Below are 144179 nucleotides of genomic sequence, written 5' to 3' on the forward strand. Positions count from 1 at the left end.
GATATCAGATATGTTGGGACTAATCTTTACCATCTTATGTTCATAAATGAAAATATTTGCTGCTGCTTAAGAACACAACATCAGTTAACAGACTGTTCGTGTTAAAACTTTTAATAATGATATTTACATTCCATTATATATTCCCCTAGTCAATACACCGCTATAGAAAAGTGAAAACACAGCGATATATAAACGACTGTGTAGTTTGTATTACTCCAACGATGATGCAATATTAGAATCGGACAGACAACAGCACAGAAGGAGCCAACAGACAGACTGACAGCTGGTGGAGTATCATAAACCACATTAAATTAAGTACATTCGTCGTTGTCGGTAATAACGGAAGCGACGCAATGTGAACATATTATTACTGTCTCCCTTCCTCCATCTTAATAACTGCAGGCACTTACATACATAAACATACATCCTAATAACTGCAGGCACTTACATACATAGACATACATCCTAATAACTGCAGGCACTTACATACATAATCATACATCCTAATGTTTCAGGCACTTACATACATAAACCTCGTACATCCTAATAACTGCAGGCACAATGTGATCTTATTATTACTCTCTCTCTCCCTCCATCATAATAACTGCAGGCACTTACATACATAAACATACATCCTAATATTTCAGGCACTTACATACATAAACATACATCCTAATAACTGCAGGCACTTACATACATAATCATACATCCTAATAACTGCAGGCACTTACATACATAAACATACATCCTAATAACTGCAGGCACTTACATACATAAACATACATCCTGATAACTGCAGGCATTTACATACATAAACATACATCCTAATAACTGCGGGCATTTACATACATAAACATACATCCTAATAACTGCAGGCACTTACATACATAAACATACATCCTAATAACTGCAGGCACTTACATACATAAACATACATCCTAATAACTGCAGGCACTTACATACATAAACATACATCCTAATAACTGCAGGCACTTACATACATAAACTCTGTGGTGATCACAAAATGCCGCAACACAGATGTAATGGGTCGTATTACAGAGTGGCTTACATTAAAACCCGGCATCGTCACAAGGGCAGTATAGCACACACACATCACACACCAACACTCTGCCTCATTAGCCAAGTAATTAATACATCCTAAGTCGTTCCTAGGAACATTTACATACATTAGAGCTAACGTTATGACAAGCATTGCAAGTATATTAGTTATAAGTGATTAAAGTGCAAACAACAAGACATTCTTTTTGATGACACTCTTTCAAAAATTTACATGGCATACAGTACTATGACGTCTAAGAAGAAGGCAGGGGACAGTATCATCGAGTTAATCATAGTGCGAAACAGAGGAGACACAAGAAGCGGGCCAGAACGGACTCCAGGATGGGTGATAAACGAGAGACAGAAAGCAGCGCAAGAAACAGCCAAGAAAGGTTTTGGGGGATGCAAGAGTGTGATAACAAACAGAGCTGGAGAAGAGGCAATCAATCCTCCAGTGTGACGGGCTCAGCCTGGCAGCTTTAGGCGCGGGAAATGTTTGGCAATAACTAAGTAAGAATCCCCAACACAGTCAATTTGAGATGCTGCAGCAAACATTTCACGATGGAGAGTAGTGTGTGTGAGTGTGTGTTTGTGTGTGTGTGGGGGGGGGGGATTGGGAGGGTGGGGGGAAAGGTAGAAAAACAGAAGGAAAATGGGGAAGCAAGTTGATGAGCTGATAATCCGGCTATATTTTTTGTGTCGTTGTGCTCATTCTTACTGCCTAGTTCTCGCAATACAAAGTTAATTGATACTCCCATTCCTTAATGTACACAATAGATCAGCTCAGGAACTGTCTCCCTCAGTCTGTATTTCCCTCTCCCTATGGATTCCAGCCTTATAGGTGCAATGTGTTTAGATATCTCGATGTGAGCCAATCTTAGAATGTCCTCTCCTTTGTATAATTTTGCACGAAAACAACAAATGTTCTGCAGACTTTCATCTGTATTTCTTTCATCTTTGCAATACAAAAAAAAAAAAAAAAAGTGTGACTATATAAGCCGCAGATAGCTATATAAAGCATGTCTTCCGTGAAGCAGACTTGGATTCTGCGTCTACTACAAAGTGGTATTTAGTAGCTAGTTGCCATAAACCCAAAGAGGTCCTACCATAAGTCTGTTATTTACAGTTGCAGGAAAAGCAGCGTCAATCAGCGTGACTGTTATCACATCACACAGACGACCACGATACTGAGATGATGATGGTACTGAGGAGACTACAGACATGTGGAGAAATTGAGGTGGCAGAGAGAGATGTCTCCCAGGTGACATATACAGGGGAAGGCAATGGAAGATGAAGAGAGGGAAAAAAGAGAGGCCAGGGAAGGAATGGCAGGAAGATAGGGTGTGTGGGGAGTGGAAGGAAGCAGAGAGAGGGAGGATGAAAGAATGGGAGGGTGGCAAGGGATAATAATTTTTTAAAGGCAAAAAAATAAATTTTTTCTTTTGTCAGTCGCTCGCTATTGCAGGGCCCAGTTCATGTATAGATAAAAGACAAATGATTATCGAAGAACGAATGCTAGTGTTATTGAAAATGTTTCCTACTCAGTACATGAGAAGGGGGTCTAAAGGAGGCAATTATCGTGAGTAATAAGCTTTGTGATCATAATTTAGTACGACTCCGAGTAGAAAGCTTCATAGTTGGTGAAATGGTGGGTAAATAAGTAGGCCTGAAGAAAAGCTGGTGGGAAGGTAAAATTCCTTTGAGTTGTAAAGTTCAGTATAAAAATTACTGATATAAGTTCAGTTTCCCAATACAGATTTTAAGTCAGAACTACAGATCCACACAAACGACAAGGGCGACGAGGGTGTGGGTGAGAGACAATAGTGGATGGGAGAGATGACATGCATGGTGGTGTGGGAGGGAGGGCAGACAAGAGTGGTGGTGTGGGAGGGAGGCCAGACAAGAGTGGTGGTGTGGGAGGGAGAGCAGACAAGAGTGGTGGTGTGGGAGGGAAGGCAGACGAGAGTGGTGGTGTGGGAGGGAGAGCAGACAAGAGTGGTGGTGTGGGAGGGAAGGCAGACGAGAGTGGTGGTGTGGGAGGGAGAGCAGACAAGAGTGGTGGTGTGGGAGGGAAGGCAGACGAGAGTGGTGGTGTGGGAGGGAAGGCAGACAAGAGTGGTGGTGTGGGAGGGAGAGCAGACAAGAGTGGTGGTGTGGGAGGGAAGGCAGACAAGAGTGGTGGTATGGGAGGGAAGGCAGACATGAGTGCTCGTGTAGGAGGGAGGGCAGACAAGAGCGGTGGTGTGGGAGGGAGGGCAGACAAGAATGGTGGTGCGGGAGGGAGGGCAGACAAGAATGGTGGTGCGGGAGGGAGGGCAGACAAGAATGGTGGTGTGGGAGGGAGGGCAGACACGAGTGGTGGTGTGAGAGGGAGGGCAGACACGAGTGGTGGTGTGGGAGGAAGGGTAGAAAGGAGTGTGTGTGTGGGAGGGAGGGCAGACAAGAGTGGTGGTGTGGGAGGGAAGGCAGACACGAGTAGTGGTGTGAGAGGGATGGTAGACAAGAGTGTGTGTGGGAGGGAAATCAGATAAGAGTGGTGTAGCGGGAGGGACCACATTGCTGCACATTATTTAATTACTTGCGTTACAAAACAACCTAAATGGACTGTCGCCAGTGCCAGATGAAATGTGAAATATATATCACTGTGAACCCCGACATAAGATATCCAATGACGTTCGTCCACCTGAGTGAGTCGCCGTACTTTAATTAAAGAAATATAAATCAAAAGGAGTGTCTGGATACCGGTAATTTTTATTCGACATCTATCTGTCTATCTTTATCTATCTGTATGTATGTATCTATCTATGTATCTATCTATCTATATATTAAATATATATAGATAGATAGATAGAGATACATAGACAGATAGACAGATAGATAGACAGACAGATAGACAGATAGATAGACAGACAGATAGACAGATAGATATAGCCACACGCCATATCCCCGTAAGGGATGGCAGTTTGACTCTGAGTTACCGGTAGTTGTTTTACGGGGAGATACACTAACTCTTCGCCAACTCACTTGCTGACACACTAGGGAGCAAATATGTGTTGGTTATATGGTTACCATCCAGCGCTGTAAATGGTTGATCTTCCCAGTGCGATGATGTCTGTTTGTCTATCTATCTATTGCCAGACGCCTTAATCCCTTACGGAGCGGCCACAAACAAATCGCCTCCACGTCGCCCTGTCCCCCGCCATTTCACTGCCCTGCTCCCAACTCACACCCCCTTCTCTCATATACCTCTCCACTCCATCCCTCCACCTCATCCTCGGCCTCCCCCTCCCTCTCCCTCCTCCACCTCACTCACATACACTCTCCTCGTCAGTCTCTCACCCTTCATCCTCTCCACATGGTCAAACCATCTCAGTATGTTCCTCCTAACGCTTCCTATCACATCCACATCCACACCACAACGCTCCTTTTTATCCTCATTTGTCAGCCTGTCTCTCCATGTGACTCCACAGGCTCCTCTTAAATATATATCTCATTTCCACTGCTCTCACTTTTGACCTCTGTCCTTCCAGCAACGTCCAAGCTTCACTTCCATAAGTTAGAGTTGGTATCACAATACTATCATGTAATAACTTTTTCACTTCCATGCTCACTTCCCTGCTCCTTATCACTGCTTTCAAGGAACCAGCAACCTTTCTTCCTTGTTGTACCCTTTCAAGCACTTCACCCTCCAAACTTCCATCCTTACTCATCACACTCCCCAAGTACTTAAACGTACTCACATTTTCCATTTCTTCACCATCCAACCTCACTGTACATTCACTGACTTCACCTCTCTCAAAAACCATCACTTTACTCTTCCCTACATTCACTTTAGATTCCGTTTCTTACATAATCTCCCAAATTCATCCACCAAACCTTGCAGGTCCCCTTCGTCTTCACTCAACAACACAGTATCATCTGCAAACAACAGTACAGGGAGTTTCCAAACACTACCCTATCTCACTAGGGCCACTCCAACATCCACTGCCCTACCTTGCATCTCTTTTATTACCCCAACCATGTACAGATTGAACAACCATGGAGACATGACACATCCCTATTTCAACCCAACCTTTAACGAGAAAAATTCACTCAGTTCACCATCCACACGCACTGCAGCCTTAGCACCATCATACATGTTCTTCACAGCAGTCAGCAACTTCCCATCTACTCCATATATTCTTAATAGTCTCCACAGTCCTTGTCTATCCACCCTGTCATATGCTTTCTCCAAATCCATGAAGGCCGCATACAACTTCTTTCCCTTCTCTGCGATCATGTCTTATTGTTTTTCTCTGCCAAACCATCAGAAGATCTTCACACTGAGACAGACATCTAAGACCCATAAGATTACTAATGATGGTCCTTGGTGACCACCCTGAGCATACCCACAGACCCAACAAGATGAGTGAGTGAGGCTGCCACACTCACAGACCCACGAGTGCAAGTGAGTGAGGCTGCCACACTCACAGACCCACCAGTGCAAGTGAGTGAGGTTGCCAGACTCACAGATCCACCAGGCTGAGTGCATGAGACTGCCACACTCACAGACCCACCAGGCCGGGTGAGTGAGGCTGCCACACTCACACACAACCACGTCACTACCACCGGCTGGGTTGACTGACACGCGTATATATACCACAATAATCAAAGTCTATGGCCGCTGACGCAATGTTACACAGTATTTGCTTCATCGATCACTATATATTATGGCGGTCACACAGTATTTACGGCGGAAAACATCGTCCGTCACTGTAAATCACTTCACATGGGATAATACTGTATTACCACAATATACGGCACAATACTGGATGTTTAGTGGTACTGACGGGCAAGTGATGAAAAGATGTCGAGGTCTGATCTGAAGAAATATTTCTTCTGCCAGAAGACAAATAAAATTAATTAGTTCATTCGTGTATCGTTGTTCCCATGAATACAGAAAAAATGATGGCAGAATGATGACAATATTACCTACATAAAGTCCACATAACCATCAGCTCCACCCATATACGACAACACAAACCTTCATAACCCACGTTAGTAAAATACAAAACTGCATAAACATCGACAAAAGTCATCAGTTGCGTTGAATAACCAACAAATCATAAGGTAAAACAGAAAAGCAGATGAGACAGTTAAGGCCGGACGAGAGGACGAGGACATTCATCTGGTTACCGGGGCTGTCAATGACCCTTACAAATTACTGCTTTTCACCTGACATGCATTGTTTATACTAGTATTAAACAGTAATATATCCTGTTGATAACCTGTGGTCAGGTCACCAACAAGTGAGGGTCAAGGGTAACCTGTGGTGACGGTATGGTGATAAAGCACGTCACGTCGTCCTTGACAACTGACATGGCCCTTGTCAAGTGGCCTTCATTCCACACTTACTGGAGCCAAGAGTGAATGAATTATGGGTGTTGTGGAGTGGTGGTCATGTTGGTGGTGTTGGGGAGGAATGAATGTGTAGTGGTGTGAGGGTGGAGAGGAATGTTGTGGTGGAGGGCTGAGTATACAGTAGGTGCGGTGCAGAGGTGCATGATGTAAAGTCGTGTATTGAGTATGATGAGGGGTGTGTAGCTGAGGGTGTATGAAGAAAGGCTGGATGATGGAAGAGAATGTGCTTGTGTATGTGCAGAGGAAAGATGAACAGAATAGTTTAGTTATAAAAAGGAGCAGTGTGTAGTGAGGCGTGTGGCAGGTGTTTGGTTACAGGGTACGTATATGGTGCAAGAGTATGTGGTGGAGGGGTGTGTGTTGTGTTGTGGTAGAGGTGCTGATGTGGTGTGGTGGAGAATGTGAAGCATTTCGTGGTATGTGAGACCAACTGTGGTGGAAGGGTATGAGGAATAGTGTGGTGGAGGGATGTGTGGTGTGGTGTCTTGTGGTGGAGGGGTTTGTGGTTTGGTGCAGTGGACTGCTGTGTGGTGTGGTGTGATGGATTGATGCGTAGTGTGGTGTGGCGGATTGGTGTGTGGTGGATTGGTGTGTGGTGGATTAGTGTGTGGTGTGGTGTGGTGGATTGGTGTGTGGGGTGGTGTGGTAGATTGGCGTGTAGGGTGGTGTGGTAGATCGGTGTGTTGTGAAGTGTGGCGGTATGGTGAGGAGGTGGGGTGTGTGGTGTGGTAGAGGGGTGTGTGGTGTGGTAGAGGGGTGTGTGGTGTGGTGTGGTGGAGGGGTGTGTGGTGTGGTGTGGTCGTGGGGTGTGTGGTGTGGTGTGGTGGAGGAATGTGTGGTGTGTTGTGGTGGAGGAGTGTCTGGTGTGTTGTGGTGGAGGGGTATGTGGTGTGTTGCGGTGGAGGGGTATGTGGTGTGACGTGTAGTGTAGTTGTGGGATGCGTGGTGTGGAGAGGTGAATTGTTTTGTTTTGTGGTGTAGTGTACTCGAGTGAAGAGTTTTGTGGTGTTTAGTGTGGTGAAGGGATGTGTGGTGTGGTGTGGCACGGAACAGGAGTGTGGAGTAGTGTAGCGCTGTGGAGGTGTGTGAGGTGCTGTGTGATGGAGGAGGAGGAGGAGGCTGGAAAAAGTTTTGGAGGGGGATGATGGAGAACTGAGGACAGAGAAGCAAATGATAAATGATCGGGAAGGCGCTTCGTGGAGAGGTAATGGAGGGGGAGAGGAGAGGCATGGTAGGGGGAGGGACGGGGGAGGAGCAGAAGTGGCTGGAGGAGTGAAGGAGTAAGGGTGTCAAACCAGGTGTGGGATGGGAGGGGTAGAGGAGAGGGAGTGAAAGAAGCATTATACATTCGTCACCATTCACATCTCACCATCTCTTGGCAGAAACCGAAATAATTTGATGTATTTTTCTTACTTAAAATATTGTCCGACTGATGAATTCTCAGGAATTTCTGATATCGCTGCTGCGAATCTAATCACGATGATATTGCGGGAAAAATGAAGAAGGAAACGAATTCTCGGGTGACAGGGAGATACAACAGAGCCATGGACAAGATGTACGTAAACCATACCGAGGATCCAGTATGGCTATTCGTCTCCTCATCAACCATTGAGAATTTACATACGACTCTTCCCTCAAAGGTACTGGAGAGAAGGGACTGGAAAGCCAAGACAGCCAAGGAAGTAAAGTGACTGGTGTTGTGAACTTCAAATGAAATATGAAACAAAAGCATTAGAAGGCCGCATGCTAATCGCCCGCCAAAATATGTTGTTGGCGAGGGTACAGGCAAAGACACAAATATCTCAAGTCTGAGGAACCGATGGCTGAAAAGTCGAACCATTTGAGACGGGCATTATTTGAGACAAGATTATCATTGTGTTTCGTCAGTTGCAAATTTTCTTCAGGCAGAAATGGGAAGATACTTGTTTCTCTGACTGTACAAGTTACCTAAAAACCAATGTGAAGAAAATTTGCAAAACTCTACGAATCAAGTCACCGCGTTTCACAAAAGGCCATTTCATAATTATTTTAAAATACATGGCTGCTGGCATTCGGTGGTATTTGATCAAATCCTTACCAAAAGTAATGGACTTATGCACATCCACATACTGCTATTACCTGAAAGTTTGGTGAAAATTTGTCTAAATCTTTTCGAGACACTTTGATAAAACACACACACACACACACACACACACACACACACACACACACACACACACACACACACAGCACATGCACGCACGCACGCACGCACTCACGCGCGCGCGTACAAAAACTATATCCCCTCGCCTTGCTAAAGGCGGGTGACAATAATGAGTAAAACGGCAGGAGATGTAGTTCTGGGAGGTGTATCAGTGTCCACATAAACAGACAGGCCTCAAAGTTTCGAATGGCATAAACATAAATAACTAAATAACTATGTGTGAATGCAACTGAAATGGAACTGTGAAGCACTGCATCCTGTGTGGGCTGTGGAAGTTAGATTTGATTCGAAATATTGAACAGGGAATAAACATCGAACATGATGATGAATAAAAGTAGAGGCACGAAGAGTACCAGACGGGTGCGGGTAAAAGGGCGAAGAAAAACGGAACAATGCAAAGATAATCAGCAGCAGGAAGTGAGGCAGCAGGTAATGGGCCATGAAACCTGACTAACCCTTTGACTACCATTTACTCATTACCGAATTTTATCCCATATGACGGTAAGGCGATCCTATTCAGAGTGGGAGATTCCTGCAGCCAAGTAATGATGAGAAGTGGAGAACGGGACATGGGAGAGTATATGCAAGGGTGGGGGCAGAGTTAGTGTGAGTGTGAGGGCGAAGTAGGTATAAGGGTGATGGCAGAGTTGGTGTGAATGTGAGGGTCAAGTAAGAATGAGGGTGATTGCAAAGATAATGTGAGGGTGACAGCGGAGTAGATATGAGGGTGATTGTAGAGTTAGTGTGAGAGTGGGTGCAGAATAAGTGTGAGGATTAGGGCACGGTATGTGTGAGTGAGAGTACGGTAAGTGTGAGGCCTTAGTAAGAGTTAATGTGAAGATTAGAAGAGAGTAAATGTGAGGGTGAGGCCACATTAAGGGTGAGGGCAGAGTAAGAGTGCAGGTGAGGGTGAGTCGGGGGCTAAATACGGAATGCAAGGTGTGTGTGGGGCTGAAGGTGAGGGTGAGTTTGCGTGTGGGTCAGCTGGTACATTTAAGACCAAGGGTTCTCCATTGCCGCTGACTTTGTGATTCACTCCAAAGCCGACGCAGGTTAGGGAGACAAGCAGTGACAAAGAAGTCGGAAAGGAGTGGGGAGGGGGAGCTTCATAATTACATAAAAGAGAAACCTAATATAAAGCGAACAGCTGGGAAGGGATAGGAGGGGAACGTGAAGGAAGGAAGGAAGTCAAAGGGCATCAAAAGAGAAGAGAAAGACAAGATAATCAGATAAACGACAATGATAAAATATAGTCTGAACACTTAGTGTGAGGGTGAAGATGACATGAGGGAAAATGGGATGCGGTAGGATGGGGACTGATGGGCAGGGAGGATAGGTGGTCTAGATAGGGTTTAGCAAAGGAAAAGAGGAACGAAGAAGAATAAAGTGTGAACCGTGAGGTTGCTAAGGAGTGATGAGGTGGGGACAGACGTTTAAGGAGAAGAGGGAGGATGGAGGCAAACGTTTATTTAACCTCGATATAAAATCGACTACAACAGCAAAAACAGCGATACACTAACACACAGTACAAAAAGATTCGGGATGAACACCTAACACGTGTCGCATAATTTAACATAGGAACAGAGGTGTGGGTTTAGGCAGGAAGACTAGAGGGGTGAGAGTGGACACAGGCAGACTTGAGAGGTGAGAGTGGAGACAGACAGACTAGAGGGGTGAAGATGAAGGCAGGCAGACAAGAGAGATGAGCGCAGAGACAGACAGAGTAGAAAGGTGAGGGCAGAGACAGATAAACTAGAGGGGTGAGGGTGGAGGCAGGCAGACTAGAGGGGTGAGAGTGGAGGTAGGCAGACTAGAGGGGTGAAAGTGGAAGCGGGCAGAGTAGAGGGGTAAAGGTGGAGAGAGGCAAACTAAAGAGGTGAGCAAAATACTTTAATAAATAAAAGCAACTGGAGGCTGGCTGGACATAATATTAGCCTATATCTGAGGATGTCGGGGAAAATGTAGCATTAGCGGCTTAACACTAAGAAAAGCAATGATCAGTACACCAAAGTAATCAAATTATGAAGAAAATAACTGTTGTTTTGACAAAGAAGAAATCTGAAAAAATGAGGAAAGATAAAAAGAAAATATTATTAGCCGAGCAATATAGGACACTGCCGACACTCCTTCACAAGAACTGCAGAGAAAAGGCTGCATTAACTTCGAAGATAAAAATTAAAGGATTTGGAAAAGTATCTCAAGCTGTTAAGAAGTTGAGACTGGAAAAAAAAAGTTCCAGAAGTTTGTTCAGCAATCATCTCACTGGTGATGCTCGCGTGAAAATGCTTAAATGAAACTTCAGACGACATACAGATTATCAAAGGGCTCACAGTAATTTTCGAAAAGTTACTTAGCACTAGTGTTTCTCCTCAGCCTGATCGATCGAATGAATTAAATACAACTTGTACTCCCGCAAGTTCATGTCACCAAGGTGCCACAGTGACCGTACCACCAAGTGTGTAATGGTCGTGAATCAACCACACATAAATTTATGCGGCTACCATGACAACACACCCTTTACCCTGCCAATATGGGTGGCATCATTCGTGTGAAGTTTTTGTCATGTAAAAGGATGAAGGACAACTTCAAACAACCAGTGCAAACTTCTTTATGAATATAACAATTACAGAGGCACTTTAGGATTTTAGACGCTAGAGGGATTAATTACAAGACAGTAATTGTTGGTGAGATCCAAGCAAGAGTAGATGGGAGAGTAAGAGCAGAGGTGGGATCATTTCCCTCCTTTACTCTCTCTCTCTCCCAGGGAACTCTTACTGAGTCTCCCGGGAACCGCTCACTTTCATTAAGTAAAAAATTTTGTATACACAAAGTAATGCCTCCATAAGCAACTCAAGACTCACCGCTCTACTCTAAAACTAAGTAAGTAGGTGGCAGTAGAGCCTGAACCTGCAGCCACCGGGGTACAACTGAGTAAGAGGGTGGCAGTAGAGCCTGGACCTGCAGCCACCGGGGTACAACTGAGTAAGAGGGTGGCAGTAGAGCCTGGACCTGCAGCCACCGGGGTACAACTGAGTAAGAGGGTGGCAGTAGAGCCTGGACCTGCAGCCACCGGGGTCATATGGATCCTCCCAATAATGGCACAACTTGGGTCCCCAGGCCACTATTTCCGTTAAGTTTTCCTTAATACTTGCCAAGCTATTCCACAGTACAATGGGGTGTTCTTGCTGGAGTAGGTGGCTCACTAGAACTGGCTGTTTACTAGTTTATTGTTTTAATATGGCACGTTATTAATACATTCTACGCTATTTAGGTTCACTATGTCATTACGACAAAACTGACACAAAAAGGATTTTTGGGAGGTGTACAAAATAAAATGATTCGCTCAGGAGAGCGGCTACAGAGACATCTACTATGCATGAAACAACTGTATTAATGTGACGCAATTGAGCTTTACAAAGAAATGACGCTCCTCATGCATTTCTAAGGTTAATATCCCTCTACTTTCTATTTTGTTAAGCTCATAGTCCAGCCTTTAGATGTGTACTGGCAAAGTGAATCTACTGACTGGCAGGATGGTGGAGCAAAATAAGAAAGAAGGTAGTAATGAGACAGGGAAATTTATAGTAGAGAGAATAACAAAAGAATGGCAATGACAGAAGAGCAGAAAGTGTTGTTTTTAAGTCTGCCAATAAATCACATTCCTCATCCCTAGACATAAGAGTACACTTGGGAAAAGTTGCTGGAAAGCAGTTGTATATTGTTTAGTTTCGTTTACAAATAACTTAGTCTGAAATTAATATTCCCACTCATCCCATTATCCGGTACACTTTAAATTATTGTTTCTGTGCTACCCCAGTTTGTCTGACTGAGCAGAACCATCAACCGTAGGCAAACAACCGCCCAAGCAGGGCGTTCCCGTGCAGTGAACTGATGTTCCTAAGCGGCTAACAGCTCCTCGCTACAGCGAGGCGCGAGGATTAGTGTGGAGGGTTGGATCCTGGGTGGACGCCTCGTTTGCGTCTCCATCCAGTTAACAGAGGCACCATAGTAGGCTCCATGCCAACCCGTTATTTGGCTATACATGGTTACAACGCAGCACTATAAATGGTTTCCTGAGCTGCATGAATCCATGTAGCTTGTCACCCTGAGTAGAGCATCCTGCAGTCGAAAGAGAAGCAATAAATAGTGACAAGAAGGATAGGAGAAATAGGAAGAGAGGAGGACAGACACAGAAAAAGAATGACAGACATGATGGAAGAAGTAGGTAGCACTACATCAAGTGCGTGGATGATGGGTGCCCCCAGCTACCACAGTGTAAGAGAACTCTCAGTTTCTCTTCTCAGACTTTTTACTGAGTGTGGATTTAAAAAAATGCGGGGATGGTTGGGACTGAATGAGGTTATAATTTTGCTTGGCCATGTAGGTGCTGGAGGTGTCATTGATTTACGTGAAATTATAATCGTCTGTTCTGAGACAATAAGGGAAAAAAAATAATCCTAAATAAAGCAGGTAAACTCACATGATACTCTGCATTTTTATAATTTAAACCCTTTGTTCACTTAGTACCGTAACTACTCACCCTAACATGTCAAACACTCTACAGTCACACGGTAATTAAGCCTGTAATATCCCTGACATCATGTGGCCTTAACTAGAAATAAATTCCTTTGTATATCAAAGCAATTCATATATTAATTTCCAACACTCCTTTTCACTCCTTCCACTCACATCTGGAATATGTGTCATCTTTTACTTGCCTCGAGCGACTGATTTCTTTCCTATATCACGAATCTCTCTCTCTCTCTCTCTCTCTCTCTGCCACTCACCTTGCCACTCAGGATACCCTCCACACACAACAGCTACTAGCTCTCCTCTCCTCTCTTATTTCCACCTCGTGAGCCCTCCATTCAGCCCTTCTCATCCTCACACCTACTGCCACCTCCTCACCCTTACACGTACTACCACCATCCCACCCACCACATTATCTGTCATTCCCTCACCCTTCACTCCTTCACACAGTCACTGTCACCTTTTCAACCTCACTGTTACCTCCCTTCACCACTCTCACCCTCACTGTTAACCCCCTCTCAACCTCAGTCACCGGACCCCCCCCCCCTCACCCTCATAATCGCTGCTGCCTCCCCACCCTCACTGCCCTCCTCACACCCTCTGAACTTTATACTTACTGGCACCCCCGTCACCCTCACACTCGTTGTAACCCCGTCACCCCAACTCACCTTCACACTCGGCCAGTCTCGGCAACACCATCACCCACACCACCACCATTCCATCATCACCATCACCCGCACCACCACCATTCCACACCATGCTACACCGTCTCTGGGTAGTAACCCCAGGAATCCGATGGAATTTTCTTCCATAAACATGGTACTCGCTTGAGAAATTTGGGAATTCTTAATTCTGGTGCAATATGATGGAATAATGGAGGAATTCAACAGCATATCTGAGATGAGATTGATCTCAGACAAGACATTGCATTCCTGGGTATAATTATTCAGAGGCAGCATTACAACCCAAGTGCTGTAGTAACTTGAAATTATCTGCTGACGCCAAAAACTATTAAGTACCTCAGTAAAGCATACTACTCGATTATGTTGGTCATTTCACACATGCCGTTTACGTCCATTCGATATATATATATATATATATATATATATATATATATATATATATATATATATATATATATATATATAAAACCAGCTTCGTAATTTCTTTGGTCGACTTCAAGGGGACTGTGATATCCCATCTACTGAAAACATCGACGATATTTTGACGCTTGACAATCCTGATGTTATACTGTTTGCTTCAATATTTAGTTATTTTGTGCCAGGAGTCAATCGGAACTTCTTAAAATTTTTGTAATGATCATCCCAATAGAGTTCCGTCATTATACCAAGTCAGCAGAATTACTAATTGATATTCTTTACTCTGCGAGTCTAAGAACATGCAGAAGCAGCAAACACACAACAAAGATTGACAATTTCTCCAAACGAGTGCAGAAAGGCTTCCATGTAAAAATCCCCAGCATTGCAAGAGGCTAATGTCCACCTCCCACTTTGTAATAGCTGAATCTACGGATTCGTGTCGCCACATTTCACTAAATGTACAGTAGGTGGCGCTGGGGAGGGACGCCGATGCACCTGGACGGAGGACCTGCCTGGATACAAAAGCGTTACTCACCTCCACTCCACCTCGACACAGGAAGATATCGGGCTGCAGTGTAGGTGTCCTGTGGTCCACTGGGTTCACGTGGAAATGTGCCTGGGATTACAACTATTACCGCTGTTACCAAGTATTGCACTGTACCGTATTGACTTTTGATTCTATGCAACACCGTATAAGGCCTAAATCCAAAAAATGAAAAGGTGTCTGGGAATATTCGTCAAAGGAACGTTTGTAGCAAGTTTCATGTAAACTGGTAAAGAAATAAAGGAATAGCACAACACTGACAACCGAACCAAAGAAACTGAGGAAATACAGTTTGGTCCCCATGTTCATGTGGACACCATAATAATACTACTAATGGAGTTTGCAGGGCAGCCTTTTATAATGGTGGCTGATTTAACGAAATCCATCGGGAGCTGAGTTATTATCAAGTACTAACACAACACTACACTACTGCACCATAACATCCCATCGAGGCAAGTTTGGTTCATTCGTGTTATTTTAGGCTCATTTTGGGCCAGTTACGTCCAGTTAGGTAATGATCAATTAAATTAAATCCAGTTCATTTAGGACGCTTCAATCCATGCCAGTCAGGCAATGGTGTGGCTTCACATAACCTCTTCAACCTGACATCCACACCACATATAACACTAATCCATGCCGGTCAGGCAATGGTGTGGCTTCACATTACCTCCTCAACACTGACATCCACACCGCATAACACTAATCCATGCCAGTCAGGCAATGGTGTGGCTTCACATTACCTCCTGAACACTGCCATCCACACCGCATATAACACTAATCCATGCCGGTCAGGCAGTGGTGTGGCTTCACATAACCTCTTCAACCTGACATCCACACCGCATATAACACTAATCCATGCCGGTCAGGCAGTGGTGTAGCTTCACATTACCTCCTGAACACTGCCATCCACACCGCATATAACACCACACGAAATGTAAGGTGGTGGAGATGCCTGCCTGTGTGGCTGTACCATCCGACAAAACAGTTGTAAAACACGGCATAAAATTAGTGTTGTGACAGATCGTGTTGGCGGCTCTTTTGACACACCACACCAACTTTACGAAAAAGAAACTGACAGACGGGGAAGCAAACTTTCAGGTGAAGGAGAAAGTCTATTTTTAATCAAACTTCTTGTCTTTTAATAAGGGCTAGCTTAAAAAAATCTCGGTATATATTCAGAATTTCCGAAAATTGGATATCAAAAAAGAACTACAGATGCATCCAAGCATTAAAGGAAAGGACTGTGTGGGTGAGCGACAAGAGTGAGACTGAGTCTGGGCCTAACAGCTGTACCGACTGCCAAGGCCTGAGGGCTGTTCTGTCATTACCCACAGTTTACCTTTGCTGAAAAAATACACACTACGGGTCAAGAGGAGGAGCAAGCTTACCTATACCTGTGCAAGACAGATGCTGAGAGAGAGAGAGAGAGAGAGAGAGAGAGAGAGAGTTGAAGTGACTGAGACGCAAGTAAAGAACAAATATTTAGCAAAAACACAAGAGGACAAAGATATATTCCCGGTGGTAGCTTGTGAGGTAAGGATTAGGAGGAAAGAAGACAGTAAAATAAAAGGAACATTATCTAGCGAACCCATGCCTGTCAATCGATAAAGGTCTATCTAACTTTCAACACAAGTACCATCATTGAATTGAGAGAAAGTCTACCTATCTGTTTATCTATATGTCTACAGTATGACCCGAACACTGTAATGGTTGGCCTCGACAATGGGAATCCAGGGATATACTTTGGGATACACACACAATACATTCATCTGAACATCGCAGTACAAAAGAAAGCTTCCAGAGAGTAATATTTAGTGAAGAGAGATGGGCCTTTTCACTGATAGTTAGTATTCCTACCACACCATATAACACTTTCCGATGTCCTTTATTGTCCACCTAGTCATACGTTTCGTCCAAAATAATTAATGGTAACTTAAATGGAATATAGAACAGCATTTTCTCTTATATTCTGCAGTTAAGGTCATTCCCTCATCTTTTGCTGCATATCACTGATACACATATTACATTATCTTTCCTTGCGGTCCAACACATCTCAGAAATACAGAACTGCTTGCCATTTCCAACTTCCTCCTCACAGGACATCCCTCTTGCCACACCACCCTCCCTCTCCTTTCCTACTTCACAGTATCATTACCTTTCCTCTACCTGCTCCCATCCCTCCTTTTCCTCCAATTTCCCACCTCGTCCTCGCATGTCTCCATCACTACACCAGACCACACGCACCACACCATCTCCGCCAATAAAACGATTAACCCACCAACTTCTTCTCAACCAGTTCCTTATGTTCTAATATAATCGCCCACAACACAACCACACCTCTGTTAGCGTTTGCCTGATTCTTTTGTGCCCCGCCCCCTTGGCCCCGCCCACTCACCCGTTGGCCCGAGTAGGAGTTCTGAGCCAGTCTTGTCGTGCCAATGTTGGGTAAACATGATAAGCGCTCACGCTAATCGAAGCAACAAAACTTTACTTAACCCCTTAACTGCAATGATATCTTTTCCATTTAACTAGGAAATGTTTTGTAGTAAACGATGTTGGAAAAAAGTACCAAGTAACGAAGGTTCCCTCTATGAAAATAAAAAGGTACACATTCTACAAAGAACTTAGTGTTTTGACATTTTTCCTTATATTTGCTATCCACACACACACACACACACACACACACACACAAACCTTTTCCTTCTATAAGATTTCACTGACTTCACGTGTATAAAATGAAATTTCTCATTTCGAAGCGAAGCCAGTGACATTTCGTTTTCCTACTTCTATAGTCGCTCCCTCCAATTTTAAGGAAATTAATGAAGAAATAAGGAAAATTACAATATGGTTATCATACTGTGGTAACTTACCAGACATGACAGATAGATGACTTAATATGTTTAATAGTAATAGCGGCACAGATGCTATGTGTTACTGCCAAGCTTCAAACTTTCTTGGCGCCAAAACTCAGCTGCAGTCGTGGGAGGAGGCAGGTTGGTTCTTTTCAAACTGATTTTGATTCAGTTAGCAAATTTTAGTGTTTCCTTTGTCATAAAGAAATGAATTCAAAGTAAAAGTAAATACTACGATACTATTTCGTGGTCAGGCTCATTATTCTATCAGTAAGAAGAATAATTATCTCAGCCAGTCAGCAACGAGTAGAGCTGGAAGAGGGCGGGGCATCAGTAGGGGGCGGGACACAAGAGACACTGGCCAACGCTACCAGTATAGACAACCTCTACACCACCACTACACCACAAAACAACCACAGTAGGCTACCACCACCACCAACAATCGATACAACGCCATCCTTCTCTCATGCCCCTTCACTGCACCCTGGCCTAACATCATCAGCATCAGGTTAACCTATAAGCCTTCACTACTTTACCTTTCCACTGTCATGTTGTGGCACTGACAGCTTAATATTAAAATATTATCCTAGAAAGCACTCAGAAAGTGCACACCTCCGCCAATGCCACCGCAGGATCCTGATTAGGGTTCGGATTATCCCCAAAACGTAATCAATTCTTTTCTGGCCCATGGCCCACTCTTCCACAAATTTTCATTGAAATTCATTGAGAATTTTTGGAGAAAAAGTGTGGACAAACAAACAAACAGATAAACGTGAGAAAACACATAGCCTCGTCTAACTCGTTGGCAGAAGCAATAAAATTCTGCATATACGAAATTTAGAGAAGGGAAGGGAGAATAAATGAAATAAAAGAAAAGTGAAAGTCATAAGGGAGAACAAAAGGAGTAAAATGGAAGTCTAACAACATCAGTGTTGTTGGCCCTTGTGAGGCCATCTGTTGGAGCAGGTTATCAATATCATTATCTAATCAGAGTATAAAATAACGACAGTAAATCTCGAAGCAGTGCCCGTAAACCAGTAATGAGGGGTGAAAAGAGGGAGATCAGGCGGGCGTAAGACATGGGGGCAAAAAGAAAATAAGCTTGTCCTGAAGGATGGTGGTGAGTGGAAGGACCGACAGGCAAAGTGAGGCCTGGGAGCAGCATATGATGATAAGTGGTGGGGAAGGAGGCTCAGTGGGGGTGGGTGGGAGGTGGGAAGCAGGGGAGGGGGAAATGGTAGAAAGAAAGGGGAGGGAGAGGGAATTAAGGGTCAGGGAAGAAAGACACGAGAAAAAACTCGAAAGAGAGAGTGAGCTTGGGAATATAAATAACTGTGTGTGTGTGTGTGTGTGTGTGTGTGTGTGTGTGTGTGTGTGTGTGTGTGTGTGTGTGTGTGTGTGTGTGTGTGTGTGTGTGTGTGTGTGTAAGAGAGAGAGAGAGAGGTGGAAGAGGGTGGAAAATGGGGAGAGAAACGTGCAAAAGATAAAAAGGAAAGATTGAGAGGGAGAGGTGAAGAGTATTTTCAGGGAGTGGAAATCAAAGTGAAGGCAGAATGAAGTAGGAACCCCATCTCGTGGCCTCTGTCCACTAAACCCAAATCAACCCTGTCACCCTGCTGTCCCGGGCCTCTCAGTGACTCGCAGACCAGAAACACACGGGGATTATTTCCTTTGTGGAGCGAGAGAACCGGGGGAATAAGACCTAGGGAGAGGCAGAGGGAGGGATTAAATGAGCAGAACTGGAGAGAGATAACAAGGAGGAGAGGGAGACATAAAGTAAATTAGTGGAAGGGTAAAAATCGCAGTCCGTCCCTCCAGACCATCTCCCTGGTTCCTTGTACGAATAATGGAATTAACTTCGGTGAAAACTCTGCGTCGCTTTAGCATTTTCCTTCAGAGGTGAATTATGATAATGCTAAAGACTTGGAGGACTACGAAAACAAGGGTGGCAAGGAGACGGAGGAAAGAGGATGGATACAATGGCATTAATATACAGTAAATGAAGATAAGTAAAGGTCAGTGAAGTGATGAATAAAGTGGCGTCAGTTCATGGTGTATGGTAATAACTGAATTGGGCACCTCACAGGACTTAAGCCAATAATAACAACCAACCATATTGAGTCTGTCCTCACCTGACTGGCTTTGTTCCTCCAATCCAGCACTGTGCCTCCAGAATCAAAACTTTTATGACGAAGACGTTGATCCTTGCGAGATCAGCGTACATTACACAGTTCCCTCAAGTTTGAAGGAAAAAAGGAAATTGTGGTAGAGGACGACAATGTTTCCAGTACTCATTAGGGTAACCAATAGACACATGCCACTGTTTGTGGTAGTTATTCACTCAGGATATAACAACGCATTTGAAGCAGCAGTACGGTGCCTGTAGTATGAAGTGTTTTCAATTGTAGTTGTTACTCTTTCTAAGGATACAAGTAGATGTTGACAAGCACCAGGAGTGAGGTCGTACCTTAACCCGCGCCTGCGTCACCAACACTGCCTCTCAAAGAAGCAGGGGGTAAAGCAGCAAGAAAGAGAAATGAAACTATAATCAAGAGGTAAAATGAACCTTCTTGGGCCTGGAATAATCATGTGTACGGAAGAGAAATGTTGTAGTAATCAAGAAAGTAGGAGAAAGTGAAATTAGAAATCAAATGAGAAAGAAGACAAAGAAAGAAAACAAAACAAAAAATGAAATAAGGGGAATGAAAGACGGTGCATAATATGCCTGACAAAAATCTAGACTCTGAAAATGTAGAGGTTCTAAATATCCCACAGATTCAGCACCACTTCTCATTCACTCACATCACTCTATCTCCTCTGAGGGTCAGCATGATACACGGAATATCAAACGTGAGAATCCAAAATACTTGGACTTAAAATAATGCAATCCAGTGTTTTGGAAAGTGAATTTGGGCAGAGGGACGGGAAGAGGAACTTTTAAACCTAGTTTGCGACAATGAATTGCATATGGCAGTGATGTAATACTCATTCAAAAAATACCAAACCGAACCGTTTTTACGTGGAAACAAATTCTACCTCCGTTTCTCATTTTTTCCAAACTTCCAGAAATATGACATATTTATCTGGGTATAAATTCCGGAACAGGACTTCATATCTTCCATGTGTATTCTCGGTGAAGTATACAGAGAGATCAAGACAGTAATCTACTGTTTAATTCCTTCATGGCTATGACCTCCAATTTTTCACACATAATGTGTCCAGCACCTTAGAGGTATATGATATTGACTAATGCATCCTTTTGACTGTTTTTGGAAACGATAGGGTTTGCATAAAATGAAAATCTTGAGCCCGTCTAGTCAGTTCACAAAACCACGCAGACAGTGAAGATCATGCACTATGTTTTATGTATTGTTAGTGCATAGGTTTTTTTTGTTTTGTTTACTTACGGACAAGTACTGATCCACATCCCTTTATCAGTGCATAAGGTTACTGTTTTTAATAATTTTTACGTTTACTTACGGATAAGTACTCATCCACTTCCCTTTCCTACGATAAACAGCGAGACACTGAACAGGACATTCAGTGCTTATTGATGTGATCTGAACCCAACAAATTAATCAGATTACGAGGGTAAATGTTGATAGTTGTTACACTAAATGTCGAGAGATTTTCTTGTGCCTAAATATACATCTGAAATGCCAAAAACTCTGCATAAAATAAAGACACGAAAAAAAGGGCCACGACTTCCAAGAGTTCAGCGTAGACCCTTCCCTCCGAGATGGGGCGGTGAATAATGACCAAATTAAGGACCCTACAATTGGCAGAATTAATGGAAAGTCATACATTTTGCTGTGCGTGGGAAATCATCAGTAAGCATACACACACACACACACACACACACACACACACACACACACACACACACACACACACACACACACACACACACACACACACACACACACACACACACACACACACACACACACACACACACACACACACACACACACACAAAGCCAACCAACACCAGAGCTACATCAGCACTAGGCCTCAAATTACTTCGACCTCTTTGCTACCTTAAGACTATATAGGCAAGATGTCAGGCTACTATGAACAGCACCATCAAGTGAGTATAATGTTTTCAGACAGTTTGGTTTCATTTGAGGAAACCTGCACACTCCTACAACTTCAATGTGATGTGGTATCATGAAATTCAATGAGCGTTTTGTTATCAGGCAGGAACATGCGTCTTTGGTTAATAGCTATATGAGCCCTTAGGTCTGACAACACGTAGCCATCACCCAAGCAGAAAGGGTTAGGGATCATCTTTCAGGCTACAGTGAATCGCTATAGTTGTGCACACGGGAATAAATTAAGGTGAGGAGGATGTGACGGAGAGAACAGTATTCTGGTTATCGGGACTTCCATTTCATAGTTGTGGCAGCAGCTGGTATATTACTCACCCACAAGGCCCTTTCACAACACCAGAAAGCACCTGTGTTGTCTGAGCATGGCGGGGGAAAATGTGTGGACATGATCGTCTTGATATGTTTCTAGTCTACGGTTTTTAGCGTGTTTCGTCACTGTGGTTCGATGGTGATCAGCAGTATGCTCAGACACACAGGTTCAAACTGATTATATGAAGAGCCTTTAACACAGTATACAAGCATGAAGATATCAGTAATTAAATAAATATCTGCAACATCGATTTTCAGTGAGGAAGAATTTCAATTTTCAGAAAAACAGACGAAAAGCTTCACTCTTTATCCTCTGAGAGCCAATGTTCACGCCAAAGCATAATAAAAATCACCAAAACAAATATCTAAGATCAACAGAAAAAAAAAAAAAAATCCTCCTACCTAGGGGGAGGCCACCATAGACCAGTCACAGCAATATGACTCTCCCCATCCATCAACCCTCCCACCCTCCCCCCCCACACACACACGCCACATCGTTCATATCACTGAAACGTGAATTTTATAAGTATTATTAATGAGCCTTAAATTGTCTTGGTCAGAAAATAAAATCAAGAGAACCAAGAAGGGTCATTCAAAAAGTGCGACGCCTACCTATCAATTGGTTTACAAGCCGAGCCTTTGACACTGCCCTGTGACCTTGACCTACGGTACGGCCTATTGCTCTTAAAATCATACGACTTTATTCTTGCCTGACTCCTTATCTTTTAACTAATTTTGGTCCAAATCAGATAAATACTAAGCTGTCCTTGTCTTATGGCCGTGACTGTTGATCTCTCCTGGTGACTCTGACCAACGTCTGATTGTTCCCCCAAACAAATCCCTTCAACTTTGCCTTACCCTAAACATTTCTACAATGTCTGGGTGTAAATCACACAAAATATGTTTTAGTTGATCTTTTCATGTGACCTTGACCTTTACTATACTGTTCTAAAAAAAAAAAAAAAACAGTATGTCTACCCTTTGGCTGATCCTCAACTCTTTCACAAAGTTTGGTCTAAAGCAGTTCAAAACTGTTACTGTGTTCCCGCACAGACACACTGGTCGAACGTTTACCTTGCCCTAAGACCTTCATTTCTGACCAATTGTTCTCAGTCGTATCCCTTCGTTTTTGCATTACCCTTAGCCCTCCCACCAGGCTGGGTATAAATACGATAATTTATGTTTAAGTTGATCTTGCTGGCCTCTACTTCTCCGATTACGCTCTCTCTCTCTCTCTCTCTCTCTCTCTCTCTCTCTCTGCATCTGAACGGGAAGTAAAGAAGGAAGAAGCAAGGGTAAAGAGGAAGAAGGTTTGGTTAAAAACGCGGAAAAGGAGAGAAGGGAAGGGTAACTAAGAAGCACAGGAGGGGGTGGGGGAGCTTGCCTGGAGGTTAGAGGGGTAAGGAAAGTTAAGGGAAATGCGGAAAAGAAGAACAGCGATGAGGTGACTACGATTTAAAGAAAACTGGGAGGGAAACGAAAAAGAAGGTACAACGTTGGAAAGCCGTCAAAAGGGGATATTTGGAATCCCTTCACTATGTTGGCGTGTGTGTGTGTGTGTGTGTGTGTGTGTGTGTGTGTGTGTGTGTGTGTGTGTGTGTGTGTGTGTGTGTGTGTGTGACAGATTAACGGACAGACAGACAAACAGACACACAGACAAACAGGCACACAGACAGTGAGTGAGTTAGGAGCTAGTAAAACTGGCACTGTCATCGAATTCTTGACACTGAGTCAGTTAATGGGTGGAAGTCGAGAAGCACGAATGAAAAACCTTAAGAATCCCACAGAAAGATGATATACACGGTGATTAAGAACGTTTATGGCGAATAAATATATAGGTAAGATAAAATGCACCAAGACACAATGATAAATGTCACAACCCATACTTCCTTTCCATATCAATAGCCTGGATCTGGGCAATGGGGTCGAAAGACAGTGATTACCTCCCCTCTCTCCTTTTCCATTGTCTTTCCTTTCTGTTATTCACTTCCGTCCCTTCTCTCCTTCGCTTTTTATTCTCTCTCTCTCTCTCTCTCTCTCTCACACACACACACACACACACACACACACACACACACACACACACACAAATGAAGTAAGCAGGTAGACAGTCTGATATTTGGGGTTGCATTATCATCATAATATTAACCCTGTCCCTTCTACAAATAGGGTGGGAGGGACCCAGCAGCAACAACAAAGAAGCAGAAAAAAAAAACTCGGTATGGGTATAGCAGGAATCCCTGGGTTTCGTGGGAAAAAAATGCTACTCACGTTTTCCCTGCGTGTCATCGTAAATGACACTTATAAAGGGACGAGATGGTATGGGCAGGGAAGCCCAATGCCATCTATGACGACAGTTGACTGTTTGAACTCCATAAAGGATGAATCTCGGATAAATGTTCATGAAACATTATAACATAAAACACTAACTTACTAAACCACTGGATGTCTGAAGACAAAACAAAGATGGAGAACAAATTCAACTCAGGCATCATGGATAAGGTATGTCAACAACACCCAACCTCTAACCAAGAAGCCCCGTGGGACACCGGTCATGCTCGTGTGTGAGTGACATTATGGAGGATGGGCTCGCATGTCACTGATCACTCATTGATATCCACGAATTCTGGTGAATGACTGTCCGTTGTGCTTGATGCGTGTCATTGATGTCCGATGAAATATTCCGAATTTTAGAAATAGAAACAGAAGAAAATATTTTTAGGTACGTGCAGCTCCTTGTTGTCCCCTCCTAGACGGGTCGTGGGAAATGAGCTAATTATCGATGGCAACATCTAATAATGACACATTTATCACGTCACCAACGGCCCGGTAGGTAGTGGACTGGTGAAAGAGCAGTGAATGGTGAAGGAGGCAGTGGAAGAGGTGGAGTGGCAGTGAAGGCAGTGACAGAGGTGGAGTGGTGGACAAGGAAGTGGCAAAGGTGGAGTGTCGGAGGATGAAGTGGCAGAGGTGGAGTATCAGAGGAGGAAGTGGCAGAGGTGTAGTGGAGGAGAAAGTGGCAGAGGTGATGGTGAAGGAAGTGACAGAGGCAGAGTGGTGGTGAAGGCGGTGACATAAGTGGAATGGTGACGGCAATGTTTGAGGTAAAGGAAGAGTGAAGTGAAGGGGGAGGTAATGTCAGAGATCGAGTGGAAGAGGAGGTAATGTCAAAGATCGAGTGGAGAAGGAGGTAATGTCAGAGATCGAGTGGAGGAGGAGGTAATGTCAGAGATCGAGTGGAGGAGGAGGTAACGTCAGCGTTAGGGTGGAGGTGGAGGTAATGTCAGAAGTGGAGGAAGAAGTCATATTAATAAAAAGAATAGTGAGTGATGGATCCAGCAGTGACCCAGATGGATAAACTGGAGTAGTGGAGGAAGAAGTACAATGGTGGAGGACGTTGTGACAAAGGTTGTGGATGAGGCCAGAGAACTGGATAATTTAGCTGAAAAGAAGAGGAAACACGGAAAGATAGAGGTACAGACATACAGGTAAAGAGGGGTGTATGTGAAGCAGCAACATACTTTGGATAAGGTGCAAAATACAGGAAAGATATGGAGCCAGAATGTCAGTTGTTCAAAGGACAGAAGAAAGCGTCCTGAGATGGCATTGTAATTTTTGCGAAAAATACTGGCAGGTTGTAAGTTTTGGAATACGAGGAACCCTGGAAGGACACGAATGAATGGGAAGTGGATATGAAGGAAATTCAGTATGTACACAATGGAACTGACGAAAAACATGTTACCTCACTATACATAATATAAAAAACTGACACCACCTTTTCAACTTGCCAGTCATCCAAGTATAGAATTAATCATTTAATATATTTAGTGTGATTATTTCACTTATGGGATGAAATAAAAGATTTCAAAAGAATGGACGAGTAAAAAAAAGTGTGGCCCATTTTCGCTGGAAATTCTTATTATAATTATTATCCTGATTCTCATTCCTTTTTTCTTCCGTCTTCATCTTACCCACCCCGCGTATAGGAGAAGGAAAGAGGGATGTTTGAGGATCATGATGATGGATAGTTATGGGTGATTACGGATGATGGATGACTGTTGATGATGGATGATGAATTATTATGGATGATGGATGATTTTTGATGATGAATGATTAGGGATGATTGATGATTATGGATGACTGATAATTATTGATGATGGATGATAATGGATGACTGACTGATGATGATGATGATGATGTGGTGGTGGTGGTGGTATAGAAAGATAATGGTGGCAACAACTTTCTCTGGTACGAGCACTCCACTCATATACCGGTTTCTGTCCACCAAGTGTCCACGAAGTGTTCAAACTAACAGGTGGTATACAGTCCTTCACAAGTTTTATCTGATGCACATCGGCAAATTATCATCTACGGGTGACTTCCATTCTGTCAGCATTAAGACATGGCCATTAATTCTGCACCCACATCACCCTCAGAATCAACACAGCAGTCCTCTCCCACCACTCTCCTATACAACACTTCTCTCCCTACACATGCACCCCATCCCCTCCCTATTCCAGCATCCACCCCTGTTTTCGTCACGACACCCTCCCCTCCATACCCCACCAGAGATCCCGTCCACATCCTGGTAACGCAATCTTCCTCTCCCAGTTAGCATCTCCCCCTCCCCATACTGTTATCACTCCACTATCCCTTCCCCTTCCCCCTAACGACCAAGCCCTTTGTCCTACCGGCATCCCTCCCCTCCCAACCTCACTATCGCCCTCTTTTCCCCTTTGCATCCCAGCCATGCTTCCTTTCCTCACCTTTTCATGTCAGGTGATAACGATTTTATTTCCCGAAAAATGTGCAAAGTTAGGAGGAAAAAAAATTTAAAAGTCTGAGAGAGAGAGAGAGAGAGACGGGAGTTTATTGTGTGTGTGTGTGTGTGTGTGTGTGTGTGTGTGTGTGTGTGTGTGTGCGCTTCAGCTTCTTTTCTTCCTAAAAGCAAAGGAAAGAAGAGATCAAATTTAAACAAGTCCGTCACAAGAGACACAAACGCAGTTGATTAACACTACACTACACCGCTGCGTGAATGGGAGGGGAATCCCCTGAAGAATTGCACAATATATAAATACTGGTTACAGGGTATCTCACAGAACAACATCAACGTTTTATAAAAAGATGAAATTGCCTGACCAGTGTAGTTAGTGAGGTGACTGAAGGCGGTGGGTGATGCTGGGGTACAACATGGCGTGGGTGGCTTGACCAGTGTAGTTAGTGAGGTGACTGAGGGCGGTGGGTGATGCTGGGCTACAACATGGCGTGGGTGGCTTGACCAGTGTAGTTAGTGAGGTGCCTGAGGGCGGTGGGTGATGCTGGGGTACAACATGGCGTGGGTGGCTTGACCAGTGTAGTTAGTGATGTGACTGAGGGCGGTGGGTGATGCTGGGGTACAACATGGCGTGGGTGGCTTGACCAGTGTAGTTAGTGAGGTGACTGAGGGTGGTGGGTGATGCTGGGCTACAACATGGCGTGGGTGGCTTGACCAGTGTAGTTAGTGAGGTGACTGAGGGCGGTGGATGGTGCCGACGTGGGTGGCGGTGGGTGATGCTGGTTTAAAACATGGCGGCGGTAGCTCTTACCAACACTCTATCCTGTATCTCACCCTTTTACTACTACAACGAGATCTCCTTGACTCTGAATGTAATGGCCGCACAGAAGTAAAAATATAATTAACAATACATCACCATACTAAAGGGATTAACATGTATTGATAGTTTGATGAATGACGTCCATACTAACTGATGTGACTCACGTAAAAGTCCTCAGTCAGGCAACCGTACGTACCGTACCTCAGCCTGGTGAAGGGGTGCGGAAAGCTGACGTGGTTGTGTGAGGACCTGAGTGATGAGTGGGTCTGAAGGGTGAGTGGTGGTGTGGTGGTGAGTGTTATGGTGGAGCGAGTGGTTGTGGTGTGGTGGTGAGTGGTGTGGTGGTGAGTGCTATGGTGGAGCGAGTGGTTGTGGTGTGGCGATGAGTGGTGGTATAGTGGTGAGGGAAGATGAGTGACGGTATCATGATTTCTGGGATGAGTGGTGTTGTGGTGGTGAAGGGGTGATTAGAGGTGGGGTGGCGGGGTAAAGTGGATATGTATGTGGCGGAAGGAGATCGGTACCTTAATGTCTTCAATGTACGGCAATGAACTCAGAGCATAAACCAAATAGTTGGTGCCCCGGGACTACTAGTTCTACACACAACAGATAGCATTGCATACCTTTACATGTTTCCACTTGGGAGTCAATATCGCACTGTCTGTACTGATATGTACTTGGCCTGTCTCAGATGTTTCTGTGACATCAGTGTGCATCAAGAAAGGTTAATTATGTGCATTTTGAATGCATTTCAGACCCTCAGACTGTTCCCTGCTTCAATCGTGGATCAACTAGGCTGCTATTATCACCAGCTTACTTATGCACCATTTGATATGGCAATATTGTGAAGACTCGTATGGACTGTGAGAATATCAAAATGTGGTGGGTGTGAAAGGCAGCAATAGTTACTGACAGATTGGGTAACAGTCAGGATTACGAGGATGTATAAAACGAAGAATGTGGGAAGCAGGAAGGGAGGGAGATGGCAAAATAGAGGGTGAAAGATGATGCTGAGGCATGGGGAGTAATCATGCACGTGGAGAAAATTGATGGTAATCATGGGTTTGCAAATTAGGCTTGATCAAGGAGTCTTAAAAGAAGAGTTTGGAGAATGTTGGAGGTAAGATGGTCGAGACAGAAATAGAGGATCAGGGAAGGGAGGTGGAAAAAAAAGTGTTAAAAAAACGAGCAGGGAGAACCTGAGAAGGTTGATGAATAGTTCAGTGAAAATTACGCGAAATATTCCCTCTCAGTTCATCTTAAAACACAGTTTACATTACAGTGCAAGAGACAGAGCAGGTGAGGTTCGCTCTGTTCTACTGAGGTTAGCCTACGTGGATGTTCAGTTATCCGATGTATTATGTCTCTATAGGAATTACAGCAAGGGTAGCACTTAGCCATTACACTGCGAGAAGTTTCCTCTGAATTCATTCAAATCACCTGACGCTGGCAAAAAATAACATAAAGACGAAATCATACTGAAGGGTCAACAACACAGTAATATCGTCAACACTCTTAGCACGTCGAGTGTAGCAGCAGTTGTAGTCCTATGCTCATGAGACGTGAACCCGGCAGACTGTAGGACGAAGAAGTCCTCATACAGTCCACCATCCTCCACTTGGGGGATACGGGAGAGAGGTGAGAAGTGTATAACTATGCAGAGGAGCCGCCCAGTTATGTCGGTGCCACCATATGAAGACATAACACTCCAGCACCACATCGGGGGTATAAATGCCAAATATCACATCCCATCAACATGCGACCACATTATAAACACGCAGCCTGTGACATCTACAAACAGAAGTGTGCGTTCTACTGAAAAATATAATAAAACGTTTTTTAAGGGAAATATTACCGTAATTAAGCTACGAAGAAACCGTAACTGCAAGAGAAGATAATATTGGGCTATCAACAAACGTAAGGACGCCCACCTCCCCACCCACACACACACTTGGTTCTCTTGTTAGAGTTTGTTAACCACTACATGACAAGGAATATCTCCAAAGCTGAATAAGCTAGTTTTATGGTAGTGTGTGTGTGTGTGTGTGTGTGTGTGTGTGTGTGTGTGTGTGTGTGTGTGTGTGTGTCTGTGGTGAGAGAGTAAATGGAGACCATTTTGTTTCATGATGCCGATGTCACCATTCATTTATTAAACACTCAGAATTTCCTTACTTAGTCAAGCCAATTTCCCTCCAATAACAAGGTGCTCTCTGCCTTGGTCACTGATTATTCTTAAGCATCTCACTGCAGGAATATCAACTGTATACCAATATTATTCTTGCTAACGTCAAATGATTCTGTTCTGATGAAGAAACCACCCGCTGGTGGAGAACGGGACACAAACATCCTCACTTCACCCCGAGACTAATATGGTGGATTTTCCATTTCATCTACTGCCACCAGATGACTTTACTCATTTTAGAAGAAACCCTCATTGTGACAGGGTTATGGGTAGTTGTAGTTCGACCGACACGAAATGGTTGGTTGGGGTGGGAAGAAAAGAATGAGATAGTCGAACAAGAGAGAAAAACCTTGGGAGACAGGAAGGAAAAGAACGAATGGCAGTGGCAGTGGAAAGATAAAGTGCATAAAGAATGACTGTCAGTGACTGAGGAATGATAAAGACTTTAAAGAATGACTGACACTGGCTGAGGAAAGATAGTGCTAAAAAGAACGACTGGCAATGGCTGGGAAAGATTAAGTGCTCAAAGAATGACTGGCAGTGACTGGAGAAAGATAAAGAACACAGACTTACTGGGAGTGGCAGAGGAAGGATAAAATGCACATATAATGACTGGCAGTGACTGAGGTAAGACGTAAATTCGGGTTAGGTTAGCCGTTTCAGTGGCAGTGAGTGATAACCAAACATCTAGCTAAATACCCCGTCCCCATCTCATCTTCCACACCTCCCATCCTCTTGTCCTCCTTAGTTCTCTGTAGCCTTCTATCTCGTCTTTTTACACTTCCCGTTTCACTATTTTTCCTTCTTCCTGTCTTTTTTCCTCCTCCCTTACGATCCATTCTCACACCTCCCATCTCTTTCACTGTGAGGACAAATTAATTTTCCATTGAAACATGAAACACAGAAATGATGAAAAATCGCACGGAAGAAGAATAGACTGAAGCGCGCGCGCGCGCACACACACGCACGCACGCACGCACACACACACACACACACACACACACACACACACACACACACGATACAATCCCACGCCTTATCACCGTCTCTCTGTAATTCAGCAGTGCAGAAACCGGGGAATTATTTCCTTTGTTAACCTAAGGTGGACTGGAGGAGAAAAGGATGGAACAGCAGTAAGCAGAAAGGCGAAGAATTACGTAGAAACTATTTGTTTACATATTTGGTATAGGTCACTTAAGGAAAAGCGCATGAAAAAAACATGTATATTATCATTTTTTCAATGGACATGGGTTACTGAGTGGAAACACACACACACACACACACACACACACACACACACACACACACACACACACAAAACAATTGTAGCATCACCATTCATAGCGTAAACATGTTATGACCACATTTTACCTAAAAGAAGCCAACATCATCATCATATCCATTCACGCAGTAAGATCACACAAACATTAAGCTATACCGTATGCACGCACACATCTGAAACAAACAAGCAAACAAATATATATATATATATATATATATATATTTTTTTTTTCACTGTTAAAAGTCTTCAAGTCTGTTGAAAGAGGAACGAAATTTAAGGAAGGAAAAGAATTATCTCAGCCAGGAAGAGCAGGACGTGAGGGCGAGGACAGTAATCCGGTTACCGAGGCTTTCATATCTTGACCCTTACAAAATTCAACCTTTCGTCAACAGTTAATAATATACGAAACACCTATACTAAACTCTTACCATTTTAATTTGGTCCACATTTTCGTGCTTTGCGAGATCAACGATAGAAAAAAGATTAATGTATGGTTCTACACCGTTTCCATAGCACCTCTTCGTGATTAACATCATACATACTGTAGTGTTATCTGATTGCTACAATTCAGCACACAAAGTGGCAGTTTTAGTCAGTGTTAGAGTAAACTATTATAGTATTAAACAGCAATACAAGTATATCCTGATGATAACCTGTGGTCTGCTCATCAACAAGTGAGGGTCAGGGGTAACCTGAGGAGACTGTGTGGCGACTAAGCACGTCACATCATCCTTGACAACTGACGTGGCCCTTTTCAAGAGTACTTCCTCCAGTATACAACTAAGGGAGCCACGTGTGCATGAATGATGAGTGTGGTGTGGTGTGGTGTGATGATGGGGTTGGTGAGGTGAGGGGGAAGGAAAGTATGGTGGTGGTGGTGGTAATGATGAGAATGAAAGTGTGCTGGTGTGGAGGTGGAGGTATAGGTGCATGAGTGGAGGGGTGTGAGGTTCGCAGAGGGATACAGGGCAAAGGATGTGAAGGAGCTTGCAGAGGAAGACAAGGACAAACAGTGATAGTAAAGAGCAAGCAAGGAAGGATAACAACCGCTCATCCACAAGTCTAATATATATATAACTTCTCTACAAGTAACTACAAAGTCTTTTTATGACATTTGGTGGCAGCGGTGGGATACGAACCCACGCCTCCGAAGAGACTGGTGTATGTAACTCCATATTATACTTATGTAACGACAAATGATTGCATTATGTTACACTTGCTACAATTATGTAACTACAAACGATATGTAACAATTATGTAACTACAAACGATATGTAACAATTATGTAACGACAAACGATTGCATTATGTTACACTTGCTACAATTATGTAACTACAAACATTATGTACCATTTATGTAACAGTTGCATTAACAAGATGTCTATCTATCTATCTATCTATCTATATACCTAGGCTGCTTCCCCCAAGGAAAGGGAGGTAGCCGAGACAGGACGACACACTCTACATTTACTCATCCATTCAAACACATTCATTCACATCTTAGCCCCAAAGGGGAGAAAGGACAGATCCTCACTGCACCACACCGCACAAGGGTCAACTGCGCAATGCAATCAGTGACATCCGCAGCAGGGCCCGACAGCAGAACTGGTTTACCCCTGCCACATCATAACATACCCATCCCCTTACCCGCACCTGACCTGACTAGCTGATCAGACCAAATGCGGGAGAATATCCCCTCAGGGCTGTGTCATCACTTATTTATTCACAATTTCTCTCCATTTATTTCTGTCACGCACAGCCACCCTTCCTTGCTCAACAGACATCCCTCTCGCATCCAGCGCTCTCTTCACACTGTCCATCCATCCTATTCGTGGTCTTCCTCTCAGCCTTACACCTCTCACATCAGATCTAGTTATCTTTTTCACCAATCGCTCATTATCCATTCTCTCCATATGCCCAAACCATCGCAACACCCTCTGCTCAACTCTACCAGCCATCTCCTGAACAACTCCAGTTCTCCTTCGCACTTCATCATTTCGCACCCGATCCATACGCGTCACTCCACACATACTCCTCAGACACCTCATCTCCATTACATTCAAACTTTTCCTCTCTGCTACACCCATATTCCATGTTTCAGCCCCATATAATGCAGTCGGTACCACAACACCCTCATACAGCCTTCTCTTTACATCCATTCTAAGCGAACGACATTTAAACACTTTTTTCATTCCTCCCAGCACCTTTCCTACTTCATTTATTCTAAACTTCACTTCTGCATCTATTCTTCCATCCACAGCAACATGTGACCCTAGATATTTAAAACAATCTACCTCCTCAAGCAACTCACCATTCAAAACTATATTCATCCCCCTACCATCTATCAACCTCGTACACTTCATCACTTTACTCTTATTCTCATTTACTTTCAAATTCCTCCTTTCACACACCCTTCCAAACTCCTCTACCAACTGTCTCAATCTCTCCTCTGAATCAGTCACCAGTGCAGTATCATCTGCAAACAGCAGCTGCTTCAGATTCCAATCTCCACCATCAACATTTACCAGACTCAGACCACCTAAAACTCTTGCATTCACCTCCCTTACAACACCATCCATGTAAATATTAAACAACCAAGGCGACATCACACATCCCTGTCGCAGCCCCACTCTCACGGGAAACCAATCACTCACAGCATTTCCCACTCTTACACATGCTCTACTATTTACATAAAAACTTTTCACCCCTTTTAGTAACCTACCATCAAGTCCATACAATCTTAAAACAGTCCACAAAGTCTCCCTATCAATTCTATCATACGCTTTCTCTAAATCCATAAATGCCCAAAACACATCCTTGCCTTTCGCTAAATACTTTTCACACACTTGTCTCACAGCAAACACCTGATCAACGTATCCCCTCCCTCTCCTAAAGCCACACTGCTCATCACTAATCACTCCCTCTGTACCCTCTCTAACTCTCATAATTAACACTCTACCATACACCTTACCTACAACACTCAACAGACTTATACCCCTAAAGCTAGTACATTCGTACTTATCACCCTTGCCTTTATACAACGGGACCACACAAGCACTTGCCCAGTCAATTGGCACCATACCTTTCTCAAAGCACACATTCAACAATCTTACTAACCAGTCAACAATAGTCACTCCACCACCCTTCAGGCATTCCACAGCACACCCATCCATACCTGCAGCTTTCCCTGTTTTCATCTCCTTTACTGCCTTCTCCACTTCCTCCTTCGTGATCAAAGAATCATTCAACTCTCCCAACACATTTATTCCTTGCACCCTTCCATCCGCCACAATCTCAGCCACCCTTTCCTCCTCTACATTTAATAATCTTTCAAAATACTCTGCCCATCTCTTCCTTACTGCATCCATCTCAATTAACATCCTTCCATCCTCTGCTTTTACTCGTTCTTCCTTCCCAGACTCTCCCTTTCGCACCCTTTTCACCTCCTTCCAAAACATTTTCTTATTCTGTTGAAAATTCTCTGTCAGCCGCCTACCCCACCTCTCATCTGCTGCCACTTTAGCATCACGCACAGCCCTTCTCGCTCTATTCCTCTTTTCCTTATACCTTTCATATGACATCTCATCCTTCCTCTGCAGCCACACTTCATATGCACGTCTCTTCTCGGCCACAGCCATACTTACTTCCTCGCACCACCATTCACTTCCTTTTCTTCCACCACCACCCACACGTCTCACACCACACACCTCTTCTGTATGCCCCACCACAGCACTCTTAAACAACTGCCATTCCTCCTCCACGCTGCCATTTTCCCGATCTTTCACTGCGTTCCACTCATCTTTCAGTTTCTCCTGATACTCTATCTTTTTCTCTCTTTTATCCAACTCACTCACTTTCAAAACCTCCCTGCCACACCTAACCCTCCTAGCTCTCACCCATCTCTTACCTACTCTTAACTTTCCCTCCACCAGGTAGTGGTCAGACATACCTCCACCCTCCCCTCTTAGAACTCTCACATCCAACAATCTTCCTATTACATTCTTAGACACAACCACATAGTCCATCAAAGCTCTATCAACAACCCTTCCACCCTCCTGTCTCACCCATGTATACTTATAAATATCTTTCTTCTCAAACAGCGTATTCCCAATCACCATCTCTCGCTCAACACACATCGCTATCATTCGTTCCCCATTTTCATTTCTTCCAGGCACACCATGCATACCAACTACGCCTTCAACTGCTACATTTCCCACTCTAGCATTCAGATCTCCCATCATTACCACATTCACATTCGCTCCAAAACTCTGCAGACACTCATCAACATCATTCCAGAAAGACTCCCTCTCTTGTTCATCCCTTTCACTACCAGGCCCATATGCACTCACAAACACCCACAACTCACGTTCAAATTTCGCTTTCACCCACATCAGTCTCGATAACACCTCCTTCCATTCAATCACACACTGCTGTACTTCCGGACTCACTAACAAGGCCACACATTCTCTTGCCCTTCCTCTATCAACACCTGACAATCTTCCATTCACACTTCCAAACATAGATTCCCCCTTCCCTTTCATCTTCGTTTCACTCAAAGCTAACACATCCAACTTTCTTCTCACAAACATTCTCCCAATCTCCTCCCTTTTAGCCTCAATCGTACTACATCCACGCACATTCATAGACCCAATCTTCAGGGTACGGGGATAACTCCATCCCCCATCCCTTTCTCTGGCCTGTCTCTTTTTAGGAACTAAAAAACTTTTATGTAACTTTAACTACAATTATGTAACTACAAACGATATGTAACAATTATGTAACGACAAACGATTACATTATGCTACACTTTGCCAATTATGTAACAGTTGCATTAACAAGATGTAACTTTTATGTAACTTTAACTACAATTATAAGGCCAAGACATTTATGTAACAGTTGCATTAACAAAATGTAACTACAATTATAAGGCCAACACAATTATGCATTACCACAATATTTTGTAACAATTCATAAAATGTTACAATTATGTATTACCACAATGCTACTACAATGTTATAAGTCATACAACTATACCACAATTCTGTATTACCAGTATCATCATACAAGTTAGGTGAAATATTAGACATTACTAAAGGGATAACTCAATATGTAATGTATAACCTAGCAGTATTACCATTGCACAATTATATGCATATGTCTGTTATACATACACATTTTACAAAATGTTTTACAACAACCATTGCATTTATTCAAATATGTATATAACTTGTTTAAAATGTAATATTACTGGATAATTACTATTTACTATGAATGTTATATGTATACAATATTATAATCAATATTATATATTAATAGATTAGCATATGTCAATGATGATTGCTGTCGGAGGACCTCCAGTGGCGTGTACCGAGCATATGTTAGGACTCCATATTATAATTACAAATCATAATAGATAGATAGATAAATAGACAGATAGACAGCTCTATGCGAGCCTGGGAATGGGAAATGATCTTGCAAGTTACACTGAGGAAAAGCTGACGACAGATTACGAAGTAGCCAGTCAGGAGATGATGCAGTTAGTTTGTCAGCGATACAGCAGCCTAGTGACCATACACACACATACACACACATACTAACACACAGGCTTCTAGAACTTTCCAACCACAGTGAACACACGTGACACGACTCCTGCTACACCAGAATTTAGGAAAGAGAGCTCAGAAGAAGAGAGGCCATAGAATTGGCAGGGTGTAGGGAGGAAGGCTTAGCAACTTGGGAGAGAGAAAGAGAGAGAGCAAGACAGGAGGTAGCTAGCGGGACTCTACTTAACTTCACTCGTGTGTGAGAGACTGTTAACATTATCAAGACAAATAAAAATAGTCCCATACTATTCTTTATCTCTCCTTTGTCATTGCATGACAAATGGGAACCAAGATTATCAACGTACAAACAACTCAAGTATAACAACCGCTCGTCCACAAGTCTAATATATATATAACTTCTCTACAAGTAACTACAAAGTCTTTTTATGACAAGTGTAATACTGGAAAACGAACAAAAACGGAGACTAAAAGTGGAACTAAAAAGGGAAGAAAATGAACTAAGGATGGGACATTTGAAAAAGAAAGTCAACAAAGACATTCCACTTGCCTCCCTCCACATCCAGTGTTGTCTCCTTCCTGTTTATTGCTAGCTTGTATTTTCACATTATCATTATAACGTTTCCTCCACCCACTCTTACCTACTCCTGTCCTCCACTGTACCCCCCCCCCTCTCTCGGCTGCCTTCCTGTCAGCCTGTTCCCCCATTCTTTTTCATCCTTTCTTCTCCTGTCCCCATTCTACCGCTCTCACCTACTCCTCCCAATGACACAAAAACGTGTGGGAAATAAACGACTTTGTGAGTTAAAGAATGCGGTTTCTATTTTACTGGGCACTCTGCTAATAACTCTCCGGCTTTGGTGATCCCTTCTCCTATTTCTGGATCCTCCCACCTCATTCCTCAGTTGGTAATAGAGGAAGGATTAAAAATTAATGAATGCGAGTCCGAGGCAAGTGACTTGAGAACCGTCGAAGCGGTAAAGTAAAGAGAAGAACGACGTACGAGGACGAAAAAACTTTCAAGGATGAAGAAGCGAACAAGAACAAGTAGAGGATAAACACCGGGTGGGCAAAGCGTCGGTGCCGAGAGCAGGAAAAGAATGAGATGCCGGTGTGTGGGTAATGAATGATAAAGAAACAACACAGGAGAATTACTACGAACAGCTTGTGAGGCGACGAGGTGAAGAGATTAAAATATGAAAATATAAAGTGCAGATCAAAACGACATGAAGGACCAGATGGGAAAACACACGATAAATAATACGTAAAGGCATGAACGAGATAGAGCAATAAGTAGCGGGGTGAAAACCCACTGCGATGAAACACAATTATAAGGGGAAATATAAATTACAAGTCAATGATCTAGCATGTGAAGTACTGACCTGTTTGACCTATCAGTGACATTGCAAGAGAAGTGAGCCCGGAAGGAGTTACTGTGAAACTGGACGTGGAGGTAATGACCTGAAGGTTGAGTATGGCACGAGGACAGAAGGCAATATGCTGGTAATAGGTTGACTTTCGCGGGTGATCAAAGTTGGGGTGAGGTGAAGTGAGATGGCAATGTGATGGAATGGATATGAGATAATGTAGGCTGATGCTTGGGCGGGGTGAGCTGGGGGTGAAAGGGAATCTGAAATAGTTACATGAAGGCGGGTAAGAAATAGAGGAACAAAAAGCTGGAAAGGGGAAGATACGAAACTGAAGAAGAGAATATCTGTGTGAGAAGAGCAACGAAAGGCAAAAGGGAAGGATCAAAGAAGGACAAGTATAGCAAAAGAAACTTAACTGATGCAGGGCGACAAGGCAAGTAGGAGAAGAAGTAACATAAATGAAGGAAGATCATCCGTGTTTACTCTCACGCCGATGGAGATCCAGTATTTTTCAACACCTTCACTCTGCAACCACAATCACTCTACCACCACTCTCACTCGGCCACCACTCTCACTCGGCCACCACTCTCACTCGGCCACCACAATCACTCTACCACCATTCTCACTCTGCCACCACTCTCACTCGGCCATTACTCTCACTCGGCCACCATTCTCACTCTGCCATCATTCGCACTCTGCCATCACTCTCACTATGCCACCACTCTCACTCTGCCACCACTCTCACTCTGCCACCACTCTCACTCTGCCACCACTCTCTCTGCCACCACTCTCACTCTGCCATCACTCTCACTATGTCACCACTCTCACTATGCCACCACTCTCACTCAGCCACCATTCTCACTCAGTCACCACTCTTACTATGCCACCATTCTCACTCTGCCATCATTCTCACTCAGCCACCATTCTCACTCTGCCACCATTCTCACTCTGCCACCATTCTCACTCTGCCACCACTCTTACTCTGCCACCATTCTCACTCAGCCACCACTCTTACTCTACCACCATTCTCACTCTGCTACCAGTCCTTGGCCACAATATTCAGAGGGCGCAAAATGAAAGACAGTAGATGTGACAAGGCCCGAAGGTGAGGGAAGGATTCCGTAACTAGGAAGAGGAGGAGACGGAGGAATGACGCTGAAACTGAAGGTGATCGTAAACCAGAGGTTGTAATACAGGAAACAAGTGGGTGAGAATGAACAGTAGTGAGTGTATCAATGTATCAATGTGGGTGTGAAAGAAGGTGGGAATGGTGAGAGTGTATGCCCGGATGCCAGGCTGGGTGTGTGTTATGAGTGTAAGACTGTCAACACGTGAGGGGGAGTAATGGTGACTGGCAGCTGGTGTATACAGGAAGTGTGAAATGAAGGGTGGTGAGATAAGGTGGTGGGGAACAGACTGGGAAAGGGCATGAGAGAACAGAACGTAACAGGACAGTATGACAAGAGGAATGGGAGAGGGGAGGAGAAGAAAGAAATGGGAATAAAGAATAAGGGAAAGGGAATAGGATGGTAAGGTAAGGAAATGCGAGGGCAAGGAAAAGGGATAGAGAGGCTAAAAGAAAAAGGATGGGAGGGTTGGGGAAGGGAAAGGGAATGAGAGGGTAGGGAAAGACGGAAGTGAAAGGAAAGATAACAGAAAGAAGAGAAAGATGAATAGTCTTGCATGTGGATGAATCCTCCTCCTTCTCCTCCTCCTCTTCATCCTCCTCCTCCTCCTCCTCCTCCTCCTGCTCATTCTTATTAGCTTCATAACTTTTTCTCAAATACACATGGGCTGAGATTATCCACATTCGGGAAGAGGAAAGCAAAAAGATAATTAAGAAGAGAGTGTTCAGTGATGTGGATAAAATTGGTTCTCATGAAGGATAAGCGAGGACAAGTGAGGTGTGAGAGATATGAGTAAAGAGAAGAGATCGACGATGCTCAACGGGAAGGTAATGGAGAGATATCAAGGGTAAGAAGGCGGGGACACAAGTACGGCAATACGAAGACACAGGGGAAACACGGGGAAGGCGAGAACACAAGCAGGAAGACAGGGGGAAACGAGAGGGAAGGAAATCCATCCCTTCACATATCTCCTTTCTGTGATATCTTCCACACCCTCACATCTCTCACCTTCTCCCCTCCCTCACATCATCACTTTTTCTCTCGCTTCTCATTTCTTTAACTTCCCTCCTCCCTCCCTCACCTCCTTCAGTCCTTCACATATCTTTTTTCTCCCTTTTCTCCTCCACTACCTAACACCTCTCCTCTTTCTGTCACCTCCTCCATTCCCTTACATCTCTCCTGACTCCCTCACCTCCACTCCCTCATATCTCTCCTCACTCCCTTATCTCCACACCCCCACATCTCTCCCCTCTCCTTCACCTCCTCCACTCTCGCAACCTATTATTCTTTGCCACATTTCCTCTGCGATCTCTTACTGTCCTTGACCTGTCACATAAAAAGTTATCTTTCTCTGCGCACTCTTATGTTAAATCCCTTCCTAAAAATGCTTCCAAAATATTGGGACTTATGCACAGAGTTCGCGAGTTCTTCACTGACGACCAGATGGTCACAACATACAAAAGTCAAGTGCGTTCTCAGATCGAATACTGTTCACCACTGTGGAGTGGATGTGGAGCGGTTGCATTGACGCAGTTGGACAAAATTCAAATCAAAGCCATTAGATTAATCAATAATCCCCCCATTATGCAAGACCTTCCTATATTATCGGTACGTAGAGATGTCGCTTCCTTAGCATTATTTTATCGATATTTTTACCGTAAGTGCTCTGACGAACTGGCTTCAATCGTGCCTCCCCTTCACATTTTCTCCCGAAATACTCGGGCAGCTGGGTGCGGCCAAGAACTCACACTCTCTCGCCTGCAATGCAGAACCTCTGCATATCAAATTCATTTATCCCCAGAACTACTTCTCTCTGGAATTCACTTCCTGGTAGTTGTTTCCCACAAACATTTAATTCACTTCAATTTAAATCCAGTTGTTATAAATATTTTATAAATGGAGGATGCCTTTAGGCACATGGACTTATTTTTTTTCCCTTTGTTTTTCCTTCCTCCATTCATTATCTCTAAACAAAAAAAAATCCCAGCTTGATATTTTACTCTCTCTTCTATCCTCTCAGTCATTCTTTGCCATTCTTCTACCGACATTATCATCTCTCTGATCTTACTCTCTTTCAGTTCACTTACTACTTTCCTACAAAAGTCCTATGTTTTTTTCTTTTCATAAATATGTTTTATTTTTCTCTTAAAACTGACATTCTTGATGTTTCCTCTCCTCCTTAAAAAAAAAAAAAAAAAAAAAAAAGTACCTAGCAGCCTTCTTAGAAAAAGAAACCCAAAAGACGGACAAGCCTAAATAAAATTGTAATAAACAACGATTTGTGAAAGTGAAGTAAGGAGCAAACAGAAATAATATTTTGAAAGGCTGTTCAGTGACAATGGTGAAGGTAGAGGGGCTGTAAACATGACTGGTTTTGGTGGTGTACAGAGAAGGAATGCAGTGCCAGGAAACATGACACTGGCAGAAGTGAAGAATACTGTGAAGCGACTAAAGAATGGGAAAGCAGCGGGAGTCGATGAGGTGTATGCAGAGATGTAGTACAAAGAGTGGAATGTAGTATCTGTTAGAGACATGTAAGAAAGTTTGGGTAAGTGAAATTGTAACAGGATAGTGAAAAAAAAAGCTGTGATCGTACCTTTGAAAAAAAAATAATGGCAAGTGACGTGAGTGCAAACATTGATGTGGCATAGGTTTCCAGAGAGTTGTAGGAAAGGTATATGGATGAACTACCCCTGAGAAAGTAAAAAGCATATTAGAAGGCCTGATGAGTGACGAACAGGGTTGTTTAAGGAGTGGTAGAGGATGGGTGGATCCAATATTTATAATGGGACATGTAGAGGGGAAGGCTTGTGTGAAGGAATATAAGGTATTTATGGGAATGAAGGATCAGGAAAAAGCCTGCGGAAACGAAAATCAGCGAGGGATAATGGAAGGTTTTGTGTATGTATGGTGCAGATGGTAAGCTGCTGAGTGCCATTAACCTCTTGGCCGCGGAGTGTTATTTTTGTCACATCGCTGGTGTGGACCTTCCGGGATATGATGGGGTGTTTTCCTCAGCTTTTAAAATGACACATATATTTTACCTATAAATGGCGAAATGAGAGGCAGCCTCTTGGAGTGAGGACAACTGGAGGAAATTGTGAGGAGGCAGAAATTACCAAGGATCCAACAGGGGAAAATGCCGACCTGAGAGAGGTGGAGAAGATATTGAGGCAGTAGAAAATTGCAGAGAACCAACCACACAACAATACTGACGAGGAACCTACCACACAACAATACTGACGAGGAACCTACCATGCAACAATACTGACGAGGAACCTACCACACAACAATACTGACGAGGAACCTACCATGCAACAATACTGACGAGGAACCTACCACAACAGTACTGACAAGGAACCTACCACACAACAATACTGACGAGGAACCTACCACACAACAATACTGACGAGGAACCTACCACACAACAATACTGACGAGGAACCTACCTCACAACAGTACTGACGAGGAACCTACCGAACAAAACTTTTTACGAGGAGGAGGAGGAGGAGAGGGAGGAAGCCAGGCAATACAAAAAACACGACTCTCAACCTTTGATTTCCATTTTTGCTGACAATGCAGTGAAAAACTCGTGATCAGGATCTCACCCAAAATACTGTCGTTTGAATGTTATGAGAAATGGTTGGTGGTGGTGAGGATGTTTGTGCTGGTGGTCCAGCTGTGGATGGTGATTCAATGGTGCCTATGTGTGTTATTGCTGTTGTTGTTGTTGTTGTGGTGGTGGTGGTGGCGGCGGTGGCGGTGGTGAAAGTTTTGTGGCAGAAAGGAGGCAGTGGTGGTTGAGAGTGAGGGGTGGCACGGGCAGAAGAAGTAGTGGTTAAGAGGGAGGAAGAGGGTAAAGGGAGGGAGAGATGGATAAGGATGAGGGATAGGGGGGTTGGAGGTTGGTAATGGAACAAAAAGTTGAAGGAGAGTGAGAGAAGACAGTCAGGGATAGAAGTGAGGTTTGGATGACACAGGAGAGGTGAAGGAGAGGTGACTGGCATGACAGGGGAGAGAAAGGGGTGAGGAAAAAAAAAGTCAGTAGTGCGAGGGTTAGGGTGTGGCATCAACACAAATAACAGGGGTGACGGACCCCCGTCCTCCATCTCCAAATGCCGGGTGGTGGACTCTTGTCAAAACTCATTTATCTTTGTCTCTCGGTGCTTTTTACAGTTACTGTTACTTTTCTTCCCAACAATACCGTCATGCATTTCCTTCCACTAGCAGGTCTCCAGCTCCTATTACATTCAACAAGACATAAATGGTACTACAAGAAGCAAACAGATTGAGCAGATTAAGTTACTCATTATAAATATGAAATTTATTCACAAAGAAGGCAGTGCCATTTATGCTCCTCAGTACGATGGCGCCATTTGGGTTATTCTTCTTGAAACCATAAAGTGATACTCACTTTAAGAGATACTCATTGTAGTGAAGGAGGGAAAATTGCAGTTTCTATAAGCTATTCAGTACGATGGTACCTTTCAAGTACTCTTCTTGCCTTTGCCTTATTTATATTTCTCTGAGGGGAGACATCAAGAATAAATGATGGAAATAACAATTCTGTTTCAAGTTTGTTACAGTTACTTACCACTAACTGTAACAGTAATCAGGCTATATCACATAAGACTAAACGACATCAACGCCATTTGGTCATTTAAAAAATATATATAGACAAGCTAGAATCTGAACATCAATACCAGAACAATTTACAGGAGATTACCTTTGAGAATTCACTTAATAATACTTCAGATACCTTCTTACCCACTCTAATTAACCTAACTACCGGTCATTCCCTTTTCAAAAACGAGATAAACCTCTGTCACTTACCTCTCATCAAACAGTCACAGCCTATGTATGCTTCAACAGAAAGCTTCGGATAGCGCTTACAAAACTTTCCATTGCAAGTGCTGGTAAGCTTCCCTCATATCCAGTGTATTATTAAGTACCATCATCATTCACGTCCACTGTAATTATACACTGGCTAAAAAAGGGTCCGGAATGTTTGTGTGGGAGGGAGTAGTGGTGGGGACTGAGGACTGGAGATAATAGCACCAAGGGGGAAAACAATGGCCTCATTACGAAGGATGACGAACAGACTGATGGCTGGAGGGTGAGAGCTACAAACACAACATGACACTATGTGTGAGGACGAAGATACATATATACAAGTGAATAAGTGCCGTACCCTGATGGTGGGTGTTGGTAGGCAGGCTTAAGATGACAGTCATGGATGGGGAAGCATGAAATGAGATGGGTGGGTGAGTAGGAGTGGGTGAGATTTTGCATATTAGTTACTGTAATCACGGTTTAACAATAGGTCATACTCAATTTGCCAGTAACATCTGTACCACTCTGTGTCAACATACGTGAAATGGGGTAAGGTGTTGAGAGGTAGGATGGACTGGCCATTTGAGATTGACCTTATATGCAAAGGAAAAACATACACCAACAATAATAAAAATAAAATAAATATGGAGGAGACAGTTAGGATAACTGATACCCAAGGGTGAGCATAACACGTATGAAGAATAACCTAGAGAGATCACTGTGGTGGAATGATGTTCAACAACACACTAACAAGTTTAGGGCTCGTCGATGACAAAATATTATTACAATAAAGACCTGGTGAATGAAGTAAGTGAAATGCAACAGTGATCCCATGGTGTGATCATGGGAAAGAAAGTACAATACATAACGGAAGAGATGAGTATAAGTGTGAATCAACGATGAAATTATCAAGAGAAAATGGGGAGGCGGAAGCTACTGAAAAGATGTGTTCTGTTTTAGTGGTGGAATTCCGTAAATACGAAGCAAAAACAGGTATAAGGCCAAGGTGATTAATACAGATAAGAAAAGAATGGCGCTGGAGAGGGATGCCTTCCCGTGTCCCTCAGTAATGCCGTTTTTTACCAAAAAGGATTATGATATGTGAAAGACGTGTACATGATGAAGCTGTGGTACTGAACCTGGTGATACTGAAGCAGTAAAAGGAGTCCTATAATCAAAGATATGAACCCCGAGGAGATGATGCAAGGATAGACAATCCTTTCGGAAAATCACCTCTGTCTCCAGATTACTGACCAACAATACCGTTATGGAAACGTGGCCCAGATTTTATTATTCATTCTTACAACCTCTAATGATTTGTTTCAAGCTGGTAAAGGTCAAATGTGCAGATGAAATTAAACGATTTTCATTAAACGTTGAAGGCTATGGCCTCTTATTTATAACAGTTAATTTCACTGCCTCCTGACAGTTTCATACAGCTTTGACGAGGCCTTTGGTAAACATGAGGTTTTGTAAGCAGACAGTTGCATGCCTCCGGTGCTAATATTCTCTTGGCCATCGCAGCTTTCACAACACAAACTCGTCGATTCCATTTCTGATGGTAAGCTTTCCTCAGCAGGTGTTTTACGAGGCATAACGCGTGGTTATTCACTGACGGAGGATATATAATTGGAGGTTTCATAAGGTCACAATACCGTATTTCTTTTGATTTAGGACTCGTTCAGAATCTTCGGTGTGCGACATACCAACCAAATTCAAGTGTCCCGTGATACTTGGGTTCATCATTAGTCTGACACCAGTTCTTATTCAGGGACACTTACCATCTTCTGCCTCGCGTCAGGTGTCTGCTGGCATACTGGCAGCCACCGCCAGGAAACATACCACCGCTGCCATTATTTGTGAAGCGGAATGACTGACGGTTTTAGGAAACTTTATTGTACCCATGCTAGCCACACACGCAGGAATCTCTGTTGTACCACTTGTGACGGTGTACCATCGGCCACTCCAGCTGACAAACAACATGCTTAACTATACCTTACCTGATGGCAATATTTCCCCATGGGTTCAACTGTTGACTAAGTACACAGGATTACAGGTGGTGTCATGACAAAATATTACAGTATGTTAAACTAGGTTATAAAAACCAGGTAACGTATGTGATAATGTGATAGAGGAGGGAGGTGGTGTCCTCCATGACCTCACCTCAGGGACTTCCTGTCCCTTTCATCCCACGCCTCTGGCTTCCTTTTATGTTTTACTGTAGTAATTCCAGGTCAGTCTGCCTCCGAATTCTCTCCTCCTGCCTCCCGTCCCTGGCTTCCTGCATTAGCCTACCGTATTCTATATTTTCACATCCTCACTTCCCCTCCAAACCTCCCACTATACTGTGCTCAGATAGTTCCTTCTCACACACCTCACCCGCTGTCCCCAGAAGGGTCTTGGACAGGGTGAGGGGAACTAAAGAAAGAAGGAAGATATAAACGGAGGAGAGTGCGAAGGATGAAAGAAACAAGAGAAGTGCATGATGAGAGAGAGTGAAAAAGAATGAATAAGGACGGTGGAAAAAGAGGGGGGTGAAGGTGTAGGAAAAATAAAACAATGGCCTGGTAAAATATTATGATGAGTGGTGGGGAAGGAGGCTCTTCAGGGAGGTGATGCAAGGGAAGTGGCAGGGTCAAGGAAGACGGGCATGGGAAAGGCAGTGCAGGGTGAAGGAGTGGAGGGAATGGAGAGAAAGGGAGAAGCGAGGTGCAGTTAGTGAAGTAAAAAAAAAAAAAAGATACCGAGGATGTGGAGCAGAGAGAAGAACAAGACACAGGGAGTGAAGATAAGGAGATAGGCAGAAGAAGGAGAGAGAATGAAGAGAAAGAGAAAAGCGTGGGAGGAATAGGAAGTGAAGGAATGGAGAAAGACAAGGGAAGGAGCGAGTGAAGAGGAAGATGATGGAAGTAGAAGGAAGGTTGATAATGATGGGAAATTAGGCGGCATCATCATCATCATCACGTCACGCGTACCATCTCTGGGTAGTAACCAACAAAATCTGGTGGAAATTTCTTATATAAACACGCTATCGGTAAAGCTGAGGAATTTGACTGGAATGTTTAATTTTGCTGCAGTGAAACCAATCAGGATGATAAATGTGAAAATACAAGTGTAGGAATATAAACCTGTGCTGAAGCAGAGATGTCAATAAATGAAGATATTATCGTATATTTGGTTACTGTTCAGGTGAAGGGTTTTGACGGATATGAGGCGGGATGTAGGGGAAGGAAGTGGGCCAGAAGACACCAGAGAGAAAAAGGACAAGGAAAGGACGAAAAGAAAATACAGTGAGTATTTATCTTTCCCAAGGGTCGCACTCAGGTATTTAATGCTGGCTGACGTAAAGGGATTTTACTACTGCCGACGGAAAGATTTAGGTGATAAAGGGTAAAGGGTTAGAAGTACACTGGTAAGCTACAAGGAACATAAGAAATTTCCTCCACTTTTGGTGACACAGTGAACAAACAGATCTGGCAAGGAAGCAGAACAGCAATGGAAGATGGAAGGACAGATTTAAGAGTGACAAAATGGAAGAAGGTGGATGGAAAAGAAAACTACGGTAGATGAAAAGAGTATTTAAAAAAAAAAATGTGATGACGTGAAGGAAGCACTGTGGGAAGTAAGAAGGAAAGTGCCTAGTTATAAACACTTAATTCTACTGGAATTCTGTTGTGCTATGACGTTATATTTTTCATGAATTTACCTAATCTTTAATTTCACTGCAGCAAACCAATGTTTTTAAAAATCCATTGGAAGAGAAGTTATTGCTATTGCAATAGTGAAGCGGGACGAAGACATTAAATTTCTAAACCGTACTTAGTTACAGTTAATAATGGAGTAAGATTTAAACAAAACTGGGAGGAATAAAATTCATTTTATATAAAAACGTCCAACTACCCGCAGCTGCGATAACCTTCCAGCCAGACTCAACATTTGACTTTTCTTCTGCCATCGCTTGCCCGCTCTGCCCCGTCCTCAGACAAGGCCACCTGCCTCACCCCCTGCACACTCTGGCCCTTCACCGACCAGTCCCCTTCACCCCCAGGGAGATGGGAGAGAAGTGGGAGAGTTTGGAGAGAGACAGTGGTGGATGGAGGTGAAAGAGGGAGATGGGAGAGATGTAGCAGAGGTTGGAGAGAGACAATGGTGGACGGAGGTAAGATACCTGTAGGGAGGCGGGATAGAAAAGGAAGAGGTTGATGTGAAACAGTAGAGGAAGGTTAGACAGAGATAACACTGGGGGTGCAGTGGTGAGGACAGGTTGAAGGCAATGACAGAGAAAATGAAGAGGGGAAGGCGCAGTGTAGGAAGAATAAATAATCAATGGTGGAGGAATGCTAAAGAAAGGTGGGGAAGGTATAGACTGCTTTAAGTAAGAGCAAAAACTGAATTTAACCTCTTCAGGATTATGTGTTATTAGCTTTAGTTTTATTGCCTATGGACAATTCAGCTCAATGTGAAGTGATTAATGAAGACTGCATTATATTGCCCTGCAGTTCGTATACTCTCCAAGGGAGAATAAGGTAGTCCAGAAGGAAGAATAAAACAGAGCTACGGCATCAGGTTGAAAGTGTTAATACCAGTTTGATGGCCTATATAGTCCTGAAGTCTGCAAAGCCGAGGTAGGAGGCTGAGCTCTTGCCTATCTTGACGGCCCAAACAGATATGCATTTGGGGAGTAACGTGATTCTCTGCAACTCAACGAGCACTGAGCTGTGCAAGGAAAGCTTTTATAAAAAATGAGCATTTTCTTTTACTGCACCAGAGTTGTACGATAGATTACCTTTTTCCTGCTGCATGGTAAATGCTCTCTATGAATAAAAAAAACAAGCTGATATCGTTCCTATTGGCACAAGGTGACATACTCTGATAGAGGTATTGTAGAGGCTGTGAGACAGGAGGAAAGTTACGTCCCTTAACAATCTGGAGTTGAGGTGCAAATGACAGTGTGGTCTGGACCTACAGTGTGAACGTCTAATACATGACAGGAAATAGCGTGAGGCGGAGATCTGAGCTGGGGATGAGGGAGAGAGATTTGGTGAGGCTTCAGGACACGAGGAGACAGGCGGGGGAGAGGGCTGATGGCAACCGTCAAGGACTGATTGATTATTTGGGTTTTTGTAGCCGCGTCAACAGCTCGCAGCAGCCAAGGAACCGTCGGGGGAAAAAAACGGAGAGAAAGGGAGAACTGACACCTGTAGGATGAGGTACGTTACGTACAGCAGGGTACGGACACAGGAAGGGATCCGTGAGGTGATGAGGGGATGAGTGAAATAAATGAAGAGAATTTGTAAGTGGTAATATGAATGAAGGGATTAACAAGTGGAACAAATGTATAAAGGAAGAGCATTATGAATCTCTCTCTCTCTCTCTCTCTCCGCTGCAGTACTTATTCACTCTATATTTCCTTCATTTTTACCTACAGCATTATTCTGACCGGCACGCTCGCAGCACCAGTCTCTATACACATTCTCACCCTTGTCCTATTCAGTTTTCTTATGTAAGAGTAAATAGGTATTCTCGGTTATTTTGTACACAGCTGTTCAACTGTACAAACAGAGCCTCCTCCTCTCTTCCCTCTGCCTACAACATCTAGGTTTCCAAAGCCAAAGTGTCCAATATCTCCTAATAAATGGTTCTTTACCAAAGCTCCTTGTTTTACTTTCGTTAAAAAAATAATAATAGTAATTGCAGGTTCTTAGCACTGGGTTTCTGTTTTTTTCAGTAAGTTTCGTCTCCTCTCCTGTGAGGGTGGATGGATAATAATATAATTACTGAAGAAAAAAGTTTTGATACTGGTGGAGCGAAGGGAAGAAGCATAAGTGGCAAGGTGGAAGAGACCGAGGTGGGAAGACAGAAGGATAGTGAGGTAGTGGTAGAGGGTGTGTGGGGAAAACACTGGTGATGGCAGTGGTGGAGGAGGGTTGGTGGGGATAACACTGGTGGTGGCAGTGGTGGAGGAGGGTTGGTGGGGATAACACTGGTGGTGGCAATGGTGGAGGAGGGTTGGTGGGGATAACACTGGTGGTGGCAGTGGTGGAGAAGGGTTGGTGGGGATAACACTGGTGGTGGCAGTGGTGGAGAAGGGTTGGTGGGGATAACACTGGTGGTGGCAGTGGTAGAGGAGGGTTAGTAATCTTTATAATATTCTTACTTAACATTACGCAAAACTTCTTAGTTAGGATAATCACACGCTCTAGTCCCACGCTGTACCAACACGCGCAATACTGGGCAGGAATGACCGCACCGTAATGTTACATAAACAATAAATATCATACTCACACATATCAAGAGGGAAGCATTCACTGATATCCAGCCAGTTCTTACCTGAAAAAGGAAAAAAATGTTTAGCTGATGCATGTTTATCATGACTGACGCTAAGATGATCTTTAAAGGGAGGGGAAAACAAACATAGAAAGCACTTGAAAGGCTGGTGGACGCGATGAGAGCCACTTTGAAGACGATTAAATGTGAAAATAAGAGAATGTCTGACCCAAGACGGCAGCAGGATGTGGAGAGAAATCCTTAAATCGTGTGCGCCACAATAAACAGCAAAGGAACTACTGGGACGACCAGATAACACTGAAATGCAGCACGATCATAACACTGATACTGAAGGAGGCTTGTGGCAATAAGGAAGGAGATTACCATACGAAAACACCTGAAATTCTTCCCAGGCTTGCAACATGAAAGAGGCCACAGGAGAGGAAGCAGCAAGGACAGGGGTGAGAAGTAAAGAGATCGTTTCATTGCGTCCTATCCACACTAACACCATCATCATCACATTAAGCTTTACTAGGGTGATCCCCTAATGATGTCACCATAAATTTAATTCAACAAGCTGGATGGCAGTATGGCTAGATGTACTCGTCTCTCTCAGGGTAGGGTAGTTTCTGATGGGTGTATGTCTGGTGAAGGTTCATGTAGGATGCTATTTGGTTGGAGGTTTTGATGACTGTGGCAACTGTTCTATTGAATGTATTTGTGAAGTTTGGTGTTGGGTGGATGAGAGGGGGAGATGATGCTGAGATGCTTTGTGTAATGTTGGGCAGTTGTTCGTTTCTTGTATCTTTGTGGCGGGGTCGACGTAACGAAGTTCCAAATGTGAGATGGATTTTGAGATGAAGCAATACAATAAGTGCTTCTCATATTCACATTTTCTTATAATGGAAGTTTTTTTTTTTTTCCCCCCTCGGGATCCTTGCCTCCCTCCTTCCCTCCCTTCATGCACCCATTTCACACCCTCCCGTCATCAACAAAACCTTCACAGTTTCTTGATGATATAATTGACCCTCAACCATTGAAAGTTTCTGATCATTCGAGGGAATCCCTCCTTGAGCAGATCAAAACTCCCTCCCTCGTGTACACGCTGCCGGTCAGCATATTTGTATCCTTTCATACTGATTGTATATCGGAATAGTTACCTGATGATTGTGAGAGAACAGTGATTTAAAAGATTGTGGTCTGCCATTGCTGGTTTATGCGAAAATGCTGTGTCCACAAGAGACAGGTAAAAGCGGTTATTCAAGGCGTTCTATGATAATAAAGAAACAAAAGACATAGTAAAGATGTGATGAGGAAGTCAGGAAGCATGTGACAGTTATGCTAGCAAACTGACCAAGTTCATTTTATGCCAAGTGAAGAAGAACGCTGTGTGGATGGAGGTAAAATTCTATATTTTATGGAAATGTGTCCATCCTGCCTGCTGCCACAAATCAGCCAGTGTGTGCCAGTACCGTAGCGTTCATCACTTCACACATCCTGGCAAGAACTGCAATTGACTACCTAGGCCTTCCTGTTGCCACGAACTAACCAGTGTGTAACAGGATAGTTTCATTCGCCACCTCATGCATCCTGGCAAAAAGCTGACGATCACTTAGATGTATTATACGAGTATGCAGGATACAGGCAAGCTCCAACACAGTCTGCACAGGTTCTTTCAAATCCAAGCTGTTCTAAGCTGTGTGCTACTGTCCCGTCCAGCTCTTCCCCGTCCCATTCATTTTCCTGACTCCAGCCACCATGATTAATATCATCATAATGATAATTATCAGTATCATAACTATCATAATAATTGTCCGTTCTGTCTACCTAAATTTTCCTAGCTAGCTTTTGAACTGCTTTCTCCCTGCGTCTTCGGCTTCTCTCCCTCTGGCCACCTTAGTGACTCGCCCCCTCGCCCTACACCGAGCAACAACTGCACCAGATCTATTGATCCTCCACAGCCTGACTCTCTTTGATCCTTCTTCAGTCAGAATAAAAATCCAACACTTTCATATCACCACAACGGCACCAAGGGTCTGATGCCTTTATAAATGAAGCCTTTGATTTTAGGACAGAGGCGTACAATTCAGTGGAGTACATAACCACTGTAACACTACAGCGAACACACCAAGGATTTACAGCCACTGAATCTGATTCAGCATGAAAGTGGAATATGATGTTAAACAACTACCACCAGGAACCGTTGTGTATCCCAGCTTTATACGGTAATGAATATACTGTTACTGTGCTGCCAATATTTACCAAAAATACTCTAATTTGTTGTCCATTTCTGATTAATTGTTTACAGGTTTCTTTACTACACACAGTGATTTCACTGATGACTGTGGTTTCCCGTACAAATATATTTTTTTGTAACGACGTTATATGAGTTGAACTAGATTACTGTGGATTAGGCTGTCAATTTGTGCTACACTTTGTTAATGAGGCTGGACGGACGAAATCAGTCTGGACTGAAATGGTTAAGTTAGTCTCGGTCAAGTTAGGATTCGGTAGGACAGTGTGTGCTGGATTACATTACAACTGTGGGCTAGTTTAGGTTATAACTGGCTTAGGTTAGGCTATGAGTGTGGGTTTAGTTAGCAAATGACTGGATTAGGTTAGATTATGAGTGTGGGTTTGGTTAGCAAAGGATTGGGGTAGGTTAAGTTGAGAGCGTGGGCTTGGTTACCAAATGACTGGGTTTGATTAGGCTATGCGTGTGGGTCTAGTTATCAAATGACTGGGTTAGTTTAGGTTATGTAGCTTTGGCTAGCCAATGACTGGGTTAAGTTAGGTTATGGGCTTGGTTAGCAATGAACTGGGTTAAGTAAGGGTATGACTGTGGGCTTGGTTAGAAAATGACTGGGTAAAGTTAGGGAATGTCTTTGGGTTAATCAGGTTTTTGTGTGGGGTGGGATTGATTAACTTGATATGACTCCTGGAACGAGTCGAGTCGAGTTGAGTCAGAGAGAGAGAGAGAGAGAGAGAGACAACATACAAGTCAGGGTCAGAACTGAAACCACTGGTGAAGCTACTGGCTGGGTTTTCCATAACCAATAAACGCCCTTTTGTGATAATGAGTCCTAATTACCACTAGTTAATATGGTCAGCGTTATGAAATGACCAGGCAGGTGTGTAGCACATTATTTCAACTGATAATTATAACAAAATACTGACTCTACCAGTTTAGAGACAATCAAGGGTTATCTCCCAATGGTTAATGCAAGTCGGCAATATTTTCATGTCAAATGTGAATAAATACCCGGTATGTCTTCATGGTATTCGTAAGCCTATATTGGACCCGGTGCTAAACACTACGGCTACCGACTGACTCTTTAGTATCACCGAATGTCGCACACATCCAACAGAATCATGTGACAAGGCAGCTAAAAAAATCCTATGTTTCTTTTTTTGAAAGTCTGCTAATATATCTTCACATTCCTCACATTTATCTCGAATTAAACAAGTCCACGCAAGGAAAAAGTGCAGGAAAATAACTATGTCAAGTAACTTCGTTCACATGTAACTATAGCCCAAAATAAAAATCCTCACTCATCCCAATACCAGACACTTTTTCACAGTAAAAGAGAATATTGTATTTCGCGTTTCAAACCAGTTACCGTGTAGATTGAAAAAAAAAAAAAAAAAAGGAACCGGGGATGTCTGGGACTGGGTGAGCATATAATTTTACTTTGCCATGTAAGTCTTGGAGGTGTTACTGATATACATAAAACTATAACCCTATGTTCTGAGGAAATAACAAAAATCCAAAATAAAGTACATAACCTTAAATTACACTCTGCATGATCATAATGTAGAGACCCTTGTACACTTACTATGGTAACTCCTCACCCCATCACAAATTCTACAGTAATAGGGTAATTAGGCACATAATATCCATGACATCATCTTGCGTTAACTAGAATTAAATCCCTAAGGGCTTCCAAGTAATTTGTATGTAAAATTCCAATACTCCTTTTCATTCCTTCCACTCACATAAGGACTGGGTTTCATCTCTAAGTTGCCTTTAACGATAACCTCCTTTTCTATACCGCGTTTCTCTCTCTCTCTCTCTCTGCCACTCATCTTGCCACTCAGGATACCCTCCACACACAACAGGTACGTGCTCTCCTCTCCTCTCTTATTCCCTACTCGTGAGCACTCTGCCACCTCCTCACCCCCACTCGCACTACCACCATCCCACCTACCACACTAACTGCCACTCCCTCACCACTCCTTCACAGTCACTGTCACCCTTTTCACCCTCGCTGCTACCACCCTTCACCTTTCTCACCCTCACTATTAACCCCCTCTCAACATCAGTCACAGGAGCCCCCCCCCCCCCACCCTTATACTCGCTGCTGCCTCCCCACCCTCACTGCCCTCCTAACCCCCTCTGAACTTTATACTTACTGGCACCGCCGTCACCCTCACACTCACTGTAACCCCCTCACCCCATCTCACCTTCACACTCGACCAGTCTCGGCAAGTTTTAAACATCATCACCATCACCCGCACCACAACAATTCCACACCATGCTACACCCCCTCTGGGTAGTAACCACAGGAATCCGATGGAATTTTCTTCAATAAACATGGTACTATGGGAGAAATTTGGGAATTCTTAATTTTGGTGCAATAAAAGTGGAATAATGGAGGAATTTAACAGCAGATCTGAGATGATATGGAACCCAGACAAGATACTGCATTCCTGGGTACAGTTATTCAGGGGAAGCATTTCTACAACCCAAGTCTTGTAATAACTTAAAAATATATATATATATATATATATATATATATATATATATATATATATATATATATATATATATATATAAATATATATATATATATATATATATATATATATATATATATATATATATATATATTGGTACATAGCCTATGATTTCATCATCCTTTGTGTAATTCTAACGTACAGTATGCTGCATGTTTGATCACGACCGTGTTCTACCTCACTCCCCCCTTCTACCCTTACAGTAAAGTAAGTCGTTCTTTCTGTTGTTCAGAGCAGGATTGTCAACTCTTTGTCCCCTATAGCTTCATTTGCGCGTCCTTTTAACAAGTTGTATCAAGCTCTGCCGGCACCTATATAATGAGCTCAGTCTCTGCATTAATTGCCACTTAGATCTACTCCTCATTTTGTTCGCATCTCTGTCCTCCCCTGTACAGTTGTTATTATTGTGAGTGCTGAAGAAGTCTCCAACCATCTAGCTGCTGTGTAATTTGAGTATAAGTGTTACTGCATTTCTTCTTGTACTGTATAGCATAAGGTGTTCATTCGTAGGCCTAGTGAGGTTTTTGTAATTCATGTGTTTTTGGTGTCAGCCAGTAGTAATATTTTTTATCTGTAATAATATATCTGGCATTCACTGAGTATTATCCGGTTTTCTCATTTTATCAGGGCTGACTTAGATAAATTTACTATTGCTAATTTTGTGTTAATAGAGGCTATTGCAGTTACCCATATATTTAACCTGTTTTTGCCATTACATTATCCTTATGAGTCCTGAATGTTTAGTTGTTAGTTTGAGCATTAAACTTTAACTTGTAATTTTACCTAACTCTTTTGTTTTGAACCTGGAACTTTGCGGGACAGTTTTCTCTGTTCCGTAACATACATTTGGCGACATCTTATCAGGATATTCAGGATATTATCATAAGGATATTGCTTGATATTTTGTGACTGTGATTTATTCGTGATGTGTACTATTACTACGCTTGATGAAGCCAAAGATTTTTTGTCAAATGTGCAAACAGTGTTGGATGTAGAAAACAGAACAAAGAATGAACTTAAGCTTGTTGCTCAACAATTGGGAATTGCTGTTCGCTCTCATCATTCTAAAGATCAAATTGTTGACATGATTAATGAAAGCTTGTATAATGTAACTCCTCCAAATGAGCAAACGCAGATTGAATTAGCTAAGTTACAGCTAGCCCTGCAGGAGGCTCGTGCTAAGGAGGCTGAATTTCAGGCAAATGCTCGTATTCAGGAGGCACAGGCTCAGGCACAAATTGAACTAGCTAGGATTCAGGCAGCCCATGAGTATCGCATGAAACAAGGTGGAACTGGATCATCTAGCTCTGATGATTTTGATGTGGTTAAAAATGTTAAACTTGTCCCTCCTTTTAATGAATCTGATTTAACAAAGTATTTTCAGTTGTTTGAGAGGGTAGCTACAGGTTTTAATTGGCCCAAAAAGTATTGGCCAGTACTTCAAACTGTTCTCACTGGTAAAGCTCAAGTAACTTATGCATCTTTGCCTCAGGATCAATCTGATAATTATTATGTAGTTAAGAGCTTGATTCTTAAGGCCTATGAGCTTGTTCCTGAAGCCTATAGAGTAAAATTTAGGACAACTTATAAGCAAGATAAGCATTCCAATGTTGAGTATGCAAAAATCAAAGAAGATCTGTTAGAGCAGTGGTTAAATTCTAAGAATGTGGATTCTGATTTTGGTAAATTTAAGCAGATGATTTTGCTGGAGGACTTCAAAAGGTGTATTAATAATGATGTAAGCCTATATCTTGATGAGAAAAGAATAGATAATTTGTCTGATGCTGCAGTTTTAGCTGATGAATATGTTCTCACTCACAAGAGATATTCTAAAGAAAAAAGGAAAGCTGAGAGTAAGTACTGTACGTTGCCTCTACTCAGAGTACAGGTAACAGGAAAGAGAATAAAGATGATGTTTCTCAGGAAGTAAATACCAGCTTCACCTCTAGATTTCAGAAAAGTAAATGTACTTATTGTAGTAAGCTTGGTCATACTACGGAAAAATGTTTCAGGAGACAGCATGATATGAACAAAAGGGAGTCTTTAAATATTCAGTCAATTGGTCTAGTGTCCACCCTTGAGAGTTCCCAGAATTCTTTAACTGAGTTAACTGAAACTGCTTTGAGGGGTAAATTAAATTCTCATGATGGAGCTTCTCTTTTGAGCAGTAACGTGGGCGACACTCTCAAGAGTTCATGTGCTAATTTCCTGTCTGATGGTTTTGTCAGTCCTCTGGACAGTAATGACAGGAAATCAGTTAAAATATATCGTGATACAGATGCTTGCCAATCCCTTATGCTGACCAGTGTTCTAGGCTCTAATGTTAATTCCTCTGATGAAACTGTAATCTTACAAGGTGTAGGGAATAATTACTTCTCTGTCCCTCTGTGCGGAGTGAATTTAGAGTCTGGTTTTGTTAATGGTTCCGTTATGGTTGGGTTGGTTGAGACACTCCCAATGTCAGGCGTAACTTTCTTACTTGGAAATGATATTGGTGGAAGTCAAGTGTGTCCAGCTCCTCAGTTGTCTAGTGAGCCAGTGGCTGCGGCCCAGGATTGTGATGTCCCTGATGTGTTCTCTGCATGTGCTGTCACTAGGGCTAAGTCTAAAGTTACTGGTGACTTAGAGGATAATGATGATGATGTTATCCTAGCTGACACTTTTCTTGCTAATTTGGACCACTCACCAGATGAGGCAGTACCCCGTAGTGTTAATAATTTGTCTCGTCAAGAGTTGGTTGAGTTGCAGGTTGCTGACCCTGAGTTGAAAGTCTAGCTAACTCTACTTGCAGTGAGGAAGAGTCAGCCGGTGCTTCTACTTGTTATTATATAAAGTCAGGAGTACTTATGAGGAAGTGGAGACCCCCAACAGCATCAGCCGACTGTGAATGGGAGGTTGTACATCAAGTTGTCATCCCTCGTGTTTGTAGGCAGGATATCATTAGAGTGGCTCATGATTCCAGTTTGGCAGGACACTTTGGAGTGAGGAAGACTGTGGCACGCATTTTGAAACACTTCTACTGGCCAGGTATCTTCAGGGATGTTTCCTGGTATTGTAAGTCTTGTCACACCTGTCAAGTTGTGGGGAAGTGTAATCAGACCGAAAAGGTTGCACCTCTAGTTCCCATTCCTCCTTTTGAGGCGACATTCACCCGTGTGTTGGTGGATATTGTGGGCCCTCTTCCTAAGACTTCTTCAGGATTTTCTGTGTTGACCCTGATTGATATGGCTACTCGTTATCCTGAAGCCATTCCATTTAGAAATATCTCAGCAAAGAACGTGGTTAAGGAAATGCTGGGGTTTTCACAAAGTTTGGTCTGCCCAAGGAGGTACAGTCAGACCGGGGAAGTAATTTCATGTCAAATGTTTTCAAGCAGTCTCTGAAAGAGTTGGGCATCTTCCAGATCACGTCTTCAGCTTACCATCCCCAGACCCAAGGAGCGTTGGAGAGATATCATCAAACGCTCAAATCGATGCTCAAGAAATACTGTTTGGAACATCAGAAAGACTGGGATAAAGGTCTTCCATTCGTTGTATTTGCCACAAGAGAATCTCCAAATGAATCACTGGGCTTCTCACCTTTTGAACTACTGTTTGGCCATGAAGTAAGAGGACCCCTTAAACTACTCAAGGAATGCTGGCTGTTGGAGGAAGATGACGTCAACCTGCTGGAGTATGTGATGAAGTTCAAAGAACGGCTGTCCACTGCTTTACAGCTGCCAAGAGAGAATTTAGGAGCTGCTCAGAAGATGAAGACTTGGTATGATAAGAAGTCCAGGTTACGCCACTTTCAGCCAGGAGATCAGGTTTTGATTCTGCTACCAGTGCATGGGCAACCTCTTCAAGCCAAGTTTAGTGGTCCTTATTTCGTGGAGAAGAAACTCAGTGATGTCAACTATGTCATCGCCACACCAGATCGTAGAAAGAACAAGCAACTTTGTCACATCAACATGCTAAAGTTATATCACAGGCGGGACGAAAATAACCCAGTCTGCACTGTAGCTGTTCCACCTGAGTCTGCAAGTGAAGTTCTCCCATGCAGTATGAGCCTGAGTGATAGTTTGGGGAAGAATCCTGATATCATGAATGATCTCCAGACTAAGCTTTCTCATCTACCTCCCGAGGAATGGCAGGAGTTTTCGGCATTACTGCAGGAGTACCCGCAAGTGTTCCGTGCCACTCCAGGAAGAACCACTGTGTTGATGCATGATGTCGATGTTGGAGACGCAAAGCCAATTAGATTGCCTCCTTACCCTGTGAACCCAGTGAAAGTTCCTCTCATCGAGAAGGAGCTTGGCTACCTGTTGGACCACAAGATGATTGAGCCCTGTCAGAGCGAGTGGAGTTCTCCTGTCACTCTAGTCCCTAAGCCAGGTGGGTCACAGCGGCGTTGCATCGACTACAGATGTGTTAATCAGATAACTAAAACAGACACTTACCCTCTCCCTCGTGTGGAAGATTGCACAGACAAGATCGGAAAGGCTAGGTACATAAGTAAGTTTGATTTGTTAAAGGGATACTGGCAAGTACCTATGACTGAACGTGCTAGGGAGATCTCATGTTTTGTAACACTAGGAAGGACTTTTGCATGTTCTGTAATGCCATAGGGTATGAAGAATGCACCAGCCACATTTCAGAAGCTCATGAATGTTGTAACAGAGGGTTTGGCAGGGTGTGTTGTTTATATTGATGATGTATTAATCTTCAGCGACAACTGGAAAGATCACCTATGCCATGTCAGTAAATTTCTTGAGCGGTTGGTTCAGGCTAATCTTGTAGCTAATTTATCAAAGTGTGAGTTTGGTCAAGCTAAAGTTCAGTACCTTGGGTACGTAATTGGTGACGGACATGTTGCACTACCAGGAGCTAAGGTTCAGGTTATAAGTGATCTTCCCAGACCTAAAAGTAGGAAAGAGCTACAAAGATTTTTGGGAATGGTACTGTAGGTTATTACAGGAGATTTGTTCTTAACTTTTCAATTCTTGTATCACCACTTACAGACCTACTGAAAAAGGGAGTTAAATTTGTCTGGACCGATAACTGTGAATCCTCTTTCGCAAACTTAAAGCTATCCTATTAAGTCAGCCAGTGCTCGCTACTCCAAATTTTGCTAAGCCTTTTAAGATGGCTGTTGACGCAAGTGATACAGGAGCTGGGACTGTTTTGCTGCAAGAGGATGATCAGGGTATTGAACACCCTGTATCTTATTACAGAAAGAAGTTCACTCCACCTCAAAAGAACTACTCAACTATTGAGAAAGAGCTTTTGGCCTTGATTTTGGGTTTATAGCATTTTTCATTTTATCTGTGTTCTGGTTTTGACCCCATAGTCATTTAGACCGATCATAACCCACTGAAATTCCTTAGTAAGTTTAAAGATAAAAATCAGAGATTGACAAGATGGAGTCTACTTCTTCAGGAGTATTCATTAGACATACATGTCAAGGGGAAAGAAAATGTTATTGCAGATTGCTTATCTAGACTTTAGACAGATTGTTTTAGAGTAATAAGAAATTTCCTTTGTAAATTTTTTCTTTGTGGGGAGGTGTTACATAGCCTATGATTTCATCATCCTTTGTGTAATTCTAACGTACAGTATGCTGCATGTTTGATCACGAGCGTGTTCTACCTCACTCCCCCCTTCTCCCCTTATAGTAAAGTAAGTCGTTTTTTCTGTTGTTCAGAGCAGGATTGTCAACTCTTTGTTCCCTATAGCTTCATTTGTGCGTCCTTTTTACAAGTTGTATCAAGCTCTGCCGGCCCCTATATAATGAGCTCAGTCTCTGCATTAATTGCCACTTAGATCTACTCCTCATTTTGTTCACATCTCTGTCCTCCCCTGTACAGTTGTTATTATTGTGAGTGCTCAAGAAGTCTCCAACCATCTAGCTGCTGTGTAATATGAGTATAAGTGTTATTGCATTTTTTCTTGTACTGTATAGCATAAGGTGTTAATTCGTAAGCCTAGTGAGGTTTTTGTAATTCATGTGTTTTTGGTGTCAGCCAGTAGTAATAATATTTTGTATCTGTAATAATATATCTTGCATTCACTGAGTATTATCCGGTTTTCTCATTTTATCAGGGCTGACTTAGATAAATTTACTATTGCTAATTTTGTGTTAATAGAGGCTATTGCAGTTACCCATATATTTAACCTGTTTTTGCCATTACATTATCCTTATGAGTCCTGAATGTTTAGCTGTTAGTTTGAGCATTAAACTTTAACTTGTAATTTTACCTAACTCTTTTGTTTTGAACCTGGAACTTTGCGGGACAGTTTTCTCTGTTCCGTAACAATATATATCCGTAACAATATATATATATATATATATATATATATATATATATATATATATATATATATATATATATATATATATATATACAGAAAATCACCTTCATAATTTCTTTGGTCGACTTCAAGGGGACTGTGATATCCAAACTATTAAAAACACCGACGATATTTTGACTGCTTGACAATCATGATGTTATACTGTTTGCATCAATATTCAGTCATTTTATGCCAGGAGTCAATCGGATCTTCTTGAAATTTTTGAAGTGATCGTCCCATTAGAGTTTCGTCATTATGGCAACAGACAACAGAAGTACTAAGTAATATTCTTTACTCTGCTGGTCTGAGACCAAGCGGAAGCAGCAAACACACAACAAAGATTGACATCTTTCCTAAACGAATGCAGAATGGCCTCCAAGGAAAAATCTCCAGCACTGAAAGAGGCTTATGTCCAGAGCCCACGTTGTAGTAGTTGACTCTACGGATTCGTGTCGCCACATTTCACTAAATGTACAGTCGGTGGCGCTGGAGAGGGACGCCGATGCACCTGCACGGAGGACCCGCCTGGATGCAAAAAAAGTTGTTCAACTCCTCTCCACCTCCACTCAGGAGGATATCGGGCTGCAGTGAAGGTGTCATGTGGTCTGCTTGGTTCACGAAGGGATGAGCCTGGAGTTACAACTACTACCACTGTTACTAAGTACTGCATTGTACCGTATGACTTTTGATTCCATGAAACCCCGTATAAGGCCTAAATATAAAAAATGAAAAGGGTGTCTGGGAATATTTGTCAAAGGACGTTTGTAGCAAGCTTCAAGTAAACTGGCGAAGAAATGAAAGAATGGCACGATACCGGTACTGAAAACTGAAAGAAGCTGAAGAAATACACTTTCGTCTCCAAAGAATGCGGACACCATAATAATAATACTAATGGAGTTTGCAAGACAGCCTTTTATAATGATGGCTGATTTAACGAAATCCATTGGGAGTTGAGTTATTATAAAGTAATAACACAACTACACAGCTCCACCATAACATCCCATCGTCAGTTTTGGATCATTGATGCCATTTCTGGTTCTGTTAGGTCAAGTTACGTCCAGTTATGTGCAATTATATTAAATCAAGTTCATTTTGGACACTTAAATCCCTGTCAGGCAATGGTGTGGCTTCACATTACCTCCTTAACACTGACATCCACACCGCATATAACACCACACGAAATGTAAGGTGGTGGACATGCCTACCTGTGTGGCTGTACCATCCGACAACATTTGTAAAAACACGGCATAAAATTAGTGTTGTGACAGATCGTGTTGGCGGCTCTTTAGACACACCAGACCAACTTCACGAAAAAGAAACTGACAGACGGGGACGCAAACTTTCAACTGAACGAGAAGGTCTATTTTTAATCAAACTTCTTGGCTTCAAAAGGAATAATTTAAAAAAGTATCGGTATGCAATCAGAATTTCCGAAAATCTGATATCAAACGAGAACCACAGAACCAGCCAAGCATTAATGGAAGGGAGTGTGTGAGTGAGCGACAAGAGTGACACTGAGTCTGGGCCTAACAGCTGTACCGACTGCCAAGGTCTAAGGGCTGTTCTGTCATTACCCACAGTTTACCTCTGCTGAAAAAATACACACTACGGGTCAAGAGGAGGAGCAAGCTTACCAATACCTGTGCAAGACAGATGCTGAGAGAGAGAGAGAGAGAGAGAGAGAGAGAGGTAAGACGCAAGTAAAGAACAAATAATAAGTAAAAGCACAAAATGACAAATATAAATTCCCGGTGGTGGCTTGTGTGGTGAGGAGGAGGAGGAAAGAAGACGGTAAAATAAAAGGAACATTATCTAGCGTACCCATACCTGTCAGTCGATTAGGGTCTATCTAACTTTCAACACAAAGCGCCATCATTACAGAGAGAAAGTCTACCTATTTGTTTATCTATATATCTACAGTATGACACGAACACTGTAAAGGTTGGCCTCGACAAAGGGAATCCTGGCATATACTTTGGGATACATGCACAATACATTCATCTGAACACCACAGTACAAAAGAAAGCTTCCAGGGAGTAATATTTAGTGGAGAGAGGTGGGCCTTTTCAGAGATAGTTACAGTAGTATTCCTGCCACAACATATATTTATAACACTTTCCGATATCCTTTCTTGTCCCCCTAGTCATGAGTTTTGTTCAAAATAATTAATGGTACCTTAAATGCAATACGGAACACCATCTTCTCTAATATTTTACAGTTATGGTCATTCTCTCTTCTTTCTCTGCATATCCCAGACACACATTTTACATTATCTTTCCTTGCGGTCCAACACAGCTCAGAAATACGGAACTACTTACCATTTCCACCTTCCTCCTCACAGGACCTCCTTCCCGCCTCGCCACCCTCTCTTTTCTTTCCTCTACCTGCTCCCATCCCTCCTCCTCTCTACTTTCCCACCTCGTCCTCTGCCTGTCTCCGTCACTACACTACACCACACGCACCTCAGCATCTCCGCCAATAAAACGATTATCCTATCAACCTCTTCTAAACCAGTTATGTTCTAAACTAACATAACTCACATCACAACTAAACTGCACCACTTGACGACCTGTACAACAACTCTTCACCACAAAACAACCACCGTACCACAGCCACCAGCACCATTACACCACACCTGTAATCGATACAGCGCCATCCTTCTCTCGTGCCCCTTCATTGCATCTTAGCCTAAGCATCAGGTTAACCTATAAGCCTTAACTACTTTACCCTTCCACTGTCATGCTGTGGTAATAACGGTTTAATATTAAAATATTATTAAACCAGAAAGCACTCAGAAAGCGCATACCTCCGCCAATGCCACTGCAGGATTCGGATCCGGATCCTTCCCCAAATGAAATTACTTATTTCTTGGTGCATGGCCCATTCTTCCAAATATTTTCATTGAAATTCATTGAGAACTTTTGGAGATATCATGTGGACAAACTAACAAACAAACAGACTAACATAAGTGAACACATAATCTCCTCCAACTCGTTGGCGGGGATAATAAAATTCTGCTAGTACGAAATTTAGTGAAGGGAATGGAGAACTAAAAAAAAAAAGTCAAAGTCACAAGGGAAAACAAAAGGAGTAAAATGGAAGCCTGACAACGTGAGTGTTGTTGGTTCTTGTGAGGCCATTTGTTGGAGCAGGTTATCAACATCATTATCTTATCAGAGTAAAGAATAAAGACAGTAAATCACGAAGGAATGCCCGTAAACCAGTACCATGGGGTGAAAAGAGGGAGATAAGGAGGGCGTAAAAAATGGGAGAGAAGGAAAATAAGCCTGCCTGAAGGATGATGGTGAGTTAAAGAAGCGACAGGCAAAGTGAGGCCTGAGAACAGCATACGATGATAAGTGGTGGGGAAGAAGGCCCAGCGGGGGGTGGATTGGAGGTGGGAAGCAGGGGAAAGGGAAAGGGTGGAAAGGAAGAGGAAGGAGACGGAATGAAGGACCAGGGGAGGGGGAAAGTGTGGATACGAAGAGGAGGGAGAGGGACGGAAAGGTCAGAGGAGAGAGACATTAAGAAGAAACACACATAAGACGGAGTGAACTTGAGAGTATTCATATATGTGTGTGTGTGTGTGTGTGTGTGTGTGTGTGTGTGTGTGTGTGTGTGTGTGTGTGTGTGTGTGTGTGTGTGTGTGTGTGTGTGTGTGTGTGTGTGTGTGTGAGAGAGAGAGAGAGAGAGGCATTTTTGAGGCTGAGGTTTATTTAATGTTCTTTAACATCCGGCAGAAGCAAAAGATTTATTAATAAAAATAAAGGTTCCTCCTGACCTGATGATCTTTCAGCTGAGAAAAAAGCGGATTATTACCCCTTCATTATGACGATCGATACATGCGCGCGCGCGCACACACACACACACACACACACACACACACACACACACACACACACACACACACACACACACACACACACATTCTCTCTCCCTCTCTCTCTATCCCTATCTATTTATCTATATATCTATCTATCCACAGAGGACATGATCTGGTAGACGAGGGAGGCCTTATCACCTAGTAACGCTCTCTCTCTCTCTCTCTCTGTCTCTCTCTCTCTCCACAAAGGATATGGTGTGGCAGGTGTGGGAGGGGCTTATGATATCACCTGGTAAAGTTTGTCTAACTGTGACAACGAATCACTGGTACCTGTCTCAAAACACTACACACTCCTGTCATGAAAACCGTCCAATCATATATTCTAACACTTCCTAATCAGAACACAGGCAGTCCAAGTACTTGCCACCAATCATACACCCAACCACTATCCCATCATCCATTACAAGGAGTTTTCCCACCGACCACACACGGACACTCATCCATCATCCACATGCGCTTTCTCCCACCACCTATACCCACACCCAACCACTACACCATCACTCATACCCAGGCACTATCCCGTACTACACTATCACTTAAACCCAGGCAATATCCCACCGCCCACATCCACCCCCTCATCCACCTCACATTTCCTTGCCCATTTCCACCCACCATACACACCCAAACCCAGCCCCTCACCCACCACCTATATCTAAACATAGCTCCTCCCCCACCACCAACAAACATAGCCAGCCCCTCACCCACCAACAACAAACATAGCCAGCCCCTCACCCATCAACAACAAACATAGCCAGCCCCTCACCCACCACCTACATCTAAACGTACCTCCTCCCCCCACCAACAATAAACATAGCCAGCCCCTCACTCACCACCCACATCTAAACATAGCTCCTCCCCCACCAACAATAAACATAGCCAGCCCCTCACCCACCACCTACATCTAAACATAGCTCCTCCCCCACCAACTATAAACATAGCCAGCCCCTCACCCACCACCCACATCTAAACATAGCTCCTCCCTAACCAACAATAAACACACCCAGCCCCTCACCCACCACGTACATCTAAACATAGCTCCTCCCCCACCAACTATAAACATTCTTTCCCTCCTCCACTCTTACCTTACAGACCCCTCACTCCCTACATTCTTCCCTTAAACGACCTCTCACTCTTACCTTATATCTACTTTCACGTCCACCGCTCTTGTCTTCCACACCCTCTCGCTCCCTCGACTCTTCCCATACAACCCCTCTCACTCCCTCCATTCTAGCCTTACATCCGCCCCTCATTCCCTCCACTCTTGCCTTACACCCCCTCTCACTCCCTCCACTCTTACCTTAGACCCCCTCTCACTCCCTCCAGTCTTGCCTTACACCCGCTCTCACTCCCTCCACTCTTGTCTTAAATCCCCACTCACTCTCTCCACCCTAGCCTTGCACCCCCTCTCAGTCCCTCCACTCATTCCTTACATTCCCTCTCCCTCCCTCCACTCTTGCCTTACTCCCCCTCTCATTCCCTACACTCATGGTTCCCGTCACCCCACCCGTCCAAAGTATCCTCACCCGCATCCCGGACAGTCAGCTGGGGTTGTACACAGAGCTATGACTTCCCCACCAACTGGCAAAAACAGTAAAAACAAGGGCAAAACCACCATTCCTCCAGTGTGGGTAAATGAGCCTGGCAGCTTTAGGGGCGGTGCTATGTTGCCTACTAGAACCAGTGACGCGCTGAGGCTACCATAGGAGGATTTTTCACCCGGGGGTGGGGGAGTTAAGACTAGCAAGAAGCTGGCGAACTGGAGACTGCCTGAGGTATAGTACACCTTATTTTGTTTTTAAACTGTTTCAGGAAAGTGTTTACCCTCACCCTTGTCGTACTATCATGCAGGAGCAGTACAGCAACTTCTCTAAGTTTACAGGTAGGGTATGAAAGACTTTAGATTTCATTCTTGGACAGCTAACTTTGTTCTAATATCATAATACTGTCCCCCGGAAGTAAGTGATACTGTATTTTGCGTGATCTACAAAACACGACATTTTCTGTTGTCATCCATAAGTGTAGGTGGATGTGTTGAGGGGAAAAAAAAAAAAAAAAAAACTGTGTTTTGCCATTGGTGTGCTGTCTAAATGTTTGCTATACTTTTTATCGATAAGTCTGCCACAAACTTCTATTGAGACTAGCAGAAAGTTGGATGCCTGGGAGCAGAAAAAAAAATAAAGGCGATTATCTGACATGTTTAGTTGCATCTCAGTGCACAGCAATCAGCGTTTCATCTTACTGAATCGTCTTATAGTATAAAGATACAGCTACTGTACATGTGACTATACAGCTCACATATGGACAACTATCGACTCTGTTCATTTTCTTTTAACCCACTGTAGTGCTCAGCACTGGGTTGTGTTACATACACTGGTGCTATAATTAGTGTTAGAAGTATTCCCACAGTACTGATCGGGATCACACACGAAAACAAAAGCACCACCAAGAGTGCACTATTCAGGGGCGTTACGTTCACACCATCCATCTGTGGGATACAAACACAGACTCTGGCAATGCTGAAGCAGTCCTGGCAAAATCACACTTCATGTAGCGTTCAGTCTCCTTCAGTGCCACGCAGCCTGGTCTTGTCATTTGCTCCGCTTGCTCAAGAATTACAGCTCGCGTCGGAAGGATTCCTGCTGCATGACGAACACCCAACCTCCTTTTCTAAGTTCCTGAATCAGCCTTACAATTTCTGTATCACCTTTCTCCCCTCATCACACCACTTTCTCTCATATATTAATGTATTTTTCCCTCCTTGTTCGACCATTCAACGTGGTCCCGCCTCCTATATTGAATCCTCTCTAACTGAATAAGAATGGTGTTCCCAGCTGCCGGGGGCTTTGGAGAAAGGGCGAGAGGGAAAGTTGGAGGAGGGGAAGAAGAAAATAAGAGAGAAAGTTTGGGGGTAACTGAGGCAGACATGAAAAATCATACACTAAAAGAACGGGTAAATTACAGGCACAGGCGAGCATAACATATATGTACTACTACTGTCCTGATTAGTGTAAATAAAAGAATTGGGTTACAATGATGACGACAAAGACGTCGATGACGACGTATTAGCGTAGCGTAAAGCTGAAATAATATAAATAAAATGCTTGTAATTCTGCTAAATAATACTTAGCAGGACGGGGAAAAGTTCTCCTCACGACATCACTATGGGAAGCTGTGACGTTCACGACTAGGGTGGTTTAGAATAACAAAAAGTTTTAAATTTGTGGTGATGGTATTTTTTTTTTCCATTCTTTGGTCTAATAGAAAGCCAGTGACATCATTTTTAATAAAATTTAATTTCGTCCTGGGGTTCCTCATCGAGCTCTAAAATTGTGATGCTATTTTTTTTATTTTTTTATTTTTTTTTATTTTAGCTTACTGTGTTAATTTTTATTCAAACCCCTTCAACCTGCATCTCATTTTGTTCGTCTTGATGAGAAAATGAGAAGTAAAGGAGTTTGCGGGCTCTGCCCTTTGGTTCCTTCTTTCTTGGATTAAAAAAAATCACATATATCATAAACGTTTATTTGCACATTCAGCCAAAACAGCTGCAGACTCGTCAATGTCAGAGGTTGACCTGGGTCTTAAAGTTGGTTTAGTTGGAGTGCTTTTCTTGAAGTTTTTGAAGTTTTTGCGGTGGTCTTCAACTGCCTGCAGCAGCCACTGTAGATTACCTTCGTTTTTCGCTATTGTCAGCGAAATCCTGTATCATAGCGATACCACGTTCTGCCACGTCATTGGTGACTTTCAGTTCAGCGACAAATGTTCTAAATCGGTTGTACTCACTGCAGTCATCCCGTTCTTTGGCAGGTTTGTCCAGCCATGTAGGAGCGATAATTAAAAGTTTGAAGACCAGCCACGAGGTCTTATCAACGATGTCCACCAGCTTTGTGCTTAAGTCAACAAAAGTTGCTGATTGGTCATTGTAATCATCAGGTTCTGGAATGGAGGACAATTTTTGTGCAATTTTTCTTTTTTCCTCTTCACTTGCCCTCTTACTACACAACGGTCTCTGGTTTCATATACGGTACCGTAACATGTGTGCCGACGGAGGATAGTTATGGCTGTTTCTGCCACTTCCTGGTCAACAGCTCTGTATTTGAGGAGATGCTGTTAGAGACGTAGGTCATTGACCAGAGCATCTGCAGTGACTGGAGCTCTGAGACAGGGCTGCACATACACTAGACTGGTAAATTGTACAATTTACTAGACTGCAATACCAAGGGTCATCTCCAACAGGGGCGCTCACACCACTAGTCCATTGCCTATTTTCACAGCGAATGCTTTCCTGCACAATGCCCACATTTCCAGCACATCCCCCACGTTTTATGTTTACCGAACCCATTTCTTTATCCCTCCCATCTGGAGATTTCATTATGAGACACAGGTCACGCGGATGAAGAAAGCGCTTGTTGATGGGAAATAACTGTGTCTACTTATGTTACAGCAGAGAGAAACTGATGGCAATATTAGGTACAGCAACAGCTCAAAAGTAATAAGTAACGAAGAGTTGTTCACGCATAATAGCACAGGCTAAATTAAAACTTACATTCGATGAAACCACACCACACTGCCTCATCCACACCACTGCCTTTCCTCACATGATGAATTACCCGTACTTCCCGTGTCATAGGACGCCCCTTGACATTGGACGCTCCCCCAAACAAACAAGGCAATATCCAGAAAAAAATAGGAGGGAAATAATGAACATCAGTAAAGAAGACTCACGAATCCACTACTACGTTTACTACCTTCATACTCTTGCTACTTATTATCTATGAACATATTTAGTCATTCTTCCATTGTACTGAGCTATTGTCCACTTCATTACCTGGTATTGTAATAGCACAGCCACAGCAAACTATAATACAGATAATAAAAAAAAGTATGTTTAAACACACGCTTACCATGTCAGCTGACTTTGTTGTGTGGACTGTGGAGATTCCAAATCATCGGAGTTTTCGTCACCCACTGACCAATGAATTATTCCAAGATAATGGTAAGTCAAGCACACATATTAAAAGAAGTCATCTTTTATTCACATAATAAAACTTAAAGAGTGTCATATGACTATTCTCGCTTCCCGCTTGACAGTTGTTTGACCGTCGTCTGCTGAGCTGATCCACACAACAACAACGAAACCGACTTTAACCAACCCAAAAGTAAACAAACAGCCGAGTGAGACGACCATACAGAGCTTTTCCGTGGTATTCTGAATATTTTATGGTCTTGTGTATATATATATATATATATATATATATATATATATATATATATATATACAACGTATGGTAAGTAGTACACTTGTATTTGAACAAATTCTCAAACAATATCCCCACCTAAAGCTCGAGTATCTTCGTGTGCTGCTGCAGCCCCGTGTCTTAGGTCGCAAGGTGATTTTTAAGGAAATTTTTGTGGGGAAAAAATGCGTCTTATGGCACGAGAAGTACGGTAACCCCTTCTCTACTAAGACGTCACAATATATTCTATTCTACCCACCGCTGGACCAGTTTAACTCACTGGTAGAGTTCAGTAATCACTTCACTACCACAGGGCTCCCGCAAGCTCAACAAAATCGTCTGGCAGCAGCAAGAATAAATAGAAACGAGTCTTCTGGGTGACGAAGTTCAACATAAAAATCCAATAAGGTTCCATGAAAAAGAATTTCAGCGTTTTGGAAAGTGAGCGTTGGGATGGAGAGACGAAAGAGCTACATTAAAATTATGTTTCGACATGGAACTCCGCACGACACAGAAATTTAAGAGGTGGTAGTATGATTTTCATTTCAGTACAAACGGTACTTCAGTAATTCATATGTTCACGCCGTTGGAATTCACCCAGTAGGTGATGTAAAACTGCTTCAAATAACAACTGGACTGCAGGGAGAGAAAGAAGGACGAGAGAGCAATTTCATAACAATCTTTAGTGGGAATTGGGCATCTCCACATGTCAGGATTTTATGGTGGCTGATCCTAACAACTGTATTCAGGTGAGAGATCCCATCACCCGAAGATGATATGGATGTAGTGGGTAAAAAAAAAAAAAAAAAAAAAAAAAAAAAAAAAAAAACACGAATGACGGAATGCTGGCACAATCTAACGTTCCCAGATAGCCAGGAAGGTGGGCAGTCAAGAGTGAAAACCTTGGAAGCTGCTTATTAAAATCCTGAACAATAACAAAAATAATATTAAACAATCTGTGGTACGTACACCTGTCTGCATCCCAGCCCTGTATCACACATGCTGCCCACGGATACTACATAAAAACACTAGTTATAGCAAAGCCTTGATCTTTCCCAGACCCACACTTGTCATTAATTTAATAATTACTTCCACCTCCACTCTGCCTTCATCAAACAGTTCCCTCTCTATCTTATATTCACTCCAACAAACTTAGTCCCTCACCCTCCCGTGTACCCACTTCCTTCCCTCCTTTCCATCACATATCTCTACCTTCCTTCACTGTACCTACCCTCTCTACCCCTTCCTTTCCTACCCTAACCCCTTCTATGCGAGATCTCCCCTGAGCTGAATAATATTTTATGATGGCATTAAGAACAACACACACACACACACACACACACACACACACACACACACACACACACATTATCGCGATAACAGGGTTCATGTTGTCTCTAACACCATCTACACGAGAGTTTTCTCCTAAACTGAAGACGGTCGGTAAGCAATAACAAACATAAAGACCAGGGACACTGTAGTACAGAACGGGGTCATGGAAATGGTCTTCAGTCGCTTCTCTACCAGGAGGCTCCCAAGATGAATAAACTCATCGAGCATAAGTATAACACACAGGACACCATGTTGTGGATAGATTAACGCCATCAGTGGCCACTACATTCTATATAGAGAACAGATATACACTTGGCGGAAGCTTACACGGTGGAGATCAAAGGGCTCCAAAAATTAACGCTGCCAGTTACAGTACATCATCAGATTCTACTCTGCTGCTTCGCCCCTTCAACACACACACCTCTTCAATATTCACCTGTCACGCTATGCTCAGGCAGGGTAAAATTATTGCCCAAGAATTCCTGCCCTCTTGCTGCTCCTCCACCTTTCTTCACACTCAATGCTCAATCTGGGGAAAGGCAATTCTCCAGGTTTACACTGACTCCTTCTCCACACACACACACACACACACACACACACACACACACACACACACAGGAGCGAGAGAGAAATCCTTTCTTAACCCTTATATGTATAACCAAACCTGATCTTGCGCATGCTACACCTTGACAAATATCCAGTTTCTTTCCTGTCACCTTTACTTCACATACTGCCTTTACATCATTAATTCCTCTCCTGAAACTATTTAGGTCTGCAAATACTGTTATCTTTCATATATTACTCACACTTTCTTACATTTCACATAGCAACTTTTGCTGGCTAGTTCTTATTGGGTCAAGGACTATGGCGAGACCCAACTTACACGCTCACCTGAATTATGTAAGAAAAGAGCCGGATCCTGACCCTACTCCACACCTTCTGTTGAGTAGGAGTTACGAGACTACCTGTGCAAAATGTGCTGGCCGATGGATTCGCCACATTCCTATACTGTAACACATATTCGTATATTCAGTAACATCAGAACAAAAAGGATGAAATTCTAAGAAAATACAGAAAGTGCAGGGAAGGGAATTGTGAGGGACAACTAACAAAGCTGATTCCATGCACAACGCAAACAAATCTCGTTCAGTTATCGGTCCAATCTGGCAAAAAGATTTCACTTCAGGAAACAGAAAACCACATAAAAGCAAAACGTCTAATTAGCCTATCTGTTGCCGCAGCCTTCACCCCCAGCTAAGACCTGACCCTCCACTTTCTTTCTTGCTTCTTTCCCCAGCGAGAGGAAGCGGCCGGGAAGAGAAAAAGAGTTGGATGTGAAAATAAGGAGGAGCTGGGGTAAAGAAAAAAAAAAAAAGAGGGGGGGGAGGAGGACGACCCATGAAGCTCTGGTCTCCTAGTCTCCGTTTCAGCAAAGATACAACCTTTCGCAGTGACAGAAGTCAACGATGCCGATGAGGATTATGATGATGGGTTCCAGCTAAGAAAAAGAAACAGGCGAAAAATGGAAAGATACAGAAAGTGAGGAACCAAAACAAAAAATTTTATGAGAGTACTGAGAAAGGCTGAAGGAGATAAGAATGGTAGGAAAGGTTCTCTCAGGCTTTAACTAATGGTAAAGAGAAAATAAATGAAACAAGAAATACGGTCAAAGAGAATGGAGGTGAGAGAACGAGGAGAACGGTGAGTCAGGATGACCACTGACTGATTAATGATAATACATCTGGTGGTGGAGCAACAAATATCAATGCCAGTGAACTATATGGCATAAATACAAATACACAAGAGATGACTTTGAAGAAAAGCCACCGTAATAGAGGCAGTGTAATCCAATGACAATGACTCTGGAGAAAAGCCACCATAACAGAGGAAGTGTCATCCAATGACAATGATTTTGGAGAAAAGCCACCGTAACAGAGGAAGTGTCATCCAATGACAATGCCGCCATCTAGCGCATCGAAGAGAGTACGACACGTCTCACTGCCAGATACCTGATGTGACAGCGTTGAAACTCATCTCTACAAAGTAGCCAAAAGCTCCAACAGCTGACGACAGGTATGTGTGGCCTATCAGGAGGTATATACCAGTTTCACAGTTTCCAGGGTAAATAAGTAGTTGCTATTTCATCTCCAGCATGATAAAATACACACACACACACACACACACACACACACACACACACACAAACACACACACATTCTTTTGTACAGAAATTACATAGACGATATTTTCATGAATTAATATACTAAGAAATAAATAACATTCCTAGGTAGAAATGGTGGAATAGGAGAGGGAAGACTAGGAGAAGCGAGAGGCGGGGAATGAATCAATGAATGTGAGAGGAAGAGGGAGGGAGAGAGGGAGGGAAAGAGGGATGAGGGAAACAATTCTATGGAGATCTGATAGCACGAACGCGCGCGCTCACGCGCACACACACACACACACACACACACACACACCTATACCTGAAAACATTGTGTTATGATTGGGCCGGACATTGTGAGAGTGAAGCAGATACAGCGAAGGTGAGGCAAGGTGGAATGAGGGTGAGGCAACAAGGGTATGGGGGTGAGGGAGGAGTGGTATGTGGGTATGGGAGGAGTGGTATGAGGGTATGGGAGGGGTGGTATGAGGATGAGGCAAGGATGGTGTGTGGGTGAGGCAGGGGTGGTATAAGGGTGAGGCAGGAGTGGTATAAGGGTGAGGAAGGGGTGGGGAGAGAGCTGGATCTGAGGAAAACTAACATCGATAAAGTACTCGATGAATTTACAATACATCAGCAGCAACTACCATGTACAAAGAGGCACTGTCGGTCAGAAACTCATGAGCTACAACCTGCAAACCTCAAGTCATACAGCAATTTAGTCATCTGCTTCTAAACTGGTGTCAGTACAAGTAGGCAGACAAGTGTCTAGTGTTACCTGTAAGAATGACACAGTACAACTTATGCAGTGGGTCACACACAATTCATCTCGTCAGTATAATGCTATGATTTTCTGTTATACATTATCAAAGTTCCAACACAGCACACACTTTTACCAGGTGTTATTTTTTAAGGTAAAACCCGCACTAACTACGTAACCGCCTGGGGTAACAGGATAAAGATTTAGATTACACTGCCATGATGGGACCTGCCACGTTAAAGGTTTACTTTTATCATCACACTTGCCGCACTACCGCAATGCTCATCGATCCTCCTGTGGTCCAACTGATGCTCGTACTGCTGACCCCTCTTTCCCCACTTAACACCCCCACATCATGTCTAACTTTCTCTCCCTCCCAAACTCACACAACCCGTCCCGCTCACTCACCTACCCGATGAGGGCCCCTGATATCTGTTAAGGCGGTAGCCGTGACTTACAGCGGCATAAAGCTGACCTGCTCAAGACTCTGGCACCAGCAGACACCAACGAAGTCACTTCTTTACCATTCTCACTTCCACCTACCCTAGACCTCATCCACACTAACCTTCTGCCTTCTCGCACCGAATATAAGAGTACTGTATTCACGTACTACGAGTATACACATTCCTGCTACCTTGTTTTCCAATCCTACCTCCATCCAACCCTCAGCTAACACTCCCTCTTCTATCTCCATCTCTTTAGTATCCTCCTCCTACCTTGTCTTCCACCTTTACCTCTATCTGTATGGCACATAATTGATACCCAACTGAAATTTAATGTAAGAAATATACTATCTCACTATGTGTCAACATTCACCTCCACCAGAGGAATTCCAGGCCACCACACAGACTAACCCAGATAAATCTTCAGTTTCTCAAGTTGTCAAGCCAAAATCACACTTTCCTCCCAGACTATATAAATGGAGGCCCATCCCACAATAAGTGCCACCCAGCAAGAAAGGTCCCGTTGCCATGATACTTTATAACAGAGTTGACCAGCTGTATACAGATAAGACTTGAGGTTGTAGGCAGGAGGAGAGAGTGGCTGCAGGAAGCTGTGGTAAAGGTGATCAGTTGTATGTGGTACTATACAGTAAGGTATCTGAATGATTAAAAACAGCTGACCCTGGTATGGAGGAGAGATGTTGTGCAGTGGTTTGAAAAAAAATGTGTTGCCGTATCTGTCGCGATACAAATGGTTATTTCGAGTACATGTTCACCAAAAACTGTTGAATAGATGCCAAAGAAAGTCTTGAAAGAAGAGAAAGAAGAGGAAAAGGAATAATGAAAAGGGTAGGAGCTACTTGTATTAATGCAGCAAAAGGACGCCTCTGTCACAACCTTTCCTTGTTGGGGAAAGGGAAGGGACAGCGGGGGACTTGAACCAACCCCATACTCATGGGTCGACTTGGTGATTCGGTCACTTTAATGTTGGCCCCAGGTTTGGAGAACGTTCTCATGGTGGATTCAAGCAACATCGACTGGCAGTGAGTTTGTGAGGTGGACACTCACAAGCCAACGCCAGTCCGCAACGATCAGATAAACAACCCTACACCTTACAAATGTTGTAATGGTTTTCTGTGATGAGCTACCTTGACAGGCAGCTGTCAATCACAACACCAGAGTGACACAGCTAGGAGCAAGACAGACCTGAGCGAACAGGTCTCACTGCATCAGATATATCTAATATACTATAGCAGTAGCCGTGTGTGTGTGTGTGTGTGTGTGTGTTTGTGTATTTTGGGTAGCCAGAACTACACATTCAGATCGCACCAAAATTGGCATAAAAATCGCAAAAAAATCGCTGGCACGATTGAAAAACTTTTACTATATTTAATGAGCGATCAAAGTTTGACCAAAAAACTCCGCTCCCGGTGTAAGTGCGTGAATTTAGGGTTGCGATCACAGTAGAGTTTTTGATAGCTTTATATAAACATGACTCAGATTACCTGAAATGATCGCAACTAGTGCGCGAAGCGTGTGGAAACGAGTAAGAAGCACAAGGAAATGAATGCGAAGCATGAGAAAGAGAGCACGCAGCGCGACAGCCCTCCACAGGAGCAAGTGCGAGGTGCCCGAAGGGCCCACGAGCACTTATACTGTACTATGAAACGTAGAAATATACTGAGAGTCATGTTTAAACCGCAACGGATATCCTTTTCATTCAGAACATGCGAACCAGACAAAAAGAGAACAATCATAATTACTTGGTAGGCTAGCCATCTGTACTAGTAGGATGTGAGGAGCAAAGTTCACTGCCTATCTGTTGTTGTCATCCTACAGTCACAGGCACCCTACTCTCACAGTCACACTACTGTCTCACTCTCACCCTACAATCACGCTCATTCTATGGTAAAACTGTCACCCCACTATCATGGTCATCCTACTGTCACAATGTCACCCTGCTATCACTGACCCTCTTATCACCCCATTAACCTGTCATACTGTTACCCTAGTGCCACACTGTCACCCTTTCAATGAGTCACACTAACTGGTAAAACTGTCACCCCACTATCATAGTCATCCTACTGTCACACTGTCACCCTACTATCATTGATCCTCTTATCACTCCATTATCCTGTCATACTGTTACCCTAATGCCACACTGTCACCCTATCAATGAGTCACACTAACTTTACCGTCATACTCACCCTAAAGTAACTCTGCCACCCACCAATCACAATGTCCCCTTAGTCATGTCGTCACCGTACTGTCACACTGTTACCCTACCGTCACCTCGCTGTCTCACTCATCCTGCTGTCACACCGTCATCCTACTGTCACTGTCATCCTACTGTTTCATCGTCACCCAGCAGACAAAATGTCACCGTATAAACTTGCTCCATTGCACTTCCCTCCCATCCTGTGTTCCTAAATCAAGCCAGATATTCCCCTACTGGTCAAACCGGCTGGGGAATACAGGTCTTCGCGGTTCCGTCAGTACGTCCGTCAGTCCATCTGCAATTTTGTGCCCGCTCTGTGACTTCCACATACATGGACAGATTTTCATATAACTTCACACAACTGTTCCCTATACCATGACGGTGTGTAGCGTGCAACAACCAGCCACCTACTCCCAAAATCAAGGTCATACTTGGGGCTTAAACAAGGTCGGGCGCTGTCATACGTATTGCTATCATACCCACATTGTTTACACAGTACATATGTTTGGTTAACATCCGGTACGGGACTTTGTATTGCATGGCAATACCGAACGCTGTCATACGTATTGCTATCATACCCACATTGTTGACACAGTAAATATGTATGGTTATTGTCCGGTAGGGGACTTTGTATTGCATGGCAATACTTCATTACCTTGTTTATTCTTCCTCTCATTCTGTCTCCTTCCCTCACTGCCTTTTCTGTTACAATTCTTCCGCCTTTTCCCTTCTATACTTCACCACCACCTTTCCTTCTTCCTCAAAGTCCATCATTCCACGGTAGTGTCACCTCCTACAATCTAACTCTGTCAGAATGAGAATCATCATGCTAACTGGTGGAGGATTTAAGGGTCGCTGCGGAAAGGTGGGAGGGGAGGAAACATGGAGAGAGAAGGAGGGGGAAGAAAACATGGAGAGGGACGAAGTAGGAAAGGAGGGAGAGAAAAAGAGGAACGCACGAGAGGAAAGGACAAGGAAGGGGAGGGGAACAAGGAAAGGGAAGGAGAAGAAGAGATGGAGACAAGCAGGAGGAAGGAGAGTAGAAATGAGACAAGGAGAGCGAAGGGGGAGAGAAAAAAAGAAAAAAAACATGGAGAGGAAAGGAGTAGGGAGAAGTGAGACAACCAGAGGAATGGAGGAGAGAAAGGAAAAAAAAAAAAGGAGTGAAAAGGAGGAAAGGATAAAGAAGGGAAGGAAAGAAAAGGAGTAGAATAGAAGGGAAAGAAGGAGAGGAAAGGAGGGGAGATGATGGGAGACAAGGAGCGGGAGCAAGGAAAGGAGAGAGACAAGGAGTTGGAGAGAAGGAAGGAGGGAGACAAGGAGAGGGAAGGAAAGAAGGGGGGAGACTAGGAGAAGGAGGGAGGCAGGGAAAGAGGGAGACAAGGAGAGGGAAGGAAGGAAGGAGGGACACAAGGAGAAAGGGGGAGAGAAGGAAGGAGAGAGACAAGGAGAGGGAGGGAAGGAAGCAGGGAAACAAGGAGAGGGAGGGAAGGAAGGAGGAAGACAAGGACAGGGAAGAAAGGAAGCAGGGAGACAAGGAGAGGGAGGGAAGGAAGGAGGGAGGCAAGGAGAGACGGAGGGAAGGAAGGAGGGAGACAGTGAGTGGGCAGGAGGAGGAAGGCTGGGGAATTACTGGACAGAGATAACCAAGAAACGTTCAACGGGGTTAGGGGAAGATTACAAGTACAAACACTGGCCCTACCAATGTCAGTATTTCTTTTACTGTGGTTGTGGTGAGAAACCCAATGGAAGCAGAGATGACACGTGGGACACGACAACCCCTGACGGTGTTGTTCATCCTCATACAATAACCTCTCACACGATCACCACCAGAAGGACCGTCACATTATGCAATAACTAGAGGTCAAGAAATCATAGGTTCCGTCATTCAGTGCTAACAGTATTAAACAGGCAATATCAGCGTAGGATACTGTGGATTTTGACCAGGATATAAGGAAGATCCATAAATATCTAGAATAACCAGTCAGACTTATAACAGGTAAGTGGACATTTCAACAAATACTTGCAGTTATAAGTGTTCTTTATGGACGAAAGTAAGTCAAATATAGAGGAAACTTATATGGGTAGATGTGAAGTTCCAGGAGAAGCAGCAGGCTGATTGAGTGTGGGTGATGACAAATGTACACCGTGCTATTGACGGGGGGTGTACAGTGCAAGAGAATTTATTGCATTCTACCGGGAGACAAATGGAAGAGGGAGGGTGGCAAGGAGATTGTGGGGGGAGTGGAAGAAAGAGGGGCCATCTATGTAGAAAAGAGAGAAAAGAGGTAGACATAAGAGAGGATAGGAACAAGGAGAAGGCAGAGAGGCAGAGATCATAGGAGCAGTGAAAGAGTAGGGGACGATGTGTGAGTGACAGGGAAGGAGGCACGGAGTGACAGAGCCAGCAAGAGCAGAGATGTAGTGATGGAAATAGGGAGATCAATGAAAACTAAAATGGGGTGGCAGACCAAAACAGCAGCGAGAAGGAGGCTAAGTCAATGTAGCAGCTAGTGAGCAATGCGGAAAGTAGGGCAAAATGCATGTGGAGACTATCTCTGAAAACGTAGAAGTCTTATGCTGTGCTAAATCGTCTGTGTTGAACCTATACATATTTCTGTACATCTGTAGCAATGATAGGGTTAAATTCATGAAGGATTTTTCTTTTTCTCTAATTATTTGGTACAGCACCTTGTACTAAGAACAATATGGAATAGGGGGACATTAACCCGCCGCATGGCAGTGCAGTTTTAAAATGGTCTGCCATAATATTGCGGCCAGTGCCAGTGCCATTTTAAAACGGTTTAAAATAAAAAACATCACTGTGACTGCACTTCGCAAAATTCGCTGGTAAAAACTGGCAGGCATGTAAGGTAACTGTTCCTCTACCATCCCCCACGCTGTCAAGGCCATACACTCACTCACTCCTCCCCTCATGCTCGCTCTGCCTCACTCTGCCTGTGTGCCTCACCCGGTGCTGTACATAGTGAAGGCATTTTGTAAATATTTTCATGTAAGTGTAAGTTGTAAATATTTTCTTGTAAGTGAAAGGACTATACAGTGAAGTCATGTTGTAAATACCTTCTTGTAAGTGCCAGGACTGTACGTAATGAAGTCAGGTTGTACCTATCTTCAAGGAAGTGAAAGATAATGCATTTACAGTGAGGACACGCAAATTGTGATAGATGCTGAAGTAATAAGTAATAAGAAAAGTGTACTGAACATTGTATACCTTCCCAGTATAAATACCTGAGTATACCTTTCATAGAAAACGACCTTCTCTCACATACGTGTTGAGCATGAGAGAGCGGCTATACCTGTACACGAATATGCAGGACTCAAACTCATTTCCGAGCCTCAGTGAGCATTTTAATGGCGAAATTCGTTGTTTCCACATCAAAATCTATCATTCTAGCCAAAAAAAAAGAAAAAGGTCAAAAAATGGCCGGCACTGGGGTGCCCATAGGACCCATAGCTGGGGTGACCCATTGGACTAAAAATAGCCGGTACGCGGTGGGTTAAGGAAAGAAGTTTAAATTACCATTGTTCAGAAATGTAACACCAGTATTTAAGGGGGGGGGGGAAAACTACCTGGACACAATTAATATACAGTAAGTCCCAGGCAAGGCAATGAATGATAACAGGCAGTTTGCAATCTAGGTAAAACATTGTAAATGTAGGTCAACAAGCTTTAACAGTTTACATTTTACTGTAGGTAAAACACTGAAAACGTAACAGATACGACAGTCTCTGGCAGTTTGCATTTTAGGTAAACAATGTAATGGTATTCGTGTCCACAAGCCCTCCTGTTACAAGCTATGTGGCATCAACAGCTACACAGACTCCGTCATTACAGCACCACCAGCCACCACATTAGCATTCCGTGCGGAGAACAAAAGTGAAAAACTACAATTGCCTTTTTTCAAACGCAAATTCACTTAGGAATTATCCAGCAAGGTTTCTTCTATGCCTGGATATAGAAAACTGTGTGTGTAAGTCAGTGTGGCTGTGTAAGTGTGGCTATGCAAGTGGGTTTTCTGTGTTGTAGCAGTGATAGTACTGAGTGCACCAGCAAGGAAAGCTCACTACACACCAGTAATTTCTTAGAGTGAATGAGGGTCCAATCCCTACTACACTGCTAGGAATCACCTTTACCATAATGAAAGTGGAAGTATCATGGGAAATGAAGGGTTACTATTACTTCTGTGTGTGTTCTTATCTAATTGTTCTTACCTAATTGTATCTTTACAGGAATGAGTCAAGCTCGTACTGTCCCGTGTCTTAAACCATATTTATCGTACATATCCTTAAATTTGTGAATTGTTTTGGCACACACTATTTCATTCGGTAGTGCATTCCATTGATCAATTGCTCTGTTTGGGAAACTGAATTTCCTTACATCTTTATCACCTCTCTTCTTATGCAGTTTTTTGCAGTGTCCTCTTGCTGATGCTTCTCCATATGTTAAGTAATCATTTATATCTATTTTCTCCTTCCCTGATATGCACTTATATAGCATTATCATGTCACCTCTTTTCCTTCTCTCCTGTAGTGTTGGTAGATTCAGTTTACTTAGTCGTTCTTCGTAGCTTAGGTCCCTTAAGCTTGGTATCCATCTTGTAGCGGCCCTTTGAACTTTTTCAATCTTGTCTATGTGCTTTTTGAGATGAGGACTCCAGACTATTGATGCATATTCTAGGGTTGGTCTAATGAATGATGTTATTATCCTTCTTAGCATGTCTTCATTTATGTATGTGAATGCTATTCTCATATTTGCAAGCAGTGTATACATGTTCCATACCTTCTCGCTGATGTGGTCAGCCGGAGATAGTCTGTTATTGATAATCACACCTAGATCTTTCTCTCTTTCTGATGTGTATAGGGTTTTATTTCCTAACTTATAATCCCAATCAGGTCTTTTTCCACTTTTACCAAACTTGATTACATGACACTTGTCCACATTGAATTCCATTTGCTATGTACTACTCCATTCATGAAGTTTATTTAATTCTTCTTGTAGCTCTTTACAAGAGTCTGTGTTAGTAATTCTCCTTTGTATTTTGTGTGTGTGTGTGTGTGTGTTTGTGTGTGTGTGTTGCATACTGGTAGACATTCACCCAGGCCAAGTGTCAGTCAAGGTGGGGCCTCTGAGGGCCACCCAGAACTCAAGGAGGCGGCCCCCAGGGAAGACAACACCATTTTTTCGTTTTTTACCTAAGAATATGAAAATTTATACAGCAGTAAACCTTCCGCCAGGCCACCGATTGGCCGGGGTGGAACCCACGGGGTTCATCACTCCCCTGTAACTTACTTCATCCCCTTTATGATACTGAATGGGTGGGTGTGGCTGTCTTTCAGTTCCGCATAGTCTTTTATTTGGGCACAAAAAACAAATAATTATGTTTCAGTGATCTGAAATATTTGAAATCCAAATCGATTTAGCTAGGTTAAAAATTTTCAATACTCATCAACCTTGGTGGAGGATTAGTGCCCCTCCCTGTAAAACAATTAACTCTAGGCCTTTGGCCACCCCGTTTGGGATACATGGCGTCTGGCAATGAATAAATGAATCAACCTTGGTACTACGGCGCTCTCTCTGTTTTATTTCTGCTGCCGTCTGACGCCTTTATTCATAAGCTGCCTATCGTGTTGATCATGATTAAATCTAACGCTTTTAGCTCCGTAAGTCTGTTGAATAAAGTCGTCCGGAGATCGCAAGAACAAAATATATACCACAGCATAGCTAAACTATCCTAATCTCCACCTGTGCCATCTACGCAGTGGAATAGATGTCATCCATTTCGAAACTCTTACTATACGGTATTTCAGAATGACTGATAACTATTGTTAGTTTTTATACACCTGCCATATACTCAGCATTAAAGTACTGTCACTTAACATAAATAATACGATGCAACCTGAAGAGGACCGAAGTGAGAAATAACTAAAATGTTTCGTACGTTTGGCAAAGAAGTACTGTACAACACGCCAGAAAATTCTAGAAGCAGAGACGTCATTGCCAATACCAGTTCTTTATTTAAATGTCTTTAAAGTACAAACACCAAGCAACCTACTATAAACACAAGGAAATCAATTAAGTCTTCATATGTACTGGGCAGTGACATCCAAATGAATGAATTGTGAAATGAAAATCGAAAACACAGGTCACACATTTAAAAAAAAAAAATCATCAGGTGGTGATAATTCCAAACGGAAAATAGTGACATGATACTGAATGAATTAAATTTCCGCAACACTGACCTCAAGATGGAAGATGGCTGGGTCCTGTAAACACCAGCTCAGGTAATTTCGTTGTAATTTCTTTATTTCACTCATCTCGTACATCCTCCTCACACCTGTAGTTCTCTGGGCCATCATGATAACAAACCAATTACAGCATCCTGACTCCAGGTGGGTGAAGGTCGAGGAGAGATAAGCAAATGAATAATATATGAAAAACACACGCGCACTACCACAGCTTCAACTCGACTGACGCTCACGAGTCGAGACGATAAGGCAAGGAAGAGAGCAGAGCATCATGGGTAATCACGTGACAGCTGAGGGTGCACTTATACTTTGCCAAAGAAACGAAAACAAACACTGCCGAACGAGTATTCACGAACGTTCATGTGAGTATTCATTCATGTTCTGGGACCTCCGTAGTTGATGAAGGCTTCAATTCCCCCCCCCCCCACCAAACCATTCTCGTACCGGAATTTTTGTCTAGGTAGTTATAAGTGATGGATTTCTCATCCCTGGGCTCTGGACGGACTTTCATCAGAGCTTGAAAGGTTTGAATCTGCTCTACAGATCTACTTTAAACATTACTACTACTACTACTAATAATAATAATAATAATAATAATAATATTATTATTATTATTATTATTATTATTATTATTATTATCAACGAACAAATCTTTACCTTTGTTGTTGTCACCGATAAACACTGCGTTCTCTCTGGTGCCTCACGAAGTGGCGCACGTCTTCCTTTCCAGCTGATTCAGTTGAATGAAGCAGCTTCGTTGTTGGTTCTACATGGAGTTGTTGGGGCAGTTTGGTACGGGTGACACATCACCGCCAAGACAGTGCACAACAGGCTATTTTTTTACCAATTTATGTGCACAATGAATACATACATATAACCATACATACGCTATATGTATATATATATATATATATATATATATATATGCACTCGCCTGTCCGCATTCTCTCCGCATGCTCTCTCTCTCTCTCTCTCTCTCTCTCTCTCTCTCTCTCTCTCTCTCTCTCTCTCTCTCTCTCTCTCTCGTGGGACAGCGAGGGGACAGAACAGGAAAATGGATCACTCATAATTGACGGTGTTTCATTTTAACGGCGGTAGAATAATGACAAAAATTTTTTATCATCAGCATATGTTTTTGGTCGGTAAAACTAGCATAATGGATCATCTGACCATGGATAGTGGTGATTATTTTCCATCATTAATGACAGCGTTTATAACCCCCTACAATCCAGTGCAGTTTTCTGATTTTCATTACTGTTTTCTCCAAACGATTTTATTTAGCTTAGTTGAGAGAAAGAGCAGATCACAGGACTGGATTACCGGAACCCCTTTACCAGAAACAGCCAACGTTAACTGTATCTAACGGAACCGCACCGGACTGTATCTCCAGAAAACTATGAACTGGAACTCATCGGATTTCCCTTTTTAGATTCCATATTCAGTGAATGTGATGATATAGTTGGTGTGACCGAGGTTGTGAGGCACGTAAGAACTGAAGGAAGTGTGGGACGAATAACAGTGGGTACGAGGGAGAACTGAGGTACAGTGGAATGGAATGGAGGTATAAAGAGGTGAAAAATAAAATGGAAGCAAGACGAAGACAGGAGGAAGAAAATGGAAGGCAGCCATCGAGGCGCCATTCGAGTTATGCAAATGGAGGGAAGGGATGAGAAGGCGGCAGACCCCAGTGAAAAGGAGGAAGCATGGGTGAACACACACTGAGAGGGACATGAGGAAGAAGTGAGGCTGGCAAAGCGCACGAGACAAAAGGCAGAGGAAACAAAAGACAATGTTTGTTGAAAATGTTGAACTTAGTCGTATGATGAATCATTATTACTTTCACTGAGAACACCCACAACACAGCTCCACTAATATACACCACCACATTTGTATTGGGGACACAGTATTAAAAATCTTCTGAAGCATTAAAAAATATCTCTTATTGGAATAATCACACGCTCTTGTCCAACGCTGTACTGTACCAAAGGGCTGGTTACTGGACCAGAGGAAGTTAATTGTTACGTAAACAATAAAAATCATACTCACACATGTCAAGTGCAAATCCATTACTGGTATCTACTTAGATCTTACCTGTAACAGAGGAAAACACATACGTTAGTTTATACACGTTTATAATGACAGGTTTAAATTATGAAAAAAAGGAAAAGGAAAGGACACGTGGAAGATATTTCTAGGCGAGGCCGAAAAATCAACAGAATATGGAAAAAATAATATGTTGCGGTGCAAAATGTTAACACCGACGAAAATATTACATACCTTACAGTAACACAGAGATGAGCGATGCAGACACGAGCATGAAGGACGACAAATACTTGAAAGCTAAATGTTGACAATGACTGATGGCATAACAAACATGACAATAACAAGGAGACCAGAGGTGGAGGGACCTATGGAAGGAAAGAAGGGCAAAAAGCACTTGAAAGGCTGGTGGCTAATAATAAAGCCACCTTTGTTAAGCTCATTGAATACTAAATGGGAGGATAAGAGTATGAGTGAACTAAGGCAACAGCAGGATGTGCAGAGAAGCTGCAACGAGTCGTGTGTGCCACAATGAATACTGTGGGAACTCACTGAGGAGACCACAGATGACACTTGAGACAGAACACTGGGATAACACTTGAGACAGAACACTGGGATAACACTTGAGATAGAACACTGGGATAACACTTGAGGTGTGGCACAGAGATAACACTTGAGATGAGCACAGGGATAACACCTGAGATGAGCACAGGGATAACACTTAAGATGGTGCACAGGGATAACACTTAAGATGGTGCACAGGGATAACACTTGAGGTGTGGCACAGAGATAACACTTGAGATGAGCACAGGGATAACACTTGCGATGCAGCACAGGGATAACACTTGAGATGGAGTACAGGGATAACACTTGCGATGCAGCACAAGGATAACACTTGAGATGAAGCACAGGGATAACACTTGAGATGGAGTACAGGGATAACACTTGAGAAGGAACCCAAGGATGACACTGACAAAGAAAGAAAAAGCTGACTGATACGAAAATTCTCAAACCTCGTTCAACCCCCCTCTCAGTACGACATATATCCCTTGATCTCTTCATCTGACAAATGATTTGGTGGTTACAAAAATAAAATATCACACGTCATCATACGTAACATGGTTAAATTATTCCGTGCTGTATTGTGGCATCACGTTTTGACAATATTAACTACTGCTTTACGGCTATTGGAGAAGATTAATTTACAATAACAGTGAGTAAACATAAATCAACATGCCCTCGCCTCTTGGTACTAGGTAGGTATCTGCATCAGTCTGTGTCTGAACTAGTTAGTACGTGGGCCACTTCAGGACCCGACTTTCTCGGTGGAAAAGTGATAACCAGAATTATTAACCCTTTCCCATTCTGGCCACGTTCGAATCGGTTGGGAGTGTCAATAGTAAAAGCAGTACATTTAAAAGTTTTGTGCTGGGTTACTTCTGAGTCAGCCTGGGTGTCATCGGTGTGAAGCAACAAGCAGTTAAGCAGTTTGTCAGGTCAAAGTGGTAAATAACATGGTCGAGAGAGACATTAAAATGATGAATGATTTTGCTAACTTTATCATCACAGATCCATCACAACTTGCCAACCTTCTCCAGGCTGTGGAAATGCACCGAAAACACTTTGAAATTTAAAGATGGAAGTCCTTAATAAAAAATATTACATGTCACCTGCCTATTGTTACATTATGGAGAGAAAATGTCAGATTTACACATATTCCTGTAATTATTTGATAATAATAGTTATAATATTAATATTTATGTTTGAATATATTTGAATCTTTACATTATCCAGAAGAAAATTCTGTGGACTTGACATTGGTATCCTTTGTAATGTCTTTGGCTGAATATTAAGGGAAATATGGCCAAAACTGCTAGTCCATCTAGTACGAAAAATGCGATTTTCATGATTTTCGGGTACCAAAACTTCACAGCCTTTGAGGCAGGCTTTACCTTCAGCTGAGAAGAAAATGGTTGCGATATGGCTTCTTCAGGTCAAAAACACTGGCAATTAGTGTATTAGGTTATAACTTTTACAAAATATTATTTTCTGAACAGGTCTAAACACACACACACACACACACACACACACACACACACACACACACACACACACACACACACATACACACACACACACACACATACACACACACACACAAATATAGTGCAACAGCACTGATACATTGTTATATAAACATGAAAGATGTTGTCGAACTTTGGAAAACTCGTAAATAATGGCATATAATTTTTCTGAACCACAATACTTCTTATACATATTGAAAAAATTCTCAGTTAAACTGAGGCCAGGCTGGATTGCCGGAATAAATACACAATTAACCTCCTGGAACGGAATCACGTTAGAAGTTTCTAAAGTGTTTTATATTTATTTACTTTTTTAATCTTTTCCCTTTTCTTGATTTTGGTGCCTAACAAGACGAAATATCGTAGTCTGTTCAGAGCATCGGGGTAACTTAAATGTTACGTGAATTTTATAGTAGTGGAGGAAGATTGATGTGTGGGAGGGGGAAGGAGTGGAAGAACATGAGTGTGTGGGAGAAGGGAGGAGTGATGGAAGATGAGTGTGTGGGAGAAGGGAGGAGTGATGGAAGATGAGTGTGTCGGAGGAGGGAGGAGTGAAGGAAGATGGGTGTGTGGGAGGAGGGAGGAGTGGAAGAATATGGGTGTGTGGGGGGAGGGAAGAGTGGAGAAAGATGGGTGTTTTTTTTTTTTTTACTTTATGTGACCGACTCTGGACATAGGCTTCACAGCCTGCTTTCAGGGCCCAGTAGTCCTCCTATGTACCGCACACCTCTACATGTCACCATTTTGGCGCTAACATCCACCGTCCATACTGAATACATGCTAGGGCTGTCTCATACAAGACTGGTGTATTGGTATTAGCGGGGGTATTTTTATGACATGTCGGCGGGTCTTTTGGTAGATCAGTAAAGTCTGATATTTATGAAATTCAAATCCTTAAACTATTCCCTGCCCCAGCGGGATTTGAACCCGGGTCCGTTAGGACTGCAGACCAACTCTCTACGAGTGTGGGGGGAGGGAGGAGTGGAAGGGACTGAAGACAGGAGGTAATAGCACCAGAGGAGAAAAATCACTACAGAGGATGACGAACCGACTGACGGCCCGAGGGGCGAAAGCTAAAAATTGAACATTAATTGTGTTTGAGACAATGCATAAAAGGAAGTAGATGCTATTCCTCGATGGTGATTGTGGGTCTTCGTATGTATGCTTAGGATGACAGTCACAGATAAATAAGGCAAAAAATGAGATGGGTGAACGAGTAGAAGTGGGTAATATTTTGCATAATAGCTACTGGAATCCCGTCATAAGAGTGAGTCAGGTAAAACTGTCCAGTGTCCAGCACAACCTGTTAACCATGATTTACCAGCAAAGTGTCATGGGGCAGGGTGTCGAGTGGGAGCGTGGGAATTTGTGCACCAGCAATGAGAAGCTGTGCATAAAGAAAGACAATTAGGATACCTAAGTAAAGCAAAACAACTAGAGTCAGTTGATGACTGATGCCGATACCCAAGCATGTTTGGTTGTGTTTGCAACCTGTAAGTCTGTACTACAATATAATGTAACTACGGTTAGACGAAGGAAGAGCAGGCTCAACAGACGACCGCAGTGTTGGTATGATGTTCATCATTTTGCAAACAAATATATAAAAAATTAACACATGGACAGTCAGCGTTATATTTACTACAGTTAGGTCTTCTCCAATTTATTCTTGCTGCCGCCAAACACTTATTCAGCTGAGGGGATACATCTTGCAGTAAACTGCATCTAACCCCTGGAATTAACAAAGTCTCCCCGACGCAGAACAAAACTGCCTGATGGTATCACGAATTTGATATAAAAGACGTCATCATCTTCAAGAAATAAAAGATGAGCGAGAAAAAAATTGAGAAATAATGTAGAAATGGACGACTGTGATATTAATAACACTTTGCCTTTAAGGTAAAATATAATCATATGCAGAAAAGAGTTCGGCGATGAAAGCAAGTCAAATATGCAACGAAGGATAATTTTTAAAAATCACCCGGAGAAAGATGTAAGGCAACTTTCTGCCAGACTGTCTCCCACAAAACCTTGAGAATGGAAGCATTTGAAAGGGGATGACAAGAGCTATTAGAAAGAACTGTTGAAAGTTGTGGATGAAAGAAGATGCTCCAGAAGTTGTAACAAAAAGAAAGAAAGTAAAGGGAGGAACTTGAAATGTCACCTGGAAAGCCACACATACAGTTTATACTTTGGACACAATAATGAAGATATCAATGAGACGAAAGGAATGTTGAAACTAACCTGATTATGTAGATACCATACCATTGGCGATGGAAAGGCAAATAGATATATCTCTAAAATTTATTATGAATCTCTAAGCAAATAAGGAAATTTTTGCTTGTAAGTACACAGGATGAGGAGCAAGACTGATTGCTTTGAAGACATGACTCGACTAAAACTTCCGTAGATTCCAATTCCATTATTTCTCTTCTGTGTCTGAAAATGCACTTGTGGTGGAATGGTGAATCACCACAACCTGTCAGTACCTACAGCCGAGGTAAAACAACCCAAATCAGCAGGCTTTGTTAGTAATGACAATGATGATGACGACGACACCAGGCCGAAGCCAAGTTAAGTAAAATCGTGTAAAATGAATAATAAGCAAAGTAACGAATCAAAGTGAAGTTGCGGTAGGTGGAATAAAGATTTGAATTCCACCAGACAACAGGAAGCTTGTAAAATGGGTAAGAAATTTAACAGGTAATGAGAGGTAGAAGGGATAAGGGAAGATGGGGAAAGTGAATAAGGTGAGAGTGTGAGGAGAAAAAAGTAGGCTACATGGAAATGGTGAAACTGTAAAGCAGGAAAAAAGAAAAAGAAGATGAAATGTAGGTATGGAAAAATACTCTTGGGGAAAGATTATTGAGAACAGAATCTTGAGAGGAGCAAATGATGATAAGCGGCCGAAAATGAAGCTCTGGGGAGGTAATGGTTGGGAGGCAAAGGGACAGGGGAGGAAATGGGTGTAGGAAGTGAGGAGGGAGAGAAGTGGAATTACACATCTCCACCACCACCCAGACCGCCACAATCCAATACCAATCATCTCCATATCAGGGCTTGAATACAGAACTCTGACGGATATTTCTTAAACAAATATAGCATACTGCTTAAGAATTCAGGGGAAATTCAAATCCTGCAGCCAGGAGACAAATTACGACAATAACTGAGAAAAAAAAAAATACAAAGAAGGGCAGAGTGATCCAAGGAGAAGTGGTTGATGCTGTGAAGGCCATTATACAGAATAAAGGAGTGAGTACACGGGCTGTAAAACGATTGCATAAAGGTGTGCGTGAGGCTTTAAAATGGCATGGTATAAAAATATGAAGAAAGAAATCATTATTAATGGGTCTGTCAAGACATCCATGATGGTTGTGTAAGATGGAGAGGATGCGAAATATGGATAAAAAATGGCTCGTGGATGAGTGTAAAGGCAGGAAGACAAGAGGGGTGACGGTGAAGGGGCGAGGGTGGAGGGGTGGGCAGACAGCAAGGGAAGAGGGAGCAATTTAATGAAAACGTGAAGCAGCCAATGGGCGACGAATGCGAAGTGAGCCAGGAGTTTAAAGGGTTAATGCTGGCTGACAACTAAAAAAGTAACTTCAAGTGAAGGAGACCCAAACAGCCACAGAGCAGGATAAATTGGGGAGATGAACACCAGAAGATTGGAATTTGGAGGAAGGCAAGGGAGAAGAGAGACACTGGTTTTAAAATCTGGAAAAATGCTTTCTGGGTGGACAGCCTTTACAGTAAAAGTGAGGGAGACGAGAGAGCTAGAGGCAGAGGTGTAATCATTGGTCAAAAGATACTGGACTACTAAGAGAATTATGCGTGCAAACTGTGGTGATTGTTGAAGAAAGTGAGAGAATATGGCATTTTGGAAAATGGAATGGTTTCTGAATTATGGAGCTGCCGAGAGGGTATATAATGGTGGGACAGGAATTTCACATAAGTCTGGGTGATACTGCTACAGTGAAGGGATAAGGAAAGCTTTATACGACCCCTCCAATTCATATGCCTTTAACAAGCTCCCAAAATTGCGAGAATGCTGCAAAAATAGGGAACAGTTATAAGAAGTTCTCGTGTTGATGAGGTTTACACCACCTGGATGATAATGCTTTCTTCCAACTCAGTGCTCCACGATAACTTCACTCACCATACACACTCACCAACACATCACCATCACTCTGATGTCCTCATCTTTTTCTCCATATCGTCTGGGGGACACCTGTTGTCCAGGAGGGAAAACATACTGGTATATGTAATAAAACCTGGTCACTGTGTGAACTCCTCCTGTTGGACTTTGACTCTTTGGCTGTAGGGGTGACAATAACGGTAGGAAAACCGAACACTTGAGAGACAGTATGAGAGGGGGTATGAATCTCTCACAGGTGACGAGGTTTGTTGATCTTGTAATGCTACCAGGGACGTAGGTCGATTTCCTTCCCTTAGATGTTCTGAACTATCCTCGGGTCTCTGTGCCATACAGGAGGTATAAAGGGATTTGATTACGTTAAAAAAATGAAATGTCATATTCCTCAATTCCCTTTATTAGGATACATACTCTTTTCTTCTCTGTGTCAGTATAAAAGGAAAATGCCTCCTGTTGCAGTTTTCCTTCCTTTTCCTTCCTGCTACGTTCCTCCCCACTCTATCCCTCCAGCGCCCCTTCTTCTTTCCCCTCCCCCGTGCTGGACGTGGCAAATCAAAAAGGATATATTTCAACTTCCCCTCGGTCCCTCTCGACCATATAAAGGAATTCTGGTCACGTAAGTCCAAATGGTTTTTCTTGCACTAGTTGGGAAATATGTTCAACTACAAATTACTTCAGAGCAAAACAAACAGCAACAACCACAACCACCAGTTTCATGCCCAGACCAGTAAATTTGTCCTCCATAGGAAGATCTCCCAAGTTATTGAATGTCTTGACCAAATATCCCGTCCATTACCGTTTCTTGATAGCAATGGCGAAAGAAAAGCAATGGCTAGTGTCTGTGGTGCACATGGAAGGAGTATAATGTCCTGGAGTATGTTAACTGTACAGTGATGAATGCTTAGAAAATATCTGAAAGAAAAGGAAGGCATTGGATGTTGATTAGGCAGGCTATACAAAGAAATGATAAGATATGGTGAAGAGACTGCAATAAACCATTAAAGCATTACAGTCGAACGACGGCTTTTTATATTTAATACTACTTCAACTTTCTTCAGCCTCGGAACAACTTCTCGTATTATATGCTAAAATGTGGAGAGAGGCAGTGGTGGAGGGAAGTGAGCTAGTGAGATGGAAGAGACGTGGTAGAGAATGGAGAGAGGCAGTAATGGAGCGAGGTGCGATAGAGAGATGAGGGAGAAGAGGCAGAGGTTGGAGACAGTGGTGGAGGGAGGCGAGACAGGGATAACAGTAGGGGATGCAGTGTCGAGGGCAGGTTGAAGATAATGGAGAGAAAAAGAAAAAAAAACAAGAGGGAGAGGAGTACTGCTGGAAGAGCAGCTAATAACTGAGGAAGAATGTTTAGAGGCGATGGTGCAGAAAAGTAGGGGAGGTAACGACTGCTTCTACCAACAGCGAAATATAAATTTAAGACCTGTGTGGTGACACAGTGTTCTGCAATCCAGAAATATCAGTATGAATGTGGATAGTAGCACGACTCCCTGCGACTGAACAAGTCCAGAACTGTACAAGGATGCTCTTCTGATTTCAGATACTACTCTTTTACTGCACCAAACCTGCTTAAGCAAATAATTTCTATTGCACAAGTAAACACTGTCACTGAATTTAAAAAGTAGTTGGCATCATTCCTCTTGGTTCAAGGTGAGGTACTTTGAGAATGGTAGATGCAGTGAAGTAGGACGGAAGTTACAACCTTTAAGTGACTGGCGTTGAGATCCAAATGCCAGTGTGGTCTGAACCTAGAGTGTAAACGCCAAGTACATGGCAGAGAATGGCGTGAGGGGGACTGAGTGTGGAAAGACGACGAGGAGATGTAAGTGTAGAAAATAAGGTGATGGGGAGGGGGGAACACTGCTGCCAGTCGGCAAGAAACTTTCGGGGAAACACAAAGAAGATGAGAAAGCTGTATCCTGATGTGAGGGGCAAGATAATTAGGACAAGAAAATATTATGAGGGACTTGCGAGGAGATGAGAGACTTAGTGAAAGGACAAAGAGCAAAAGATACAGTAATAATGAGTGGACTGAAACGATGGGAACAAAATAATGTCAAAGAGTGAAGCGATAAAAGTATGTGTGTGTGGGGGGGTAGGGGGGGCTGAGGAAAGGAGATGCAGGAGTGATAGGACATGGAAGGTGATGCTTGAGTTACCTGTTGGGGAAAAAACGTGAGATGGTTATGGAGCAGGAGACAGTCATATAGGAGACCGGACACCAACCGCAGTGATGGAGAGCAGTGAGGATAATGTGAATTATGTGAGGACGATGCGAGGACAAGGAGGACTATGAAGAAGAGAAGGAGGATGTTCAAGTTTCTGGTTACGGAGGGAAAAGACGGAGAAGCATAGGGGAGAGGTAAAGGAAAGGGACAGAAAAGGAAGGAAATGAAAGGCATGAAAGGGGAAAAGGGTGAGGGACAGGGGAGAAACAGAGAAATAAAGGATGAAAGATATGCTGAATGCAAGAGAAGAAAGGGGGATGCCAGGCAATGTGGTGAGTAGAGTGGGAGAGAGAAGGAAAAAGGAAGAGAAATGAGGAAGCAGAGGAAATAAAGGAACCAAAAGAGGGTACAAAAAAAAAATACTGGGGAGAAAGACTGAGAATCGAGGGAACTGAAGCAAGAGGAAAGAAAAATGGGTGAAAAGAAAGAACGTGATGTGGGAGGGCGAAGTGCCCACTTAGGCTCCTTGACAAACTGGTCACATTACGAGTATATCGTCTGCAGTCTCACACCACAGCCTCTTAACAGACTCACACCACAGCCTCTTAACAGACTCACACCACAGCCTCTTAACAGACTCACACCACAGCCTCTTAACACACTCACACCACAGCCTCTTAACACACTCACACCACAGCCTTAACACACGCACACCACAGCCTCTTAACACACTCGCACCACAGCCTCTCACACCGCAGCCTCTTAACACAAGCACACCACAGCCTCTTAACACACTCACACCACAGCCTCTCACACTACAGCCTCTTACCACACTCACACCACAGCTTCTTAACACACTCACACCACAGCCTCTTAACACACTCACACCACAGCCTCTTAACACACTCACACCACAGCCTCTTAACACACTCACACCACAGCCTCTTAACACACTCACACCACAGCCTCTCACACCACAGCCTCTTAACACACTCACACCACAGCCTCTTAACGGTACAGTTCACAAACACATACAAACATAGCCACCACCGCCATCCAAAAAATCCAGCATTATAGCATCTTTGAAAACCACCACCAGACAGACACTTCTCAGAATCTTCGTTACGCAGAGAGACAGGCGTACACCCTGCCAAAATGTGACACGGCTACCATCCTTTCCTGCCACAATAACTACACGAATTACACCTCACAAACAACCCAGTGTGCCACACTACAAAGCAGCCCCCCACATCACATCACATCCACTCACTACATGAACCACACCACCACAGTGTAAAGTCATTCAACATAACCTGGGAGCGACAGGCGATGTCGCCGATTCCCTTCGATCCACTGGGTTCACAGTGAAATGAGCCAAGGGATGCAACAACAACAACAGCAACAACAACAGCAACGATAATAATAACAGTAAAATTCACTCATTATTCTCTATACCCATAACGTGCCTCACAAACCATCATACCAACAAAATCACTCCATTTTACTACCCAGTTCACTCGCCATTCAAGGTAGCAGTGATGAAATTACTGTATTTGCATGTAAGCATGGTACTGCTGTAGCTACAGCCATAAAATTCACAACTATTGTCACTCTGCCCCATCAACCATCAGCCATAACATTCACAACTACAGTCACTCTGCCCCATCATCCACCAGCACCTCTGTTTTGCATGTGGCAAGCAAAGGGGAAAGAAGTGGATGAAGGCAATGGGTTGAGATCGAAGTGGATGGAAGATGTTAAACACAAACTGAAAATATAAAATAAAGGTGTTCAGGTCCCAACATAAAATTATTATGATGTAACTTATGATATACACAACTGTAAATATAAAACAATATCAACGAGGGTTGAGGTTAATACGGCAGAGAAAATTTACCTAGAGAAATACAGTATCCTGACATCGTTCTAGTTAAATACTGAAATAGAAGGCGGCGGCAATGAGTTTAGCCAAAAATGAAAAAGAAGTTGTTAAAGTGGAAGGAAAGGAAGATGGGTGAGGAAGACAATATATTTCAGGAACAAATACCTTACTGGAACAGAGAACATGTAGAAATGACGAGCACAAGACTCACTAATAGAGTAATGAAAAGTAAACAAACATTAGGAAGAAGAAATGAAAATGGAGCAATTACAAAATTATGAGAAGGGACAGGGGAACAAGAAAAACAGGAAAGAGACAAGGGATTAGAAAAGGAATAAAAAGAAAGCGTAACAACGAGTGAACTGTTGGTCCTTTACAGGCCATTTGATGGAGTATCATAATCATTGAGTAAAAAATACCGCTAGTAGATCACCAATGAGTGTACACAAACCAGAACCGAGGGGTGAAAAGAGGGGAATCGGACAAACAAAAAATAAGGAAGAAGGAAAATGAGCCTATCTTGAAGGATGATGGTGAGTCGAAGGAGCGACAGGCAAAGTGAGGCCAGGGAGCAGTATATGATGACAAGTGGTGGGAAGGAGGCCCAGTGGGGGCTAAATCGGTGGTGAGAAGCAGGCCAGGGAGAATGGGTGGAACGGAAGGGGAGGGGGAGATGGAATGAAGCGTCGGAGGAGGGAGACATTGAGCTATCCTGGCAGGGTCACCAAACTGTTATGGGCGTATATATTGCGGTGCACTCTTAACCCTTAATTAGTCATCGAAGGGGGTAAGGTAAAGCTCGCAAGAAAACTAACTTACTTTACTTCACTCTGTGTAATATACACACATAAGAAGAAACCAGGGTTCGTTTACAAAAGGGGGATTCGCACAGGCCTCACAATACAAATATAAAAACGAGTTATTTCTCTTACCTAACCATATTACCATCAGTGGAGGCTACGTACTCACAGAGCTTGAGGAACTAGAACTCGTCGATGATATAATCCAGATATAATCCACACACTAGTGTTATATGGAAAAGTGAACCACAAGGGAAATGGTGCACAAACAGTGTGTTTTGTAAACAAAGTGAAAAGTGTGTCTGACGGGAACTGTGTCCCGAACGGGTAGTAACAAAAAGAGTGACAAAATGTGTGTGAAAAGTGTGTAACAAAATGTGTGACAATATGTTAATAACGTGTAACGAATTATTTCAACATAGGCCTTATATGACTCTCTCGCTATTCCTCAAGCTTATAAAGAAGCTTTACTCCGCCTCTACAGATTTAACTGGCCACTAGACTCTCTTAAGTATAATATCCAGCCCATCTCAAACAATGGAGGCACCTCCTATCAATTACAAGCTGACACACCCTATATCTTAGCCAGTAGATAGGTGTGTCACAAAGTTGAGCTAAATCAGTGATTGGATAATTCTCATTTTGCCCCCCACACACTCTATGTCACACCCACTTATGGTCGTGGACAAAGGTCTCTCTTATGTAGTACGTGAAAAACATTTACTGATACTCTGGCCAGAAACAGAAAAATCTAAAATTATTTATGATCTGCCTGACAGCTGAGCAAACAGAGAGAAAATAGTGAGGTCTTGAATTCTTCAACTAAGGACCAGAAAAACTGATAAGGAAACCCTCAAAAATATTATTTAACGTTCCTGACGGCTCGTCATGTCTCCTTAGTTTATCTTCACACCTTCTATTTCACCAATTCGTTACTGGGCAACTACACCAGTAACACCTGATACTATCCCACCGCCCACGCCCAGCCCCTCACCCACCCTACATCCTCACCCACCACTCACCTACACCCATCCCCACACCCACCACCGAAACTTAACCCCTTCCCCACCATACACAGCCACACCCAGTTCCTCATCCATCACCCACATGTAGGCACAGCTCCTCCTCCGCCAACTATAAACATACCCAGCCTCTCACCCACCACACACAGACACACACCCATTTCAGCCCCTTATTAACCACCCACATCCACACCTAGCTCCTCCCTCACCACCCACACCAGACCCTTATCCCACCACACACATCCACACTCACACCCACACCCTCAACCACGACACACCCACATCCAGCCTCTTCCTACTATCCGCAACCAGACGTCTCTTCTCGCACACCCACACAGCCCTTCCTCCACCAGCCACACTCTGTCGCCCCCCACACGTATCACACTCTATGTTATTGTAATCCATCACAGCCCTGCCTAGCCGAGCTCGTTCCACACCCTTATTAAATACTGACACACTGGAGGATCTGCTACTTACGTATAAGCAAGATCGCAGGCGTAGGCAAGTGACAGTGTGTATGATGCTCGCAACTCGGCACCAAATATGTTGCCTTGAGAAAAAGGAGGAAACTCTTGCCATAACCCTGTGATAAATTTTGGGAGGACTGGACGGCCGTGTTTCGCTGACTGGCCTAAAATCTAATGTTGTTCACAATTCTGCTGGTGAACTGGCTCTGTTCATTACCAGTCTTATTTCCTACCAGTTTTATTGTGGTGAATTATATAAGGTAGAAATGTCCACTGAATCACGCACATAGGGCTGACAGCTACAACACAAACTGCAGTATCACAAGCGAGAAACATTATTATATTTAGCGAATTAGTGTAAACATTATTCTCAATCGATAGTCGAAAAATATAATAAAGTACACACACACACACACACACACACACACACACACACACACACACACACACACACACACACACACAGCGCCCATATACTATACACCAAACATTCCTTCCCTCCACCACTCTTGCCTTACAACCCCCCACACTCCTTCCACTCTTGCCTTACACACCCTCTCACTCTTATATCTATTTTCACCCCCTCTCACTCCCTCCACTCTTGTCTTACACCGCCTCTCACTTCCTCCACTCTTGCCTTACACTCCCTCTCACTCACTCAACTCTTGCCTTACAACCCCCTCACTCCCTCCACTCTTGCCTTACACCCCCTCTCACTCCCTCCATTCTTGCCTTACACCCCCTCTCACTCCCTCCACTCTTGCCTTACATCCCCTCTCACTCCCTCCACGCTTGCCTTACACCCCCTCTCACTCCCTCCTTTATTGCCTTACACCCCCTCTCATTTCCTTCACTCTAGCTTGTGTCATAGAGCAAAGTATTTTGTTGTGAATTATACAGGAAAAGTTAATATAAGTTTTCTGTGGTAGCTAAATTTTGTTCTGGAAAAAAAAAAAAAAAAAAAAAAGTGAAGTGTTAGCGTTTTCTTTTCTCAATCCTGAAAAAGGAAATCTTGGTTATGACGTGAAATAATCTGTATGTCTGTGATGAAAAGTTATGAGATTCTCCTTAACTAGCCTGGCTCGTTCCGGGGAAAACAACACCCAGACCCCAAAGAGGAACTGTTATTCCCCCAGTGTGGCGGGTTCAGCCAGGCAACTTTAGGGACGGGGTTGTACACTACCAAAGGGTCAGTGTGAGGCGCTGATGGAACATACATTGGAGTTGGTGAGAACATTCTTATATACTTCACTTTCCATCTTGATATGCCTATTTTTCACAATAATTACAACGTACTGACTTTTATTTGGGAGGACAAAGTAGGAAGGGCGAAAGAAAAGATATAAAAAAGCAGGAAAGTATGAAAGCCGGCTATCTGTGTTTTTATTTTAAATACTTGCATGAGTGTGATGAGAACACAATCACAGAAACAATGAAAGTCAAAGCATTCACCCACGAATACATATCGCCTGCCATCACTAAAAAACTAGATCTGTCATCATCTGGCAATCGGAGGCATATCATTGCAGCTTCGCCAAATTCGAAAAAAAAAAAAAAGTTTTAGGATATCGCTGTTTACTCCTCCACCCCAGTCATTAAACACACCAATAGTAGTCACCACGGCTGTCGCCAGGCCAGAAGGGAGAATATAAGTTTACAGAAAAAAATAAATGAGGAGAAACATCAATACAATACAGTGAGAAAACCTGACAGAAAAGTAATGAGGTGGTGGGAGGTGGTGATGGAAGAATGCAATAGGAAGTGTTCATGGTGACAGCAAAAGGAAGCGGTGGTGAAGACAACAAAGGGAAGTGGTGGTGGAGACAACAAGGGGAAGCGGTGGTGGAGACAACAAAGGGAAGCGATGGTGAAGACAACAAAGGGAAGTGGTGGTGGAGGCACGAAAGGGAAGTGATGGCGGAGAGAGAGACAAGAAGGGATATGGCGGGACTGAGGCAGTACTGTACATTAGAAGGCATCACCTCCCACTAGAGCTATAAATTATGTCTGGCCAATGTGGCCAGCTGGCCAGACCTGTGCCGGCGTGTAGTAGGTTAAGCCTGGCCACTCTGGCAAACTGACCAGGCAACAAAATAATAAACTAATGGCGGGTAATGGTAACGTCACTAGAGAAATCATGCTGGTTTATGTCATTATCATTACAGTATCATTAGATTGGTAGCGGAAAACCCATTAATGATATCGGGTGCATTCCCAGTGGAACAAGAAAGCTTTAATGCTTCACAATCCCTGTCCCTCCACCCCAGTCATGCACATACAGTATGCACGCACGCACCCCAGACATCGCACTATATTCGCAATATGGGTCGGGCTGGTGCATAATTTGCACACAATAACGTCACGAGGGAACCGGCAAATTCTGGTCAGCAGAATCTGCGTGAAACATACAGATCTTGAAGAATAAATAATCTCATTATACAACAATTTTTCATTCTTGGAGTTAGGCAAACTCTTGTCAAATAAGTCGTACTATTATAAGAACACAATACACAATATTGTATTATTATAACAAACAATAAGTTAATATCTATAGAAGCAATATTATAAGAACATAATACACGATACTATATTATTATAACAACCAATAAGTTAATATCTATAGAAGCAATATTATAAGAACACAATACACGATATTGTATTATTATAACAACCAATAAGTTAATATCTATAGAAGCAATATTATAAGAACACAATACACGATACTGTATTATTATAACAACCAATAAGTTAATATTTACAGAAGCATATAGCAAAATATTGAGAAAAACGCACAGGTAATCAAGCAAGAGCCCTTTGCTGAACTTTTTCAGTGTCTCAGTTACACAGAGAGTAGGCCAGCATGCTCTCCAGTACAAATTTCTCTAACTATCTTCACCAAACTACATGCACAGTACACACTACACTTCCTTTTCAAAAATCAATAAAAATGGCGTCTATTAATCAAGCCTCGGAGTCCCCAGGGGGGGGGACCATAAATGCCCCCGCCATCTGCCCCTCTCCCGGTGACGACTCGAGGTGCCTGGAACCACTGTCTGACTCTCTTCTTCTTCATTTCTGCAACATTCGCGGCCTTTCATCTAACTTTCGCTCTGTTGAGCACCACCTCTCCTCCTCTAAACCTCACCTTCTTTTTCTGACGGAGACTCAGCTGTCTGAGGCAACCGACAGCAAACCCTTTTCTGTATCCTCCTACTTTCTCTATACTCATTTCAAAGCCAAAGGTGGCTGTTGTGTATACATACGCAACGACTTATCTTGCTCTCGTGTTCCTGGACTTGATTCTTCTGAATTCTCCACACTCTGGCTTCGGCTTTCCTGTCATTCTCTGACTAAATATATCTGTGCTGTTTACTTATCCCCTAATTCTACTGACTTTCAAAAATTCTTTGACTATCTTACTTCTACGATGGAACACATTCTGTCCATTTCTCCTTTCTCTGAAATCTCCATTCTTGGAGATTTCAATGTTCACCACCACCTTTGGCTCTCCTCTCCTTTCACGGATCCACCTGGTGAACAAGCCTACATCTTTTCTATCCTTAATGACCTAGAGCAGCTTGTACAGCACCCTACCCGTATCCCTGACCGCCATGGAGAGAGCTCCAACATACTTGACCTCTTCCTCACAACTAATCCTTCTGCTTACTCTGTTAATCTTTTCTCTCCGTTGGGCTCCTCCGATCACAACCTTATTACCTTAACCTGTCCTATCACTCCGGTACGGCCTGTGGACCCTCCAGGGAAACGTCGTCTGTGGCACTTTGGAGCCGCGAACTGGGAGGCCCTCAGGCAGTACTTCTTTGATTTTCCCTGGAATGATTATTGCTTCCATGGCCGGGAGCCATCTGAGTGTGCCTCGCGCATTACGGAGGTTATTCTCTCGGGCATGGAAGCATACATTCCTTTCTCATATCCTTTGACTAACGCAAGAAAGCCTTGGTTTAATCACGCTTGTTCTAATGCTGTCCGCAACAAGGAGAGGGCCTACAAAAGGTACCGGAGCCAACCCACACCTGAATCACATCATCTTTACGTTTCTGCCCGGAATCGTGCTAAGTCTGTTCTTCGCTCTACTAAAAATAATTTCATCCATACTAAATGCTCTCAACTCTCCAACTCGAATTCTTCCCGCTCCTTCTGGCACCTTGCCAAAAATCTTTCTAACAACTTTACCTCATCATCCTTCCCTCCTCTTTTCTACTCTGATGGTTCTGTAGCTATTTCTTCTACTGATAAAGCAGATCTCTTCGCACAGAACTTTCTCCTCCAATTCCACCTTAGACGATTCCGGTGCTGTTCCTCCATCACTTCTCCCCTCTGACTTCCTCATGGCTGACATTAAAATTTCTTCAGTTGATGTATTTTCTGCCATCACTGGCCTCAGTACTAACAAGGCATATGGGCCTGATGGGGTCCCTCCTGTTGTTCTCAAGAACTGTGCTTCTGTGCTTACACCCTGCCTAGGCAAACTCTTTCGCCTTTGTCTGTCAACTTGTACCTTTCCTTCTTGCTGGAAGTTTGCTCTCATTCAGCCAGTCCCAAAGAAGGGTGACCACTCCCAACCCTCCAACTATCGTCCAATTGCTTTAACGTCCTGTATTTCAAAAGTTTTCGAGTCAATTCTTAATAGAAAAATTTTAAGGCATCTTTCCTATCACAACCTTCTTTCCGATCGTCAGTATGGGTTCCGTCAGGGACGCTCCACTGGCGATCTTCTCACCTACCTTTCAGACTCCTGGTCATCCTCCTTTCGGGACTTTGGCGAAAGCTTTGCCATTGCACTTGACATCTCAAAGGCTTTCGATCGAGTCTGGCATAAATCTTTAATTTCCAAACTGCCCTCCTACGGTTTCTATCCTTCTATCTGTGCCTTCATCGCTAGCTTCCTTTCTGGTCGTTCTATAGCCGCTGTTGTAGACGGCCATCGTTCTTCTCCTAGATCTATCAACAGTGGTGTTCCTCAGGGCTCTGTCCTATCACCAACTCTCTTCCTTTTATTCATCAATGATCTTCTAAGCTGTACATCTAACCCTATCCACTCATACGCTGATGACTCCACCCTTCACCTTTCCATTCGGTTCCCGCAACGCCCATCTCAACAGTTACTTCAAGAAACAAGGGATGAGGCTATGGCACACCTAATGTCTGACTTGGCTCGTATCGCTGACTGGGGTATAAATAATATGGTTGTCTTTAATGCATCTAAGACTCAGTTCTTACACCTATCAACCCGACAAAATCTTCCACAGGTATACCCATTAATGTTTAATAATATTCAGCTTAATCCTGCATCATCCTTGAACATGCTTGGGGTTTCATTTACTCGGGACTTATCTTGGAAAGATCATATTACATCTCTTGTAAAATCTGCTTCTAAGAGATTGGGTGTGCTAAGCCGACTCCGCTCTTTCTTTACCCCTGCACAATTGTTGACTCTATACAGAGGTTTTATCCGCCCCTGTGTGGAGTACAACTCTCATGTGTGGGGAGGCTCCCCACATACAGCTCTTCTCAATAGGGTGGAGTCAAAGGCTTTTCGTCTCATTAACTCTCCTCCTCTTACTGACTCCCTTCAACCTCTGTCTCTTCGCCGCACTGTTGCATCTTTATCTCTTTTCTATCGCTACTTTAATGGTCACTGCTCCTCTGAACTGTCTGCTTGCATTCCTCCACCTCTACGACGGGCGCGTAGCACCCGTCTGGCAGCAAACTCTCATCCCTTTTCTGTCCAACTCTCTAACGCAAGAGTTAACCGTTACTCCCAGTCTTTCATTTATGCAACAGGTCAACTCTGGAACTGTCTCCCTCTGTCTGTATTTCCTGCTGCCTATGATCTCCAGTCTTTCAAACGCAGTGTGTCCAGGCATCTCAAAATGATCGGATCTTGAATTTGGCTCTCTATTGTATTTTGTTTTTCTCTTGGAGGGAACTGTTACTGCGGGCCATGGCCTTTGGTTCCTTCTTCCTCGCATAAAAAAAAAAAAAAAAAAAAAAAGCAGCGTCCTGTTTGTACCTCAGCAGAAGCCAACCATATGGGAACATGGTGAATGGTGGGTGAAGAATACACGAGGCTGAGTCACAGTGTATTCTTCATCCACCATTCGCCAACCTGTCACAGTGTGGCATGATACGGGAACAGTGTTACATCATATTCTATTTACTCAAATACTGGTGCCTCCTTGCCTTTGTTTAATATTCATACACAGTGCATTTTGCGTTGCTACTTTCATCTCTTTTCCTTTAAGTTTATACAGTATCGTATGTTATCATTCTTCCTACTTCTACCATACCAAAGGTTCTCTACCTCATACCCTTCCCCCCTTCATAGTTATACTTGGGGTTGCCTCATGTCTCCCATTCATCTTTCAATCTCAACTTCCTCTTCCAGCTTCCATAAAACCTCCAGACAGGAAATGGATTCAAGAAGTTAATCAATTATTTTGTTAATGTAGCTGGTATACAGGATGTAAGTAGCTTTTATATTCACCTAAGCACATGAGTGTTGCTGCATGTATGAGTGCAGAATATACGTGTAAAATATGCACACAAACTCATTATTATGTAATCAGAATCACACGTACTAATACATACAAATATTCAAAGATAAATTTACCGTCACACACACACACACACACACACACACACACACACAGGTTCAGTGATACATACCGTACGCAAGGTATCAACATATTGCAGGTCCAACGCGGAAACTTTGGTCTTGAGGAAGTTCACACCTGTGTGTGTGTGTGCTCGTGTGTGTGTATGTGTGTGTGTGTGTACACGTTCGTACGTACGTACGTACGTGCGCACGCGCTGAGTCAGGAAACAAACGGAAATATAGAAGGGACAGAGAATTTTATTAACTTTGCTCGAGGACGAAAAGGAGACATCGTTATGAGATGTGGGAATGAAATTTGAGAAAGAGGAAAGTGTTTGTGGGAGCGGGAGAGGGGGATGAGTGACGGGATATGAGATTGGAAGTGATTCGATAGCAAGATGCGACAAGGGAATGCATTTACAAAGATATGAATTACTTTTGAGCGTTTGGGAAAGTGGAGGTAATTATGAGAATGTAATTAACAGATGGTTAATGAGAGAGAAAGTAGTGCCTGGTGAACGGTCACCACTCTGGATAAAGGATAGGTAAAGGGAGGAGAGAAAGAAAATGAAGAATAATCGTGATAAAGAAATGGGTGAAGTAATAACATAATCCAGACAGTAAATTTTAAATGAAAGACAGCTAGGATGTGTGATAGGAATGGAGGAAAGGGGAGAGTAGCAATACGTGATAAATAATTCTGATAACAATGTCGCCAAAATTATATTATCTCCCTTTAACATAAGCAGTTAATCATATATTTCCAAATCCGGAACACAGTGTTGATATTCAGTTTTAACTTGTCGTTCACGGCGTGTAGTGGCAGTATTATATTTGCAATAACACTTCTCGTTCTCCCCGAAGTAGTGTATAGTTATCTAAAAGTCCAACAGAAGTGTAAAGACATCCTAGTGACATTTCAGTCTACATTCTGTTACAATAGCGAGGGAAACAGCAAACTAACAGGAGCAAATCAACAGCTCACAAATAATAAGCACCAACCACTCACTTGTATTTCAGTAAGGAATGGAAGTGGGAGATGAGGAAGAAGGGATGGTGAGATATCGAAGGAAGGAAATGTGCAGCGGGAGGAAGGGACACTTAAAAGTAGTTTGAGAAACAGTGGAAATGAAAGACATTGCAGATAAAATGGTGAGAGATGGCGGGAGGGAAGTCTGAAGTGAGAGGGAGGGTGCGAGGTAGTGGGAGTGACAGTGAAAAGGAAGGAAGTGAGGAAGGGACTATGGGGAGGGGGACGGGTGGAATATCTAGCGAGAAGGATAACATGTGAGTCTGAGAGGAAGAGTTGTGAAAAACGATGACAAGAACCTGCTGTGTTAATAAAATAGACCAATAATGCAATAAAGATTGTAGTGGTTTATGAGATGATGCATGTTAGATACAAAGAGTGAGGAGATATGGCAGATATTGAGAATATAAATGTACAGATACGCAAAACTGAGGAGAAGTCATAAAATAGGAGGGCAAGAATTTCAAATAGCACAGCCTGGGTGATATTTCTCTCTAATCAGCCCCTCATCACCCTCACTCCTGTCCCTCTTACCCTTCCCTTCCTCCCTTATTCTTCCGTCTTTCACCTTGGCCTTCCCCTCTCAGCCTTCCTCCCTCCTCCTTCCTTCACTCTGCCATCCTCTCCCTTCCCTTCGTCACTCACTTTTCCCTCCTCCCTCATCCTTCCCGTCCTCTACCTTCCTATTTTTCCCTTCCTCCATCACTGTGCATGTCTCACCCTTCCCTCTCCCTCATTATGCTTCCATTCCTACTTTAAAACCCTTTTCAACCTTTTCTTCTTAATCCTTCCTTTCCCCACTCACTCAGCCACCCTCACTCTTCCTTTACTCCTTCACCCTTCCCTTGCCCCTTCATGAGCAACAGGGTGGCAGTAGGTCCTTAACTTGATAATATGTACCCGGTGTATACGGGAATGGGTGAAGGGAGGAGAGTAAGAGGATTAGCATGGAGGAGCAGCGACTGAATGTGATTAGTTATGAAGGCTGTTGTGATGAGTTCTTTGGTCAGAGAGAGGGACAGAGAGTGAGAGGAATAACAGAGAGTGAGGGGGAGGAGAGAGGGACAGGAATTGGGGGAGAGGAGAGAGGGGCAGGGAGTGAGGGGGAGGCGAGAGGGACAGGCAGCAGGGAAAGTCTAGACAAAAAGACAGGAGGTTAGGAAAGAGGGAGAGACAATTACAGGAGACAAAGAGAATGAGGCGACAGTGCCGGGGGGGGGGGGGGTAATCTGAGGTAATGGTGGGGAAAATGAGGCAAAAATGCACAATGTGGTGAAGTGGTACTGAGAGGACGATTAGCCTAAAAGGAGCAGCAGTTGCGGTATATGTGGTGAAAGTGCAATTATTCTAAATGGAGAGACAGAAGAAAGAGACGAGAGAGGATGGAAAAGTAATATGGTAGAGAGAGAGAGAGAGAGAGAGAGAGAGAGAGAGAGAGAGAGGTATACTATGAGTAACGGAAGCTTAGGTCTACTGAGGTTGTGTCGGTGCCCAGGCAGTACCTTACGTCTCTTCATATGTCGTGCTGGCAGCCCGTAACACCTTCATACAATATTCTAATCTATTCCGAGTAAAATCGCCTGCCTGAAGAGAGACTATTGAGGTAATCATACTAAATATTAGAGTGAGTCAACAGGGGATGGTACGGCAAAAAGAACGATAAATGTTTAATAAGAGTAAAATGCCAGGATTACGAAGGCGAGAGGATATGAAAGGTAAAATGATAACGCGAAATATGTAGAAAAGGTGGAATGAGAGACGGATTGAGGAGGAAGAAAGGAGGAAATAAGGTGCTGGGAAAATTATGCAGAATAAGAATGGCGGAGAGTGGAAATTTAGGAGGAGCATAAGTGGTTGGAAAGGAGGCTCGGTGGGGCGGTGATGGAGGGCGAGAGGAGGGGGATTGCAGAAAGGAGAGGAAGAGGGAGTGACGAAGCAAGGAAGGAAGGAAAATGACAGGGCACGGGAAGGAAGGAAGGGAAATGGTGGGGCAGGGGAAGGAAGGAAGAGAAATGGTGGGGCAGGGGAAAGAAGGAAGGGAAATGGTGGGGCAGGGGAAGGAAGGAAGGGAAATGGTGGGGCAGGGGAAGGAAGGAAGGGAAATGGTGGGGCAGGGAAAGGAAGGAATGTGGGAAGGCAGGAGTGAGGGGTGAAGAGAAGAGAAAGGAGAAGGGGTGAACGGAAAGGGGAGGGGGAAGAAATGTATGAGCACAGAAGGGATACTGGATGCAGAGGCAGTGGAGATGTGGTTGTGGGTGTAGTGTAGATGTAAGGGTGGGTGTGGATGTGAGAGCGGGTGTGGATTAAAGACATGGAAGAGATTTTTATTATTCCGGAAAAGAAAACAATATAACGCCATCATGGTTGTTAATATACTGGCTAGTGAATATCTTCGTACGGTGATGAACTGAACCATTAATGACATCAAGAGTTATGCTACATACGATTGAAAAATGATCAGGCTCTCTCTCTCTCTCTCTCTCTCTCTCTCTCTCTCTCTCTCTCTCTCTCTCTCTCAATAACTGCGTCAGCGTAAATCTATTGGGCTGATTTGTCACTACAGTAGCCTGGCAACATCCCGTTTGATCAAAACACAAAGGCAATTTTTCTGATCATTTCAGCCTAATTCAGATTGGGGAAATGATACTCTGACAAGACACAAAGGCCAAGCCAGATGAAATTTTACCTAATGAAGCCCAAGCCGAATCTGACTATTTTAAAAAGTAAGTCTAAAACGAAAACAGCCCCATATTGTTCCGTTAAATATTCAGGTTTAAGCTGAGACGATGTGTACCCGATGCAGTATATGCTTAAAGTATCTGCTACCATCACATATTGGGTACACTGTATTACTCTGAATTTTGTTGTCACACCAGTAACGTGGTGTAGGAATCTGAGGACCTGAACGGCCATCATTTGTGCTACAAATTTCTTATAATTTCTGTGGTATACCAGAAATAGAATTTGTATTGGAAATTATCTCCATCCTTAATATGAGCCACCTCAGACATGATAAAGGAACTTCATAACTGAGGATGATTCCATAATGAGCTAAGGCAAATTATGAGATATCTCAAGAGCCATAGTTAAGCTGTATGTCATTATTATATGGATATAGAATGTACTGTCAAGCTGAGAACACCATTGGAAGAATAAATGAGAAAAGTTTTTCAATGTGAAAAAAAAAAAAAAAAAAGTCAAAGGAATGAGAATCAAAACAATATTAGTTGGATATAAATAACAAGAAGAGGTGAGTTAATGACTGCACTGAGAACGAACGGACCTGGAATGCCTGGGGAATGTAGAAAGACTTTTGGTTAATGTTAAATGTTTGAATGGCTTACTGCAAACAAAAGAAAGGAATCCCTTTAAAGAGATGGGAGTGTGAAGAAGATGGGATATTAAATACATGAAGTAAAAAACTGTAGACGAGAAATGAAAGGGAATGAACTTTAATGTACAAACTTGTTGATACAACTTTGTCTACCGGGAAAAAAAAAAATGTGGCAGGTGTTCCGTTCCTGTGTACTAGTTCAAGTGCTGTAGATACGAGAAACAATCATGCTTAGAACGGAGACGAGACGCCGAATTAGTGGAGAAGTTAGAGGGAAACGAAGCGGAAAGAACGAAAGGACTAGATCGAGAGGAAAACCAATGACGAAAAAGGAAGGATAAATGAAATAAGGCGCAAACATGGTTAGGAAACTAACACTGGAGGAAAGAGGAAAATGTGGCACCAGGACAGACAAGATAAGAAGACAACCACGAAAGAGAACCAAGAAAGGAGTAAAGTGAGAGAAAGATAACCGAGTCACGAGGGGAAAAAAGTGAAAGATGGCAGACTGAAGAACAAGCAAAAATAATGAACTGAGCGGAGTATAAATCAGTCAAGATATAAATAGAAGACAAACACACAACGCTGTGAGGGTGAAAAACCTCACAGAAAGATATATCAATCAAGGGGAGAAAAAGAGTGAAATAAAGCAGAGAGAAAGGAGAGACAAAGAATGATAAAAGAGGAGTATAAATCAGCCTCGAGGAGAGAGCATAAGACCGCAAAAGAATAAGGTGATAAAGTATATGACAAGGAGGAAGGAGGAGGAGAGAAAAAGTATGAGAGAAAAGCAGAAAAGAGAAGTATAAACCATACAAAGGAAGCTTAAGTAACCATAAGAAAATAAGGTGATAAAGTAGAAAAAAAGAAGGAAACAGAAGGAGAGAAAAAATATAAGATAGAAAAGCAGAGAAGGGAAGCATTAAACAGACAGACGAGGCTAAAGTCATAAAGGACAGAGAGGATGTTCAAGAGGATCAAGAGGCTATCATTAAAATAAAAAAGAAAATCAATGTCAACAACCAATTCAAAGAATGATTATTTCTAGCAAGTGAAATTAGACGCCGGATGCAATGCCAGGAGGCTCAGGTGAGGCAGGGAAGAATGGGTATGACGTGAGGCATTCTGAGGGAAATGTCTCCTGCCTCACTCTCACCACCACATCATCACTCCTGCCTCACTCTCACCACATCACCACTCCTGCCTCTCTCACCACGACATCACCACTCCTGCTTCACTCTCACCACCATATCACCACTCCTGCCTCTCTCTCACCAAGACATCACCACTTCTGCCTCACTCTTACCACCACATCACCACTCCTGGCTCACTCTCACCACCACATCACCACTCCTGCCTCACTCTCACCACCACGCCACCACTCCTGCCTCACTCTCACCACCACATCACCACTTCTGCCTCACTCTCACCACCACATCACCACTCCTGCCTCTCACCACCACATCACCACTCCTGCCTCTCACCACCACATCATCACTCCTGCCTCACTCTCACAACCACATCACCACTCCTGCCTGACTCTCACCACCACATCACCATTCCTGCTTCAGTCTCACCACCACATCACCACCCGTGCCTCACTCTCACCGCCACTCACCACTCCTGCCTCATTCACCACCACATCGCCACTCCTGTCTCACTCACCACCACATCACCATTCTTGCCTTACTCTCACCACCACACCGCCACTCCTGCCTCACTCAATCAACCGCACTACCACTCCCGCCTCACTCATACGACCACACATGTCTCACTCTCACCACCACATCACTCATGCCTTACAGTACCCTCACCACCACACCATCATTCCTTCTCACTCACACCACCACTCCCGCCTCACTCATAACACCACTCTTCCCTTACTCTCACAACATCACTCTTCCCTCGCTCTCACTGACCAGTTCAAGCACACTGGCAGGACTGTGTGTGTGTGTGTGTGTGTGTGTGTGTGTGTGTGTGTGAGAGAGAGAGAGAGAGAGAGAGAGAGAGAGAGAGAGCGCGCACGGGCGATGAAGAAAGTTCTGGCAATTTCAGTCAAACTTTCATGGCAGCAACTTGAGAGTGACACCAGCTTCCCCCCCCCAAAAAAAAAAGTCTAGTTAATTAAACTTCATTGTTTCCTACAAAGTTCAACAATAAAACAGGCTTCAAAGTTTAGGTCAAGCAGACATTACTGATGATTAAGGGTGTGTGGGATACACAGGTAACATACACAGTGTGGGAGGGAGGGCATACAAGTGTAGTCGTACGGGAAAGAAGGCACGCAAGAGGTATGATGTGGGAGGGCAGACAAGAAATATGGTGTGGGAGGGAGGGCAGACAAGAGTGGTGGTGTGGGGGGGACGGCAGACAAGAGATATGGTGTGGCAGGGAGGGCAGACAAGAGTGGTGGTGTGGGAGGGAGGGCAGACAAGAGATATGGTGTGGAAGGGGGGGCAGACAAGAGAGGTGGTGTGGCAGGGAGGGCAGACAAGAGTGGTGGTGTGGGAGGGAGGGCAGACAAGAGTGGTGGTGTGGGAGGGAGGGCAGACAAGAGTGATGGTGTGGGAGGGAGGGCAGACAAGAGTGGTGGTGTGGGAGGGAGGGCAGACAAGAGTGGTGGTGTGGGAGGGAGGGCAGACAAGAGTGGTAGTGTGGGAGGGAGGGCAGACAAGAGTGATGGTGTGGGAGGGAGGGCAGACAAGAGTGGTGGTGTGGGAGGGAGGGCAGACAAGAGTGGTGGTGTGGGAGGGAGGGCAGACAAGATTGGCTGTGTGAGAAAATGAACAAGAGAATGAACAGACGGAGAGAGAGTGAAAGTGATAGGGTGGCGATAAAAAGAAAGATGGTGAAACAAAGAGATAAGAAAAGCGGAAGGGAATGTATTGGTTAAATGAAGAAAACTAAATAATCGCAGACTCTTGATAACAACCTAGATACAGTCACCCACGCACTGTACAGTCACACATTTTACAAAACTTACCTAACGAACGAAAGACTGTAGAACATACGAAATGCATGACTTCATAAAATGACCACTGACGGTGCACGAAATCTATTAACCTAGGCTTTATATATCGAAGTGTACCTTGTCATGAGGTGTCCTTAGTATAGCTCAAGGATTAATTTGGAGTTCATTCGGCTTGGGCCAGGATCTTAGTCAGGACTCTCCAAGTTTTTAAGATATTCAGCCGGGCGTCAGCCTGAGGTCAGAGCTAGATAATATTACATTCTGCACTTTTGGGTGATTGCTATCGTAGAATTTTTTTCTTTAGTGTTAAGGCTAAGCACTTCGAAAACTGCCTGGACCAAGTCTGTATACTTTTTAGTGGCAGTCTGACCAACAATTTTTGAGTTAAGACTGTACAAAAAAAGTAAATTTAGCAATATTCCCATAAACTGTCTCTGTTAGAGTTCTCTGGTTATTATTATTATTATTATTATTATTATTATTATTATTATTATTATTTTTATTATTATTATTTATTTATTTATTTATTTATTTTTACCTGACTTCTTCGTCTTGCAATAAGTTATTTCAGTTCTACACTCATACTCAAATTCAGTTTCATGCCCTTGACGACCACATAACGAAAATACTTCCTAATCTACCTCACTTATTTCAGTTTCGCTAAATCTTTTCATTACTTTCCCCCCACGTAACTCTACACACTTTCCTAAAATATCTGACATCTCTTCTCCATTACCCTTACTCATATCTGGTGTACTTCCAACCGTACTTGTGAATCTGGACACAACACACTGTTAAGGTAGACTTAACTGGAAAGTGGCGCAGGTAAATTTGTGACACGGCGTTAGTGGGTGAAAATACAGACAAAATGAAATGATGGAGACGAGAACGGATAGGGTGAGGTGGTGGGAAGGACAGAAACATGGACAGAGAAAGAGGCTGGAATGGTGAGAGATGGGAAAGAAATAAAGAGAGAGGGCGAGGGGAAGGGAAATGAGCCGAGGTAGCGGAATGAATGGTGTGACCGAGAGAGAGAGAGAGAGAGAGCACCAAAATCCGTGCAAGAATCTGGAGCATATAGACGGTACAGTGCATCCGAGTTTATAATGGTGTAGGTGCTGAGGTGGGGAGTGCAATATGTGTAGAAGGCAGAGAGAGTATGGCAGTTAAGGGAGATGTACGGGTGTGGGAGTTATGAAGATGGGGAGAGGACTTTAAGTGGGAGGCCAGGAATTTCACTTAACTCCGTCTGGATGATAATGTCGTCTCTATACAACACAAAATTACACCCTCATTGAGACTCAACCTCGTTTTCTCGGTAACTCTGCTTCTCTCACTTTTCCTTTCCTGGTTCATTTTTCTTTCTTGACTCCTCGCTCACTCCATCACGTTATCTCTTCCTTACCATTTCATCTTTTGAAATAAGGACAAAAACAGGCAAAGGAACAAGAATGTGACCAGAAATTCAAGACTGAGAGTTAAAATCCCGGCTGGGAAAGATGTACAATAAGGACGAGTATTTCATTCATATAGCACTCAAGGCGCAGGTATCAAGAACTTCAGATCATTAAAAAAGGAGACACCATAACTGCAGCAGACTGGTTGGCCAATGCTGAACATTTCAGGCAAGGATGTAACTAGAATACTAAAATAAGAGTAAGACAGAAAAGAAGGCTTTCATAGATATAACCTGGTGCCCAGTATTCACTGAAAAGTTTGTTAGCTAACCTTTGCTACGTGTCATCATGTACTGTACACTTCCAAAATATTGACATTATCCCTTCGTCTCTTCCTCCCTTCCTCACCACCACTTATCATTTACGTCGCCATAACCCCCCGGATCATCATCTCCCCATGCCCACCTCATAATATACTGCGAATATACCTTATGTCAGGCCACTGTGGCTAGCTGGCCAGACCAGGTCCCTGGATTATAATCAGTATTATTGTGGACCACAGACAAGAGCCAACTACAATCCTTGAAACTGTTAGGACTATTACAGCCTGTCTAACTCAATGTCACTTTCAATGTGATGATTAATATGGTTACTTCTAAACCTAAATATGGTCCACACGATTCCTCCAACTTTGAGTTACCTATTGTTACTGTTGTGCCTTAACGATTCATCGTGATGACACACAGGCTCTCTTGGCCTCTCAAGGGCAGCCTGAACTTACTGATCGATCGGGCTTCTTGGCACCGTCAGCGTTGATGCTTTTATACCCACCTTTCAAAGGAAGGGTCAAGTGTTGTTGACTGTTCTGCTGAGAAGCGACACCACTCCCTTCACAATGACATCCTTAAGTTTACTCAAATTGTCAAGGATTTTTGCATCGAAAATTTGGCAATGACGTTCTGGAGACTTCCTAACCCAATGATGTGCTGGGTTCAGTTTTGCTCTATTATGGTTTCCAAGAACCCATTTTCAGGCACCTTCAATATATTTGGCATTCTTGACCACTGGCTGCCATGACCTGGCCAGGCTACAGCTTCACTCTGATGTCTTGAATACGTTATATATAAATAACTCACACACTACCCCACCTTTTGCCACGGTTACACATAAGCAACCCACACACTACCCCACCTTCTGCCACGGTTATACATAAACAGTGCACACACTACCCCATCTTCTGTTACGGTTATTTACAAACAAATCACAAACTACCTCATCTTCTGTTACGGTTATACATAAGCAACCCACACACTACCCCATCTTCTGCCACAGTTATACATAAACAATGCACACACTACCCCATCTTCTGTTTCGGTTATTAATAAACAGCCCACAAACAACCTCATCTTCTGTTGCGGTTATACATAAGTAACCCACACACTATCCCACCTATTGAAATAGTTATATAGTCTATAAGCAACCCACAAACAACACCCTATTTTGTCCCAGTTGTACGTTAACAAACTATGTCCTTTACACAATAACAGTCACACAATGATAACACTAAAAACTTAGCCCTTCAACCAGCTCTCTCTCTCTCTCTCTCTCTCTCTCTCTCTCTCTCTCTCTCTCTCTCTCTCTCCCACCAAACAGACACTGGACGGCACAAAAAAACAGTGATCGTACTGCTTACCAGCCAACTTTCTATCCAGGCCGCTACACTGACGAATTACGTCACTTAGCTTCTTCGTTCTGCCAATCAGAACATTAACACTGCAAAACACAGCACAACACAACCCTAACACAACACCCAGTCAGGTCAATTTTGGATCACTCAGGCTATTTCAGGTCCAATTAGGCCAAATCACTTTCATCCAATTACATCAAAACACGATGAATTAGTGCAAATAAAGATTATTTAGGACACTTTAAATCCAGTATGCAGTTGCAATGGCGTGACTTCACAACAATTCCTTAACAATGAAAGACACACCACATATGACACGAAGATACACATTTAACTGCTTGGAACTTTGCGGTGACTTTCTATGCTAGGGAGAAGGAACCAAAGGCCAGAAGGCTTAAAGATTGTTCTCTCCAAGAAAAAAAAAAAAAAAACAGGATAACAGAGAGCCAGATTCAAGATGTGTTCACTTCGAGATGCCTGGACACACTGCGTTTGAAAGACTGGAGGTCGCAGACAGAAGGAAATACTGGCAGAAAAGGGAATGAGAGTATCTTGCTAAACGGCTGCTACGCTCCTGTCGTAGTGGTGGAGGGATGCAAGCAGACAGTTCAGAGGAGCAGTGACCATTGAAGTAGCGATAGGAAAGAGATGCTGTAAAGATGCAACAGTGCGGCAAAGAGGTAAAGGTTGAATGGAGCCAGTTAGATGAGGAGAGTTTACGAGAGGAAAAACCTTTGACTCCACCTTGTTGAGTACAGCTGCATGTGGGGAGCCTCCCCAGACATGTGTGTTGTACTCTACACTGAGGCAAAACCTGTTTATCAGGCCAACAACTGTACACGGGTAAAGAAGGCAAAGAGTCGGCTTAGCACACCTAATCACTTGGAAGCAGATTTCACATTGAGGTAATATGATCGTTCCAAGATATATCACAAGAGAATGAAACCCCAAGTAGGTTCAAAGATGGTGCAGGATTTAGTTGGATATTGTTAAGACTAAAGGATACTCCTGTGGAAGATTTTGACGGGTTGAAAGATGTAAGAACTGAGTTTCTGAAGCATTAAAAACAACAAGATTACTTTTACCACACTCAGAGATATGAGTTTAGGTGTATTATAGCCTCAGCCCTTGCTTGTTGAAGTAACTGCTGATATGCATGCTGTGGAAAATGGATGGAAAGGGAAGGGTGAAGTCATCAGCGTACGAGCGGATAGAGACAGATGTACAGCTTAGAAGGTCAATGATAAATAGAAGGATGAGAGTTGGTGATAGAACAGAGCCCTTAGGAACACCACTATTGATTGCTCTAGGAAAAAAACACTAACTGTCTACAGCAGCAGCTACAGAACGACCAATAAAGTAAGCTAGAGAGTAGAGATGAAGGCACAGGTTGCAGAATAGACCGGCAGAGGACAGTTTGGAAACTAAAAATTTATGCTGGACTCGATCGAAAGCCTTTAAGGTGTCATGCACAATGGCAAAGCTATCGCCAAAGTCTCTATAGGAGGATGACCGTGAATGTGAAAGGTAGCTGAGATCACCAGTGAAGCATCCTCTCAGAAGAATGAGATAGGAAAGATGCATATATATATATATATATATATATATATATATATATATATATATATACAGTATATAATTGATTCAAAAATTTTTGAAATACAGGATGTTACAGCAGCTGGGCGATAATCTGAGGGATTGGGAATGGTCACTCTTCTTTGAGACAGGCTGAATGAGAGCAAATAAACAGGGGGGAAGAGACAATGTGGCAGAGTGAGCGAGGAGTCGAGAAAGAAAAATAAAGCAGGATAGTACAGAAGAGCCAAAGGTGGTGGTGAACACTGAAATCTCCTAGAATGAAGATTTCAGAGAAAGAAGAAATGAATGAAGATTTCAGAGAAAGAAGAAATGGATAGGATGTGTTCCATCATAGAAGTTTGATAGTTAAAGAATTTTTCATAGTCAGTAGAATTAGGGGATAGGTAAACAGCACAGATATACTGAGTCAGAGAATGACAGGAAAGCCGAAGCCGGAGATTAGAGAATTCAAAAGAATCAAGCGCAGGAACACGAGAACAAGTCATTGCGTACATATACACAACAGCCACCTTTGGCTTTGAAATGTGTATAGAAAAAGCAGGAGGATACAGAGAAGGGTTTGTTATCAGCTGCCTCAGGCGGCTGAGTCTCAGTTAAGGAGAGGTGAGGTTTAGAGGAGAAGAGGTGGTGCTGAAAAAAGAAAGTTAGGGGAAAGGCGGCGAATGTTGCAGACATGAAGAAGTGGGTCGGACAGTGGTTCCAGGCAACTCGTTGAGTCGTCACAGGGAGAGGGGGGAATGGTGGGAGCATTTGTGGTTCCCCCCCGCTGGGGACTCCGAGGCTTAGTTGAAGGATTCCCCTTTTTTTTTTTTTTTTTTTTTTTTTTTTTTTTTTAATAGGAAGTGTAGTGTGTAATGTGCATGTAGTTTGGTGTTGATAGTAAGAGACAATAGTATTAGAGAGTATGCTGGCCCACTCACTGTTACTGAAATTTGCCATTTCTTCAACTTGATTGCCGTGTTGTAAAATAATTTAACACTAGAATATGGTGATAGTTACGAAGAAAATTTTAACGCCGTAGTATTGCCTTTTTTCTGCCACGGGACTACGTGAAACAAGTTGCAAAAGGACGGAAATCTGGGCCAAGTTAGAGTAAGAGGAGTAGAGACACTGTTCTCCTTTTTGTTCACTTGGTGTATTGATACTGCATATTAGTTTAGCCAATGGGCTCCAGTCACTTAATCAAGAGTTCTATGATTTATTTGTTTGTTGGGATAGACACTGAGAAGAGCGTTGTACGACATCTGCATGTAAAATAAAATTTTCCAAGTAGATCCATACAAATGATGACATTCACTGTATAGCTACCGGTACTGGCACATTGCAATAAAAAATATAGGATCCTTGCTTTAGTGCTGCTGCCTCCTCCTCTCTCGTTATCTTTGATAATTCTTACCTCTTTTCTTCCACCTCTGCGCCTGTCTTCCCTCCCTTCTCATCTTTTATCTCATTCTCCATCCTACTCCCTTATCCTCTCTCCTTCCTCCTGTCTCCCTCACCCGCTTTCTTTTCATCCTTCCCATACTCTGCTTCCCCCACCCTCTCTCCTTTCCTCCCTCCATGACGCTTCCTCCCCCTCCCTCTTTTCTTCCTTCCTTCCCACATCCTGGTTGCCCCACACTCTCTCTTTTCCTTCCTCCATGTCGCTTCCTCCTTCTCCCTCTTTTCTTCCTTCCCTCCCATACCCTGCTTTCCCCACCCTCTCTCCATTCCTCCTTCCAACACGCTTCCTCCCCCGCCTTCTCTCTTTTTTCCCTCCCTCCCACACCGAGTTTCTCCCACCCATTCTCATTTTCTATCTTGCCCTTTCATCAGTAAAGAGGTGGCAGGCCAGCCTTGGCTTGACAGTATGTACTGGCAAAGGCAGGAGTGAATGAAAGAAAGGTAAAAGGATCAGCAGGGAGGAGCAGTGATTGAATATGACGAATTATGAAGGCTCTTACAGGGAGCTGGCAAACGTTACAGAGGGGCACACAGAGTGATGGGGAGGAGAGAGGGACAGGGAGTGAGAGCTCTTTCACACTATCCGGTTTCTCGCAGTGACCGTGGCTAACTACAGCGCCGAAGGTGTCATGGACAGAACCTGTGAGACGCCATACGTGCATCCAGCGCCGTGGCGGCACATTCGCCGAGACCTTGCCGTGTGCATGCCTATATGAATCTTCAGTTGGCTGCTGTTAACGGGGCCGTGCCGTGAACGGCCTGGGCTGGAAACCAGATAGTGTGAAAGCGGCCAGAGGGGTAGGAGAGAGGAAGAGTGTGAAGGGAAAGGGAGAGTGGGACAGTGAGTGAGGGGTAGGAGATAGGGACAGGGAGTGAGGGGACGATGGAGGACAGGGATTGAAGGGCAGGAGAGAGAGAGAGACAGAGAGTGATCGGAAAGAGAGAGGGACGGTGAGTGAGAGGGAGGAGAGGGGGACAGGAAGTGAGGGGAAGGAGAGAAGAACAGGAAATGAGGGGGAGGAGAGACGCACAGGGAGTGAAGGAAGGAGTTATAAAGGTAGGGAAAACTATAAGAAGGCGTGCTTTTAGTAAGAAAAAGTTATAATAAAGGGAAAAAAACAGATGAGAAGGTGAGCTTTTGTAATGAGGATGGCAACACTGTCGAGCGGCAGATGAGAGGAATACGAGCGGAAGCGAGGCCAGCAAGAAGCATGAGGGGAATGAGAGGCAGAAATTGAGAACTCATGTTTGTTGGAATGCTAAACTTCGCGATGTGGTCGGTCATTGTTACTAGGGACTCAAACAGAGCAACACAACACAACTCGTTTTAAAAGAAAACCACATCTCTATTTGCCTGTTCATTCTTACTCATTAAGTACTACCTTATGCAGGTTGCAATAATCACACGCTCTTGTACCATGTTGTATCACTGTGCTTGCTACTGGACACGAGTGATTCCACTGCAATGTTACAAGAACAATACAAATCAAACTTACATATACCGAAGAGTGAATCCTTCACTGGTATTAATTCAGTTCTTACCTGGAACAAAGATAAACATATCGGTTAGCTTAAACGTGATTATAATGGAAGATGTTACAATTATCAAGAAAAAGGAAAAGAAAACATTATAAAACGTGGAAGACATTCCTTGGCTGTCCCGAATAATCTACATATTATGGAAAAAAAACAATTTGATGAGGAACGGAATGTTGACAACGACCAAGAACATAACATACATAACAACAACAATAGCGCTCCTGTGAACGCATACCTCCGCCATCAACAACCATGCAATATTCACTGAAAAATTTACAAAAAAGCCCTATCTCGCAATGTTCAAGTGAAAAAAAAAAAAAAAATCTTGGATCCGCACCTTTATCCGGATCCGCGCCAAAATTTAATGGAGTCTATTCTGGACCAACGCCCATTCTTCTACCAAGTTTCGTGGAAGGCCGTCCACTAGTTTTTGTGTATTCTTGCTCACAAACCAAGCAACCAACCAACAAACAAACGGACAGGGATGAAAACATAACCTCCTTGGCGGAGGTAATAACAGTGAGATGGGCGACGGAAACGCTTAAGCAGGAAGAACATTAAGCACCTGAAAGGCTGCACGACGGAAACAAAGTCACTTATGTTAAACGAGTAGAATATTGGAAACCTTGGGTGGGAGAAACACACAGGTTAGAGCTTGAATTCTTTATTTTCTCACATCTCTCACTTTTTGTTCAAACTCTCTGAAGACGGTTCTGTGCAGCTCGAAACGTTTGAGACAAAGGAACAATTCAAGCTCTAACCTGTGCCTCTCCCACCCAACCCTTCCACTTGTACGCAGCGGATCATCTATATTGTGGAATATTAAATGGAGGAGACTGACTAACCCAAGGGGCAGCAGAATATGGAAAGAAACTGTACAGTCGTGTGTGCCATAGTAAATGCCAAGGAAACTGAGGCGAACAGAGATAACACTTGAGATGGAGCACAGGGATAACACTGATGCGGAAAAAGGCGTGTGGCCACCGGGAAGAGAAAAGTTTACTGATACGAGAATACTATGCTTGTTAGCATGGAGAGGACGGGAAGTGATGCAGGCATTATAATAAGTCTTCCTTGGGCTTCTTTGAAGATTTCGAAGGCTAGAATGATACAGTAACTTTTACAGCAAAGCGACGTCTTTCTTAAACTTAATAAATCATCTTTCGTCAGCCAGAACAAAAGATAAAGACGTTCCTAGACTGAAGGGGATACTGATTTGTTTCTGATGTATGTATGACCCATTTTGCTGGCCAGTGTGCCAATGGTCTTGATGCTTTTTGTGATTTCCCTTTCTTATTTCTGGTCGTGTCCATTCCATTTTGATATGGGGGGAGACAGGTTACTATGAAACGTGCTCACAGATGAAGTCGAAGTGATTAAAAAAAAAAAAAAAACAGGTAAGGGTCGACAAGCACACGTTTGTAAAAAAAAAATCAGCAAATAGGGATGGAGACTGCAGGAACAAGAAATGAGTAAACACATATAAATGAGAGCGTTGGTGCGGGGAAAGGAAAGAAGTAGCAAATAAGTGGATGGTAAATATTAAAGATTAAGAGAAGCTAATAACAGCTTGCTAGGCGAGAAGGCTGACTGAAGCTAGTAAATGAAACACAAATATCTATTAACAAAAAATCTTATACTGATTTGTAATTTTATCTACTGCCAGGCGCTTTATATTGTGAGATACCACCTCAACAAAGGTCATAAACGCACCAGTGCCTTTGCCTATTAATGACCCCTTCTTCAATGGCAAGAAACCACAGTATGCAGAGGCCAAAGAAACGACTTGAAAGGGTAAAGGAAGATATGCTGACAACCAAGGTTAATGACCTAACGGGTAAAAATGCCACCATAAGCAAAAAGACCCACCAAGTAACATAGATTCCCAGATCCAAGTAACCAAACTATACAGGTATTTAGCTACCCACATTGCACAAAATATTACTTTCAAAATGTTGAAATAGTAAACTGCAAAGGAGAGACTCTGTGTTCAAGAATATAAATAAATGTAATCTAGAGAAAGAGTTGCCTAATTATGGAGGAATGCTTGTTTACCATAAGTCCCCTCCCCTCCCCTCCCCCCCCCACACACATTAAAACTCATTTGCTTCTTTGCCTGTGGTCTGTGGGATGGTGTTTGTTGACATCACTTTCAACTTGTCCAGCACTCACAGCTTCATCGTGTTATTATGCCACGTCACTTTCAACAGTTTCTTGTTTTTGGTACAGAATATTCCGATTTTCATCCTTCTTGACACTATGAAGGGGAGGTGAAGTCAGGAGGCGAGAGGGCATGCAAGTAGGCTGGGGAGGAGAGGGGTCAGGTAAGTAGGCTCGGGAGGAGAGGGAGCATGCAAGTAGGCTGAGGAGGAGAAAAAGGCTGGGAGGGAAGTGGAGGCATTTGCAAGACAATGGTGAAGAAAACGAGGAGCAAAATGTAAGAGTTGAGACAGAGGTAATCGTGAGGGCCACTAGAAGAGGAAGCAGAGAGGGAGAGAGGGAGGAAAGGAGAAGTAAAGGAAACTCAGAAACTGGGGAAAAGAGGAAACACATAAGAGATGAATTCTGCGAGAAAATGTGTACATAATATGTACAGTAAGGGAAAGTTCCGCATTATCCGCCTCCCGAAGCACTGGTGTGAGACGGGTGAATGCAGCCAGACCTCATGTGTCTTGTAACTGTGAGTGTGAAGGAGGGGGAGGCAGGGGATGGGAGCAGGGGAGGGTTTGGTGATAGGTTGGGAATCACCTATAGGACTGCAATGTACAGTATGGTTTGGAAGATGTGTCTGAGTTACCAAGGGTAGATGACAATATAATGCTAGCATTTTATTTAAAAAAAAAAAAGTAGACGTCTGTAGAGTTAGCGTTGTCAAGAATGATACGGAAGTTTGCAGCGTTCGGACAGAGGTTCGAATGCTTTCATTCCCTCTCGATTTTAACATGAGACGTTTCCCCAGGGAGTATTAATAATGACATAACATAATCTTTTGCGTTGACCCGAAAACAAAGCCACTATTATATATATAATATATATATATATATATATATATATATATATATATATATATATATATATATATATATATATATATATATATATATATATATATATATATATATATATATATATATATATATATATATATATATATATATATATATATATATATATCCTCATTTATGTCAAATAGCTACTGTTTATCAACGCATATCTATTATGTGGAGGTTACGCGTCTCGGCCCATCTCCTGGTACACTTCCTCACTGTGGTGATCGAAATCCTTACCTAGCAGGCGGTCGCTCGTATGGAGTGCCCAGCTTGTCGTATACCGACTATTCGCCTTCTGAGAGATATTTGCCGTTGTTGATAATCCATTCTCGGATCACGGCCACCTAGTCATCAGCATCGCTTTTTGCACTTTAGGAATACGTCGGATCCATTATCACTGGCTATTGAAACTGTGACTTGAGGAACTCTCCAAACCCTCCTACCCCCGGCCACCCTCCCTACCACTCACAATTACCAGACATGTGGGGTCTGGCTGCTGCTTCGTGATTATTCGTCGACCACCAATGCTCCGAACAGTGGGTTATGCGGAACTTTCCCTGACTGTACAAAATAATAGGTAGGATGGGAAATATACCTGGCAAACCATGGTAATAGGAGTGAAATGAGATCCGTGAAGAGTGAGGAGCTATTAGGCAACTCTGGCAATGGGAGGAACAATTTACAGACATGAAGAGCTTAACAGGGATATAAGGATTCGTTGTGGGAAGGAAAATGATGCAGGTGACAGTGGTATAGGTGAAGGTGAGGATGGGGTGAAATTAGTGAGGGTGAAGGTGGGATCTGGGTGGCTGGTGTGCGTAATGGTGAGGGTGTGGGTGCCAGTGGTGTGGGTGAAGATAAGGGTGTGCATGACAATGGTATGGGTGAAGGTGTGAAGAGGGGAAAATATCTTCTCCACCTCTTCTATATTATCCTCTTTCTCGTCCTCTTCCTTTCCTCTTTCTCGTCCTCTTTCTTTTCGTCTTTCTCGTCCTCTTCATATTCCTCTTCCTGGCCCTCTTTCTTTTCCTTTCTCTAGTCCTCTTCCTTTTTACTGATAGACAATACCAGCTGGAACATCCTTGCTCACGTTTATTCAAAATTAACTCGAATCGCAAACGCGACGCTCCGCCGTTATGTCCTTTTCAGCGAGCATCGCAAACGCGACGCCCTGCGTTTTAGGGAAAGAGATTAGAGGATGGAATGAGTGAAGGAACAACACTAATCCACTTCGTTTTCCCCAGTACCAGCCAAGCTCTACCACAGCACTGCCACCAGCCCGCCACTACACTGCCACCAGCCCGCCGTTACACTACCACCGCCCATCCATCACTCTGCCACAAGCCTGCCATCACACTGCCACCACCCTGCCATCATGCTGCAACCAGCCTGCCATCACACTGCCACCAGCCTGCCATCACACTGCCACCAGCCTGCCATCATGCTGCAACCAGCCTGCCATCACACTGCCACCAGCCTGCCATCACACTGCCACCAGCCTGCCATCACATTGCCATTAGCCCACCATCACTCTGCCACCACCTTCTGTGACTCCCCTGAACCAGAACATCAAAGAATGTCCAGTGTCACTGGCAAATAATCCTGTTAATGTTTCAGACACCTGCCCACCCCACCCGGGCTGAAGCATGCAGGGTGGCAATGAAGGAGAGGCAATATGAGTGGCTGGGTAGGTTATGATACGGAGATGAAAATGAGACGCAGGAAATGGAAGAAAAAGGGTACAATAATTGCTTACAATTTTAATATAAAGTCCCTCCCTCTCTCCCTCCCTCCTTCTCTCTCTCTCTCTCTCTCTCTCTCTCTCTCTATCCCGACGGCTGAATGGATACGTCAAACCGTTCCACCTGTCCACGTAAATTACTTTAGGATAGAATATGCTGTCAGTTATTTTACAAAACAGGGTTCATTTGGCCATTCAAAATCCATTATTTTAAATTTAATAGAGACCGCAGGCAACACCAACAATGCACATGGTAGAGAATAGCGAGATTGCAAACCAAGCACATGAATTTGGGGGATTAGTGATTCGGCTCGGTGTGTGTGTGTGTGTGTGTGTGTGTGTGTGAGAGAGAGAGAGAGAGAGAGAGAGAGAGAGAAAGAGAGAGAGAGAGAGAGAGAGAGAGAGAAAGAGAGAGAGAGTTTCCTCAGTGTAACAGAGATTACTGTATTTGCAAAGTCAAAGGTGCAGCTATTTGCATTGACCTGGTGTCTAGGTATTTATCTATATATTTCTGCAGAAGCGATGTTAACATGTTTTATAAAATGATGATGTGATTTGGATATAAGCTGGCACATACATATTGTTTTAAGGTCTGGGAAGATGTGATTCAGTTTTGATGTCTATCAGTCAAAGGCCAAAGGTCATTGGTCAGAGTCAAGGCTCAGGGTGCGGTGTTGCCGCATCAGTGTGTGATGCCATCGGGATCAATATTGTCACATACATTAACTGTGGAGTATAGAAAGGCGTAATTGAGCTCTGGTGCAGATCCACAAAAGATCAAGGTTATGGATCAAGTTTCGAGTGAAGGCCAGGAATGCGGAGAAAGTGAAGAGGAAAATAAGCATAAGCAACGTGTGTGTGTGTGTGTGTGTGTGTGTGTGTGTGTGTGTGTGTGTGTGTGTGTGTGTGTGTGTGTGTGTGTGTGTGTGTGTGTGTGTGTGTGTGTGTGTGTGTGTGTGTGTGTGTGTGTAAATATTGTTACATGCTGGATTATGTGTGTAGTTATGCCAGTGTGCCTGCAGACGTGTATATATGTATAACCAGTGTGTGAGCATACATGCTGTACAACACAGTGCATGTCAGTGCCACAGGCCTGACCTTCCTCAACACAGTTCTGTGATACGTCAACAGAGTTAGAGGAACCTCGTAGAGAATGTATTTATTTATATCCGAGATAAAAAAGGACACACGATCAGGCATTTTATAATTGCTGATGTATCTTTCAATACATGAGGAAAAAACTTTCAAATCTGAAGAAATCTAAGAAGGAATTAAGCAAAAAATTATTCAGATAACTATCAAGACTGGTAATATCAGAATGATGGCTTTTACGTGGGGCTTCACTGCACTATTTTGTGGCTGACTAAACCTTTACATTTAATGTGTGTGAGATGAAAAAGGAGTAAGAGGGGTGGAGGGTTGCTTAAGCTAAATATGAAATTGTTTGTCCGAAAAATGTCATTATTTAATATGGCTCCATAATGGTAGAAACACTGCCGATGATACGAAAGCGTTCATTGAAATATTTCAGGCCCGCTGTGCCATGGCGGTGATATTTCATTATATACACAACATGCATATTGTACAATTGAAACAGTAAACAACAGGAATATTCAGGTATAAACTGTTTTTTTTTTTTTTTTTTAAGGACAGTGTTTTCTTTATACGTGAAGCCTGCAAATAAGACATTAAACAAAATGCGGAAAACAACTGCAAATCGAAAAAAAAAACAACTCTGCCTAAAAACAAGAGGCAATAGAAGGAGGATAAGAGAGGGGGAGTGAGTACGGAGAATGACACGAGAAAAAGTAGATGGAAAATTGATTTTAGTGAGTGCTGGTGACAGTGTGGAAGTGGAGAGGCTGCTGGGGACGAAGAAGAAAGATGAGGATCTTACCACTTGTAGCGAGAAAAGAGAGAGGGAGAAAGAGAGACAAAAAAAAAAGGACAAACGCAGGTGGAGAGAAAAGTGATAAGAAAGACGAGGAGGAAAAGAAAAGGACTGAGGAAAAGGAAAAGGATGGATAAGGATCTGTGTCACTGGCGGGGATGGTCACCGCCTCCTCCTGCCTCTGATCCGGGTAATCTGGTCAGGGTAGCAGACACAACGTCACTCTGGCACTGAACACTGTCATATACCACGCTGTCTACAAAACTGACCAAAATACAAGTGATATGTGCGTTCACTCCCTATATATCTCTCCCTCACCATCAGCACAGTAAATCACTTTCTCTTTCCCTGCTTGGATGGGCAATTGTCAGAGGCAGGGAAAGCTCCTATTCATATGAGACCGATTCTAGTGATTATTCTTGCCATGACAGAGGCTATGTAGACCTGAAAATAAAGCATAACAATTACATTTCCTCTCTCCTCCTCTCGGCTCCCTCACAATCGTTATGCTTTCCGTATTTTTTTTCTTTTTTTTTTTTGCTTCCCTTCTCCCCTTCCTGTTCCCACATTAAAGATACAGCTGTCTCCTCCCCTACTTCAATGTCTATTTTTCTCTTTGGCCTAATACTTAGCATTCTTTACAAAAATTTCTCTGATGAAACCTTGAGCCTCTCTGTTCAGTAACTGGCGCTGGTTAACCCTCTCGGACTCCTAGTTTATATATATGACTCTAGTAATCACTGCTATGTATCACCCATCTTTCCGTCCAAATCCTCTGCCTCATTCCGTCTGATTTCCTTCTCTCCTTCACTCTGTCGCTTGCCATGTCTCATGACTCAGTTCTCCTCCGCCTTCCTGTCATCAGCTTCTACATGGGGAGGGACTCTGTTCTAGCGCACTGGTGATTCATGCTCCCGAGATGTACAAAGTCTACAGCAAAGGAACAAATGCTGGCCTGTGGTGAACTGATCTCGGTTTTGTGTAAATTCTTCGTGAATTCCATCCTACAACAGTGAGAGGATAAGTAACAAAGCTGTGACTTACAAAACACCTTCGATACGCTGTATTAGTAATACCACCAATGAAGACATCAATTATTTGAGGAACACCAAACACGGCATAAGGATGAGTATATGTTGTGACAGATATGTTACACACACACAAAGCTTACTTTCCTCTCACAGTAGATCAAATATCGAATTCGAATTTTAATAATACCAGCAGCAAAAAATTATGAATGCTTTTTAACTCCTACTGAAAATTTCATGATCATACAAAAATATGTAAGTAGCTACAAGACCTGCAATAACATTTTACATTTCGCTATCTCCTCCCGCCCCCAGACTGTTTCTCTCCACAAATACGTATAAGCATAGGGCAGAATGGACAGACAAGGAATGTAGAAAATATCAAAAATATATGGAGTACATGGGAAGTTGTTTGATGCCGTGAAGAGTATGTGTGAGGTGCTAAGGCTGCAGTGCGTGTGGATAGTGAACCGAGTGAATTTTTCTGTCTGAATGTTGAATTGAAACAGGGATGTGTCATATCTCCATGGTTGTTCAATCTGTATATGGATGGGGTTATAAAGAGATATAAGGTAGAGCAGTGGATGTTGGAGCGACCCTCATGAGAGAGGGTACCGTTTAGAAACTCCCTGTACTGTTGTTTGCAGATGATACTGTGTTGTTAAGTGAAGACGAAGGGGAACTGCAAGTCTGGTGAAAGAGCTTGGGAGAGTGTATAAGAAACGGCATTTAAAGGTGAATGTAGAGAAAAGTTATGGTCTTCGAGATAAGTGAAGACACTGAATGTACCGTGAGGGCGGATGATGAGGAAATGGAAAATGTGGGCGCATCTAAGTATTTGTGTAGTGTGATGAGTAAGGATGGAAGTTTGGTTGATGACGTGCTTGAAAGGGTACAACAAGGAAGAAAGGTTGCTGGTTCTTTGAAAGCAGTGATAAGAAATAAGGAAGTAAGCGTGGAAGTAAAAAAAAAAATCGCTCTGTGATATCATTGTAATACCCACTCTAAACTATGGAAATGAAGCTTGGACTTTGTTGGACGGACAAGTCAAGAGTGAGAACGGTGGAAATGAGTTATTTGAGAGGAGGACATGTGGAGTTACATGGAGAGAGAGACTCACAAATTATGGCAGGAAGTGAAGTAGCATTGCGGTGTGGATGTTGATGTGATAGAAAGCGTCAGGAGAATTACTGTATGCTGAGGTGGTTTGGCCATGTGAAGAGGATGGAGAGCGAGAGACTAACGAGAAGAGTGTATGTGAGTGAGATGGAGGGGGGGAGAGGGAGGGGGAGGCCGAGGATGAGATGGAGATGGAATAGAAAGGTATATGAGAGAGGGGTGTATGAGCTTGGGAGAGGGCAGTGACATGGCGGGGGAACAGGGCGACATGGAGGCGATTTCTTTGTGGCCACCCTTTACGGGATTAAGACGTCTGGCAATAGATAGGATAGAGCAACCTGAACACCGAGTCCTGCACACAAAGACACGCGTTAGCACTGGGCAACAAGGCCAGCCATGAGAGTCCCGTGCTCAGGGGTAAACAGATGATATGACATAGGTGGCGGATAAAAGTAAACGATAAATATCTTTTTAAATAGAATTTCGTACAAATGACAGCCAACACTGTCATGGGATAGTGATATAAATGTACAGTCACAGAAACAAATATCATCCCATTTCTGCCTGAAGAAAATTGACAACTGACGAAACAACGGAAATCCTGTCTCAAATAATGCCTGTATCAGTTGGGTCGACTTTTTCCGCTATCTATTTGTCAAACTTAAGGAAGATATTTGTGTCTTTGTACATGTTACTTGTAAAGAGCAGTGTTTTCTACATGAACTGAAAAAATTAACCAGTTATGGCCGAATTTGTGAATCCCTTTGGACCATTGTAAGGTAATGATGGCACTTACAAATAAGACTCACCAATAATTCCTTCAGAACGAGTACTGCAGCCTTTGCCTCCTGTTATCACAGTTCTGTTTTCACTGAAAAGGTAAACTGCACGGTTCTTTCACTTCACGGCGAAATGAGAACCAATTACCACGATTCTAACAATGACACAGGCGAGTAATCACATAATTTCATTTATGTGACATAAGAACATCTACCGTGTATGCTGATAACGATGATACTTATAGCTAAACTGATTTATTATAATCCCCATATTTCTTTCACGTAACTCAGCCAAATCCTTCATGGCTCCGCCCACTCGATCCCCCGGCCAACAGGAGCAACATTCAGGACGGTACTGGTTTAAAATCCAAAGCTTAGACCTGTCTCAATCGGCCTAAAAAAAAAAAAAATGAAACGCAGCTTAAAACTGTGGTGAGATTCCATGGCAACGACAGGATTAAGGCTGCAGGCTGGAGGGAGGCAGATGACAGGCGACGGATGAGGGTAAATACGAAGAAACAGGATATCTGGAAAAAGAATACCGCCAAAACACACACACACACACACACACACACACACACACACACACACACACACACACACACACACACACACACACACACACACACGAAAAACAATACTGCCAAAACACACACACACACACACACACACACACACACACACACGAAAAACAATACTGCCAAAACACACACACACACACACACACACACACGAAAAACAATATAGAAAACTGATCATGATGACTGATGTGGGTCTGCAGGTGGAAGGGATGTGAATAACACAGAGAGAAGGAAAGAGAGGAAGAGAAGGGACAGAGAAGGAAAAAAAAAAGTAATGAAAACAGGAAAAAAAAATAAGAGGGAAAATGAGTGAGGAATGTACACCTGATAAGAAGGAAGGCAATACTGGTGTGTGTGTGTGTGTGTGTGTGTGTGTGTGTGTGTGTGTGTGTGTGTGTGTGTGTGTGTGTGTGTGTGTGTGTGTGTGTGTGTGTGTGTGTGTGTGTGTGTGTGTGTGTGTGTGTGTGTGGAGAAAGCATACAAGTCATTTTCCTGCGTGTTGTGCAGGTAACTAATAGCCAGGGGTTGTGTGGACCGGGAAATCCCTTACTTTCCCAACAACTACTGTACTAAGGAACGAACTCGGAAGCCTGCACATATGAAAACTGAAACATCTATGCAGGATGAAAAGAAATATAAGAGTTAGTCGGAGAGTTTCAATAGTGCGAGGGAATATGCAGGATATTGTGAGCAAAAAATTAAAGTAGATAAGAATAAGTAAGAAAAAGGAGAAGAGAACTCAGAGCGAAATGAAACAAAAGCGAAATAGTGAAATACTGTAAATTTATTCCGTCGCCTCTGGTCACAATATCAGATCAAATCACACTACCTTAATGTCACACTACTATTGTCATATTACAGCATTACTGTCACCCTATCGTCACACTTTGCTGTCACACAGTTAACCAGTTATCACACTATTGTCACACAGCTGTCACAGTAATGTTACTCTACTGTCACAGGATCATTCTACTGTTACCTTACTGTTACATTAGTTACATTATTGCCTTACTGTCACTATACTGTCACAGTAATGTTACTCTACTGTCACAGGATCATTCTACTGTTACCTTAGAGTTACATTAGTTACATTATTGCCTTACTGTCACTATACTGTCACACATATCTTACCATCATACTGTCACCATACCGTCACACAGTGACACTATTTTCTCGGTCGCCTCCCCTTAGTGACCAGCAGCGCAGAAAGCTCTCAGGAATTATTTTCTTTGTGGGTGACGGGTGACTGAAAGGAAAGTGAAAGAGGGCGAGGAAGAAAGGGAAGGGAGCGACTAAGAGATAGGAGGGAGATTAAAGGGAGGAGGGAGAGAGATTAATGGAGATTGTTTCCAACGCCATTAACTCCAGGGCGTCTTCTGAGCTGAAGAAACTGTGGTGTATTTACCCACAATAACGTGCAGAGTACGTCCTCGTCCTGGAGTGGTTAAAGGGTGTAGTGTGAGGAAGAGGCTAAGAATATAATATGGCAGAAGTAACGCAACACCCTCAGGCAGGCCTTGCACACAGCCTCTCACAACACATAACACGTAACACTTTTTTCGGTAGTGGAGAATCCACCACCAACACAATAACCACGGCTGTGTTGCCAGGCCAAGAGGAAGAAAACGAGTTCCAAGAAAAAGTTAGTAGGAACAAACTTCAATGCAAGAAAGTACGGACACAGCCTCTTAACACACTCACACCACAGCCTCTAACACACTAACACCACAGCCTCTTAACACACTCACACCACAGCCTCTAACACACTAACACTACAGCCTCTTAACACACTCACACCACAGCCTCTAACACACTAACACTACAGCCTCTTAACACACTCACACCACAGCCTCTTAACACACTCACACCACAGCCTCTAACACACTAACACTACAGCCTCTTAACACACTCACACCACAGCCTCTTAACACACTAACACTACAGCCTCTTAACACACTAACACTACAGCCTCTTAACACACTCACACCACAGCCTCTTAACAAACTAACACTACAGTCTCTTAACACACTCACACCACAGCCTCTTAACACACTAACACTACAGCCTCTTAACACACTTACATCACAGCCTCTAACACTAACACTACAGCCTCTTAACACATTCACACCATAGCCTCTAACACACTCACACTACAGCCTCTTAACACACTCACACTACAGCCTCTTAACACACTCACACCACAGCCTCTTAACACACTCACACCACAGCCTCTTAGCACACTCACACTACAGCCTCTTAACACACTCACACTACAGCCTCTTAACACACTCACACCACAGCCTCTTAACATACTCACACCACAGCCTCTTAACACACTCACACCACAGCCTCTTAACACACTCACACCACAGCCTCTTAACACATTCACACCACAGCCTCTTAACATATTCACACTATAGCCTAGGACACACACCACAGCCTCTTAACAGCCTCACACCACAGCCTCTGAACTGACTCAGTAGGTACCGAGGTGATGCGGGATGCTACTGTGCTGGATTGAAAGAGGGGAAAAAATGGAAATGATATAATGAATGCATATGATGGGGGCGGGATTGGGTGCATCATTAAGAGAGCATGAGAGTGCATTTTGAGAAAACATTACCATGGGGGGCGAGAGACAAAGCATCGGGGAGGAGACAAGGATGGGGAAAGAATGGAATGCAAGTATATGGGATAAATGATGTTCCTTGGGACTGGGGATTTATATTGTATATACGGTGATCACGAAAGCTTAAGAGACAGTGGTTGTTCAAAGTTAGTGGAGAGATAGTGTCAGGTCAGCGGGCAACATAACTGATGCGGTGATAAAATGGTGGGAGGGGAGGAAAGGTGGCAGAAAAAAGCAAGACTGGGGTGAAGAAACGGGCAACACAACATGATATAAAAAGAGGTACAGCTTTAATTAATGTCAGGAACAGTTCAGTTAAGACAGACCATCAGACCACCTCCCGATACCACAACATCAAAGGTCTTCCAGCCTCTCCCATCGAGCAGTCACCATAAGCCAGCCGAAACTTATGGAATGAGACCGTGCATGTTCTGGGATACTGGGAAGATTAAGAGATTGCACTGGGAGGGGAAAAATGGGGAAAATGTAAGGCGACAATGCAGGAAGGAGGACAGAAAAACAAGGAAGGAGGAAAAGCAATAAGGAAGTGAAAAAAAGAGACGATATCTAAGAAGAACGCAGGAATATTCGAAAAGACAAGTGTACAAAGACACAGGAAAAAGAGAATGTGACTGTATAACATGACTATAGTGAGAAAACAGGGTAAGTGGAAATAGAGTGAAGGAAGATAAACGAGGCAAGATTAAGTGAGGGATAAACCAATTGTCCCTTTCATCCAGTCTTGCCATTCCCTCTCCTGCACCGTAGCACCGTCGAGACGATGAGGGAGGCTGAGTGGTGGTATGGTACGGTGCGGTGAGGTGTGGTGGTGACGAGGCTGAGTGGTGGTGACGGGGATGAGTAGTGGTGTGGTGGTGACGAGGCTGAGTTGTAGTGTTGTGGTGACGGGGGCTGACTGGCGGTGTGGTGGTGACGGGGCTGAGTGGTGGTGTGGTGGTGACAAGGCTGAGTGGTGGTGTGGTGGTGACGGGGCTGTGTGGTGGTGTGGTGGTGACGGGGCTGACTGGCGGTGTGGTGGTGACGGGGCTGATTGGTGGTATGGTGGTGACGGGGCTGAGTGGTAGTGCTGTGGTGACGGGGGCTGACTGGTGGTGGTGTGGTGGTGACGGGGATGAGTTGTGGTGTGGTGGTGACGGGGCTGAGTGGTAGTGTTGTGGTGACGGGGGCTGACTGGTGGTGTGGTGTGGTGGTGAGGGGCTGAGTGGTGGTGTTGTGGTGATGGGGCTAAGTGGTGGTGTGGTGGTGACGGGGGCTGACTGGTGGTGTGGTGTGGTGGTGACAGGGCTGAATGGTAGTGTTGTGGTGACGGGGGCTGACTGGTGGTGTGGTGTGGTGGTGACGGGGCTGAGTGGTGGTGTGGTGTAGTGGTGGCGGGGCTGAGTGGTGGTGTGGTGTGGTGGTGACGGGGCTAAGCGGTGGTGTGATGGTGACGGGGCTAGGTGGTGGTGTGGTGGTAACGGGGCTGAGTGGTGATGTGGTGGTGACGGGGCTGAGTGGTGGTGTGGTGTGGTGGTGACGGGGCTGAGTGGTGGTGTGGTGATGACGGGGCTGAGTGGTGGTGTGGTGGTGACGGGGCTGAGTGGTGGTGTGGTGTGGTGGTGACGGGGCTGAGTGGTGGTGTGGTGGTGACGGGGCTGAGTGGTGGTGTGGTGGTGACGGGGCTGAGCGGTGGTGTGGTGTAGTGTAGTTGTGAAGGGTGTTGAGTGGAGGTGTGGTGTGGTGTGGTGTCGTGGTGAGGAGTCTGAGTCATGGTTTGGGTGGTTGTGGGCGGTGAGTGGTGATGGGTAGTGGTGGTAAGGAAGCTGAGTGGAGGTGTGGTGTGATGTTGAGGGGGGTGAATGGTTGAGGGGCTGTGAGGGAAAGTGAGTGGTGATTTTGTGGCGAGGGGTGAGGGAAAGTGAGTGGTGGTTGGGTGGCGAGGGGTTAGGAAAAGTGGTGATTTGATGGCGAGGGGTGAGGTGAGGTCAGCGACTGTGGTGAAAGGGAGTGAGTGGTGATATGGTGGTGAGGGAAACTGAGTACTGATGTGGAAATGTAGGTGCAAGTGATGGAGGTGTGTAGGTTTCATAATTAGTGTTTCCGACTCTAGGCATTGAACAGTTATCCTGTTCTCTAATACCCAGTGGTACTTATTTGTATAACACACATCCTGGCACACTTTTACATGTTACTGGTCAGGTGGTTTTATCATACCGTCTACAATGACACACATCAGGAAGTCTAATTTAGACAAACTCATGGGTCTTTTAGACCAGTTAAAGCTTTCATAAAACTGTTTACTGCCTCATTCGTGGAACGCACTCAGATGTCGTGACTAACTGTTCATTCTTGAATTAGTAAGTATGGTTGTCACAGAATAAATAGTTCTATGGAATGTGAGAATATTGAGAATATCAACAGGTAGACGACGTAATTACCAGCAACTGGGGCAACGTAAAGGACGATGAGGACGTTTAAATTGATGGACACTGAGGAAAAGGAGCAGGGCAGGAGAGAGAGAAGGGGAGAGAGAGTGGCCTATGGTTCCCCCTTCTGCAGAAAAAAAAAAATCTTTCCCATGGAGAAAAATGAATATAATCTGGGATAAGTGAGTCTGAGAGAGACATATAGTCAAGGCGTCTCAATAGAAGGGTAATGGAGGCAGTGGGGATAACTTGGTGGGTAGAATAGTATGGGAGACAGAATTATGGTAAAGGCAGATGAAAAGACAGGCATAAGGTAATGGGAAAGAGAACCTGTGATGGTGGACGGAAATATAATGAGTGCAGTCAAAAGGCTCTTTTGGAACAAATTTTCATACGTCTTACGTCACAAAGAGAAGGGAATATTATATATACTGTAAAGGAGGAAAGATTAGGTCTAGTGATGCCCTGTGCGTGTCCAGTTACCTTATGAATCATTATATGTTGTACTGTTGGATCATAACAGCATTACAAAAAAAGGTTTATCTAATCTGAAGAAAATCGTCTGTCTATAGCGAGAATAAAGATTTAATCATACTGACTCTGATAGTGAGTGGACAGGGGATGCAGAGAAGCAGATATGGTATGGGATGATGGAAGCCGTGAGGTATAATGTAAGGTAAAAGAGAATAATGGCAAAGGCAACATAGTGGATAAAAATTACAGACAGAAACATAGAGAAACGAGGAGAGATGAAAAGAGGGAGACAGCAGAAAGAGGGAAAAGAGGACCTGGGAAATACTCTTCATTAAGAACGACAGACAGCGGTGGTTTGGGAGGAGTCTAAGTGGGGTTCAGTGGGACAGTGATGAAGGAGAACATGGGGCAGAATAAGAAAGGGAAAGAGGAGGAAGTGGAAGGGAAGGAGGAAAAGCAACAGGGGGGCAGTGAATAAAGTCCAGTGAGAGGCTGAAGGAGTCATCCCCACCCAGGGCATCCCATGCACTCCAAGATTCCCGACCCCACTTTCTGCCAGATAATCACTGGCTCATCCCACCCACGTCCCTCCCATCACATCACCATCACTGCCTCCCACTCAACAGTAAGTTCACGGACAATAAGGACAATGAGGTACTCAGTGAACCCGAAGCCAGTTGCTTACCAGCCCTTAGTCAGGCTCCCGGAATACAATATCGTGTCCACGAGGAATCAGATATTCCGGGAATACCGTACACATTTTCTTATTTCTGTTATAATAAGGATATTGATGTAAAAGGGAATGATAAGCAGAAAATGAAAATAATATAAGAGTGGAACTGAAGGAGACTGGGGGTATGAGCGGAGATATTTCAAGAACAATAACTTGAAGAATTTTGTTTTAAGGAAAAAGAGCAGTAAACTGAGTAAGATATCAACGAAAAATAAAGAAGAACCAGGGAGAATGACAGGGGGACAGTGCAAAACTATGAGATGAAGAGAAGTGGAAGGGGAACGAGTAAAAGGGGGAAGCCAGAGAGATATGGGAATGTAAAAGAAGTAAAAGGGAAGCAATACGGCAACAGAACTGATGGGTTCCTAATGACCACTTTTTTATAAACTACAGTAAGCTATGAATATCATTATGTAACTAATAAGTCAAAAATAAGGACAGCAAAGCAAGAAGGGGTGATATGAAACGAGTACCGCAATGTGAAATAAGGGAGATAACCAGGCAGGCAAAGAAAAAATGAGGGAGAAGGGGGAAGGAAAATAAGCTTGTCTTCAAGGATGAAAGTGAAGGTAAGAAGGGGCAGGCCAGGTGAGGTCTGGGAACAGCGTATAATGATGATAAGTGGTGGAAAGGAGGTCCAGTGGATGGGGGGAGGGGGAGGCAGGGAAGGAAAAAGGTGGAGTGGTTGGGGAACTGAGAAATGGAAAATTAGGGAAGAGAGAAATAATGAAGGGCGAGGAGTGGGATAATGGACAAACGGAAGGGACATAGTGAACTTGGGAGTGTTCATAAGTTTTTTTTTTCTCACACACACACACACAACAAGAAACTGAAAATTCGAAACTCAAAATAGTTAGTTTTCGGGAACGGGCTATTTGTTAATGAATTCCAGACAACGGCACAGATTCGGGTGGAAAGAGAGAACATAAAGACAAATGGCACGTCAAAGAGAGCCAAGAGAAGATGGTAAGATACATGACAGTATAATAATAGGGACAGATAAAATATGCTGTAGCAGGTAACTACGGGTGTGTAAAAGATAAAGTGAAAGAAAGTGTGCACAGCTGTTGTTGAAGGACGTGAAAGCTGGGGTCAGAGGTGTATTAAAGGAGGACGAATTGATACCAGTTTCAGCAGTGAAGCTTGGGACTGTAAGCTACCAGCGTCAACAACATCAGGAGCCTGGTGGTCTAGTGGTCAAACCGCCTAAGTCGTAATAATGGCCTTCCTATGTGCGTCAGTTCGAAATCCCAAGAGGTGACTAGAAGTTGTCTGGATTACTAAAACAACCAAGGGGTGCACAGGAGGCTGATCATCTGTTATTACATACACTAGACCATGGAGGTTAAGTCTCAGGACCCAACACCCCGGAAGTGGAAATTTTCGCTTGGCTATTGTCGCTGCTTCTGATGTGGCAGGTTAAATGTCAAAGTTGCATAGAAAAATGAAGCTGGATGTTGTAAATACGTTTACAAAGATTATCTGGACGAGAAGGAAAAAAGTTATAAGAGAACACTGGATGGAACTGTGCGCTGTAGCAGCTGGCAGGAAAAAAAGACAGCAGGAGTGGGACTCTCAAGCATATTTACAATCGAAACCCTATCGTAACTTGGACTTATTTCTGCAGGAAGGCCTTGACACAAGAGCAGATTATGCACTCTCCTGCCCTTGTTCTTCCTGCAGAAAGCAAACATAAGATGCGATAATGTTCTCCTTGAAAATAATATCTTTTTACAGGAAGAACAAGCGACAAAGCAAGACTACACTCTTCTATCCTCGTCCCTCCTGCAAAAACATGATATGGCGGAGACTCAAGAGCACATATGTTTGAGAATCCCACCCAAAGATTTTAATAATTTCACAGCGATGAGATATTATACTGTACTATTGCTACTTTCAGATTATTTCGTTAGCTTAACTTTTTTCACACATGGACCAATTTCCTCTTGGATCTATTCCCCAATAGATCTATTTTCCACATTCACCCACCCATCCACCCACCAACCAACCCATATACCTACCCAGTCATCCAATATAGTCTGCCTCAGTAGTAGTACGACGACTCAGTAAGTTACCTCCCCCCTCCCCCACCGACACAGCAGTTAATAGTATATTGTAGGTGACCAACCGTGACGACATTTTGATGATATTCTGTAGCTCATATAGTTAATTCCTTCCCAAACGAGTGTACTTAGGCACGGGAAAGTAATTATACATTCATATGCTTTACTTCGTACGTATATATTGACCCTGGGTGTGCTATAAATCCTCATTAATATCAAAAGGTGGCGGAGATTTAATGACATCAGTCCATTTCAGAAACTATGCTTCACTGGTGTGTGCAGTAACGTGGGAGCAGAAAGTTTAGTATCTTAAAAAAAAAAAAAAAAAAAGTCAATTACTAACACCTACATTGCTGTGGGAACAGGATGGATGTCTTCATTGTACAATTTTACACGAAATTCTGCTCATATCATGATAAAGTTTTGTGAAATTTTTTAAGTACTGGTGATGGCTTACATCTTGGTAAACTTCAGCAAGATTATTCAGTGAGATGACAGGGGACAGCAGGTGATACTGAGAAAAGACATCGTCTGGGTATTATGCGAGAAAAGAGAAGAGTAAAAAATAATCAGTATTATTCCACCGAATAACTTTCACTACTTCACCCAGAAGAGAAAGATAGGATATGTACGAAGAACAGAAACAGAAATGGGAGAGAGTGGAGATTTGCAGTTAGGAAGAGGTGCAAATGACAAAGACTGGGGAGAGGTGATGGAGGGTCCACTACGATGAAAAACAAATGACATGAGGTAGGCCAGCCAGAGAAGACGAGAGGCAACAATAAGAAACACAACGGAAGAAAGGACTAAGGAGAAAAGACATATGGAAGGAAGTAAAGAGGAGAGTGAGGCAAAGACGGAAGAGATCAGAAAGATGGAAGAAAGGGAGGTAGGGGAAGGGGTTAATCGGTTTTGAATCCACATTGCCCAGCTCTTATTACACTGCTGTCACACTCATACCACAGCCCCCTGACACTTGGAACACCCACTACGCTCTCTACCTCATCTTCTTCCAAAGTTATATATAAACTATTTCCATCACATAACAAAAATAACAGCATCATCTTAATCCTTCTATCAGCTATCCTATCAACCAAATACAAACCGGACGAAACGGAAATACTGACCATATTGTTCAAAAGCCAACTTTCCAGCCAACTCGTTACATTAATGGATTCCTTTACCTGGTCTGTTAGTTCTGATAACCAGTGCTCCCTCACAATAAAACATAACACAACACATTACAACAACACAGCCCCACCATAGCATCCAACCAAGTCGATTTTGGACCATTCAGGCAATTCCTAATCCCATTCAGTTAGGTTCATTAGGTCCATCACAGTAAATCACTTCACACAGAGTAATATATAACAATGATACACGACAGAAGATTGGCATGTTTAGTGTTACTGACAGGTTGAAAAATGTCGAAGTATAATCCGAAGAAGTGTCTGTTCTGCCATACATATGGTAAATTAATGTTTTCATGCCTGTGGATTTATTCCCCGGAATTTAAAAAAAAAAAAAAATACGGGAAGAGAGTAATGAAATTAACAAATTTCTTTCGTTGACCGACGCATGAAGGGGACGAATTTTTGTCAGCAGTATTTCAGAGGACCATAAAACAGTCATAACTTTCTATCAGCTCTATGCAATTTACAGAAATGGTGTCGTTGTCACCAAAGGTGAACAGAGTTTGGCATTTCACACCTGCTTGTCAGTCTGCTATCCCATTTGTATGTTTAGATAAAATAACAGGCGGGTGAGGATGACACTATGTTGAGCTGTTCATGGTGACTCACAGATATGTGATCAAACTTTGGTTACATCAAAGGACGATGACCACCTGTGGTATATTACTACATACCAAGTGAGAACAGCATGTGACTAAGGTGGCACCAAGTGCACATTTGTTCTAAGCAACTATGCGACAGCAGTTGTACTTAAGCCGTGATTTACTGCTGCGGTGTACACAAAGTTAATCCCTGTAAAACCATTGTCAGAGTGTCTAAGGTATGCAAGTAATAAGATCAAAGATAAAAGGATGATATCACAATACTTGCATAGTGCAACAAAGAGCATCCATCTATGCATCATCCAATCCTACATTGTCCTATGAGGTGCATAGAAGCCCGGGGTTAGGCAGTTGGTCCCGACATTTAAGATGAGAGTGACCAGCCTCACTCATCCCTGAGTGGCATTACATGAGCAATCAATCCCAACCATCCCTTGGATATAAACCTTCACCGGCTCAATCCGACTGGAGAGCAATAGTTACCCACTAAACCACCAGGAGCCAGAATTTGGTTATATGGTTACCACCCAGCGTAGTAAATGATTTATTGGTGTACAGGAAACCATTTGGCTTGTCACTCAGTGTACAGTCACCCACAGGCAGAAGGAAGAGGAAAGAATGAAGGAAAGAAAGACAGAGGGGGGAGTGTAAAGTCACCCGTAGGCAGAAGGACAAGGAGAGAATGGACGAAAGAAAGAAAGAAGATGATGGAAGGAAAGAAGGATGGAGAGGAAAGTGCAGACACCCGACAGCAGCACTACATCGAGTGAGTGGATGCTGAGCGCCCCCCACCTACCACCAAAAAAAGAGAGTAATGATGAAAATTTGTGGGTATAATCACGCCGTATAGCAAGTGCTGTAAATACCACAGATCAGAACGAGAGAGAGAGAGAGAGAGAGAGAGTTACAATCTCTCCACAAATATCTTTTATACCGAAATTAATACACAAATTATCTCCTAAGAATTAAGATCCCTGGACCAACTGAAAAAACACAATGGACATCAACAGGTGCCATTAACTAAACAGTCAGTAGAGCCACCTGTTGCCAGGCTCAGATCAGATCAATAATGTCAATATTAAAGCATGAGTTCCAGACACAGCTGAGTCATACCTTTGCTGGTGTTTATCATACAATGTGTCAGAACACAAACTTTTTAAAGTGTTTTCAAACAAGATCTAAACACGAGTTCATGTGTAGTCTTTCCGGCATGACAAATCAACAAGCATTTTCTCCCAGCTCCACACACACGTCACACCATCCCACACCATCTAAAACCTTCGAAATACACTCTGGGGACTGAACACCGTAATATGTGACGACGTATGACTAAACTAACTAAAATACAACTGATATATGAATGTCAACTCCCTCCATTTCTCTCCCCCGCCACCTCTATACTGTAGCAAATCATTCTCCCTTCCCAGCTGGGATAGGCTACTGTCAAAGGCACTGGTTATAGCTGTTATTCTTGCCGTGACTGCGGTAATGTCGACCTGAACAAAAAGAATTACTCTTACATTTCCTCTTCCGCCATTCCAGTTCCCTGACTTCATCGTCACGATGTGCTTAATCCTACTTACCTCCTCTCCTTCCTCTCCTCACCTTCAAGATTCTGCTGTCCTTTCTCCACCTTCCTTCACTGCCGTCAATGCTTTTTTTTTTTTTTTTTTCGTCTCTTGGGTCAAATAGTCGGCATTCATTAAACTTCTTCGTTGAAAGTAGGAGCACCTCTCTCCAGTCACTGGTGTTTTTTAAACTTGTCAGAACCATACGCTGAGTTCATGGATCTATTCATCACTGTTATCTCATCCTCCATTTATCTGTCCAAACCATCTCCCTCATTCCTTCATGCTTCCTTTCCTCCTTCCCTCCTTTGCCATATCTCATGATTCCCCCTCTCCCTGCCTCCCTGTCATCTCTTGCCTGGGGACTAACTCTGCTGTGGTCAACTAGTGATGAATGCTCCGGAAGTTTGATACAAAAAATATTTATGACAAGGATGAAATGCTGTCCTGCAGGGAAATGAACTCGGCATCATATAAATTCAGAAAGAATTCCACGCTGGTACAGGAAACCATTAGGCTTATCACTCAGTGTAACGCCACCTGAAAAGGGAAAGAAGAGTAGGCCTAATTAATAGCGACAGGAGATATAGGCGAAATAGGATGAGAGGAAGGCAGAACAAAGAAAACGAATGACAAAGGTGAAGGAAGAAGTAGGTAGCACTACATCAAGTGAGTGGATATGGTCGCCCCTTCACCACCACCTACCACCTAAAAAAGATATCAATCTACAAAAGTACCGCAGATGTTTATTAAAGCTAAAGGTTTAACAAACTGACAAACAGACAGAACGAGAGAAACACACACACACACACGAGAGAGAGAGAGAGAGAGAGAGAGAGAGAGGGAGAGAGAGTGACCGCACAAGGTTAGTCTACTGCACATTGTGTGTGTGTGTGTGTGTGTGTGTGTGTGTGTGTGTGTGTGTGTGTGTGTGTGTGTGTGTGTGTGTGTGTGTGTGCGTGTGCGTGTGTGTGTGTGTGCGTGTGTTTCACTACTTCCTGAAGCAAAGGCAAGAGCTCAAACTTAAACGAGTCCATCACAAGAGACACAAAAGTTGTTAATTATCGTTACAGCACACCGCTGTGTGAATTATTTTTTTATGTAAGGAAGAAGGAACCAAAGACCAGGAGCCTCCAAACCGTTCCTTCCAAGAAAAAAAAAAAAAAAAGAGCCAAATTGAAGATCCGTTCATTTGGAGATGCGTGGACACACTGCGTTTGAAAGACTGGAGATCATAGAAAGTAGGATATACAGACAGAGGGAGACAGTTCCAGAGTCGACCTGTTGCATAAATGAAAGACTGGGAGTAACGGTTAACACTTGCATTAGAGAGTTGGACAGAAAAGTGATAAGAGTTTGTTGCTAGACGGGTGCTACACGCCTGTCTAGAGGTGGAGGAATGCAAGAAGACAGTTCAGAGGTGCAGTGACCATTAAAGTAGCGATAGAAATGAGATAAAAATACAACAGTGCGGCGAAGAGACAGAGGTTGAAAGAAGCCAGTAAGAGGAGGAGAGTTAATGAGGAGAAAAAGCCTTTGACTCCACCCTATTGACAAGAGCTGTATGTGGGGAGCCTCCCCACACATAAGAGTTGTCCTCTACACAGGGGCGAATAAAACCCCTGTATAAGATCAACAGCTGTGCAGGGGTAAAGAAGGTACGGAGTCGGCTTAGCACACCTAATCCCTTGGAAGCAGATTTTACGAGAAATGTGAAATGATTTTTCCAGGATAAGTCCCGAGTGAATGAAACCCCAAGCATGTTCAAGGATGATGCAGGATTGAGCTGGATATTATTAAAGATTAGTGGGTACTCCTGTGGAAGATTTTGTCGGGTTGATAGGTGTAAGAACTTAGTCTTTGATGCATTAAAAACAAGATCATTTTTACCCCATCAGAGATATAATCCAAGTCACACAATAGGTGTGCCATAGCCTCATCCCTTGTCTGTTGAAGTAACTGCTGAGATGGACATTGCAGGAACCGAATGGAAAGGTGAAGGGTGGAATCATCAGCATACAAATGGATTGGGTTAGATGTACAGCTTAGAAGGTCATTGATTAACCCGCCCCATCCCGACGTTTTCTGGGCAGTGGTACGCCCCAGTCCCGACATTTTTGGACCTTTTTTTTTTGGCTCAAACATCCACTTTTGGTGAGAAACATCGAAAATTCATAGAGAAATCGCTCACCTGAGGTTTAAAATACTCGATTTAGGTAAGAGTACTTCCTTACCTGACTGGGTTTTCTAACAGGCTGGCACCAAAGAAAACGAGCTCTATGGGAGGGTAACTATTTTATCCACTCA

Source organism: Coenobita brevimanus, chromosome 73 (assembly GCF_032717465.1).
Source record: "Coenobita brevimanus isolate Jiangsu-jjx chromosome 73, ASM3271746v2, whole genome shotgun sequence".
In the NCBI taxonomy this organism is placed as follows: domain Eukaryota; kingdom Metazoa; phylum Arthropoda; class Malacostraca; order Decapoda; family Coenobitidae; genus Coenobita; species Coenobita brevimanus.